The sequence below is a fragment of the Haliotis rufescens genome, unplaced genomic scaffold (genome assembly GCF_023055435.1).
Source record: "Haliotis rufescens isolate VD_foot unplaced genomic scaffold, xgHalRufe1.0.p SCAF_149, whole genome shotgun sequence".
NCBI classification, from domain to species: Eukaryota; Metazoa; Mollusca; class Gastropoda; order Lepetellida; family Haliotidae; genus Haliotis; species Haliotis rufescens.
Genome location: NW_025963834.1, coordinates 79,119 through 193,470, shown reverse-complemented (window position 1 = coordinate 193,470; position 114,352 = coordinate 79,119). Strand labels below are relative to the sequence as shown.

General features: G+C 41.5%; 5 protein-coding genes and 1 long non-coding RNA gene across 16 annotated transcripts; all 6 read left to right on the top strand.

The window, feature by feature from the left end:
- The first annotated feature begins 1,485 nt into the window (after nt 1-1,485).
- On the top strand, nt 1,486-14,215 carry LOC124117627 (platelet endothelial aggregation receptor 1-like). 3 transcript variants are annotated; one of them, XM_048395828.1, is made up of 5 exons: nt 1,486-2,464; nt 3,099-3,155; nt 3,445-4,179; nt 9,075-9,198; nt 13,517-14,215. In XM_048395828.1, exons 2-5 carry the CDS (start codon nt 3,104-3,106, stop codon nt 13,677-13,679), a joined length of 1,074 nt encoding a protein of 357 aa, XP_048251785.1. In that variant the 5' UTR covers nt 1,486-2,464; nt 3,099-3,103; the 3' UTR covers nt 13,680-14,215. The 3 variants fall into 3 exon arrangements, 2 of the variants coding, with proteins under 2 accessions (XP_048251785.1, XP_048251784.1); XM_048395827.1 differs by lacking the exon at nt 1,486-2,464 and having other exon boundaries at nt 2,615-3,155; XR_007220967.1 differs by lacking the exons at nt 1,486-2,464; nt 3,099-3,155; nt 3,445-4,179; nt 9,075-9,198 and adding an exon at nt 11,799-12,322 and having other exon boundaries at nt 13,517-13,646.
- Nucleotides 14,216-18,577: 4,362 nt separating this feature from the next.
- Nucleotides 18,578-37,351, top strand: LOC124117625. 6 transcript variants are annotated; one of them, XM_048395824.1, is made up of 12 exons: nt 18,578-18,703; nt 20,323-20,470; nt 26,095-26,156; nt 26,379-26,663; nt 28,333-28,368; nt 28,459-28,576; nt 29,140-29,238; nt 29,434-29,447; nt 30,063-30,092; nt 31,892-31,972; nt 32,201-33,163; nt 33,197-37,351. In XM_048395824.1, exons 2-12 carry the CDS (start codon nt 20,451-20,453, stop codon nt 36,226-36,228), a joined length of 4,740 nt encoding a protein of 1,579 aa, XP_048251781.1. In that variant the 5' UTR covers nt 18,578-18,703; nt 20,323-20,450; the 3' UTR covers nt 36,229-37,351. The 6 variants fall into 6 exon arrangements, with proteins under 6 accessions (XP_048251781.1, XP_048251780.1, XP_048251779.1 ...); XM_048395823.1 differs by having other exon boundaries at nt 32,201-33,180; nt 33,214-37,351; XM_048395822.1 differs by having other exon boundaries at nt 31,907-31,972; nt 32,201-37,351.
- Nucleotides 37,352-43,384: 6,033 nt separating this feature from the next.
- Nucleotides 43,385-47,879, top strand: LOC124117637 (platelet endothelial aggregation receptor 1-like). 3 transcript variants are annotated; one of them, XM_048395819.1, is made up of 5 exons: nt 43,385-43,558; nt 44,126-44,185; nt 45,391-45,723; nt 46,161-46,269; nt 47,129-47,879. In XM_048395819.1, exons 2-5 carry the CDS (start codon nt 44,134-44,136, stop codon nt 47,370-47,372), a joined length of 738 nt encoding a protein of 245 aa, XP_048251776.1. In that variant the 5' UTR covers nt 43,385-43,558; nt 44,126-44,133; the 3' UTR covers nt 47,373-47,879. The 3 variants fall into 3 exon arrangements, 2 of the variants coding, with proteins under 2 accessions (XP_048251776.1, XP_048251777.1); XR_007220966.1 differs by having other exon boundaries at nt 43,385-44,185; nt 45,391-45,798; XM_048395820.1 differs by having other exon boundaries at nt 43,385-44,185; nt 45,391-45,621.
- An 8,743-nt stretch (nt 47,880-56,622) lies between these two features.
- LOC125379930 lies at nt 56,623-57,082 on the top strand. The gene is made up of 2 exons (XR_007220964.1): nt 56,623-56,670; nt 56,946-57,082. It is a non-coding gene; the product is annotated as an uncharacterized LOC125379930 (long non-coding RNA).
- Nucleotides 57,083-64,729: 7,647 nt separating this feature from the next.
- LOC124117607 (multiple epidermal growth factor-like domains protein 11) lies at nt 64,730-68,438 on the top strand. The gene is made up of 4 exons (XM_048395811.1): nt 64,730-64,794; nt 65,117-65,174; nt 65,617-66,012; nt 67,988-68,438. The coding sequence occupies exons 1-4, from the start codon at nt 64,738-64,740 to the stop codon at nt 68,401-68,403; spliced, it is 927 nt and encodes a 308-aa protein (XP_048251768.1). The 5' UTR covers nt 64,730-64,737; the 3' UTR covers nt 68,404-68,438.
- Nucleotides 68,439-88,051: 19,613 nt separating this feature from the next.
- LOC124117615 (serine/threonine-protein phosphatase 6 regulatory ankyrin repeat subunit C-like) lies at nt 88,052-107,410 on the top strand. Of its 2 annotated transcripts, none has more exons than XM_048395818.1 (10): nt 88,052-88,192; nt 94,348-94,404; nt 95,422-95,706; nt 96,538-96,573; nt 97,450-97,576; nt 97,897-98,013; nt 98,903-98,916; nt 99,289-99,339; nt 99,658-99,714; nt 101,030-107,410. In XM_048395818.1, exons 2-10 carry the CDS (start codon nt 94,371-94,373, stop codon nt 104,773-104,775), a joined length of 4,467 nt encoding a protein of 1,488 aa, XP_048251775.1. In that variant the 5' UTR covers nt 88,052-88,192; nt 94,348-94,370; the 3' UTR covers nt 104,776-107,410. The 2 variants fall into 2 exon arrangements, with proteins under 2 accessions (XP_048251775.1, XP_048251774.1); XM_048395817.1 differs by having other exon boundaries at nt 99,655-99,714.
- Nucleotides 107,411-114,352: the final 6,942 nt, after the last annotated feature.

The window sequence follows — 114,352 nt, the reverse complement described above, 5'->3', positions numbered from 1 at the left end:
CAGTGGTTAGTGGGGTGAATAATAGAGACAGGGTTCTACAAAGGGGGATAATTAACTTAATGGCCAAGCTCTTTCAAACAAACAACGGTCTTAGGAAGGCACAGAAGCGTCATATAATCGTTAAGAGTGACTTATTAAAGGCCCTTAACTAATATGGAAATAGTACATATGCTGAATCACATGGACGGGTGTGTGCCCCTGCTGCACATTTTGATTCATACAGTTAGCTGTAATCTTCAGCCAACATAGATCCTATGTGAATACAACTGTGGGGAATTCAACAAATCCTACTTTCTTGGGTAAAACGGTAGATGTGATTTCATCTAAATCGTCAGTGTTATTATACAGCCATGCACAGTCAACCTGAAGGACAGCATTGACTGGTGGGTCGTGGTGGAACTATATCCCGGTGAGCTCATGGAAGTGTATTTCCACTGGGAATTTCCGTTTGTATTAACATATACTCTTAAGGTTTACCTGGTGAAAGAATTGCAATTGATCACTTAACTATGATAATGAGCTGAAGGTCTGAACGAGCTGGAACGAATGCAAGTGTTTTTTTTGTGTTTCCTCATTCGGCCGACACTGAAATGTCAACAGACTACGTCGTCTTACCGAGAGCAGGACATGGACTCCTGAAAATAACACGGACAAACACGCCATCCATACCCTGAGACGTAGTGTACAATACACCATCACACAGAGAGTGGAACGCCGACTTCTGTAGATATCACAGACAACACACCATCCTTAACCCGAGACCTGTTTACAATACACCATGAAACAGAGAGCAGGACATAGCCTCATAAAGATACCACTGACAAACACACCACCCATACACCGAGACGTAGTGTACAATACACCATGAAACAGAGTAGTATATTGCCTTCTGAAGATGTCACACACAAACCCTTCATCCATACCCCGAGTCGAAGGTAACAATAAATGTATGGCTTGTAAACAAGCCAGTGTCCCCGTCAGTGGGATGTTTGCGGTTTCAGAAGGAACATTTCCTCTTGGTCAGTCGTTATACAATGTATATGTTCAGTTTAACAAGCTGATAATAATGTGTTTCACTTCGGAAATGAGGCATAATGTGTTTGTCACATCTATGGGTAATATGAAATGGCAAATCATGTTGTGGATAACTGCCATTTTTAGCTTGATAAAATAGATACGTGTTCTATTAGTTTAATTCAATTCAACAATCGTTACTGAAATAGGTTGTTTTGTTTTTTTAACATACCGACTTAGGGGTTTATTTTGCTTCAACATTGCCTTAAATATAATTGCTGTGTGTTTGTGTGTGTGTGTTTACGTGTGTTTGTGTGTACGTGTGTTTGTGTGTGTGTACGTGTGTACGTGTGTTTGTGTGTGCGTGCGTGCGTGCGTGCGTGCGTGCGTGCGTGCGTGCGTGTGTGTGTGTGTGTGTGTGTGTGTGTGTGTGTGTGTGTGTGTGTGTGCTTGTCCATTGAAACACCACGGCGCAGTTCAACATGAATACCCTACCTGTACACACTGTACTAACTCTGAGCTGACTAGACCAGCGCCAGGTATAGTATATGTGCTGATGTATGTTTGCATCAGTTGTAAGCTACAACCTATAACACATGGGATTATATGTTTACTTTAATTATTGTATGGCCCATAAAGCCCACGTTGTATGTGTGTCTACAGTCAAATGATACTACATTATGACACATCCATTTTAATTTCCGTGTTTTCTGCGTGAAATAATTCGTATTCATTATGACATATTCAGTTTAATTTCCGTGTTTTCTGTGTGAAATTATTCGTATTTATTATAGGTCTATACGCATACATTGAGATTCCGTTGAATTTAATTTCGAAACTAATGTCATTGCTTGTCAACGGGTCCAAATGCGGTTGTATATCAAGGGTAATTTTTGCCTGACGAGTACAGTACACTGTCAATCAGTCAAGCAGGGCTGTGCTTCTAAAACACTGTTACCTGGAGAGAAACTGTGCTATGGCTTATACTGACACTGAACTATAAGTGCACAGTAACCTCACCAAAATGCTGGACTATAAACGAATTCATTTTTTGCAAGGGCGATCATTTACAAAATAAAACTGTTGAACATCATGTTACATTACAAAAAACAATGTTACATGTGAGTTGTGTCCCTAAACATATTTTTATAACCAACGATTGGCATTGGATCTACGTTTAAAACTTATGACCTATAAAAGGTAATTTCCTCTTATTGACCAAGCAAGTTGTTTGAAACTCCATGTCGCCTGTTGTGAAGAAATAATTTCCTCCTCACACCCATATAGCTAGTGTGTTTCAATGAAGGAAGTTATAACATCCTCACTTCCAAGCTTCACAGTCACAAGACACATTCAGACGTTGTACACTGAGATCCCGGGGAGGTGGAGCTCGGCCACTAACAGCAAGTATACTGCTATACTCATTATACAAACGTGTGTTTCTAACCAAGTGAGCATTTCGTGTTGTTTTGTTATAAATAGTTAGGATAATGGAACATGCTTAGATGTGTATTAACATTATGTGACGTATATCAACATTCTGTGATGTATATCAACATTATGTGATGTATATCAACACTATGTGATGTATATCAACATTATGTGATGTATATCAACACTATGTGATGTATATCAACATTATGTGATGTATATCAACACTATGTGATGTATATCATCATTCTGTGATGTGTATCAACATTATGTGATGTATGTCAACACTATGTGATGTATATCAACATTGTGTGATGTATATCAACATTGTGTGATGTATATCAACATTGTGTGATGTATATCAACACTATGTGATGTATATCATCATTTTGTGATGTATATCAACATCATGTGATGTATATCAACATAATGTCATGTATTTCAACATAATGTCATGTATATCAACACGATGTGATGTATATCAACACGATGTGATGTATATCAACACGATGTGATGTATATCAACATAATGTCATGTATATCAACACGATGTGATGTATATCAACATCCTGTGAATTATGGCAGAACTATTACACGCACGTCTCACCGAACATCTATATGTATCTTATATTTATTTATGCGTTTTGTTTCAGGTGATATGGCACCGATGACAGTTCTGTGCGTAGCGTGCATGATGGTGTACACTCGTAGTAAAGACAAGAATATTTCCTTTATGAAAGATTTCATTATTTCAGCTTTTTAGATTTCTGACATGTTATGCATTTACATCTGCAACATGCGCTGTTCTATAGATAACATCACTCTTCCTTGTATCATGATCAGCTGTAGTTATGAAACTGAGGATGTCATATCGTCAATCACAAGGGCCAGTTTTAATTATTTAACAGAACAAATCCACACATTGTATACTTATATTTTTGGCTTTTAACGCTTTTTTGCACGTGCTTCAGTAATATACATTTTTGCCATCATTTTCAGCTGCCAAATGCAAAGGATACCAACACTGTTCAGACTGTGACAGCACTACAGGACATTGCATCTTTGAGTGTGAACCTGGGTATTTTGATCAGGAGTGTAGTTCTATTTGCAACAAAAATTGTCGAAACAAGAAATGTAAACTGTCAATAAATGGCAATGATAATTGCACTGAAGGTTGTGTCCTGGGATACCAAGGCCCGGGGTGTAGTCGGCCATGTTACAACCCAGGAGGTGTTTGTACAGCATGCCCAGGTGGGTGTGATGGAGGATATTGTCAGCTTGGCTCCTCCTGTGTGTCTGGATGTATAGACTCCTACTATGGGTCTGGCTGCAAGACATGTCACAGAGGATGTAAGACATGCAACAGCATAACAGGATCATGCACGGAGTGTCATCCTTCATTTCCCGGTCCGAACTGTGAACAGGAGACGAACACTACCAGAGGTTGTGAAGGTGGTTGTGTACCTGGACATATGGACAGAGACTGCAAACATTGTTCTGACAAATGTCTCAATAAGACCTGTCACCCTAAGAACGAACCCTTTGATAAACGATGTAATCCAGGATTCTATGGTGAACACTGCAACAAGACGTGTGGTGTGTGTATTGATGGAGACTGTGATCAGATGACAGGGATGTGCTTCAGAGGGTGTAACAGGACCAAACTTGGATGTGAACCTTCCTGTAGAGCCAACTGTACTTTAGCTGAATGTGACATTGACACATGTCCACAAGGTGAATATATTCTCTTTATATTAATTAAAATAGAGGGGAGATCCCGCATAACCAATGGATTAATCCACATGCCAAACTTAGTTGTAGGCGCAAGGCTTCTGCTGTCCATTCCCTGTTCTGTTTTGATTCATGCACGGACTGGAATCACCCATCTATGTTGTACTTGAACAGGTTATACTTGAGCGTGTGAACCACTGATAACGTCTCTCCCCTAATTTAACACTTTCAGCAGCTGTAGTTGACACAAAGTTAACACAGGACATATTCAAAATGAGCATTTATTGGTTCTTGTTTTGTGTGTATATATTGAGGAAGTAACTTAGTAAAGCAGTTTTACAAGTGTGACATTAGAAACTGAGGATTTAGCGATTTGAACAAATTAATTTATACATTCATCTTTTCGCAAGATGTCTGTAAAAGGGGAGGTACACCTATGCAGTGTCCTGGTACACGTTCCTGTCATCTGATGAGAAACAACATTCAGACGGACTACACAAGTATGGTTGTAGTTTTGCTGTAACATCCAGGTATACAACCATGCATACAATCCCGGGTAGCCACGTGTCTTACATGTTTAGAAATACATAAGGAGGAACATCCAGGTATACAACCATGCACACAATCCCGGGTAGCCAGGTGTCTTACATGTTTAGAGATGCATAAGAAGGAACATCCAGATATACAACCATGCATACAATCCCGGGTAGCCATGTGTCTTACATGTTTAGAGATACATAAGGAGGAACATCCAGGTATACAACCATGCATACAATCCCGGGTAGCCACATGTCTTACATGTTTAGAGATACATAAGGAGGAACATCCAGGTATACAACCATGCATACAATCCCGGGTAGCCACGTGTCTTACATGTTTAGAGATACATAAGGAGGAACATCCAGGTATACAACCATGCATACAATCCCGGGTAGCCACGTGTCTTACATGTTTAGAAATACATAAGGAGGAACATCCAGGTATACAACCATGCATACAATCCCGGGTAGCCACGTGTCTTACATGTTTAGAGATGCATAAGGAGGAACATCCAGGTATACAACCATGCATACAATCCCAGGTAGCCACGTGTCTTACATGTTTAGAGATACATAAGGAGGAACATCCAGGTATACAACCATGCATACAATCCCGGGTAGCCACGTGTCTTACATGTTAAGAGGTACATAAGGAGGAACATCCAGGTATACAACCATGCATACAATCCCGGGTAGCCATGTGTCTTACATGTTTAGAGATACATAAGGAGGAACATTCAGGTATACAACCATGCATACAATCCCAGAAAGCCACGTGTCTTTCATGTTTAGAAATACATAAGGAGAAACATCCAGGTATACAACCATGCATATAATCCCGGGTAGCCACGTGTCTTACATGTGTAGAGATACATAAGGAGGAACATCCAGGTATACAACCATGCATACAATCCCGTGTAGCCATGTGTCTTACATGTGTAGAGATGCATAAGGAGGAACATCCAGGTATACAACCATGCATACAATCCCAGAAAGCCACGTGTCTTACATGTTTAGAGATGCATAAGGAGGAACATCCAGATATACAACCATGCATACAATCCCGGGTAGCCACGTGTCTTACATGTTTAGAGATACATAAGGAGGAACATCCAGGTATACAACCATGCATACAATCCCGGGTAGCCAGATGTCTTACATGTTAAGAGATACATAAGGAGGAACATCCAGGTATACAACCATGCATACAATCCCGGGTAGCCACGTGTCTTACATGTTAAGAGATACATAAGGAGGAACATCCAGGTATACAACCATGCATACAATCCCGGGTAGCCACGTGTCTTACATGTTTAGAAATACATAAGGAGGAACATCCAGGTATACAACCATGCATACAATCCCGGGTAGCCACGTGTCTTACATGTTTTAGAAATACATAAGGAGGAACATCCATGTATACAACCATGCATACAATCCCGGGTAGCCAGGTGTCTTACATGTTTTAGAAATACATAAGGAGGAACATCCAGGTATACAACCATGCATACAATCCCGGGTAGCCACGTGTCTTACATGTTTAGAGATACATATGGAGGAACATCCAGGTATACAACCATGCATACAATCCCGGGTAGCCACGTGTCTTACATGTTTAGAGATACATAAGGAGGAACATCCAGGTATACAACCATGCATACAATCCTGGGTAGCCACGTGTCTTACATGTTTAGAGATACATAAGGAGGAACATCCAGGTATACAACCATGCATACAATCCTGGGTAGCCACGTGTCTTACATGTTAAGAGATACATAAGGAGGGGTACATTGGATAAAATGAATACTTTTCATGGAACCTTTTTAATGTGAGGGGTTGTTAGGGACAGGTTGGTCGGAAGTGTGAATGTCCACCCTGCAACTTATGAAGATTGCGAAATGGGCGGCTGTAAACAAGCACCGCGTGAGTATGTCCGTGATCAACACTGTAAGCTTAGCCTTGATATAAATGTAGGTAAACGTCCCTAACAACCCCTCACCTATGAAGGATCCTTGAAACAAATATTTATTTCATCCAAGATGTTCCTCCTTATGTAGCTTTAAACATGTAAGATGTGAGGTGAGGTGAAATGGGGTTTAACGTCACGTCCAAGATTATTGCACTTATATAGCGACGTGCATGCACGTGTGTGTGTGTGTGTGTGTGTGTGTGTGTGTGTGTGTGTGTGTGTGTGTGTGTGTGTGTGTGTGTGTGTGTGTGTGTGTGTGTGTGTGTGTGTGTGTGTGTGTGTGTGTGTGTGTGTGTGTGTGTGTGTGTGTGTGTGTGTGTGTGTGTGTGTGTGTGTGTGTGTGTGTGTGTGTGTGTGTGTGTGTGTGTGTGTGTGTGTGTGTGTGTGTGTGTGTGTGTGTGTGTGTGTGTGTGTGTGTGTGTGTGTGTGTGTGTGTGTGTGTGTGTGTGTGTGTGTGTGTGTGTGTGTGTGTGTGTGTGTGTGTGTGTGTGTGTGTGTGTGTGTGTGTGTGTGTGTGTGTGTGTGTGTGTGTGTGTGTGTGTGTGTGTGTGTGTGTGTGTGTGTGTGTGTGTGTGTGTGTGTGTGTGTGTGTGTGTGTGTGTGTGTGTGTGTGTGTGTGTGTGTGTGTGTGTGTGTGTGTGTGTGTGTGTGTGTGTGTGTGTGTGTGTGTGTGTGTGTGTGTGTGTGTGTGTGTGTGTGTGTGTGTGTGTGTGTGTGTGTGTGTGTGTGTGTGTGTGTGTGTGTGTGTGTGTGTGTGTGTGTGTGTGTGTGTGTGTGTGTGTGTGTGTGTGTGTGTGTGTGTGTGTGTGTGTGTGTGTGTGTGTGTGTGTGTGTGTGTGTGTGTGTGTGTGTGTGTGTGTGTGTGTGTGTGTGTGTGTGTGTGTGTGTGTGTGTGTGTGTGTGTGTGTGTGTGTGTGTGTGTGTGTGTGTGTGTGTGTGTGTGTGTGTGTGTGTGTGTGTGTGTGTGTGTGTGTGTGTGTGTGTGTGTGTGTGTGTGTGTGTGTGTGTGTGTGTGTGTGTGTGTGTGTGTGTGTGTGTGTGTGTGTGTGTGTGTGTGTGTGTGTGTGTGTGTGTGTGTGTGTGTGTGTGTGTGTGTGTGTGTGTGTGTGTGTGTGTGTGTGTGTGTGTGTGTGTGTGTGTGTGTGTGTGTGTGTGTGTGTGTGTGTGTGTGTGTGTGTGTGTGTGTGTGTGTGTGTGTGTGTGTGTGTGTGTGTGTGTGTGTGTGTGTGTGTGTGTGTGTGTGTGTGTGTGTGTGTGTGTGTGTGTGTGTGTGTGTGTGTGTGTGTGTGTGTGTGTGTGTGTGTGTGTGTGTGTGTGTGTGTGTGTGTGTGTGTGTGTGTGTGTGTGTGTGTGTGTGTGTGTGTGTGTGTGTGTGTGTGTGTGTGTGTGTGTGTGTGTGTGTGTGTGTGTGTGTGTGTGTGTGTGTGTGTGTGTGTGTGTGTGTGTGTGTGTGGCTACTTGTACTAGACCGGATTGGTGCCAGTTTATAGTGCTAGCACACTGAGATACCATGCCGCAGTTTAACATGAATACCCCATGGCCACTCAGACACAGTATACTGACTCCGAGCCGACCAGTCCTTGTGTTAGCCCCTTAATACCGAGCGCCAGACAGGGTAACAGCAAGTACCATCTTTTAACGTCTTTTGGTATGACGCGGCTGGGGATCGAACTCCGGACCTTCCGCTCCCCGGGCGGACGCTCTACCACTAGGCCACGGAGGCGGTAAATATGTATGACACGTGGCTACCTGGGATTGTATTCATGGTTGTATACCTGGATGTTACGGTAAAACTACTACCATACTCGTGTAGTCTATCTGAATGTTGTTTCTCATCAGATGACAGGAACGTGTACAAGGACACTACGTAGGCGTACATTTCCCTCATACAGACACCTTGTGAATAGATGAACGCTAAATCCTCAGTTTATAATTTCACACTTGTAAAACTGCTTAAGTCAGCTTCTTCCTCAATACAGTAAATCAACATGCATGTGTTCCCAGCAACGTATGCTGAAGATAAGGGCGCCTAAATGGGTCAGTCTCGAAAGCAAGTCTGTAATGGCACACAGAGAGTTGCACATAATATATCACTGGATTGCTTAGCCCAGACTCGATTGCGTACAGGCCGTCGTTTTACAACGGGAGCATTGCTTAGTGCGACGTTAAAAAACACACCACACAGAAACATTATCTCCCGTGTGCCACGCACATGCGTAATGTGCCTTCATATTTTAAAATGTATACTTGTTCCTTGCACTGTATGACCATGCTCTTTATCAAGGTGAACCTGATATATTCGCTATGTATTTGCTCAAGGACATGGAACAAGAGCTGATCTAGTGTGCATTACACATGTTTTAATATTTAGTCGCTCGTCTTTTTGCCAGATGGGAATGACGAACAGAAGACAGGCAGTGTGCTGACTTGGTTGTTGGCATCACTGCTTCTCCTTGTATCGGGCATCTTGCTGACACTCTGCCTCTGTTACTGCAAGCGTTTCCCCAAACAAAGGTGGGTCTGTTGCCATCACTGCTACTCCTTGTGTCGGACATCTTGCTGACACTCTGCCTCTGTTACTGCAAGCGTTTCCCCAAACAAAGGTGGGTATGTTGCCATCACTGCTACTCCCTGTGTCGGGCATCTTGCTGACACTCTGTCTCTGTTACTGCAAGCGTTTCCCCAAACAAAGGTGGGTGTGTTGCCATCACTGCTACTCCCTGTGTCGGGCATCTTGCTGACACTCTGTCTCTGTTACTGCAAGCGTTTCCCCAAACAAAGGTGGGTGTGTTGCCATCACTGCTACTCCCTGTGTCGGGCATTTTGCTGACACTCTGCCTCTGTTACTGCAAGCGTTTCCCCAAACAAAGGTGGGTGTGTTGCCATCACTGCTACTCCCTGTGTCGGGCATCTTGCTGACACTCTGCCTCTGTTACTGCAAGCGTTTCCCCAAACAAAGGTGGGTGTGTTGCCATCAGTGCTACTCCCTGTGTCGGGCATCTTGCTGACACTCTGCCTCTGTTACTGCAAGCGTTTCCCCAAACAAAGGTGGGTGTGTTGCCATCACTGCTACTCCCTGTGTCGGGCATCTTGCTGACACTCTGCCTCTGTTACTGCAAGCGTTTCCCCAAACAAAGGTGGGTGTGTTGCCATCAGTGCTACTCCCTGTGTCGGGCATCTTGCATCTTGCCTCTGCCTCTGTTACTGCAAGCGTTTCCCCAAACAAAGGTGGGTGTGTTGCCATCACTGCTTCTCCTTGTGTCGGGCATCTTGCTGACACTCTGCCTCTGTTACTGCAAGCGTTTCCCCAAACAAAGATGGGTATGTTGCCATCACTGCTACTCCCTGTGTCGGGCATCTTGCTGACACTCTGTCTCTGTTACTGCAAGCGTTTCCCCAAACAAAGGTGGGTGTGTTGCCATCACTGCTACTCCCTGTGTCGGGCATCTTGCTGACACTCTGTCTCTGTTACTGCAAGCGTTTCCCCAAACAAAGGTGGGTGTGTTGCCATCACTGCTACTCCCTGTGTCGGGCATCTTGCTGACACTCTGCCTCTGTTACTGCAAGCGTTTCCCCAAACAAAGGTGGGTGTGTTGCCATCACTGCTACTCCCTGTGTCGGGCATCTTGCTGACACTCTGCCTCTGTTACTGCAAGCGTTTCCCCAAACAAAGGTGGGTGTGTTGCCATCAGTGCTACTCCCTGTGTCGGGCATCTTGCTGACACTCTGCCTCTGTTACTGCAAGCGTTTCCCCAAACAAAGGTGGGTGTGTTGCCATCACTGCTACTCCCTGTGTCGGGCATCTTGCTGACACTCTGCCTCTGTTACTGCAAGCGTTTCCCCAAACAAAGGTGGGTGTGTTGCCATCAGTGCTACTCCCTGTGTCGGGCATCTTGCATCTTGCCTCTGCCTCTGTTACTGCAAGCGTTTCCCCAAACAAAGGTGGGTGTGTTGCCATCACTGCTACTCCCTGTGTCGGGCATCTTGCTGACACTCTGTCTCTGTTACTGCAAGCGTTTCCCCAAACAAAGATGGGTATGTTGCCATCACTGCTACTCCCTGTGTCGGGCATCTTGCTGACACTCTGTCTCTGTTACTGCAAGCGTTTCCCCAAACAAAGGTGGGTGTGTTGCCATCACTGCTACTCCCTGTGTCGGGCATCTTGCTGACACTCTGTCTCTGTTACTGCAAGCGTTTCCCCAAACAAAGGTGGGTGTGTTGCCATCACTGCTACTCCCTGTGTCGGGCATCTTGCTGACACTCTGCCTCTGTTACTGCAAGCGTTTCCCCAAACAAAGGTGGGTGTGTTGCCATCACTGCTACTCCCTGTGTCGGGCATCTTGCTGACACTCTGCCTCTGTTACTGCAAGCGTTTCCCCAAACAAAGGTGGGTGTGTTGCCATCAGTGCTACTCCCTGTGTCGGGCATCTTGCATCTTGCCTCTGCCTCTGTTACTGCAAGCGTTTCCCCAAACAAAGGTGGGTGTGTTGCCATCACTGCTTCTCCTTGTGTCGGGCATCTTGCTGACACTCTGCCTCTGTTACTGCAAGCGTTTCCCCAAACAAAGGTGGGTATGTTGCCATCACTGCTACTCCCTGTGTCGGGCATCTTGCTGACACTCTGCCTCTGTTACTGCAAGCGTTTCCCCAAACAAAGGTGGGTGTGTTGCCATCACTGCTACTCCCTGTGTCGGGCATCTTGCTGACACTCTGTCTCTGTTACTGCAAGCGTTTCCCCAAACAAAGGTGGGTGTGTTGCCATCACTGCTACTCCCTGTGTCGGGCATCTTGCTGACACTCTGCCTCTGTTACTGCAAGCGTTTCCCCAAACAAAGGTGGGTGTGTTGCCATCACTGCTACTCCCTGTGTCGGGCATCTTGCTGACACTCTGCCTCTGTTACTGCAAGCGTTTCCCCAAACAAAGGTGGGTGTGTTGCCATCACTGCTACTCCCTGTGTCGGGCATCTTGCATCTTGCCTCTGCCTCTGTTACTGCAAGCGTTTCCCCAAACAAAGGTGGGTGTGTTGCCATCACTGCTTCTCCTTGTGTCGGGCATCTTGCTGACACTCTGCCTCTGTTACTGCAAGCGTTTCCCCAAACAAAGGTGGTTATGTTGCCATCACTGCTACTCCCTGTATCGGGCATCTTGCTGACACTCTGTCTCTGTTACTGCAAGCGTTTCCCCAAACAAAGGTGGGTGTGTTGCCATCACTGCTACTCCCTGTGTCGGGCATCTTGTTGACACTCTGCCTCTGTTACTGCAAGCGTTTCCCCAAACAAAGGTGAATGTGTTGCCATCACTGCTTCTCCTTGTGTCGGGCATCTTGCTGACACTCTGTCTCTGTTACTGCAAGCGTTTCCCCAAACAAAGGTGGGTGTGTTGCCATCACTGCTACTCCCTGTGTCGGGCATCTTGCATCTTGCCTCTGCCTCTGTTACTGCAAGCGTTTCCCCAAACAAAGGTGAATGTGTTGCCATCACTGCTACTCCCTGTATCGGGCATCTTGCTGACACTCTGCCTCTGTTACTGCAAACGTTTCCCAAATAAAGGTGGGTGTGTTGCCATCACTGCTACTCCCTGTGTCGGGCATCTTGCTGACACTCTGTCTCTGTTACTGCAAGCGTTTCCCCAAACAAAGGTGAGTTTGTCCCAGTGTTATGGTAACAGTCACTACACGACCACTGTAGTTTGTAGTATGTTTATTGTACCTGGGGCTAAAATTGACTCATACTTCAAACCATACTTACTATTCACACCACTATGACGTATTTTGGAGTTTTGTCATGATATGCTAGTAATTCATACACGTCAAAACTTCATTTTTCCACTTATCAAATCAACGTAATTTAGTTAAAATGTTAAATGGAGGAAATTGTTATCACACCCAAAAGAAGACAGTTAACTCCCCGACAGGGTTATTATTGCGCAATATTCACGTTTGGTTAATGTTTGTTTGTTTGTTGTTTAATGCCGAAGTCAGAGGTATTCCAGCTATATGACGGCGGTCTGTAAATAACCGAGTCTGGACCAGAAAATCCGGTGATTGACATCATGAGCATCGATCAATGCAATTGGGATACGATGACATCCATCAACCAAGTCCGCGAGACTGACCACCTGATCCCGTTAGTCGCCTCTTACGACAAGCATAGTCAAGCATGGGTAGCTGGAAGATCTATTGAATTGATAATTACTAAATAAGCATCATGTACGTTAGTGTCAGTAGTTGCTGATATGATTACGAGAAGAGATTTGGAACCATTATGCATCATAGTATACCACAACGTGGGCGACCACAAGGTGGGGGAAAGGTCGATCCTTTTCTGAGAGAAGCAGGATCGGTTGCTAGCTTCGATGATTCCCAAAACTTTAATCACTGATGTTCTTGAATGTGTAAAGCAACACTGGTATATCATTGTAGGTTTAGAGTACGTTTCGACGCTTTTTAACAGATCAGAAATGTAAGATCATGCTTCTGGTGAGGATTGGTTTGTTTGTTTGTTGTTATTGGATATTCCAGCTATAAAACGGCGGTCTATAAAACATCTAGTCTGGACCAGACAATCCAGTGATTAATATCATGAGCATCGATCCATGCTATTTGGATCAATGACATGCATCAACCAAGTCAGTGAGCCTGGCCACCTGATCCCGTTAGTCGCCTCTTATGACAGGCATAGTCGCCTTTTATGGCAAAATGGGTTGCTGAGGACCTATTCTACCCCGAATGTTCGCGGGTCTCTGGTGACTAAACGATAATAGGTAATGTACGCATGAGAAAATGCAGTATATGCACAAAGATCCTAAATACATACATATCTCTGTGTTGCAGGGAACAGGAGGAGCACCAGGATCAGATGCATCAAGATGAGGTGGAGTATCTGCAGTATTTACCTACAGTACAGGGAGATACACTTAATACTAACCGTCATTCGAATCATGCCTATTATGACGTTATCGATGCCGAGAAGGGTCCCGCCATTGTGTTCCTGTGACCACTGATTATATGTTCCCTCGTTTATGTTGTATGACGCGCTAGTTGTTGATGAATTTGTCGGTTTTATCAGTGGTGATCTTCTGTTTGTTATTCCGCCCTCATTTAGCTGACCCTGTTCCCAAAGTATACAGCACTATACTACAACATTAACGTTAAAAACACGTGAAGAATATATGGTGCGCTTCACATCGATGATGATGCCATGAACGTTGATGCCACTACTCTGTACAGTATACGTCTTTACTACCAGCTGATAATACATGGGTCTATTAGCAATGGTGATATGAAACCAAAGTTGTTGTTATCATTTAACGTGTATAGAATACTATTTGTATTGTGTAAACAAGTGTCTCAGTCACGAAAGACGAGACGTAAACTTCGGGTCGTGTCGCTTCGGATCAATGTTGTGTGTGTTTGTACTAATGTGCCTTAAATTTGCAAGTCGTGCACACTAATTCTTAATTTTCATAAAAGATTGAAAAAGATCAGGTGTGATATATTTGTACATTAAAGTAATAAACATTCTACACTGTACACACGCTTCTGTTTGTTATTATTTATCTATAAACTGTGGTAAAAAACAAGTGTGTATCCATTAAATCACCACAACTTATGCAATTGCTGTGTGGTACGTCTATTTACTTGCTATGAAGGGTGATGTTACTAACAAAGTAGCTTAAGAATATAATACACTCCAATGTATTATAGGCCTTTACGGGTAGGAAGTTCATTCTGGAAACAAACATGAGAACTATTCGGCACAGTCTTCAACGATGTTCCTAATAGTGTAATACATTGCACATGGTGTACATACATTGAAACAACAGTGTCTGGATGCAGGTTTATTCTCGTATATATTCGTGTATAATTTTACAAAAATGGTTGATGCGAGTTTGGACCAGAGTATCCAGTGGTTGACATCATGAACATCGGTATATCGGTAACGATGACATGCATCCACCAATTCTTGGAGCATGATAATTCCATCTCGTTAGTCGCCTCCTCCGACAAGCATGGGTTCTTGAGACCAGTACGAACACTTATCTTTATGAGTTGCTTTGACAATGAGCAATTAGATTGTGTTTGATTTGTTTTTGTTGTTGTTTAAGGCACACTCAGCTGTATTCAAGCTATTTTGCGACGTTTTGTAAATCATCGAGTCTGGAGCAGACAATCCAGTGATTGACATCATGAGAATCGATCTACGCAATTGGGATACGATGACATGCATCAACAAAGTCTGCGCGTCTGACCACCCGATCCCGTTTCGCCTTTTTACGGCAAGCATGGGTTGCTGAAGACTTAATCTTATCCGGAGCAATTAGATTTGCTTCAATTGTCTTTCATTATAAAAATGTATATCCTATATTTCAATTTTAAAAACTCAACAATATAAAATGCGTTAACGTGCACAAGGGAGGCACAACGAACATATTTGTAGATTTGAAACCATAACACAATAGGGGCGAACAATGCTTGTTTCGTTCTACTGTGAGTTTGATTTAATCATTTGTTGAAGGAACACAACACACAGTTTATCCGGTACAAACGCACAATAGAGTCATTAATCATCAACTCAACAACACCATACATTTAAATGGCCTGGGTTAGAGTGTATCGGACCCAAGCGTCTAGTTTTCATAACCCCTTAATATTTCACCTGGTAAAACAGTGGACACGTAAATACTAACCCGCTCAGTCAGAAACATTTAGTCACAGAAATGCTTCTGCTCCTTACCTGTTACTGGGGACATGATGTCACTGGAATTATGCCTGCCAGAGTTGCATTGCATTAATTCGTTAATCCTAACCCGCCCAGTCAGAAACATATATATTTAGTCACAAGAATGCTTCTGTTAATAACGAGTGATGTCACTAGAACTGTTCCTGTCCGAGTTACATTGTTGCTGAAGGTTGGCGTCACCGAGCACGGCGGGTGTAACACAATAGGACAATGGAAAGCTCGTATCGCAACGTGGCGAGACTTAACAGATAAACTCTGCTTGACCTTCTGCCTTGTGTACAATAGATACATGCAGTGAAACAGCAGGTCACCTTGAGCTGTCCAGACAAGCGGAATGTTGACAACGAAGCTGCATACGGAGATCGCCTGCAACACGTGGTACTTGCGTTATTGTCGGCGTGGATCCGTGGACCTGGATCTTCGGCGTGACGAGCGAACGCTTTAACCATTTGGTTTATCAACCGCCCCCCGGCCCTATAGTTACGGTGATAAGATAAAATAGATGCCCAGTTTCTTGTCATGCCTCGTGTACATCAGAACACCTTTAAATATCCACTCACATGTTTGAAAACGGAATTATTGGTTGTTTTGAGGGTCGTATATTGTAAGTGGCGTGTTCGGCACACTCATTGTTACTGAGGCAGAGGTCGAATTGAATAAAAGCGATACGGAAATAATTGCAAAACTGGTTGTAAATAACGCCCACTTTACGTGCTGTATGAACAGCCCTTCAGCATACCCTTGTGATACACATGTTTACGTGCTAGTTGTATCAAGGGTGCCATGAATAAAACATTGTCCTTCCCTATCAGAGCGGAAAACCCAGCCACCCTGTACTTGTAGGGGCACACTGACATGGTGACTTGAATCATTCTTGTAACTTTGCACCACAGAATATTACACGATGTGTATTTGTCGACTGAGGAATCTGGAGCTACAGCAGTCAACCGTTTCTTCCCAGGTACAGCTAATTGCGACGACTTATGTAAGGTCGTTATTTGTTAACCATCACTATGCGTCCCCTGTAATATGTATGTGTATGATGAGTTATTTGTTTATTGACATCTAAAGAAGCATTGACCTATTCTACCCTGGATCTTCACGGGTCACGAATGGTATGTACAGTGTAAGGGTATAGTCTAGGACAACGAACCTCTATCGCACGATAAGGCTGTATGGAAGCCTTTCTGTACAAGATCAACAATATACGCCCAACGAACACGTCCAGGAAAACTCAAGGTTCGATCGCAAACTCTGCCTAATATTGATTCATGAAACATCATAACCTATTCACTGAACTACAGTCACAGCATCCCTGGTGATTCCGGGTAGGAATATAGCAACCTTTTCGCAAAAGGCGATTAACGGAATCGGGTAGTTAGGTTCGCTGACTTTGTTGATTTTAATATTCCGTAGATGATCATGATTTCAGTCTCTGAGATGTCTGGTCAAGACTCGATTATTTACAGGCCGCCGTCATACACATGGAATGTTGTTTATTGTGGCGGTAAATAACACACAAACAGAACTGTCACAGCCACCCTTTCATACCTCGACATTCGCTCTCAGCTATCAACGAACATCTAAATGCACTTGTTATCTGGGGCATGTGAAGTGACATTAACGCAACTCTGGTGCAGGGAAATGTGACCTGACTCTGCATATCTGTCAGGCTCCAATCACTGTGTGCTGCAAGGTCGCTCTCTGACATGTTACTTGTGATCAAGCCGGGCGTGTCATGTCATTTCTCGGAAGTATGTACAATGCCCTAAAGGGGCGCCAGGTAGTTGACATTTTCCCCTAATAAAAGAAAACAGAAAAACACAAACAAATCATTCATGTTTATATAGTCATGTTTATATATATTAACTTGTTCACGCTATTGGTCAACTAGTTCTGATAAATAGACACATTATTCCCTAATTGACACATACTGCTTCCCCTACACATAGTACGAGCGTAGACTCACTCCCGATGAGTGAGGCTTGACAAGCCTGACTGACCTGGTTGGGATTGATTAATTGATTGATCTTTAAAACTGCTATACAGACATGGCTGTGTGTTTTGTGTACATGTAAGAAGTTTGAAACGTGGTGGATCGTGGGATGACAAGAGTGGGGTACCAGCGGGGACGACGGATTGAGCTGGTGTTTTGCGGGTACAACATGTGGAGGTTAATACAGTTTGTGAGGGTAGGGAGAAGAGGGTTAGTGGGTAGCCGCGTAATCAGGGTATGAATACGCTGAAACAGGAGAGGACGTCCGCAATTAATAGAGATGCGTCAAATGCATTCAGACACAGTTGAAAGTGTTCTACGTGAATGTCCACGATGTCTTTCTTGACAGTTGATATGATGGAGTGTGTTTCATGCACCAGTTCATTCTGGTCCAAATATCTGTGATAACCAGACTTCGTGATATGTTCAACTTCCAAATTGACAACCCATGTAAAATCTATCCTCTTCCCTGTTAACTTACAACATGTTTTGTTCTCTCCTTTGGAGGAATAAAAGCATATGAAGTAAATTACGGTTATAATGATGTCAAAGGGACCACTAATTTTAATTCGTTATAACCGTAGTTCGTTATAAGCAAATGAACGGAATATTTACAGCAAATAGACAGGACCAAACAATAGTTCGTTATATCCGTCAGTTCGTTATAACTGTGTTCGATTTTACCGTAGTTTACTGTATATGTCACCTGAGTTGGGTTTAACGCCTTTTTTAACAGTGTTCCAGGTATATCACGGCGTGTCAGCTTAATGTGGGAGGAAAGCCCAATTAAACCCACGAGCACGGGTATGGTGCAGACAAACCTAGAAACATAATCGGGATTCGAACCCACAATCATAGGTTTCTTGCGTGCCCAAGAGACGCAACTCTGCACATCAAACTGCGGCGCCTTAGACGACTTGGCCACCCGTGGCCCCCTATGGAGGAATAATAACATATACATGTCACCTGAAGGACAACGACTAACAGTGAACAGCTAGGCTTAATCGTGCAGGCTGCATGAAATATATGTCTCCTCAAAAACGCACTACAGTTGACAAGTAGTCGCGTCTCAATGTTGTTCATCTTAATAAATAAAAATAATCGAAGCGTGAACATGATTTTGTAACGAAATCATTACATATTCTCTGTTCCACGTGATCTGGTTAGGAGCCGAACTAGAGCATGCTGGGACATATCTCGCGACACCAGGACACAGTAGTATGGAGGAAAGCCCTGGGACATTACGGTGAAAGATTAAAGGATATATTTCAGCATCACAGTGGTAAGTAAAATCTGCATTTACTATAATGTACCACAAAAGCAATATTTCATCTCAATTCACCTTCTGAAACAGATATGGGAAGCACAAACACCGGAATGCACTGATTAATATTTACATTCCAAGACGTTGGAAGGACAAATATAGCCTCATAGGTTATGTTATTTGTTTACAATAATGTTATGTTATTCACAGACACCCGACACTCAACGTAATATCCATATTTCACATGTGGTTCTTGGGTATCAGTATTATCGATCGTCATGTCCAACAAAAGACATGTTTGTGTACTGCATTTCACTTCCGTCTTAAAGGTGTGTTGTACATTCGGTTTGGTGCACATTAGCCTTTGACTTGTATCTTGGTTTTATTTGTCTATGACTCCGTGGTATAAAGCCTATGACATAAACCACAGACAGAAACCTGACAACCAACCTTACTATAAATAATTCACATAAGGAATTTATACCTGTCACAGATCGAAGTTCAGGTCACGCTGCCCTTCGTCGTCGCTGTAATTGTGTACTGCATTCCACGTCCACGTTCAGTGTGTATTGCTCATTCGGGTGACGCAGTTCAGTCGCGGACGTGCATTTGGACCTGGAAATTATATTTCGACATATATTATATGACATTATGTGATCACTAGGAACAGATGTTGCTGTCTTACAGACAAACATATGTCCTCTTGACAAAAAACAAATACACAACTCACATACCCGACTTCTTACTACTACTTAGTTGATGCTTGAGTACAAGGGGCACGGGTGGCCCAGTCGTCTAAGTACATTTACATAAAGTCGTCATACCCCTTATTATACTGTGTCACGGGTGGCCCTGTCGTCAAAGGCCCCACAATTCGCTGTGGGGTTGCCTCCCTTGGGAACACCAGGAACCTATTATTGTGGATACCAAATCCCGATGTGCAACGTGGATGTGTCTAGGTTTCCCAGCACCAAACGTTGGCTTTATGGCAGTGGTCTAACTGGAATGCCCTTCAAAGCTGCGTTAAACCCACCAACCTTATTCATTACATTGCATATGCACAGAGTCATTCGTGACAGTTGATCTTCCTCCATATCTCCCACGCATGAGTTTAGTTTTGTTATACAGTAAGCGACGTGCACCGAATCCAACAACTAGCATTAGCTGGTTTCTAAAACCAGACAACCGTGATATGTATGCTTTAGCATATAGCAAAAACAACAACCAGAAGTAAACAAAGGCACACATCGGGGATATTGGTCCTTACAACATATTTACCTGAAATATATTATCAACACTGACTGACTGACTGAGTATGGTTTTACGCCGCATGGTATCTCAGTGAGCTAGCACTATGAATCGGCATCAGTCCGGACTAGTACAAACCGCCACACAAACACACACACGTACATGCACGTCGCTATATAAGTGCAATAATCTTGGACGCGACGTTAAACCCCATTTCACCTCACCTCACCTCACCTCACTGTTAAGAAAAAAGGGAAATCACAGTCCCGACACGTCTGAATATATTCAGACTAAAAGTACATCCGAACGGATAATTCGAACCACGGGCATAGCTGCGAACAAGTTTTCAACGAAACCTAAAGCTAAGGCAGTTATTCTTGGACCGACAGGGAGGCGACTGTGACGTGCATGCCAGAGTTGACATAATGTGGGGCACACAGCAACATGTCCCATGACCCCACTGCACAGAGGTGAGTGGTGAATGAATGGGCGGGACACCATGGCTGCAGCGTAGGTGATGGTATCAACATCGTTGAGGTACGTAAATCTCTAAACGATTTAAGTTGCCGGCCATTTCGACATAAATCAGCTGATGTTACATTTACTGAAACATTCATATAGACCGAGCCGTGTATATTATTGTATTTTGTCGGCGCATGGTAAAGGTGAAATGCAGACGGAAACCCGACACTCAACTGGACTGTTATCGGTATGGTCGGCCTTCATGTCACGTTGACCTCCGACATCGGTACACCAAGCAAGTAAATAAACACACTATGGTTTGTGAGCATATCTGTCCAGCAACAAGGTGTCATTCGCGTCAAGCCTGAGTTGTGGTAGATAATTAAATGTCTTGTGTAAGATGGAACTATTGACTTATGGACACACAGGGAATGATACAAATGTTTGATATGTTAATTTATTAACAGCTAGTGATGGGCATCAGCTCGCTTAATAGAGGTTCCACTGTACACGACAACCCACACAACAATACAAGATCTGAGTGTATCGACAGTCAGTTTATTGGACAGCCACATAGATTTGATAAGGGTGGATGATAAACAGCTTTACATACAGATAAATATATCAACGTCTTACATTTGTTTGCTTAAATGTTTAGTTACATTGTTGAGATAGTACTGTAATTGAGCAAAAAAAAATAACCACGAAAAATATGGACCTGCAAAGTTCCATGATCAGGAATGAACGACCACTACGAGTGTGAGTATTCCAGTGTCAGCTTAATGTGGGAGGAAAACCCGAAGTGATGCAGGTCTCAGACTTCGGTGAAACCCACGAGCACGGGTATGGTTTTGACAAACCTAAAACATGATTGGGGCGAACCGGAATTCCAGCCCACAATCCAAGGTTTCTGGCATGCCCAAGGGACGCAACTCTGCACAGGGAATCGCGGCCCCTTAGATGACTGACTGACACCCGAACCCCCACAAACCACAGATGTATACATGTACCGACTATGCTATATTGCTATCTGGGGCAAGGTGTTTCAAAGAACGCACTCAGTCATGTCACCTGACGTGACATTATAAGTAGACTGTCGTACACGGTTGTATCGTTGGCCAGACCAAGTCATTCCTCAGGAACGAGTAGAATCGCCCAGAGGGGTGAAAGGTAGTCAGACATTGACGATTGTGTTAAAAAAGAGCGACAATTTTGAATCCTACAGATGTGTTTATCAATATCCATTACATCTATCATTAGCGTGGAATATCCATACTGATATATGTGACAGTAACTGATATTGTTCCCTGATTGAAGCTAGCCGGGGCCCCTACACACAGTAGGTTACGCTCACGCTGTATTCTCGGGAAAAGCGCCTGACCTGGAAAGACTAAGATATATGTGTTGATATTCTGTGGAAGGGTAACTCGGTTACTCAAAACACGAATGTGTGGGGAATCCCCTTGAGAAGGCTGCAGTTAAATAAGAGTGGGACAAACACACGACAGCGTGGACAGGATCTGGGTGTTGAGGTGCACTGTACGGGGTGAAGGTAAGGATGTGCGGTGGGGGGTGCGGGGTTGAGTTAGGTGAGTGCCCTTTGAGGAAGTATGGAAATGTGGAAGTGCAGGGTGAGGCAGGCAGGTGCGGGATTAAGGTTGGAAGTGCGGGGTTGAAGTTGGAAGGCGCCGTTTAATTAGGTATGCACATGTGGAAGTTCAAGGTTAAGGGAGGGGGGTGTGGGATTGAGGCAGGGGCAAAGGGTTTGAGGCAGAGGGTGGGAAGTTGGGGTAGGTGGTGCGGGCTAGAGGTGGGGAGGTGCAGGGTTGAGGCAGGGGTGCGGGGTAGAGGTGGGGAGGTGCAGGGTTGAGGCAGGGGTGCGGGGTAGAGGTGGGGAGGTGCAGGGTTGAGGCAGGGGTGCGGGGTAGAGGTGGGGAGGTGCAGGGTAAAGGCGGGGGTGCGGGGTAGAAGTGGGGCTGCGGGGTAGAGGTGGGGGTGCGGGGTTGAAGTGGGGCTGCGGGTTAGAGTTTGTGGTGCGGGGTTGAGGTGGGGGTGCGAGGTTTAAGTAGGGGGTGCGGGGTTGAGGTGGGGGTGCGGGGTAGAGGTGGGGGTGCGGGGTTGAAGTAGGGGTGCAGGATTGAGGTGGGAGGTGCTGGGTTGAGGTAGGGGTGCGGGATTGAGGTGGGGAGGTGCTGGGTTGAGGGAGGGGGTGCGGAGTTGAGGGAGGGGGGTGCGGAGTTGAGTGGGGGAGGTGCGGGGTCGAGGCAGGGGGTTTCGGGGTTGAGGTTGGTAGGTGCGGGGTTGAGGCTGGGGGTTCGGGGTTGAGGGAGGGGTGCGGGGTTGAGGGAGGGGGTACGGGGTTGAGGGAGGGGGTGCGGGGTTGAGGGAGGGGGTGCGGAGTTGAGGTGGGAAGGTGCGGGGTTGAGGCTGGGGGTTCGGGGTTGAGGTTGGGTTTGCAGGGTAGAGATGGGGAGGTGCGGGGTGGAGGCAGGGGTGCGGAGTTGAGGTGGGGAGGTGCGGGGTTGAGGCTGGGGGTTCGGGGTTGAGGTTGGGTTGGAAGGGTAGAGATGGGGAGGTGCGGGGTTGAGATGGGCAGGTGCGGGGTGGAGGCAGGGGTGCGGGGTTGAGGTAGGGGTGCGGGGTTGAGGTGGGGAGGTGCAGGGTTGAGGCAGGGGGTGCAGTGTTGAGGTAGGGGGTGCGGGGTTGAAGTAGGGGGTGCGGAGTTGAGGTAGGGAGGAGCGGGGGTGCGGGGTTGAGCTAGGGGTTGGGCAAGCGTGGAGTAGGGAGAAAGCAGGGTGAAAGCAGGGTAGGGAAGAGAAGAGAAGTTTGGGATTGAAGCGTTTATCGCAAAGGCCTTTCTTCTTTTTACGACATGGGGGCAATGTGTGAAGCCCATTTCTTCACTTCCGTGTTGATTATGCTGGAAGGGTGATAAAAGCAGCATCAAGCTTAACACAGCCAATGTGTTCACGGGTATATTGCTTTTGTGTGCTGTTTGAGCATCTGTGACGTTATCCTTTAGTTTGAACGCGGCATGATATTTTTACAAATTGAATAAATGTTTGTTATCAATAATACACTATCATAGACGATTATCGAAAAGACGGACGTATTTGTTTTATTTGACACTCAAGTTAATGTTTTGTCGGAAAACACATGATTTGCGAAAGTCTACAACGACACACAATATTATGGTGCGATATATATTTATATTGTATATATATATTGTTATATATTGTTGTATTTTATTCATTAACAATGTTTGTAACGTTGTAATATTTTTTACAATTGAGAGTCGGTAGATAGGACGGTAACTCGTTGTTGTTGTGTTGTGGATTACAGCGTTGTTATACCTGCAGGGGAACGATATCGAGGTCGACATGCCCTGTGACTAACTATGTGTTACTGGCCCTATTGCTCACAGTCATACTGGCACATTGCGAGACACCTCACTCGTCTGAATATGCACCACAACGTATATACTATTACGTTTTGATTCGGGGGCACGGGTGGCCCAGTCGTCTAAGGCGCCGCGATTCGCTGTGCAGAGTTGCGTCCCTTGGGCACGCCAGAAACCTATGATCGAGGGTTCGAATCACCTTTCTAGTTTTGTGAGCACCATACCCGTGCGCGTGAGTTTCACCGAGGTGAACCTTGAGAGACACCTTCCCTTCTGTAGCCTGAACCACGTACAGGTCATGTATATGCTCTTACGTTTTGATTCGACGCGTGAGTTACGGGATAAGATAAATCTTTAGCAGCCCCAAAAAAGGGAACTGCTTGTCGTAGAGGCGACTGATGGGGCCGGGTTATCAGGCTCGCTGACTTGGTTGATGTATGTCATCGTGTTCCGAATGCGTAGACCGATGCTCACGATGTCCATCACCGGATTGTCTGGTCCAGACTCGATTATTTGCATTTACACAATCATATGTTGCTGTGTCAGGTTATAAAGTATTAAGACTGATCGTTGTATTGTTCGGAAGACGGTTAAACAGGCTGGGGAGGGACGACTTATCGACGCTCAACCAAGAGAGAAAAGGTCGTGTCGACATGGAAGGGCGGTCTGGTAGCCTAGTGGTAAAAGCGTTTGCACGTCACGCCGAAGACCCGGGTTCGATTCCCGACATGGGTACAATGTGTGAAGCCCATTTCTGGTGTCCCCCGCCGTGATATTGCTGGAATAGTGCTAAAAGCGGCGTAAAACCACACTCACTCACACTCACGTGTAAACATGGATGCACCATGCGTTATCGATGACTAGGTAATCCAAGGTTCACGTAATTGCGTGTGATAAGGGAATACGGCTGCGTTTGACTGGTGTTGTGATAAATGAGCTATAATGTGCCAAGCGACTTGGAAATGTAAGGATGTCCTTTGTTCAGGATAATTTGTGAGAATTATTAAAAGTATCAAGAAATACATGCGCTGTAATAATATTAAGGCTACTAAAAGGTGGACTGACACAGCGTTAGTATATCTAAACAGTCGCACCTACAGAAGCTAGCAGCACTGATACTAACTAGCAGTTCTAATATTCAACTGACCTCATTTAAATACACAGAGGTTATCAAATCTAGGCACTGTCAGGTATAAGTACCACGACACCAGTCTACATAGATTTACAGACAGCTTCTGCATGCCCAGCTGAACGAACTCGTATGCACTGAAGTTAGAGATGTCTACCAGAGTTATCTTGTGTAGAGATTAATTATCTGTGAGGCAAGTGCGGACGTTGGAGTAGACACAATTCTCGTGGGCAGTCTTTCACCCAAAGCAGCTCACCAAATGTGTGTTTGTGGGATCAGGGGCAAGGACGCTGTGGATATGCGTTGATGTGCGTATGCATACAAACATGTAGTGTGTGTGTGTGTGTGTGTGTGTGTGTGTGTGTGTGTGTGTGTGTGTGTGTGTGTGTGTGTGTGTGTGTGTGTGTGTGTGTGTGTGTGTGTGTGTGTGTGTGAATGATACCGTATTCGACGTAATAAGCGCCCCGCTGTAATAAGCGCCCACGGCGATATTTTCTAATATATTGGCTAGCGAACAATCCCAATTAGCACCCCTTCCAATTGATCAATGTACACAGGACTTTTTTACTCGTGTATAATACGTATGTTATATGCATTCATAATAATGGGAAATTAAATTCTGGAAAAAAGTATATCTGTCGTATATAAACATTTCAGGCTGTCAGCATAAACCACGAAGTTTACGATCTTTTAACTGTTGTTTTTCACCAAAATAATAGTCTAATAAGAGCCCCTCTTTCTAATTTTGAGAGCGCCCTGGGCGCTTATTGTCTCGAATACGGTATATATTTGAACATGGGAGTTTTATGTCGCAAATGTTATTTTCACTAATCAATGCACATGGCAAGGGGCTGTGGAAAAAAAACAAACATGTATTTTCTGTGAGAGTAGTATTCCAATGATATTGCCGAAGAAGTGAGATGCATGACCTTTAACACATTACTACATGTATCTATTTTTCATAATATCTGCATTTGACTTGATGACCACCTGGTAAACCCATTTCTGTCATCCGTGTCAAATGACATGGAGCAAACATTTGGTAAGCACAAACGTTTAAGCACAATATGTGTTTCAAACAAAAACGTATAAAACAGCATAAATGGTCAAGTAAAAGCAGCTTGATGCATACTGGTGTTTGTATCACAAAACCATATATTTCCTTTACAGAGGCTCCAACTCATCGTCCAGCAGAGCCATGCAGATGATCTACCCCATTCTGATGATAGTCAGTGAGTATTGAGAACACGGGCTTTTTCGGCTGTCACAACGTTGAACATATCTCCTAACTCAATACATTCTTTTCACACCGTAGAGTACATGACTTGAAATTCTACTTTTCTTTGTCATTACCCTGTACCAAAACATTGGTCAGTGGAGAAGAAATAATACTGTCCGGTTTCCTTCCTTTCGTTATCCTCATTTAAATGCCTGCGTATTTTTCAATCTTTCAGTATTGGAAACACATGGCCAGAACAACTGTGAATGGGGGAAGTATGGCGAAAACTGCAGCAAAGATTGCCCTTTGAATTGTATCCCTGACCCAAGGAGACACCTGACACACTGCCACAAGGAGACAGGGAAGTGCTCGGAGGGGTGTGTGCCGGGGTGGTTTGAGGATCTCTGTGATCACGCTTGTAGTAAGAACTGCTTGAGAAACACCTGTAATCGGCAAAATGGCATCTGCACCTTTGGTTGTGATGGAGACTACACAGGGGACTTTTGCAACAGTATTAGAGGTTTGAAAACAAGTTTATTCAAATATGTGATAGTTGGTGCTGATGTGCAGTAAACAGTCTTGCTACCAAATCAGGCAATTTTTTACTCAACAAAAACAGTTAAGGACCACTAACATTTTATGTCACAAAAAAACAGATTTTGTTATGTTATGAAAGCCCAAACAGATATACATAGTTTGGCCTTTCAACAAGCTTATGAAACGTCACATGATGCACGTGCAGTATGTGAGAGGCATGCCCAGCATGAGATTCATGGTGTTCAGCTTTTGTGTGGACTTTCTGCCTTTAACGGGTGTGGTGTAAAAACGCTGTTAGACTTCTCTGACGTATACATAACTGATAGAAGCAAAATGCCAGGTCGGCATATCTCTCTATTACAGAAGCAGGTAGAGCTAGTTGATTCAAATTAGTAATAGTTGATGCTGATCTGCTGTATGGTATATATAAAACGGTTTTATATTGTTTTGCTACCAAATCAGGCAATTTAATGCTCAACAAGATCAGTTAGGGACCACTGATATTTTCTGACACAAAAAACAGTGTTAGTCAAATGGCGATATCCATAGTTTGGGCCCTTCAGATGAATGGCAACGAATCCCTCAAGCTGCTTTCAGGAACCTCTTTTAAATCTTCACTTGGCGGTGTCAGGCCGTGATCAGAGCTTGTGGTGGCCACATTCGATACTGACATTGCTGTAAACATTCATGACATCGGAATCGAGGTTTTACATTAATAGTCTGTTTATGATGGGATTCTGACTGACTGTGGATGGTTCACCAAATGGAGACTGACTTCTGTTTTATGCTGCCAAGGGTGGTAACTCGGCGTGATTCAACTTGCTCTGAATCAATAAAACACTTTGTTATTCATTGTTTGGTCTTTCTGAAGGTATGGTAGTTATATTTCGGTTTTAAGGATGTTTCTTAACCTTTTATTTGAGTATATATGCAAACGTACTGATTGGTTAGCTGTTAAACCTATGAGGATTTGGAAAAAAAAAAGATCTTCAGCAACCTGTGTTTTTTAAGACAACAAACCGCTTGCAAACTTCGATGCATGTCATCGTAACCCAAGTGTGTGGATCAACGTCAAACACTGGCGTGTCTGGTCCAGACTCGATTATTTACAGAACACAGTCATGTACCTGGCATATTGCTGATTGTGGCTAAAGTTTGGATTATATCTCAAGAATAAACAAAAGATAAACAAATGGAGTGTGGGTTTTAACCTTTCTCGTGTAAGGGTTTTCTAGTACATTTGCCACTGGTGGGGCAGGACACGCTCACCTTTTTGCGGCCACCTGGCTTCACCATTATTTGATAGTGATTCATAAACACATGATAAAGTCAGAATTGTACAACCGACTCTGCTTGTAGCAGAGCTTTCTACTGAATATGGAAAGGGTCTTGTCGTTTCCATTTCAATCAGGCAAATATAACATGGCGGTGCACTCATAAATGTTATGCAATGTTTTATTGTTTTTGATCTGTCTGCAGTTGGATATAAATATGATGTGATATCAGATACAAGTATATTCATGTATTGATTTTCTAAAACAATCAAGCTCGAACATGAGTGTATAAAGCTGGACTAGTCATCTTTACTGTAGTAGTGTTTGGAAGATCTCTGTACATGACTAACGACGTTGCCTGTATTTATGTCTGTACAGGGACGACGGCGTTACCTCCAAGGGAATCCAGCACATGTAAGTACAAATACAACCTAAGACTCATATATGTTAAGATAATGTGCAAATCATAATTGCTTTATATTCCTTGCCGGTATTTTGTCACAGACACATCGCCGACAACACCGAGTGAATCCAACACAGAGAAAACACCGGGCCTGGCTGCGATACTTGTCCCTGTGTTCCTCATCCTGGTTGTTGTCCTTGCTGTGGTGGTGATCATACTGTAAGTGTGTACCTAACCCAAGGAGATTGGGTCCAGATTATTGCTATATGTATGTATTAAAAATTAAAACAGTATTGTGAACTGACTGGTGATGTCTGAATCTATATAACATCGCCTCCGTGGGCTGGTGGTGGAGCGTCCTCCCGGATAGCGGGAGGAACCGGCTTTGATCCCCGGCCGCGTCACACCAACAGACGGTATGGTACTTGTTGTTACCCTGCCTGTCGATTGGCATTAAGGGGATAAAACAAACACTTGTCGGCTCGGAGTGTGTCTGAATATACATGTTAAAATGCGGCATGGTGTCTTAGTGGTCTAGCACTATCAGTCCGTATTAGGACACACAGCCACACACATACACACGTGCATGCACGTCGCTATAAAAGTGCAATAACCTTGAACGTGACCTTTAACCCCATTTCACCTCGCCTCACTCAATACCATTTTGTTTGCATTGAAAGTTGTTAATATTTCTACGGAGATGACAACGTTTATATTTTACAGTTCACACATTTCTCAATAACCAACCATGGTTGTGTGCGTATTTTCATATTTCTTTATAGACGGAAACGGAAAAGGGGAGAAACCACAGGGATTATCGATGCAGTGACAGGGATACTTCCATGCTGGAGAACAACTGGTACAGATGGTACAACTGCCAGGTAATACAGAAATATAACCTGAGGCAGAACGTCTTGTTCATCACCATCACTTACGTCTATGTACAGTATATTATATGTCTAAACACAACGAAGTACATTCATGAAATGATGATCCCCTGATTTCTAAAACTTTCAATTCGGACATGCTGATTCATCCATTTGTCATCATCTCGATTTTGTTTATTTCATGTTCAGAGCCGGTGAAGATGGTGAGTATATACTTCGTTACTATTTAATTATATTTGAAGTGACAATATAGTGTTATTGAGTTTGTGTAAACGCGATTTTATTCCACAAGAATCCAAAGTAATTGTGATACAAGAAACTAAAATTATATAATTATGATTGTTAAATTGATTAATCCTCACTTTAGACAGGGAAAACGAATGTTGAGCATTTCCCAATTACGTAAATCTGCTAGCATGGGCATCATTTCTTAGAAACAACACAGTTATAATCTTCAGAAACAGAAACTGTTTCATAGTTCGGCACGACACACGGGGTTGTTTTGTAGTTTTCAGTGTTGCAATGCAACTTCTCATTTGTAAAGCTCTTGTCCTGTGTATTTTATACTGATATATATACAGCTATAACAACAAGCATCGGTGTCAGTTTGTACATATTTCGATTGAACAAGGTTAAAAAAGGGTTAAGCATGTTTACATTGATTCTATTACTGGTTTTCCTTTGGTTGTTCTGTGAATACCTGTGATGTTGACATAACATGTTATCGTTCTTACATGGATATCGAAATGCAGATTGGAAAATCCATCCAGAGTGGGTTGAACATGCTTCATCTAACCATCATAACTGTTATGTTTCAGAACCTTTCATGGCAGAGGAAGGTGGAGCCAGTAAGTATGGGATACATATAATGGTGTATGTGTTGATGAATGAATGTTGTCACTTCACATCATATCATGGTGGATATGGTGATTTTATGGTGATTTTACAATGTTAGCAAAGTGTATTAATAATCAATGTGTTCACTGGTGTGGCAATCATATTAGCCATTGGCGGGAATATGATAAGAACATATTTTGTAATATGTGACTATGAGTCCAAGACATTGAACAACAAAAATTCATACAGTGCAACAGATGAGCAGCGTATTTACGTAAAATACGTAAAGAAAATAATAAAATATAAACAAATAGATAATTATAAAATAATAATACATGAAAAGTGATAATAATAAAACAAAATATATGAATAATAAAATAGTCAAAAACAATGACTTTAAATGCACTTGCTTACAGAAACGCATGCATTAAATTGAAAACTCAAATGTATAAAAACAGCCCACGTAAATACCCAATGAACCTTTTTCAGCCTGCATACTAAGGAATCAATTTCCGAAACACGGTTACGAGCTAACTTCATAATTAGAACAGTTATCATGGTATGTACATCTAAAACATTACTTCATTTTTTTCAAATCTTAAAATTTCCACTCTTTTGGGGAATACCCAATAGAGTGATGAATAGATAACTGAAAAAGAAATAATGTTTACCCAATGAAAAATATAATAACCCAATTAATATAGAAACCCTAGAGTAAAAACTCAATTGCTCAAAAAGTTATCTAGAGCTCTGTTGGTATCATACCATAATGTTAGCAAATTAGTTGTGTTTGGTATATAAGAGCGGGTTAAATATATAATCTCACCCGAGTGTCTTTTGATATCAAATATATCAACACAAGTTGATACAAGTAGGAAAACTCCGAGGCACAAGGGTGAGATTTTATTTATCATCCAACATCATTCTTCCAACTTTTTCAGTTTGTAGCCAGTAATTAGCAGTGTAGTAAGTGTAAAAAGTACTGTTTACAGCTTCAGTAGCAGAGCCATTAGTGATGTCACATGATTGTGATGTCATGGCAACCAATGACGTCACAATGGTCTGCAAAGCATTGTGATGCATTTTCAGTGCAGCGATATCTACAGTGTAGATATCGCTTGATCTCACCCAAGCGTTAGCTCCTGTGGGAGCCAGTTTTGGATGATAAACAGGCTTCATCTAACCATATAATAACTTACAGAACATCTCCTCACAAAGCACGTGAGTAACTTATGGTTGTGTATGTGTTGATGAATGAAACAATATGTTAACCAAGTTATCTGGATGGAACATAATTTAGTGTGAAACCAACAAAGAAACAAGAAACAACCAACAAATGAGATACGATGAGCAAATGAATTACATATTATATATGTGTTGATAAATAAATGTTGTTCAATGAATTTATATGAAGTGAATGTCAGTTCTCCACATGTGTCCTCTACTGTGTAGACTGCTCATTATGTCACAGTGAAAATGGTGATTTTGTAATGTTAGTCAAATGTCTTTTTTATCAATATTTAATATTTATATATTTAATACATTACCCTTTAAGGGGAATATGTGCAGAACATATGTTTTGTAATATATGACCATACGTCGAATACACTGAACAATAACTGGTAACTTACGATATGTAGATCAATTCATATTATATTCGCTTATAAATTCACATTGCCTTACATCTTTTCTAAATTAGACTACACCACATCATCGTACAATGAAGTTTGAACTGGTAATCAAATACTACATTGTGTTTCAGTTGTGGAAGCACATTCGTGTAAATTATTTACTTTTATATTCTGACCAGCAACAGGGGGACCAGCAACACGGGGAGATGCAAGTTCCATCAGCAGTTTTGTTCTCTTTGAAGATGATGACTTTCCACCTGGTAAGAACAGAATACCGTCATTAGTAATCATCTGGCACGTCCTTCATGATGCATATGCAGGTGTACGTACCACAAAGGTAACCCGAGGCGTCCGATGAATTAATGACTTTAATTACATTTTACTGTATTTTATATGGGTATATGTTCATATAAGAATCAAAAGAGTTGAACTGGCGATACTCAATATCAATGTGGACAATTGTTTTACATGTTTATCAACTTTTACAGGTTCAATAGAACAGAAGATAAAAGATATCCAAGGGGTGTTTGTTAAAACTGAGAGCTTTAAGAAGGCTAAAGAAAAGTTGGAGACGTTTGGCCATGTGACACTAAGCGGTGCTCCAGGAGCAGGTAAAACAGCCATGGCCCTGATGCTGGGAGCTGAATACAGGAAGCAGGGGTATGAGCTGGTACTGGTTGAGCATGCTTATAAAGTAAAGCTGTCTGAGTATCTAGATAAAGGCAAAGACGTGTGTGTCATATTTGATGACGTATTGAAGACAGTCAGATCATATTTGGACATGTCCCGTCTCAAACACGTTTTGTACGACCTCCACATGCACCTGGAACAGTGTGAGTCCGGATCAGAAAGAAGATACCAGCGTCTGCAGCAAGAACCAGGAGAGGAACAGGGAAAGCTGGAACAACCAAACATCTGTGTTATATTCACTGTAGACACCAACAATCTTCAGCGTGCAATGTCGAAGCTAGGAGGTCAACATATTTTCAAAAGTTCATCAGATGTCAAACTGAGTTGTACACAGGAAGAGAAGAAAGAATTGTGGCAGAAGTACAAACATCGCTATGGGTATAAAGTGGATGTGAAGAATGTTTTTGCATATACGGAAACGACTGTCGGTTTTCCTCTGGAATGCAAACTTTTCTCCAGTTGTTGTGGCTTTCAAATGCACCATGATAGTTTTTTCGAGAAACCTTTGTTTTACATCACAAATCAACTTCGCACGATTATTAGCTCATTGGATGACAAGTCAGCTGCTCTCATCCTGATCTTACTGTGTGAAGGTCAGATAGACACCAGTCAACTGGAGACTGAATGTTCCATCCCAGACGGTCAACTCACGACTAAAGATGACCGCCCTGACAGTCAACTGGAGACTAAAGCTGACCATCCTGACAGTAAACTGAAGACTAAGGGTGGCAGTCCAAACAGTCAACTGAAGACTAAGGGTGGTAGTCCAAACAGTCAACTGAAGACTAAGGGTGGTAGTCCAAACAGTCAACTCGATACGGAAGGTGTCTGCCCAATCAGTCAACTTGAGACTGAAGCTGTCCGTCCTGACATTCAACATGGGACTGAAGCTGTCCGTCCTGTCACTCAACTTGAGACTAAAGCTGACAGTCCTGACAATCAACTTGAGACTGAAGCTGTCCGCCCAATCATTCAACGTGAGACTGAAGGTGTCCGTCCTGTCACTCAATTTGATACTAAAGCCGACAGTCCTGACAACCAACTTGAGACTGAAGCTGTCCGCCCAAACATTCAACGTGAGACTGAAGGTGTCCGTCCTGTCAGTCAACTGAAGACTAAAGGTGGCAGTCCAGACAGTCAACTGGCAACGGAAGGTGCCTGTATCAGTCAACTTGAAAATGAAGGTGCCCGCCCAAACCTAGAGGCTCACCTCAAGGCAGTTGCAACTCTTGTGAAGACATCAACCAGCCAGGGTGTAGCTGAGGCTGTGAGGGGCTTCTGTGGTACATTGTTAACAAAAGGAAACATAACATCATTTTCCCATTCGATAATTTATGATGTCTGTGCTTTGGTCTTATTCAATATTGAACCACACTTTATTCTAAAACATTGCAGTATAAATTTCCTCCTGGAGCACGTACATGATCAGCAAGACGACCGTATTCCTGTCAATGAAAACCAGCTCAGGATACCTTTCTCAGAGGCCTTCAGTGAAATAATTGCTGACAGAATGGCAGATGCTATTGTCAGTGGTGCTTTCAGTATGTACATCTGGCACCCCATATGGAAACGAAAAGACATATCAGACAAAGTAAATCATATGATCACAGATCCACCTTCTTTGTCTGATGTTACCAGACACAACCTTCTCTATTACGCCTGTTTCACTGGGAACAAGAATATCCTAGAGCGACTTCTTCCTCACTGTGACATCAATAGGCGTGGTTTGAACGGCTGGACACCGTTGATGTATGCAGTTGTCTCTGGACAGATGGAATGTTTTGACATCCTTGTGAAAAACAAAGCGGGTATGGCTTTTTGTGATATCAACAACAACAATTTACTGCATTTGGCTTGTAAACATGGATACATGTCCACGGTAAAACATGTAAAAAATGTACTCAAGGAACACCTTTCTCCTGATTTGTATCTCAAGCGATACATCAATGGTCGGGGAGAAAATGACTGGACACCAGTTATGTGTGCAGTGGCATTTGGGAAGGAGGATATCATAGACTATCTTACCTATGAAAAGAATTCAATTGGATTAAAAAAAGAATTAAAAAGCGATTTTAAATTATCAGATATCAACACAAACACCGTGCTTCACCTTGCATGTCGGTTTGGAAACAAGTCCACTGTAGAAAGTCTGCTACCCCACACAGATATAAATGCACGTGGCAATAATGGGCAGACACCGCTTATGTGTGCACTTTTTTCAGAGAGGAAAGAAACCTTCGACCTTCTTGTGTCAATGAAAGCTGACATCACAATGACTGACGATGACAACAACAGCCTCCTTCACTTGAGCTGCCACGTTGATGACGCGTCCCTTGTCGTGCCAATTGTGCCAAACGTTGACATCAATCGTCGGGGAAAACACGGATGGACACCATTGATGAAGGCAGCTGTACATGGAAATATGGATGTATTTCAGCTTTTCCTTTACACAGTGAAGGTGGACCTCAAGCTGAAAGATGAAAACAACAACAATCTCCTCCATCTTGCATGTCATGGAGGACATGTCTCCATTGTGCAACAATTACTGCCAAAGTTTAAAATAAACAGTCGGGGAAACAACGGGAGGACGCCAGTGATGTGTGCAGCTGCCAGTGGAGTCGAGAGTGTTTTCAACCTGCTTGTGTCAGAGGGGGCTGATATAAGACTGAGGGATGACAACAACAATTCTCTATTGCATTTAGCATGCTTTGGTGGGAATATTTCCATTGTGACTTATCTTTTGCCAAAGAGTGATATCAACTGTCAGGGAAGTCACGGGAGAACAGCAATAATGATCACAGTTTTGGTTGGAAAACCAGCCCTGTTCAAACTACTTTTGTCAAAGAAGGCCAATATCAAACTGACTGATGATGATAATAATACTGTATTACACCATGCCTGTCAGGGTGGGAACTATTCCATTGTGAACTATCTAATGTCAAAGTTTGGCATCGACACTTCTGGAAAACACGGCTGGACACCAGTCATGTTTGCTGCATGGGCGGGAAGGAAGGTCGTGTTCGATTTGCTTGTGAAGCAGGGGGCTGACCTCACTTTAACTGATGCCTTCAATGACAATGTTCTACATTTAGCATGTCAAAGTGGGAGCACAGATATTGTCGAATATCTTGTGACACCCTCTGACGTCAGTCTTCGGGGAAAGAACGACTCGATACCAGAAATGCATGCAGCGAGATCAGTGTCCAGTGGAAATAAAGATCCTTGTGATGGTAATGCACCGAAGGATGTCATACAATCATCAACTTCCCCTGAAAATCATAATGCTATTTATATGGTCAGTCACAGTGGAAAGGAAGCCATTGTGAAACAAGTGAGTGGCTACTTTGACATCAACGTCAGAGGCAGGGATGATCAGACCCCACTAATGAGGGCAGTGTGTGGAGGACATATTGCTGTGTTCCGGTTCTTGGTGTCCCGTGGAGCCGACCAAACTCTGGTGGACAAGGATGGACACACTCTTCTACATCTGTCTACTCAGCACGGTCAGCTTCATATGGTGAAATACATCATTGACTCTTTTGACATCAATGCTAAAGACAAGGTTGGTTTGACACCTGTCATGACGTCAATATTGTATGCCAAAGTTGCTGTGTTCGAATATCTTAGAGAAAAGGATGCAGACTTGTCGCTCGTTAACAACGCAGGTGATACACTGGTGACTCTCGCTCATAAAATAGGATGCAGACAAATCATAGAACAACTACCACCGTCCAAAAATGTCAAACGATTGTCTGGCCAGAAGGATTCACATCCTGGCAAGTCCCAAAAGCGTAACCCCAAGATGAATAGAAAGTCGCACAACTGAACAAGCTCAAAAGTGTGCGATCTGAAAACATACAACATTTGTAGTCTTGATCTGAAATACAGAGATCAGTCCGCGACACATTACTAGATGTAAGCATTATCTGCTCCCATAAGTGCCCGATGTCAGAAATGAAGGATGCAGGTGATGGTAGTGTTTGTGTTAAACCATTGATACCGATATACTGTATACTGTCTTAGACCATCTCTCTAATCTTCTATGTATAACACATGATTGTCCTTAAAATCATATGGTGGATATAAGCTCAATTGGAAGACAATGTGTGCTATTTATCTCATGATAAATTGTACTGAAAGAGAAAGTTACTTTCGTAAAGGCATATGAAATGTATCCAAATTTGCATCCCCTAATGAGAACATTACAGAAGCCCGAACGAAGTTTAAACCCCATCTTAAACCCTACTGGACAAAACCAAAATCTGAAGTTATAACGACATGAAGTGCGCCGTGAAGATGACACTTGCTAGAGAACAGCAAAAACAAGCAAGCAAAGCATTGTTTCCGAAGAACGTATCAGAGATGCAAACAAGACCTCATAGCAGGCTGAACGAACTCTGAGGCAGCTGAAATAAATATACACTTATACCTTAAAACTGCAACACGATATAACTAAGTTAAGGGCCAAGTACACTTACGTCTATAAACATGTGATCAAAGTGGTTACACGGAAGGTATTTTTGGAATCTCTGGTAATATTCCCTGTTCTTTTACCTGATGTTGTAATATGTAAAACAATACAGAAAACTATGAGAATTCTAATGTTGATAACGAAGTAACTGCTGATTGTCTATTTTCATTCACGGTACAGATAAAGGGCTGATTAACAACACATCTCAAGGACCTAATATGTTAACACATGCACATAGTAAGCATGTTTGAGGAACTTTATAAAAGCATATCGTGTTTTTATGCCATGATACTATTTTTAGAAAAATGAACGAGAACATAGGAAACTTCATGATATGCAAACTACAGCTCATCTTCGATCATCTTGAAATGCAAACAGAATCAAAGGATTTTATGTGTGGAACAGTTGCGAATGATATCGTAATACACTTGATGTCGTGTCATATGAATCTAGTGAAAATAAATATCATGTTTGATCATTGGTTTATTTGATGTTAATATATTTGTTAGAATTAGAATCTACCTGTACAAATATTAATGAAGATGGTATTGTTTGTCTTTCCTGCTTGGAGATATTCCCGAACAAATGATAGATTACAGCATATTGACAGAACGCATGATAAATAAAGGAAGTGCACTTAAAAAGTGAGATGAAGCCATCCAACGCTGCTTATACTAAACAAAGTTTATTGTCAGTGAGCGTACGCTTGTAATATATACTCACACGTAAAAGAAACGCAAGTCGAGTACGTAGTAGACATGCCATTTCTTTTCAACAGTAAAGACAGGTAATACTAATAGGGCAAGATTGACAAAAACATGACTGAAGACAGTTTAATGTATTAAAAGGACGATGACATAATTGTTTTTGTTTTTTTCAAATGTTAATGGCTCACACAGTTTCGGAGCAACACCCGAAATGTCAGTCAATACCTGGTGTGACCACCATTAGCATTGATCACTGCCACACATCTCCTATACATTGAGTGGATCAGACGATTTGTGAAGGCACTAGGGATCCTCCTGCACACATCCAGAACAGCTGTGCGTAGTTCATCGGCAGATGTAGGGACTGGGCTCACATTGTGCAGACGCCTTTGGACCTCATCCCACAAGTGTTCGATGGGGTTCAGATCAGGGCTGAGGGCTGAGGGCTGGCCACGGTAGAACACGGATGTTGTGTTGTTGCAGAAAGGCCATGGTAGCTCTGGCGACATGGGGACGAGCGTTGTCCTGCTGGAAAATGTGTTGTTGAATGGAACAACGTGGGGTCTGATAACTTGGTCGATATACGGCTGAGCAATGACGCCGTGTCCCCGACCTTGACCAACATTCAGAAAGCACATGGGTCCAAGTCTCGCATTAAGTCCAATCCCTGCCCATATCATGATGCTAGGTCGACCCATGGATCCCTTTCCACAACGTCTCTGTCGGCGAAACGATGACCTCAACGCCGCCAAATTCTGACTCTTCTGTCTGTATGGGAGACACAAAAGCGACTTTCATCAGAGAAGGTGACACGCCTCCACTCACGATGGCGCCAATTGTGATGACCCTGTGCTCACTAAAGTCGTGCGTGTCGATGCTGTGGTTGGAGAACAGGACGACGTGCTGGACGGCGACATCTGAGGTTGTTGAAACGGAGAAGTCGGATCACAGTGTTCCGGCTAATGTGTCGATTAGGAGTTCCTATGGTCTGTCGAGCACTGTCACTTGCAGTTAGGAACGGATGTCGCTGGTGGTGACGGGTAATCTGCCTATCTTGTCAAGGTGTGATGACCCTAGGACGACCACTCCGAGGAAGGTCATCTGTGGTCTGTGTTGCATAGTATCGATGCAGGAGACGGTAAATTGTGGTTATGTTAACGTTGGAATGACGGGCAACATCTTGGACAGACTCTCCAGCTTCCAAACGTCCGATAGCATGGTTTCTCTGAATTTGAGTTAGTCGTTGCAATGTTGACCAACGAGTGGTAGGTCCAAGAATCGGCCACAGTTTTATACCCACTACAGTTCGTGACAGTTCGTGCATTTTCGATTTCGCGAGAAATTGGTTCATGATACCCACATATTCATTGAAATGGTGCGTTTTGGCGATTCGTTTTTTATGTTGCGTTTTTACTCGGGGCTTCCAAAATGCATCCACAACTATTGATAACACCATTCGGCTTCACTATATGCTACAACTCGTATCAATGTATGGTTCCGTGTTTGTTACCTATTTGCTTAAAACCACTTGCGTTTCTTTTGCGTGTGAGTATACATATATATATAAAACACAGTAAAGTTCTAAGCTTCAGGCACAATATAGTCAAAGTTAAATAAGTGGAGTAAGATCGAACACAGTTTTAATTGGCCAATTAAAACTGTGTTCAGTCTTACTCCACTTTTTATTTTTTTACTGTGTATATATGTTTATAAATATATGTGTGTGAGTGCGTGCGTGTGTGTGTGCATTTGTTTGTTTATCCTTTGCATGTTGTCACACCACAAGTGATGGAGGTCTCAGACGTTTACCACTTCGGTGAAACCCACGAGCACGAGTATGGTGTTGACAAACCTGGAAACATAATCGGGGATTCGAACCCACAATCATAGGTTTCTGACTTGCCCAAAGGACGCGACTTGCGGCGCCTGAGACGACTGGGACACCCGTGCCCCCTTATGACATGGAGGAAATACAGATCATCTATACATCTATAATGCATCTTATATTTTTCACATAGGTTTCAATGTTTCACTTTAATGACCTTACTGTTGTCATTGTTTCTTTCCTTGTTTTGAACACACGTTGTATATGTCTTAGATGAGTTTAAAGACAAACTGATAAAAATGGCATAGTTTACAAGGACATTGTGACACATGTGTTTCTATCCTATATCTCCCAAATGATCAACTCTAAATGTATTTAAAATAGTATAATGTTAAACATTTCGATTATGCTATGGATCGCTGCGCTGCCTGTTTATTTACACACGATAGTTAAAACATTTTAAAAACAAGTCTTCAACGGCAAATAATAAATAAAACGCTGAACTCATCCCCGTGTAATATTGATTTGATTAAACTCCTGAATAAACATAGTAACTGACTCGCTTTCGTTCGTCAGACATCAGAACTATGCAATATTTGTTTAAAAAAATATTGTATTTTCCGGTCGGTCGTTTAGTATGTTGTATGTCTTAGTTAATGAACTTCTTCACCCGTTTGAAACAACATCGATTCAAGTTTAATCACCTTTTTGTGAAAGGTGGTGAAGGGAGGGTTTCATAATGAACGATTAGGAATCTAACCTGAGCATTCGGCATGACGATCCAACGATTTTTTGTTTAAGTTACCCTATCATCCCACAACGATCTCTGTGATCCCTGGAAATGTTAGCAGGAAGGGCAGATGAGGCAGAACAAAAACGTCTTGATATCAGCACAGTATACGCTCAAGCAGGCCAAGTAGTTATGTGATATTCCTTCTTTCGTCTGATGAAGGAAAAGGAGCATGCCTCGACTCCTTGGTTTGCTTCCCGCGAAATAGATGACTACATCTGTAAAACATGATACTCATCGAACTGGGGGCACGGGTGGCCCAGTCGTCTAAAGGGCCGCGATTCACTGTGCAGAAGTTCGTCCCTTGGGCACGCCAGAAACCTATGATTGTGGGTTCGAATCCCGGTTCGTCTCGATTATGTTTCTAGGTTTGTCAGCACCGTACCCGTGCTCGTGGGTTTCACCGAAGTGGTAAACGTCTGAGACCTGCATCACTTCGGGCTTTCCTCCCATATTAAGCTGACACGCCGCGATACAACTGGAATACTGTTAAAAGCGGCGTTAAACCCAACTCACTCACTCACTCATCAAACTTGTAAGTCAATTTAGCGAGACAGTGAGGGGGCCTCAAGGACATTAATTAACGAGTTCCTTAACTAATCAGAAGCTAGTATTTTTATGTCAGTTAGGTTAAATCTAGTTAAATCAACTTTTCTCCAAAACAAAACATCAAATCTGATACGTAAAATTTACGAAATACGTGCACACGTTTTTTAAATCATTGTAACTCCATGCTAATACCAACTGCAATCTGATGTTTCCCTACTCATCTTACTGATCGGATATGCTTTAAGTAGTTGTATGTTATTGTAGTAAACTTGCGTTAATTTGTATGGTTGACAAAACTTAACGATTATAATTACCATATGTCCATGGACGGTTTCAAAGCAACAGCAGTGCCGTACGCTCAGGAGTGCGGGCAATCTGACAATCTAGTGTTCCTAGATACGCCATTCACATGTAACTTTATACAACAACATCGACATGTATTGTAACGGGTGTACCCATCCGTCCAATAACCTTAAACGTAAATATGCTCCTGAAATACCGGCCCTATCGGGAGTATATCTTCCGGATTTTCTTCGGGCTTTTAATGTTTGTCAGGCGAAGGAGATAAGTCGAGTTTGTTTTATGTCATACGCCATGGGCTCCGAGAATAAACACTAACGATCACTCAATTCGGGTTGAGGCCTTTTTTGGACGTGTGCAATCCCCCGCGCTGACCCTCGACAAAAAGAGCGTCACAGTATGAATATACACCGACGCTCTGTTCCTATATGTTTAACAACACCTACTTGTGTCTGGAGGAAACACCATCCATGTTTACCTGGATACGACATCCCAAAGGAAATGAATCTAGAAACCGTATTATATATCTACAGACAGCAACAAGCATGTGTACCTCGGTACAACAGCATTAATATTGTGCTATGAATTGTACCACATTCGTGTGTACCTAGATACGACATCTCGGTGTACCTTTATACAATAACTTCCATATGAATCTAGATACAAGAACATGTATGTGCACATAGGCACAGCGACATGAATATTTATGTGAATATAGACACAATGACATCCATGTATACCAAGATTCAACGACATTCATCGCGATTTACAATACATCCATATGAATCTAGATACAACAGGCATGCGTACCTCGGTACAACAGCATTGATATGAGTCTGTGCGCAGCAATGTACATATATATATCCATATGTACCTAGATACAACAGCATTATTTTGTACCTCCGTACAACAACATTCATGTGTACCTGAAACGACAACATTAATGTGTACCTAGATACGACATCCCGATGAGCCTGGAAACAGCAATCATGTGTACAATATCCTTATGGATCCACATGCAATTGCAGCAATGTATAACTAGGTACAACATGAATATCGAGAGTAAAATGGAGGACTTTGAAAGAAAGATGGACAGTTTGACGGAGGGATGAAGCCAATTATAGGCATTTTTTTCCGCCACTTATCCTAACACAAAATTGTGAACCTTTTCGCAAAATCTTCCTTGTAGCAGCAACGAACAAGTGTTGTGTGACATAACGTGAGCGCATTCCGGTACAGTGCCGAGGTCCTCAACATCCTGAGTATGGTCACACTCTGTTTCAAAAGTAATGATTGAAGCAGATTCCACCAACTTATAACTGCATCGACCTGCTAGCGTGAGAGGTCCATACGTTTACAGGCCGACACTACAAACCCCGAAGCTGGATCAAACAGTGTTTTATGACTCAACACATGTGAACGCCTGAAGTGACGCAGGTCTTACACGAATACCACGAGCACGGGAATGGTGCTAACAAACCTAGACACATCATTCGGGGGAATCTGCTTTTCAAACCTAAGTTAACAGCTTTCTGGCATACCTCAGGCACGCAACTCTGCTTTAGACGCCTTGATAACCCGTGACCCTTCTTGTGACCCTGAGCACAGACAAAATGTCAAATGTAAATGTATATTGATATCCTCTGACATGTTTGCATAGTTTTAGAAGTCAAATATGTGTTTTATTTATCAATTTGCCAAAAATATATAAATATTAGGTAAAAAACGTCACCTGCATATTCCGAATATATATTTTACTTTGTTCATTTTGCAAATATGACTGTTTCTCCTTTTCGTTCATACCCGTGAAGATCCGGGGTAGAATAGGTCTTCAGCAACCCATGCCATGCCATAAAAGGCCACTATGCTTGTAGAAAGAGGCGACTAACGGGATCAGGTGGTCAGGCTCGCTGACTTGGTTGAAGCATGTCATCAGTCCCAATTCTGTCGATCGATGCTCATGATGTCAATCACTGGATTGTCAGCTCAGATTCGATTATTTACAGACCACCGTCATATAGCTGGAAAATTGCTGAGTGCGGCGTAAAACAGAAAACCAAACCAAAACCTTTATAATCATAACTGGTATTGTCTCGATATTTTCACAGAAACATTTGCATTAAAATATAACGAACACCCTTCTGAAAAAGCTGTTTTGTGCAAGGTTATTTCGAAGCAGCTCATTAACTTGAGACTGGACCACTTTATTTTGTAATTATAATGTGAATCATCAATGCATGTTAATATCATATGTGTCAGTATTCATTTTCGTCTTCCTTGTAACACAAGGGGATGAGAGGGGATGGATGTAGGGGGGTGGGGTCTAGGGGGAGGGCGCGTGTGGGGGAAGGCAATACTATCAACAGGAAGCGGAATGTGATACAAAAGAAGACTGCTGGTCGTGTGACAACACATGGATCACAGCCCCCTGTGGCACGTGTATGATACAGATGGTTCACGGTTCACACATAGTTTGTCTGCAAAACATCGGAATACATCAAGTCCTAACATAGCGTATGTATCTGCTGCTGGTATTAATATTCATCATATAAATATGTTGAAGTTATTTTTGTTATAAAATGTGCTGGATTCCATAATGAACTGTGTGCAATCCCTCTTTTTAGCATTATACGCATTGTGGGGAGTATAGCATGCACGCCTTTCTGACGGCCAAAGTCCACAACTCTTGGATTTCTGAATTCCTATTGGATCCCTCCAGTCGTTGCATCAGACAATTGTTGTTTCATTGTGTATAATAATGAGTAATGTTTGTCACTTAAATCCATAGAGGAAGCAAAAGTACTGCAAGTCCCCATGGTTTTAGGATGGTGATGTACCTTCAGTTGTTGGCGATCTACAACCCATTCTTATCATCTATTGTGATATATTGTGATACATTTGTATGCTTATAGGCTAGTTTTAAATAACAATGAGTGATATGCTAGATATTTAACTGTCCCTTGTTGATAGGCTTTTATAGTTTAAATGCATGTGTTATTTATAACATTGATAGTTATGATATGGCTGAAATACTGCCTCACATTATCACTTAATATTGTTTCACTTTCATATCTGTTTCAGTCAGCACAATGGTTTCCTTGGTGATGATATGGATGGCATGCTCGGTAGTTACTACTGGAGGTAAATCAAAGAGCTCTCAATAAGGATAAGTTTTATTCCACACTGACAGGACGCAGGCTCATAAAACATGATTTTCGGGAGTAGTTGCAAATATGTCTAACAGATCATATTCTAATGTCGCCGCATGACAAATGCATATTGACAGTGTTTCTTGTAAGAGTACAATTATCAGTGTTTGACATGGTTTATGGTTTATGTTGAGTGGGATGTACATACAAAGGCGGTTATATATATACTAATCAAAAGAAGTTAAGGATCACCCGATACTTTCATATTGGTAATGTTAATCTGTCATGGCATGAGAGATTAACTATTGTAATATGAAAGAATCAGGTGATCCTTAACTTCTTTTGAGTAGTATATGTAGTTCATACTCGCAGTTGGGACAAACTCGTCTCCTCTCACATTAAATTTACATTGCTCTCATATTCTAAATTATCTAGCTATATTTATATGCCTTCCTACTTCAATTTTTAGTCTATGAGTGCTATGTCAAAATTGTGCTGTGCTTTTAAATGTAAATACGCTAAAATATGAGGATGGTCGGTAAACACAAACGTGAACCAGGCAATAACATAATGAATATTGATTTATCCTATAACGGAGAAATGCCTTCATCAACGAGTGAGTGAGTGAGTTTGGTTTACGCCGCTTTTAGCAATATTCCAGCAATATCAAGGCGGGGGACACCAGAAATGGGCTTCACACATTGTACCCATGTGAGGTGAAAGGGGGGTTGGCATTGTATTGTAAATGTTTCTGCTCTAGTGAATATACTGGACGTATGATTAATATACATGCGGAATACTTTATCCCATCTGCATCCAGGTCTTATGTAAATCCTAAATGCAATCATCATATTTCTCATTTATTTTTTTAGGTCAAATCAACTGTATTGTGTCTCAAAGTCAAATCAGTCAGTACAAAGTTGTTTGGGTAGTATAAGTGTTCGCTACCTTTCAGCGTCCCATCATTTTGTATTTTCGCTGTTCAGGTATAATCAGTTTTATTCCATACACATGTAGGTGCTTAACGTTCGGTTGATCTTTCATAGGAAGAACCCCCAGAATAAACATTTAGGTGCTCGGGAATACATAATCATGTAACTTATTGCACGTACTTAGGTATCTCCTAGTTTTGCTAAAGAGGAAACTTATTTTCCAATTCGTGAAACCATCACATCATGACTGTGATATAACTTTCAGCCACTCCATGCAAGAAAACCCATCACTGTTCAGACTGTAACAAAGGGTCCGGGGATTGCCTCACTGAGTGTGACACGGGGTATTACGGACGTAAATGCAACTCTACCTGCAGCAAGAACTGTAGGAATAACACATGTGTGATCTCAAGCCATGGTAGTGATAACTGCACTGACGGGTGTGTCCCAGGATACCAAGGCATTGGCTGCAACATACCATGTGACAGTCCAGGAGGTAACTGCACAGCATGTCCAGGTGGTTGTGATGGAGGATATTGTCAGTTGAACTCCTCCTGTGTGTCTGGATGTGTAGACTCCTACTACGGGACTGACTGTGGTGAAAAATCGGATATTATATTATACGTCTGGCTGTAATATCATGACTTTCCTAAGGGATGCTTTAGGCGTTTAGGTATATATCCAAACATGGCCATTTTGTTATCATTAACATAGCTTGACGCGATGATATGTATTTAACATCATGAGAGAAGATGGCCCTTTGATGAAACATATTGATAGGACATCACCAGTGAAAAACATATTGACAACAATGATCAATGTCATCAGTCACGAACCTGTATTCATATTACTTTATACCTCATACATATTATAATTATAGTGACATGTTTTGCACATGCGTCTTATCCCTGCAGTAAAAGTAATAATATACAAGTTCAGAATATGACATGATCAGTTATCCGTGGCTGGCTGTTCTTCGCGCACTTGATGTAAGGAAATGAATCAAACTTTCACATCAACATTGGTCTTTGTCAGGTGGTAAAGTGGGACTACATGTAGGGCTTTCCACAGCAGCTTTCGGTTTCATGGCAGTCATCTTCCTGGTTGTGTGCTGCAAGTACCGCCACCGTTTGAGAAAGGACAGGTGAGTGTGTTAGTGTGTGAGTGAGTGAGTGTGTGTGTGAGTGAGTGAGTGAGTGCATGAGTTTGTGAGTGAGTGAGTGAGTGAGTAGGTGGGCGGGTGCGTGCGTGCTTGCGTGACCGGACGGTCAATATGTGTACTACCATTCTGTGTACATGCTTATACTTCAGTGTAACTACATCTGATGTCTGCTCTACTGTATGAACACTGCCTCCTACATGTACACACACACACACACACACACACACACACACACACACACACATATATATATATATATATATATATATATATATATATATATATTTGTCAACTGTACCCTGTACTCTGTAGTTGAACCTACACCGAAACGCCACTCCTAATTGTTATAAAGAAGTTGTTCATCCATATATGTTATCTTTACTTAGTATTCCAACTTCTAAATGGCTTGCAAAGACGAGCTGAGCACAGTCAGCAATGTTCCGCCATTGAGAGTCACAGTTGGACCATGTGCCATGTTCGTCGTATTAACTGACATGGAATCTCCGTGGTTACTGTGACATGGGGTGCCTGACACGCATGTTTGATGAATGCTAAAAAGTCATTGGCTGTAATTTCCTAATTAAAAATATGAGCCTATATATTACAACAACAGAAACCCAGCAACAATATATTTTTGTGGCAGAAAATTCCCGAAAAAAATCAAGTCGTTTTACAGCTAATAACCCCTACAATTAAATCAGTCATGTATCAAATATATTTGACCATTATTATTATTATTATTTAAACATGTAAAACTTTGCCAATATGGACGCATGGCTGATATGAGTAAAGGTGGGCCTTTTGTTAATGACATCAAAGTACATTGTTTTTACTTCTACAGTGTTACCAAGACAAAGGATGGTGTGTGCGACTCTGTTGTCGAGAAGGGCGATGCCTCTGTTGTTGAGCTGGAATGGTATTCTGAGATACCACTGAAAGACATGGCCATACATTGTGGGACATCTAATGGAAGAGGAAGTGCAGCTGGTGGTCGAGCGGATGATGTTTATGACGTTGCAGATGAAGGCAAACGGGAATTTGCTGATGTCGTTGGCAATATTTACTCAAAATTGTCACATGCTTAGTCTCTATTTTGCTCTGCAAAGGTCTTTTGTTAACTAATGACACTGTCTATTCAGTATGACCATTCTTTCATTGATCTTTCCCCTACGTGATAAAGTGGACAGAGTATCTGCCCAGATTGTGGAATGTTGGTGGTTCGATACAAGCATTCGTCATGACGAGGACAAGGGCGGGGAGTCAGTATATTGTCTCTGAGGCTGCAAGGTCCATGGTAAACTGCGGCATGACATCTTAATGAGTTCGCGCTATAAAACTGGAATAGCTCGGGACATATGCATGCACATCGCTATATAAGTGCAACTATCTTGAAAGTAAAACCATTTTTTACCTCATCTTTGTTTGAAAGGATATTGCCTATTGTAGAATATAGTATGATTTGTGTAATTATTATTTACATAACTATAAATATGGAACCATATCCAACCTTTTGTTTGTCCGTGTGTTTAGATATGGAATGATGTTATTTACATGAACAGTGAAGTTGTGTTCATTAAAGTTACCTTCCACTATGTCGTTCTGTATTCAGAATTGGTCACAACGATGCCTTGCATGCCAACAAGATGGAGATGAGATGTTCACGCTCTGTGATTAATTGTTGATTGTCATTTTGAATCAAAGGCCATGGCCGTTGCTCGTGATTTCAATAAACGGTGTGACGGTTCAGTGAGTGAGTGAGTTAGTTAGTTGGGTTTAACGCCGCTTTTAACAGTATTCCAGTTATAACACGGCGTTCAGCTTAATGTGGGAGGAAAGCCCGAAGTCATGAAGGTCTCACCAGTTCGGTGAAACCCACTAGCACGGGTATGGTGCTGGCAAACATAGACTCATAATCGGGGGAAACTGGGATTCGAACCAACAATCATAGGTTTCTGCGTGCCCTGACGGTTCAGTACCAGAGTCGCTGGAATAGCTGCAACGTTAAACAGTCCCTCAAGTTAGTATTGGGTGTACAATTGGAGCGGCCAGCCAGTATTCTAGAAACTGATGCTTCCCCAAATATCTCGAATGATCAAGTCTGTGATGTTTGCAGACAGCAGCTAGTGGTGCACAACTCTAAACGCTCTCTGACGCCGACAGCACTCGACATTTGACTTCAATTATTTGCTGCCAATGAAATACTCATGGTTTAACTAGATGCATTGGCCACAGTAATCGAAATAAAGAGATAACTATACAACAGTTAATATGTTACTATTTGTTTGTACATTATTAATAACTGTTATCCTTGAAAAACATTCCTTGGAACAATGTTGGAGACGTAATTCTTCTCGTGTAGGTGATCACAGCCCTAAGAGTAGCTATGGTAGTTAGTATCACATAAGCACTCCTCGCATATCACCTTGTACGTTTCTACCTCATTCGGTCCTTGTAAACATCTAAACCCGACATCACCTTGTACGTTCCTACCTCATTAGGTCCTTGTAAACATCTAAACCCGACATCACCTTGTACGTTTCTTCTTCATAAGGTCCTTGTAAACATCTAAACCCGACATCACCTTGTACGTTCCTACCTCATTAGGTCCTTGTAAACATCTAAACCCGACATCACCTTGTACGTTTCTTCCTCATTCGGTCCTTGTAAACATCTAAACCCGATATCACCTTGTACGTTCCTACCTCATTAGGTCCTTGTAAACATCTAAACCCGACATCACCTTGTACGTTTCTTCCTCATTAGGTCCTTGTTAGCTTCTAAACCGACATCACCTTGTACGTTTCTTCCTCATTAGGTCCTTGTTAGCATCTAAACCGACATCACCTTGTACGTTTCTTCCTCATTAGGTCCTTGTTAGCATCTAAACCGACATCACCTTGTTAACGGAAAAAATGGCCGCACACCGGTGATGCATGCAGTTGTGGCAGGACAGAAGAACGTATTCAACATGCTTGTGTCACAAAGAGCTGACTTGAAACGGCTTGATGACTCTGGGAACAATTTACTGCACCTTGCATGTCAGGCTGGAAACCAGTGCATCATAAAGTATCTCCTGACCAGATATGACATTAACAGTCATGGGGAAAATGGATGGACACCAATAATGATGGCAGCCCGCAGTGGAAAGAAGGATGTTTTTGATCTTATTGCAACAAAGGGAGGTGATCAATCATTGACAACTTCTGAGAAGGATAATGTTTTCATGCAGCCTGCCATGGTGGTAACACAGCCATTGTCAAGAAGGTCATTGACAGCTTTGGTGTCAACTCAAGGGGACGTAATCGTTACACTCCTCTGATGAGGGCAGTTTGTGGGGGCCACATTGCTGTGTACAAATTCCTGGTTTCACATAATGCTGAGCAAACTCAGGTGGACAATGATGGACATACTCTTCTACATCTTGCTAGTCAGCATGGTCACCTCCATATGGTGAAATACACCAGAAGCTCTGTCGATGAGTTTGACATCAACACTCAAGACAAGGTTGGTTTGACGATCAAGCTGCTGTGGTGAAATATCTGAAACGTGAAGTCGCAGACCTGTCACTGACTGACAACACTGGTGATGATGCATATACCCTAGGAAGCAGACAAATCATAGAACAACTAACACTAGCAGGAGAGATAGATCACAAGGGACAGCCCTTTACTAAAAGAAGTATCTCGCCTGTTTTCCCAGAGAGTACCACAGTCACACCATGGAATATGCTTATGAAGTCACTGGTGAGAGCACGAATGCATCTACTGTAAACATACGACTGCAGGGATCCTGAACTGAGGCAGCTTGACCACTTCAATGACACATTGCTCCATCTGGCCTGTCGTGGCGGAAACAGACAGTGTGTGGAGTTTCTGCTCCAATCCTATGACATCAATGTCCGAGGTCGGTATAACTGGACACCGGTGATGATGGCGGCTGTGTGTGGACATGAGGATGTCTTCCAGTTGCTGGTGTCTCACAAGTCAGATCTCTCTCTGGTCTCAGATAAAGGAGAAGATAGCCTTACTCTAGCTCAGCGGGGCAACAGTAAAAACATTATCACACACTGTGAGACACAAAAAAAGTGTTTTCGGTGAAATGAGAGAAATACATGCACGTTAAATCCCATCTGTCGTAGTGGATTCATATTGCGATATTGAACAGCAATGTGTATCCTGTTCCAAGACTTTTAGTGTTGCTCTCTTGTTGATGTTCAGTACTTTTTTATGATGATGATATAAATCCTGCCGGGGTCCATGCGGGAAGCAAAGGCACTGTAAGTCCCCATGGTCCCCAGTATGGCGATCTCTAGCCCATTTTTATATTGTGTTGTTAATTTGTCCTGCTTTTAAATTTTGCTCAACTAGTTTAAAACAGACTGTGATATTCTAGTTATTGTACTGGCCTTCTTTTATAAATTTGACATGCATGTGTTATTAATGTATTACTTCTCGTCACGACGCCGTGACTCTCATTTCACAAGAGAGCAGTGTTGCACATATGCTTTAAAGTGAAGTGCTTCAATTCATATCAAGTTTCTAAACAAAACTAATGCTTATAATTCAATATATATGTTATCTTTAAGATATCCATATAGGCATTGATTTGAATTTGGGTTTAAAGGGGGCGGGTGGGTGTTATTATGCATTAACAGCTATAGATTGTGTACATATACGTTGGTTTTAGACACTGCTTTATTAAATTCAACGTATACTTATGAACAATGGCTTTGTTGATGCCTCTATCCTTTATTGTACAAACTGTAAATAAGAATAACATGACAAGCAGCAAGATTATGAATATATCCATAACTTGTGTGACAAATGAACACGAGCACTAACTGACAATCGAAAATTTGCTGATTTCTGTACAGAAAAAAAATAATACCATTGCTCTCTCAAGGATGTGTTTACACTCGTTTGCAATTGTAGATTAACGCACTTTACTCAATTCAGGGAATATATTCTCGCAAGTTGTTTTGTATCGATTAGCAGTTACCTTAAGTCTGATTGTGATGCGTGACGTTTCGTGTAGGAAACTTTCTCAAAGACTGACTGCAGGATGGGCGAGAAAGTGAATCGATGCCTTGTGTCTTATGAATTTGCCAAGATACCTTATATATAGCCATCTGTCCATCTGTAAACAGCTTTCGTTCAGGAACGGAATGGCCTGTTAAAAAAATGACATTGATATTTCTTCACTATATGGATACAATACAGCCGATGTGAGGTTAAATGTTAAATTCTGAACATTTGAAATATTTTACATTACGTCTAGCGCATAGTACTTAGTGATGCTGTCACTTCTTTGCCCTTTTTGTTTGAATAAAATGGATTGATTCTTCACAGATCTCATGAACACTTTCTGAAAGTTCTGAAAGAATATTGTCAGACATTGAGAAGAAGCTACAATTCCCTTGTAAGGAAGTTTCAAAATCAGGAGCAATCGTTCATCATGCTACTGGAGGACGAGCTACAGGTCAGAAGATTATAAATCGTCTACAAACAGCTCATATCAATGCTCAGCAGCCACATACCAATGCCGATTATATAGTTCTAGCCCACAGAGACACCATGCTACAGTTTAACATGAACATCCCACCCTGACGACAACCACTCATGATTGAGGAAAGACAAAACACTTACAACATTAAAACCATTTACAATGGCAAATGCCGATTGACAAATTATATATTAGTGAGTGAGTGAGTATGGTTTTACGCCGCTTTTGTAATATTCCAGCAGTATAACGGCGGGGGACACTAGAAATGGGCTTCACACATTGTACTCATGGCGGGAATCGAACCTTGGGCAATAATGTATGCATCAAGGCCAAAAGTATAATGCATATTTTATATTTGGATTTGTCTCGTGATCATACTTTAAATCAAGATACACATTTTTTTCATTATGAAATCATGCTTAAGAATACAATATCAGCATGGATCACATCAATGTCTTCAGAGGTGAGAAGATCTGTCATTAACTGACGGTCTTCGAATGACGAATGTCGACATATTTGGAATCTGTCACTTGAATAATGTCATATTTGGTCAATTGCTTTGCACGATTGATATTGCACGACAACGTTAACTAACAACACCCCTAACGTTATTACATTGGTTAATCCCATTGATTAAGGATGTTCGTACTACCCCAATATTCCTAATTTATTTTTATTTATTCAGTAAAAGAGAGGGGGGCTTTGAAAATTGTTAATTATTTAAATAAAGAATGACGAATGGCGACGTATTTTGCCTTTCGATTGAATTTTAACATTTGGAGCTGAATGACAACAGATCAGTCTGTTTTGACGTTGTAAGTTGAATGTCGAAAGATGAACTCATTCGTCATTTGCCATGTATGCATCAAGGCCAAATGTATAATGCCTATTTTATATTGGTATTTGTCTCGTGATCATATTTTTAATCGAGATACACATTTTTTCATTATGAAATCATGCTTAAGAATACAGAAACAGCATGGATCACATCAGTGTCTTCAGAGGTGAGAAGATCTGTCACTACTGACGTTCTTCGAAAGACGAATGACGACATATTTAGAATCCGTCACTCGAATGATGTCGTGTTAGGTTACTAGCGTTAAAGGGGACTTTAATGTTGTAAATTGAATGACAATTGGCAAAATAATTCGTTTTCGTCAAGTCTTTGAATATCAGTTGTATTTTGTCTTGCAAGTTGAATAATATCTGACAAAATAGTTCGGATTCGTCATTCGAATGAAGAATAAAATAACCTTTCCTCCTTCAAATGATGATAAACGAATGAAGAAAAGACAATCGGATTCGTCATTCAAATGACCATTCACCAAATATTTTCGTCTTTCGTTTTTGTTAATGTGCTTTAAAGTTGTTATTTGAGTGACGAAAAAAATTCATCATTCGCCACGCGATTGTATTTTAATGCTGCAAGTTGAATGACGAATGAGTGAGTGAATATGATTGTATGCCTCTTTTAGCAATATTTTAGCAATACTATGTCAGGGGACCCCGGAAAAGTGGCTTCATATATTGTACACATGTGGGTAATCGAACCTGGGTATTTGGCGTAGCGACGCAATGCTTCATTGGTATTGATGTGCCAACTCGACCAACATACGTACGAAGGTCAACAGGCTATACGTATTGATATTAATGTGCAAACTCGACCAACACAAGAACAAAGGTCAACTGACTACTGAGTGGTAATTGTGTCAACTCAACTAAAACATTAACGGAGGTCAACAGGCTATACTCATTGGTATTAATGTGCCAACTCGACCAACATAGGAACGAAGGTCAATTGACTATGTTTATTGAAATGAATGTGTCAACTCAACCAACACATAAACTCAGGTCAGCTGACTCTACTGATTGGTAAACTTAACCAACACATTAACGTACGTCAACTGATTATACTTACCGCGATATAGCTGTTATACTATTAAAAGCGGCGTTAAACCCGAATCGCTCACTCACTCACTCTCACTGTGTAATTGTGTACCAACTCAACCAACACAGGGACGAAGGTCAACTGACTTAGCTTATTGGTATTAATGTCTCAGCTCGACTACATGGTCTACATACATCAATTATTAGTATTAGCGAGTGAACTCCAACACACAAGCGAAGGTGAACATGCTGTGCTCATTGGTATTAATGTGTCAACAGGGGGCCAACCCAGTAACGAAGGTGAACATGCTATGCTCATTGGTATTAATGTGTCAACATGGTGCCAACCCAGTAACGAAGGTCAACATGCTATGTTTATTGGTATGAATGTGTCAACAGGGTGCCAACCCAGTAACGAAGGTCAACATGCTATGCCCATTGGTATTAATGTGTCAACAGGGGGCCAACCCAGTAACGAAGGTGAACATGCTATGTTTATTGGTATTAATGTGTCATCAGGGGGCCAACCCAGTAACGAAGGTCAACATGCTATGTTTATTGGTATTAATGTGTCAACAGGGGGCCAACCAAGTAACGAAGGTGAACATGCTATGTTTATTGGTATTAATGTGTCAACGGGGGGCCAACCCAGTAACAAAGGTCAACATGCTATGTTTATTGGTATTAATGTGTCAACAGGGTGCCAACCCAGTAACGAAGGTCAACATGCTATGCTCATTGGTATTAATGTGTCAACAGGGGGCCAACCCAGTACGGAGGTCAACATGCTATGCTCATTGGTATTAATGTGTCAACAGGGTGCTAACCCAGTTACGACGGTCAACATGCTGTGCTCATTGGTATTAAGGTGACCAACACAGGCGCGAAGGTCAACAGGCCAAGTTATCGGGAGAAAGGTGACACGCCTCATAATGATTGGGCTGGTAGCTATGAAATTAGTGACAGTATTCCTTTCACAGTATTCCAGTTATATCATTGCGTGTCAGCTTAATGTTGGAGGAAAGGTCTCAGACGTTTACCACTTCGGTGAAACCCACTTGCACGGCTGTGGTCCTGACAAACCTAGAAAAATATTTTGGGGAAACCGGGATTCGAACCCACAATCATAGGTTTCTGGCGTGCCCAACGGACGCAGCTCTGCACAGCGAATCGCACCCCTTAGACGACTAGGCCACCCGGGTCCCCAGATTCGATTACACATAGGTAGTGACTGGTCCTAAGCATATAAATGACTCAATAAAAACTGCTAAATCTCCTTGTCCTTTTATGTGGCCCTCGCTTTGTTTCACATATGTGCAAATGGGGAATGTTATTGCCTTTGTGTTTCAGTAGACAAAAGTTCTGAATTTGATTTTGTATCCTGCTTTTTAACATTTGACTGATGTCTACAATGTGACTATAATGTATCAATATATATACTCGCCGCCAAAAGAAACGCGAACGATAGAAACATATAGAGAGTTATCTACGCCATTGATATGTTTCAAATGCGTGCCAGTATATAACAAAGCAGTCAAGTGTTACCACGGAGTGACTTTGTTCTAATCACGATATGCTACACGTGATTTCCAAACTAAACACGCCAATCCTGCCCGAGACAAATCTCGAGTCATGGATCTATGACGTCACATGTGATGCATTCATGAGCATCGGTTCACACAACATTCCCGTATGTTTGTTTGCGCATGGAACCAATCTACTATCTACTTTCTCTTGAATATGAGCATGTCTTCATATCTTCACATATTAACCATCATACACGACATTCGCGTTTCTTTTGGCGGTGAGTATATAAAGCTATCTACTTTAAGATAAAGTTTTGGTTGCAAAATCATCTTTCTTCCTCGTGTTTCGGTATTTGCATATATCAATAGATTTGATATTTTTTTCTTCCGTCTTAATTCTCATTTTCCTCGTTTGATGGGAGATGAAAATAGTAGTGTGTGATTAATTGAAATGTATATAAAGTAGATGTTTATAGCAGGGCAGTAGGATACAGGAGACAGTCGTCTTTCAGCAATACCAAGTATATTATTATATTTCTTTCTTGAATAATCCGTTCTCCTTCCAAAAATGTCAAAACTTGGGGGGGGGGTGCATTTTGTTCAATTGAGTGTGTAACATATAAAAAAATGTCTGAAAATTACCAACAAACTTGAAGGTTGCTGAAGGTATCAGGAAGGTTTCCGGGGAACGGAAGCCTACACTTGTTTTGCTGTGAATATAGTTTAAATACACTCATAAGACGACGTGTTGACAGTGTTCAAGCTATACGGACACCACGCATCGTTGCCTTCAGAGACACATTTCAAAACTAACATTTGCGTAAACCTTCCTGAAATACTCAGTAAGAAAACATGCCTTATAATGTTTTCATGTCTGGTTTTAGCACATGATGTGATAACACAAGAACGTTTTTTCTTGCATGTTGCCACACCTTCAACCAGCTACACCATGTGCTCAGTGTACTGCACGTGTGTTCATCAGATAATATGTTCATGTGTTTCAGAAAACAAACATGACTGTGCTGACCAACCTCTGCAGCATCTACATGGCTGTGTCGATATTCGGTACATATACTAAACAGTTATGCTAAAGATGTTTTGTTATTTTGCTGCACTATCAAGGCATGAGAATGTCAATCAGAATATCGTCGTGTGTGTCTGGATGTGCAGTCTCCTACCATGGGTCTGGATGTAAGAAACTTTAGAAATAGAAGTGACAAAACCATGTCAATAATTATAAATAAGCTTCTTCCCAAAAGCTGTACGTTTCCCACTTAATCATTAGCATGTGTTTATGCTTGATCCACCCCAAACTACATACCCGCCATGGACATGGTTAGAAATAATAACACTGTGTATGAACGTGCTGTACGTATCAGCAGTTGTTCCCAACTTGGGAGGCATTACTGTAGAGTGACCAGCTCTTCTGGCACATTTGAAAACCATTTACTGGCTGTAGAGTTGCAGGGTAATTATAACATTCAGTAGTTTATGTGATTAATTTAGTTTTCCAGTCGTCCATAGTACAATGAAACTACAAGACAATGTGCATCTTTCGTTTTTTTCAGTGAGGGCGTTAAATCATCAGACAGTTGTGAAATTACTATTTACTAATAGCTTGCACAAAATTATCACCTCTTGGGAATCTGTAAACGTTCGGCTATTAACAATAAAAGTCAAGCAGAAACTACCTTAGTTCTTTATCAAATTGAGTCGATTCACATTTTATTTCTATTTTTCCAGCAAGTCCAAGGAAACACGTTGTAAATGACTGTGAAACTGAAGCTCCTCACAACGGAAAAGCGCCTTCTGGGAGAATAACATTCACTCTGTGTGCCTACCCAGACCATGTAGTAACGAAACTGCATTTTGAAAGACATGGGCCTCCAAAAGACATCACACACAATAATAAGTACAATTACACTATGAAAATGTTAATGTCAAACATCTACGAGTATACACTCACCATTTCCGACATTGCTGAGGAGGACTTCGGGGCGTATACTTTCATCTTTGCTTTCGACGAACGAGAAATTTATATACTTATCATTGCTTCCCAGCCGAAAGGTACGAACTGAAGTATAGATCAATGACTTGTAACATATTAAAATAATTAAGTGTCGTTATTCTTAAGGTATTGCCAAAGGTATGATGCTAAACGACCAGAGGACATTACTAATGGAAACAATATAGCCAGTGTTACGTTTAGGTAGGATGGTTTCTGTTTGATACAACACTCTTTTTTCAGAAAGTACGGATCTCGCCTTTTTTTCTTTTGCCATTATTATCGGGACCTCTGTAGTGTGCATCCCGCTAGTCTTCATTGCTGTGGCCTGCCTCGTACGTTGGAAGAATGTCAAAGGTTATATACTATGTGTAATATTTATTTTGCTCTATGTCGTGTTAACTGTGTGTATAATGACGTGTCAGTAGATGTGATAGATATTACTGTGAGATGTCGTCATTCCTAGGTTTATTAAACTTATTTGCTTTCATTCACGACGACGTTAATAATCATCTGACAAACGAGACTACGGGCTGTTTTCACAAAGCGATCGTAGCACTATTTCCTTGAAGAAACTGAACTCGTAACGTACGTCAGATCACTTCCGCATGTTTGTGATAATACATTATACAAATTTGTCAAAATAATGTACTTCATATTTGACGTTAATATTTCCCTCTTAGCAACTGAAAGTGATTTACTGGAAATGTTCAGCTAAAAAAGGTAATTGAAAAACTCCTTAGCAGCCAATAGTGATTATGTAGCAATCCACAGTCTAAAAAGTACTATCACCACCATCATCTTATGTAATACATCACATTTTCCAAAACTACAAGCGACATATGTAATTAACAGTTGTCTGGATTGTTTAATGACTATTGTTTATTTTTGCAGACTACTGGAATACCAGGTGAGTTCTGGAAAAAACTATTCTTCCACATTTTTTAAAATACTTATATTTAATCCCTGAAGTATTTAAACAAAATAATAATCAGCGGAAAAAAGTTGCAGACTTATTTTTTAAGGTTGCATTAAATATATTTTGAAAACTAATATCAGATTGGAATAAGCAAAACGTGAAATGACACAATACAATCAATCCACAAATATGACTGCCTGAGATAGCGTCTCTAGGAAACATTAAAACCCTATACACACACAATCACAGATGGCATGATGTATTCAGCAAATACAAATTGTAAGGCTTCTGATACAAGCTATATGTAGGGATGTGCAATAACCTTCACGTCTATAAGTATATGACTAATGTTATGTCCTTGTACCCACAGGTGTGTTCAGCCCTAAACACACATACACATAGTACACATGTGCAATAACCTCCACGTCTATAAGTATATGACTCATGTTATGTCCTTGTCCCCACATGTGTGTTCAGCCCTACATGACACCTACACACAGTACACATGTGCAATAACCTCCACGTCTATAAGTATATGACTATAAGTATATGACTCATGTTATGTCCTTGTCCCCACAGGTTTGTTCAGCCCTACATCACACCTACACACAGTACACATGTGCAATAACCTCCACGTCTATAAGTATATGACTATAAGTATATGACTCATGTTATGTCCTTGTCCCCACAGGTGTGTTCAGCCCTACATAACACCTACACATAGTACACATGTGCAATAACCTCCACGTCTATAAGTATATGACTCATGTTATGTCCTTGTCCCCACAGGTTTGTTCAGCCCTACATCACACCTACACACAGTACACATGTGCAATAACCTCCACGTCTATAAGTATATGACTATAAGTATATGACTCATGTTATGTCCTTGTCCCCACAGGTGTGTTCAGCCCTACATAACACCTACACATAGTACACATGTGCAATAACCTCCACGTCTATAAGTATATGACTCATGTTATGTCCTTGTCCCCACAGGTTTGTTCAGCCCTACATCACACCTACACACAGTACACATGTGCAATAACCTCCACGTCTATAAGTATATGACTATAAGTATATGACTCATGTTATGTCCTTGTCCCCACAGGTGTGTTCAGCCCTACATAACACCTACACATAGTACACATGTGCAATAACCTCCACGTCTATAAGTGTATGACTCATGTTATGTCCTTGTCCCCACAGGTTTGTTCAGCCCTACATTACACCTACACATAGTACACATGTGCCACTGGAGAATAGTGATGGTCAAGGCTATGAAGACATTGGAGACTCCAGAGTGTGATTCCCATGACAGTGATGAGGCTGGGATAGCATTGTATACCATTGTGAGTCAAAATGAACAGTTGTGCAAAGGAACATCTGCTGATTAAACTTCATCATATACTAATGCATGACTTAAGTCAACACTGCTGGGATGTACTGAGGCACGAGTTGCTGTCCTCATTGTCGCCGTGATCACAATTAATTGAGATGCATATTTCACTATGTATTTGTATTTATTACCGTAAATTATACAATTCATGTATGCATGTCTTAGTTAAGCATCGGTCAGTTCACAGGCGTAAAAACAATAAACCAACCTTACCACTCCTGTCATATGGTGATTAACAACATGCATACCATTGCCACACACAATATTTCAACAATAAAATATTTGACTGGCTTCCTTGTATGCTATATTATATTATACTTTATAATTTGTATTTGCTATTACTTATTCACAATATCCAAATATGTAATGTTACACTGTAATTTGTACGGTGTATGTATATGACGTACATGATTGTTTGATTGGAGATCACTGCACGTGCTGTAAAGCAGGCAGGTGCAGTCATGTGGATAAATAAAATGTAATCAACGTGAAATACCCTTGTATTAAACCCTTTTATCCTTGGCAATAAAATTAATTCACAGGTAAACTGTTTGTTTTGTGATGCGTTTTACAAATGCGACCGCGACAAGAGAGATACCGAAGTCAGAGTGTTGAGGCATCCGGCTTCCTCGTCAGAAGGAAGGTAAAACACACACATGATGCTCACCGCATATTAGGTATTACCAATCTACGTAGCACAGATTGCAAATGCACACACGCAATGCTCCTTTAAAGGGACGGGACGCCCTTTGTTTGTAAACAACCGCTGATAACCGCTCAAACTTACTCGGCTCTGTTCGCGTTATGCTATTTCTGCTCCGGTGAGCACACCATTGGTGTATGCTTGTCACGTGACCAGACTTGTATCTCGTGTGTAAACAAATGCTCTTGCTCTGAACTAAAGCATAAAGCCTTCCGGTGTTCTTTACATATTTGTTTCCATAAAAAAAATGTATATATGTTACTGCAACTGCGACAGCGAGGTATATGACAATATTGCGTTACACTCTTGGTTATGAAGCCTTTCAAGGATTACTCATTTCTTTGGGATGGACTGCAGTTGACCCATTCCTTTGTCCTGAGACAGACATAAATGGGAGGCAACAGTGTCCGCCTCAGACAAGTGTGTCACTGATGCTGTACGGACACATAATCTTGCCGTATTTCTGCCAACGTTATAATATTGACATATTAGACAAGTGAAAAGAAACTATTTAACCAAAAAATGATGTGGATGAGCCATCCTGCTTGGCGGTAATGGAAGAACGATGCTACCGAGGATGCGATAGCTCACTAGGGAGGCAATTTGAACAGCGACAAGACGTCATTCAATTATGACGTAACTCAATGAGTGTACAGGACGAAGAACCGTCGGCGCCTTCGACCATTAAGCAAAGCATCTTAGAAGTAGCAATCAACAGTCTCCCTGTTCCTACCTTCACAGATATCATAAAATATAATTTATAAGATGCCAAACGACTAGCAGATATGTCATTTACCAGTTAAATAAACTGTATCAAATTTCTATTATTTACCGTTTCAGACTACTGGCATATGACGTGAGTTCTCAGGAAACTCGTACATTTAGTATTTCTAAAAGTAACTATTAATTTGAAAGTAGTAGCACACAACTACTTTTGTTAACTTTAGTTAGATATCATTGAAGACTAACATCGGGAGACATGAAAAGAGTCAATTGAAACATTGCAATCAATGACTGAAGCTTACTTAGGAATGCAATAGAAGATGATTATACGATGTTTTCAATGAATACAAATGCCATTAGCATGTGGATAAATGATACCGATGTACTACAAAATATATTTTTAAGACAGTCAGTAGCCTGACATGTCAATGATTATTTGACTAAAGTTATGTCCTTATCCCAACAGGTTTGTGCAGCCCTACATTACTGCGAATCGCGAATCACGTGTGTCACCGTGTGACATCGATGCCCAAATATACGACGTCATTGACGACTCATGTGTGTGAAAACACCGTTAATGAAAGAGTGACAGAAAGACAACAAACACGTGACTGTGATGGGGTGATATCAACAGTCGTGGAAGCGTTCAACAATGAGAGACTTATATTAGATATACCTAATACTCAGTGGCAGAGAAGGGAGTAGCACCGTGTACCATTGCAAGTCATTGTGCAAAGGTGCCTCTGCTGAAGTTTAATGATATGCTCATACATGAGGTGGCTTAAATCAGTAGTTCTGGAATGTACTGAGACACATGTTCTTGAGTTCAATTTTGTGCTCTCAACATTTCAATTTGTATGTACATTTATTATCGTAACATATGTTATGTATGTGTGGCTTCCTTTGAGGCATCAATCAGTTAACAAACAATGAGATCTGATAACCCACCATATTACTCCTTTCAACTGGTTGGTAACAAAATATATATCCTTGCCACACCCAATATATATCACACAAAAAAATTAGCTTGTTTTAATTTATGTACTGAAACTTCTGAACAATCCATGATGTTTCATCTATCACCCAGAGATAGTTTTGATTGCAGAATAATGTTTGATTAGCTTTATTGTATGACATTATAATGGTGTATATGTTATATTTCTTTTTATATGGTTACAATATCTAAACGTGTAATGTTACATTGTAATGTGTATGCTGTAATATATGTCATATAAGCCATCGCTTGATTAACTATTCACTATACATACTGTAACCAGACAGTTGCCATCATGCTTACATATGTGAACTATGTATAACATGTAAACAAAGTGTAGCCTGATCAATACCATTGTAATGTATTATTTGTGCCCTTGGCAATAACATTCATGTATTTAAAACAGCTTGTTTCGAGATGTTTTACACATGAGGCGGGCACAAGAGAGATAGCTGGATCTGAGCGTGGAGGCAGACTTCCCCGTGAGAAGGAAGGTGAAATACATTTCACAACAACACATGACCGTAAATAACTATCACATTGAAACTATGTCAAGTGAAAACACATAGTGTGATTGCGATCACAATATTTCTATAGGAGACAACAATATAAATCAGCGTATGTGGTGCAGACTAACTAGATTATCTTAATATACTTTTCAGTTACTCGGTTGAAACATTAGATTTGTAATCAAGGATTTGCTGAAGTTCGATTTTACCTCACATTTCTTTTGACATTTTGGCAGTTACACAACTTTGGAGAGTGGGTGATTGTTGGATCAAGTCAGGGAGGATTTTTCCAACACTTAGCACTAAAAACACAGGTTTAAAACATCACCCATCTTCACCTCAGCCAAGTTTCTCAGCTTTGAGCGATCCCCAGCATCGAGTGAGTGAGTGAGTATGGTTTTACGCAGCGTTTCAGCAAATATAGCTGCAGGGGATACCAGAAATGGGTTTCACACATTGTACCCATGTCGGGATTCGAACCCGGTCCTTCGGCGTTACGAGCGAACGCCTAAACCACCAGACTACCCGACTGCCCCTGCAGTAACAGTATATATTGTGGGCAGTTTACTTTAAAAATCCACTTATCATTTTCGTTATTTTGCAATGTGTTTAATATCATAATGCGTGTATAGTTATCTGTTCGAGGATGTATTTCGTATACGTTTTAGGCTTGTTTACATTAAATATGACACGAACCATCATATTAATGAGTATCATAAGGCATGGCTTATGAATTTGTTCAAATATAATATTTAGAGGCTTGCATTTTCCTTAAGATTAGCTTTACTATCAAGGATGAAGAAAGTTGGAACGAAACTAATGGTAATAAATTATACCCAACTACCTTGCGTAAATTAGGAGTGATTGTTCTTACTGTTAGATGAGTGAGTGAGTGAGTTAAGTTTTAAGTCACATGGGCAATATTTCAGCCATAACGTGACTAATACTGTTAGATGAATCAGGACAGAGCGACTATATGTGTTGAATATGACGATGTCAAGCATATGTTTTCTTTTTCTTTGGAAATATCCTCTCTCTCAAACGAAATCGTGCGTTGTGGTTTGAATATAGACAAAAGTCAAGTCTGGTATATTTTGAAGGAACAAAGATTAAGACAAAAAATGACACAACCAGTATGACAGTATTTCAACATATGATATCGACGGCTTTAACAATTCAAATAGCATTAGTGCTATCTCTTAACAAAACGGGACGGTCGGGTAGTCTAGTTAAAGTGTTATCTCGTCACGCCGAAGATCCGGGTTCGATTCCCGACATGTGTACAATGTGTGAAGCCCATTTCTGGTGTCGCCCGCCGTGATATTCCTTGAATAATGCTTAAAGCGGCGTAACACCATACTCACTCACTCACTCTTCACAAAACAAATGCCATTCACTTGGGTCAGTTAATTACTAAGGACAAACGTATAAGGAAGTGAACATCTTATTTTCAGATTTCCAACATCATATTTTGAAATTGCCAAGTGAACGTGTCAAAGATGTTTGAGCAAGCCATGAAGTTCAATAATTGTTTTCTTTTAATCACGATACACGTCCTTTTACCACATTTTACTTTTTGTGTGTAAGTTTTAGTGCTGTTTCCCACCAGTATTGTTGTAGTGTTGTTGTATATTCTCCCGACATGACACGGGTGTTGCAACTCTATGTTTGTATATGTTACTGTGAAAGTTTTTGGAGGACCAAAAAAGTGATACTATTTAATTAATATCAATGTTTCCCTGTAGTAATGTACTACAGGGAACATGAAAGCTGATCACTTGGGACCTCCATACACAACTTTACGCTTTACCGCGATACGATGGGTTTTTCTCCCATATCAAACCGAGCGCGAGGCCCTTTACTCGGTGGTACTTAACTAAATGAACTTTTATCTGTAAGATATGCATTGTTAGATAAAATAAATGACATCTGATATAGAGAACATGAATAATTATAAATGTTGTTGGGAAAATTTGGTTCTGTTTAGCGTACATAAAAAGTACCGCGATTCCCCGAGGTTGCAGGCTACAACGTACAGAGCTATGGGCATGGTGTATACAAGGTCAACTAGGTTACTATATTAATCATCTCCTATGAACCTTGGTTGTATTAACAAAAATATGTTTGCCATGTTTGAACCCTTAATACGCTACTGAAATATTTTTGCCCTGAGAAAACATTTCCTTCTGTAGCAAAATCATATTGATCCAATATCATCTTCCCTATATTATAATGCAGCTATGTTAGTCATCAACAAGTTTAGGTTTTAGTTTCAGACTGGTTATGAGTGTGTACATTTATCTAATCGGATTTTACAAGATGGCCATCATCCTAACAACAGTAAGTATATACATTGCTCTGTATATTGTTAGCGGTGATTTGGGATACCTGCGCTTTCGGTTTAAATAGATCATATGAAGGGAAAGAAATATATAATAAAAATCATGTACACTCGTTGTTTATGTGTCTTATCTGATAGCTCTCTAAAGAATCAATCGAGCAATCGTAGCCATGCAAATCCTAAGATCATATCAGCATTCATGGAGGTATCACATCAGTCAAAATCTTGTTTGTTTTAATATATTGTTTCAGGCGACTGACCCCTTTTCACTTGCATAAAGTGTATATGTACAATGAAACTGTTGTTTATTCTATTATTCAGAACACTATGGGCTTGTTGACGATGCTCTGCGTTGGCTGCTTGACCATTTATTCTGCTGGTAAGGGTGTTAAAAGTATATATTATGCTGTCAGATGGAATTTCAATATCGATTCATGTTACATAATTTGCTGCTTAGAATGATAATTCCACGTTACATAGGGAAACAAGTGGGGTGGGCCTGTGCTGTCAGGTTTTCAAAGGTTTTAATTTCGTAGAATTGCATTCCTCATTTGCGCCAGAACTGCGATTCCATGATTGGAATGATTGGTCCGCTCCGATAGTGATCCTTGGCTCATCAACATCACGCCATTGCTCGATGTAGCTCCACAGCAGGTGCTTGCTATGAAGCACATTGTAATCGTGACTTGTCCTAGGACTCAGTGTAGTCTCAGTGTAACCTCTTTCAAATATAGGTTTGGTTCACATGTGAAATGCTTACTGCTATTGCTTTTGCATGTGACATATGTCTCAAGTATTAGTAAATTATGTAAATATTTCAGCAACCCAGTGCCAGGGCAACCAACACTGTTCAGAGTGTGACAACATAACAGGACACTGCATGAGTGATTGTGACCCTGGATACTATGATCAGAAATGCATGTCTGTGTGCAGCGATAACTGCAGACACAACACGTGTATAATGTCCAACACTGGCAATGATTATTGCACTGATGGATGTGTCCCAGGGTATCAAGGTCCGGAGTGTGGCAAGCCATGTTACAACCCAGGAGGTAACTGTACTGCGTGTCCAGGTGAGTGTGATGGAGGATATTGTCAGCTGGGATCCTCCTGTGTGTCTGGGTGTGTAGAGTCCTACTACGGGACTGGATGTCAGAACTGTTCAAGTGGATGCATGACCTGCAACAGGAAGACAGGAACATGTGATGAAAAACCGGGTAGGTATGATTTAATGCCTGGTTGTAATAAGGTGTGCACGTGTCAGTCAGATTATGCGCTCAATAAGATAGCTTTATATGGTGGTGGGCCTTAAATGTTATGTGAAAAGATGCCTCACAAAGGAAGTATTGTCATAGTACTTAACTTAAAAATACGAGTGACAGAAATTACGTCCATAATCTGCTAACTGTTCTTTAATATGTTCATCTAACACCACAACGACCACCCCCGACCCCCTCCCATTATGTTTCGGTAGCCACAACTGCTAGCTCTCATGCCGGGCACTTCAAAAATTCTTGACAACCATTTGTCCTCCTTCAATATGCTTCTTTCACATCAGGGGGCACGGGTGGCCTAGTCGTCTAGTCGCCTAAAGCGCGGCGATTCACTGTGCAGAGTTGCGTCCCTTGGGCAAGCCAGAAACCTATGATTGTGGGTTCGAATCCCGGTTCGCCCTGATGTTTTTAGGTTTATCCGCACCATACCAGTGCTCGCGGGTTTCAACGAAGTGGTAAACGTCTGAGACCTGCATCATTTTCCTCCCACATTAAGCTGACACGCCGCGGTATAACTGGAATACTGTTAAAAGCGGCGCTAAACCCAACTCACTCACTCACTCTTCCACATCAACTACTTCCACTTTCTCTGATGCCGACGGCTTCAATAAACCCTTCCTGACCTCTACCAGCGTTTTGGTGTGTCTGTGCATGTATTAGATCTCCCACGACCCAATGTGTGAGATCTCCCACTGAACCCATGTTATAGATATCTTACTTAATCTTAGATCTACTATCTACTATCGGGTAGTGGGTTAGTCTACTGAAAAAAGGTTCGCTCTTCATGTCGAAGACCCGTTTTCGATACCCCACATGGCTACATGAAGTCCATGTCTAGTGTTTCCCACATTGATATTGCTGAAATTGCTCACTCATTCACTCACTTACTCTCTCTTAGATCTACACCTAAACCAAGTTCTTCGACCTACAACTCCCCCTATCTCATAGAACTACTACTCCCTTCTTTGATCTACCACTCTCCCTGTATGTAAGACCTACTAACCGCCCACCCTGTAGCTAAGATCCGCAACTCCCTCATTTCACAAACCAGAAACTACCCCATCACTTAGTCCTGCCACTCCCTCTATCTCTTACTCATGCAACTCCATCGGGTCGCTAGCCTACAGTTCCCCTATTTCTTAGATCTATGACTCCCCTTTCTGACTATCCTATCACTATCCCATTGCTAAGACCTACCATTGCCAGTATCTCTTAGACCTACAATTACCCTATCTCTTAAATCTACCACTCGCCTAATATCTTAGTCCTCCCACTTCCCAAGCTCTCTGGCCGACCCCTCCCCTTTCTCTTAGATCCAACTCTACCCCCATGTCATAGACATACAACTTCCCTAATTACTTAGATCTGAAACTCATCTATTTCACAAACCTGGAATTATACTAAGTCTATATCTTAGATCTATTTCTCCCCTTATATCTTGAGCATGCAACTTATCCCCCATTTGTCTAAACCTACCTCCTGTAATATTCTTAAACCTACAATCCTGCATATATCCTACCTACCGCTCCACATATCACTAAAAGAAACCATTCCCCTATTTCTCAGAGCCACTACCAGGTTACATTCATGTGGGATGGGCCCGTGCTGTCAAGTTTTTCAAAGGTTTTAACTTCCTAGAATTGCATTCCTCATTTCCGCCAGAACTGCTAATCGATGATTGGAATTATTGGTCCGCCCCGACAGTGATGCTCAGCTCATCATCATTACGCCATTGTAACTCTGCAGCAGGTGCTTGGTATGAAGAACATCGTAAACGTGACTTGTCCTTGGACTCAGTGTAATCTCAGGGTAACCTCTTTCAAATACATGTTCGCTTTACATGTGAAATACTTTCTGCAATATTGCTTTTGTAACTTGCATATGTTCCAAGTAATAATATTTGTTTTTAATATTTCAGCAACCCAATGCCATGACATCCAACACTGTTCAGAGTGTGACAACATAACAGGACACTGCATCACAGGCTGTGAAGTTGGGTACTACGATCAGAAATGCATGTCTGTGTGCAGCGATAACTGCAGAAATAACACATGCATAAGTTCCAACACTGGCAATGGCAATTGCACTGAGGGGTGTGTCCCAGGGTATCAAGGTCCGGGGTGTGGCAAGCCATGTTACAGTCCAGGAGGTAACTGTACAGCATGTCCAGGTGGTTGTGATGGAGGATATTGTCAGCTGGGCTCCTCCTGCTATTCTGGATGTGAAGACTCCTACTACGGGACTGGATGTAAGAACTGTTCAAGTGGGTGTACGCCGTGCAACAGGACGACAGGATCATGTGATGACAAACCGGGTAGGTATGAGGTGAGGTGAAATGGGGTTTAACGTCGCGTCCAAGATTATTGCACTTATATAGCGACGTGGATGTACGTGTGTGTTTGTGTGGCTGCTTGTACTAGTCCGGACTGATGCCGATTTATAATGCTAGTTCACTGAGATACCATGCCGCAGTTTAACATGAATACCCCACTCAGACACAGTATACAAACTCCGAGCCGACCAGTCCTTGTTTTTGCCCCTTAAGTCCCTTTTCTTCTGACGCGGCCGGGGATCGAACCCCGGGCCTTCCGCTCTCCAGGCGGACGCTCTACCACTAGACCAGGAGGCGGTCGGGGTAGGTATGATCTTATGCCTGGTTGTAATAAGGTGTGTACACGTGTCAGTCAGATTATGCGCTCAACAAGATACCTTTATATGATGGTATGCATTACACGTTATGCGAGAAGGTGCCTCACAAAGAAGGTATTTTCATAGGACTCGACTTTAGAAGTTAAAGTGACAAAATAACGTCCATAATCATAAAGAACGAAATCTGCAAGAAAGTCCCCCTTCAATATGTTCATTTTACACCAACCACGACCACAAGTTCCAAATTCCTACCAATCACTACTCCTCCTTCAAAATGTTTCTTTTTGTCACCACATCTATCTTATACTTGGACCACCTCATCAATCCTTCCGGGCCTCTTACCCTCATTCAATATGTTTCTGTAGCCACAACCGATACCTCTCATGCCGGGCACTTGACAACCATTAGTCCTCCTTCAAAATGCTCCTGTTACACAAGTTTCGACCCCTTTCTCTGATCCCGACCAATTCACCCCTGCCAGTGTTTCAGAGTGTCTGTGCATGTATTAGATCTCCCACTACCCCATGTCTTAGATCCCCTAATATCTCTTAGATCTATTATCTGATGTCGGGGCAGTGGGGCCTTCTAGCCAAACGTTTCCTCTACGTGCCGAAGACCAGGTTTCAATTTCCCACATGGGTAAGCATGTCATCGTATCCCAAATGCGTAGATGTTCATGCTATCAATCACTTGATTGTCTGGTCCAGACTCGATTATTTGACGTAGAGCATCTACTATTTTCTAGACCTTCTTCATATCTTAATCCTACATATCTACAATATCTGGCCCCGTATTTCGTAGACCACCATCACCTCCTCTGTTTATTATGCCTACAGATCACCATGTGCCTACGACCTACAAAACACCCATCTTTTAGATCTACCACCACCCCATTTGGATCAGACCAAGAGCTCCCGTATTATCATTATCACGCCCTATATTTTGGACCTAACTCTACCCCTCTCACTAAGACCAACTTCACCCTATCACTTAAATCAACAACTCGCCCAATTATTAGTGGAACAGCAACTTCTTTTTTCCAGACCTTCTTTATATCATAGTGCTACAACTCCATCTATCACTAAATCAAACCCCTCCCCCTATTTCTTAGAATCACTACTACCTATCATATATATTTTAACTAAAAAACTTAACACTATCCCATTTCTCAGACCAGCCACTCCATCATCTCTTAGACCTACCTCTCCCCCTATATATTAGAGCTAACATCCCTTCCATCTGTTAGACATACAACTCTCCTCATCGCTTAAAACTACAATTCCCAATATATATTTGATCTACCATGCTCCGTATTTCTTAGACTACCACTACCCATATCACTAAAACCAACCACTGCCCCTATCACATACACTCCTTTATATCTGCACCCGTATTTCGTAGACCACCATTACTCCACATGACTCTTTGACCGCTTCCCCTCGCACTTAATCCAACCACTATCACAAAGACCAACCATGTCCCCTATCTTGCACCTACCGCTCCTCAAACTTATTTGACCTACAGCCCCCTTAGTAATACTGTAGGTGCATGTACATACATGAGGGTACTTGAGATGCTTTTCGATGCATAATATGCTCGAATTATAAAACACGTATAACACATATGTGACTTTCACTCTGCTGTTAAGACGAGTGATTATTTGTCAGGAACGAACAGTAGTGAACGCCGTTTTTAACAGTTTTTAACAGTTTTCCAGTTGTATCAGCTTAATGTAGGAGGACAGTCTGAAGTGATGTAGGTCTCGAAAACGAGCACGGGTATGGTGCTGACAAACCTAGAAACATAATCGGGGCGAACCGGGATTCGAACCCACAATCATAGGTTTGTGGCGTGCCCAAGGGACGCAACTCTGCACAGCGAATCAAGGCGCCTTAGACGACTAGGCCACCCGTGCTCCCGGAACGAAGTGTTAGCAAGAACAAGTGTTCATTTCTACACAATATTCCACATTTCAATTTGTGCACACGTGGATTTAAGTGAATTATCTAAAATTCGGACAGACACTACATATGTCGTCAGCGGGGTATGATGTGACCAAGTACGTACAATAGTCGACCTCGCTATGGAAAAGACATGATAGAATGGTGTGAAAATGTCCCATCATTGGATTTATGTTTTTAAGATTATTTAAGATTGTCATCCTTCTCAAATGTTCTTAACAACTACGTAGGTCCGTGAGTTTTGCCCTAAAAATGGTCAACAGCTGCATGTTGCATGCAAGAAAAAAAAACAAACGTCAGTTCTTGTTGTTTCCAGATATAAGTGGGAAGTATGTCCGCATTGGATTACTGGCAGCATCGCTGTTCTTAGTATTTTGCGTCTTTGTGACAATTTATACATCTTTCACCAAATATTTGAATAGAAATCGGTGAGTATGTAATATGTGAATTTGCTTGTAAACGTTGGTACTCACTGATTCCTGTTTTTGTAAACACCATGCTATTTCCAAACAACAGATAATGTATTCTAGTCTAGCAAAATTCCGAATTATGTTAATTGATAAAATACCAACGTAACATCGCTTTTTCTGCGACATAGTGTGTAACATGTTTATCTAACCAGGTTAATCAGATTGATTTCAATATACAATGACTATAACAAATAAAACAATCTTACAGTACAGTAACTTCGTTGAAATCCACGAGCACGGGTATGGTGCTGACAAAAATAGAAACATAATCGGGCGAACCGGGATTCGAACCCACAATCATAGGTTTGTGGCGTGCCCAAGGGACGCAACTCTGCACAGCGAATCGCGGCGCCTTAGACGACTAGGCCACCCGTCCTCCAACAGGATGTTTGAATCCCATTGTCAAATGACATGTTTACTTCTCATCAACTAACCAGATAAAGGTGATATTTTTAGGAGTTGTCATGAGACAAAATAATCATGTTATTTAAAAGACACATTATATATTTTCTTAACGTTATAAGCATTATCTGTCATTGAATTAGGCTGAAAGTGTTCATTCACTGGAGTGAGATATCGATTTAAGTTTTTCAGAATACATTTAGTGTTTCATGAATGCATACATGCACATACTAAGGGAAAGCATCCTAAAAATGTGATAGAAACATTGGTATTGGCCACAAGTGTGAACATGTTTTAAATGTTTCTGTTGCAGGGAAGAAAGACATCAGGAAGATGAAGATATCTATCTGCCAAATGTACCGGCCAGGGAGCGAGGTGCACCTGATGCATTTCGACACTCGAATGCAATGTACAGTGAAGTCAATGAAAGCGAAACGGGTACAGTTGTGGTGTTCCTGGAGGAACGATGCAGTAACTGAAATTGACGGTGTCATTTCGTCTTCGCCAGGCCTTATACGCGTCTCAGCTCGGACTGTATTAGTTTTCTTTGTAATATGAGTCATTAGTGTATGTGTTTGCCTCACAAATTTTACCTGAACCTTGAGAAATGAAAAGAAATTCGACTTGTTCAGTGTCGATATAACTAAATTTTTAGATAGTTATGCTTATCGCTGGTTAAAATCCGTATTAGCTTATTAGCATATACACATATGATTACTCGTTTATAGATAACGTTTCCGTCAAATGTATCAGTCAGATCAGAAGTGTTACTCATTGAGTTTCATCTGATATGGATTAAATGCATACTATCATCAGAAATAATTATGAGCTATGAGTTTGAGTCAGTGTGAAACCAGTTTCATACCTTCCTTTTTTTTCTATGTCATATGATGTTTCCTATATTTGTGTTCTTCCTGTATACTACATGACGTGTGTTTGTTGTAATAAGTTCATATCAGTTAATGAACATCTGAAAAAATATTTGTTGCGGTTAGTATGAATATTAGCATAACACGTTTTACAGAAGCACTGGGCGTCAATAACCTGATATAACTCAAATGCTGCGCTATGTGACAGACTGTAGTGTTGTTCATATGTGAAATGTGGAGCTCAGTAAGAGTTATCTGCCCCTGGTTGTTGCTTGCGGATGTTCGAGATGGGACAGTTTCTAGAAGGCTGGCTGAGAGAGAAGAAGGCGATTCGAGGCCTTTTTTCGACCTGACTTGCGTTTTACCTACTCAAAGGGTGGATACCTTTAGGGAGGTGTGACTACTCAAGGGTTGGATACCTTTAGGGAAGAGTGACTCCTAAAGGGGGTGGCTACCTTTAGGGAAGATTGACCTACTCCAAAGGTGGATACCTCTAGGGAACACTGACCTGCTCAAGGGGTTGATACCTCTAGGGAAGACTGACCTGCTCAAGGGTTGGATACCTTTAGGGAAGACTGTCCTACTCAAGGGGTGGATACCTTTAGGGAAGATTGACCTACTCCAGAGGTGGATACCTGTAGGGAAGACTGACCTACTCAAGGGTTGGATACCTTTAGGGAAGACTGACCTACTCAAGGGTTGGATACCTTTAGGGAAGACTGACCTGCTCAAGGGGTGGATACCTTTAGGGAAGACTGACCTACTCAAGGGTTGGATACCTTTGGGGAAGACTGACCATATCAAAGGGTGGATACCTTTAGGGAAGACTGACCTACTCAAGGGGTGGATACCTTTAGGGAAGACTGACCTGCTCAAGGGTTGGATACCTTTAGGGAAGACTGACCTACTCAAAGGGTGGATACCTTTAGGGAAGACTGACCTACTCTAGGGGTGGATACCTTTAGGGAAGACTGACCTGCTCAAGGGTTGGATACCTTTAGGGAAGATTGACCTACTCCAGAGGTGGATACCTGTAGGGAAGACTGACCTACTCAAGGGTTGGATACCTTTAGGGAAGACTGACCTACTCAAGGGTTGGATACCTTTAGGGAAGACTGACCTGCTCAAGGGGTGGATACCTTTAGGGAAGACTGACCTACTCAAGGGTTGGATACCTTTGGGGAAGACTGACCATATCAAAGGGTGGATACCTTTAGGGAAGACTGACCTACTCAAGGGGTGGATACCTTTAGGGAAGACTGACCTGCTCAAGGGTTGGATACCTTTAGGGAAGACTGACCTACTCAAAGGGTGGATACCTTTAGGGAAGACTGACCTACTCTAGGGGTGGATACCTTTAGGGAAGACTGACCTGCTCAAGGGTTGGATACCTTTAGGGAAGACTGACCTACTCAAGGGGTGGATACCTTTAGGGAAGACTGACCTACTCTAGGGGTGGATACCTTTAGGGAAGACTGACCTGCTCAAGGGTTGGATACCTTTAGGGAAGACTGACCTACTCAAAGGGTGGATACCTCTAGGGAAGACTGACCTGCTCAAGGGTTGGATACCTTTAGGGAAGACTGACCTACTCAAGGGGAGGATCCCTCTAGGGAAGACTGGCCTACTCAAGGGGTGGATACCTTTAGGGAAGATTGACCTACTCCAGAGGTGAATACCTGTAGGGAAGACTGACCTACTCAAGGGGTGGATACCTTTAGGGAAGACTGACCTACTCTAGGGGTGGATACCTTTAGGGAAGACTGACCTGCTCAAGGGTTGGATACCTTTAGGGAAGACTGACCTACTCAAAGGGTGGATACCTCTAGGGAAGACTGACCTGCTCAAGGGTTGGATACCTTTAGGGAAGACTGACCTACTCAAGGGGAGGATCCCTCTAGGGAAGACTGGCCTACTCAAGGGGTGGATACCTTTAGGGAAGATTGACCTACTCCAGAGGTGAATACCTGTAGGGAAGACTGACTACTCCAGAGGAGGAAACCTTTGGGGAAGACTTACTATTCAAGGCGTGAATAACTTTAGGGAAGACTGACCTGCTCAAGGGTTGGATACCTTTAGGGAAGACTGACCTGCTCAAGGGGTGGATACCTTTAGGGAAGACTGACCTACTCACAGGGTGGATACCTTTAGGGAAGACTGACCTACTCACAGGGTGGATACCTTTAGGGAAGACTGACCTACTCAAGGGTTGGATACCTTTAGGGAAGATTGACCTACTCTAGGGGTGGATACCTTTAGGGAAGACTGACCTGCTCAAGGGTTGGATACCTTTAGGGAAGACTGACCTACTCAAGGGGTGGATACCTTTAGGGAAGATTGACCTACTCAAGGGGTGGATACCTTTAGGGAAGACTGACTACTCAAGGGTTGGATACCTTTAGGGAAGACTGACCTACTCAAGTTCATAGCAATACTCTTTAATTGGGGATGTGCACGTTATAGTCAAGTATATTTACAGTCCTTTATGTACTGGTTCTACGTTTGAAATTAGAGCGTGACATGGTATGAATTCGCATTCTGTTGTTTGATACATAAATCGTGAGCTCCGACTTACAAGTCAGTTTGAAACTTACTCACTCCTTCCTGTTGATGTATATCATGCGATGTTCACCTGTCATTTCTGTGCTGTATAATACGTGGTGTGTGTTTGTTGTGATAAGGCCATATCAGTTAATCAACAATTGGGAAATGATTCTATTTTGAATAATACTAATATGTTCATAATTGAGCCTGCATGATACGGGCACCAAATCCACCTCTCATTGTGCACGTAATGGAGGTGACTCACTAGATCAATGGTTTATCGTGCATGTTTGCATATTATTTAGTATAGAGGAGAACTCACGAGGAATAGAATGCTGCTTACGGTGGAAAAATGCCACATGACCAGTTGCTTCCTTCTGTGCAGTGGTTTATACATTGTTTGTATATATTTGCACAATGCCATTGTTTCAATTTGCGGCAGAAGTGAGCTTTATATTTTTGTGTTTAGATATAGAAATAAAGTAATGTTCTTATTCCTTGTCTGTTTGTCACGGTATCCCTTGATTCTCCTATCGGTACAACCATGTACAAACATGCATACGCACAGCAACTGAAACACCTGCATTTGTCTGACAATAATCCTGAATACTTGTCTTACAGGAGCAAGCCGCCTTCCTCGCGTGATATACCTGAAATACTGCCGCCTGTTCCAAAGACCGCTTGCAAAATAATCCGACGGCACAATTCGACACCTGTCGTCTTTTGAAAGCAGTCAGTGTCACAGCCAGCCCACAGCTATGTAAGTGTGTGTGTGTGTACATAAAGAATTCGGCTTCATAACTCACAATTCCCCGGCCGCGTCATACCAAAAGACGTTAAAAGATGGTACTTGTTCTTACCCTGCCTGGCGCTCGACATTAAGGGGCTTAACAAGGACTGGTCGGCTCGGTGTCAGTATACTGTGTCTGAGTGGGGTATTCATGTTAAACTGCGGCATGGTGTCTCAGTGGGATAGCACTATAAATCGGCATCAGTCCGGAGTAGTACAAGCAGCCACACACACACGTGCATGCACGTCGCTATATAAGTGCAATAATCTTGGACGCGACGTTAAACCCAATTTCACCTCACCTCACCTTATTTGTTTTGGGAACCTCACATGGTCAAAGTATCGTAATGAATACCACGTAACAATAAGGATCATTGCGCTTATGTTAACACTGTTCAAGGTTTCATGGTTAAATACGATTCTATATAGTCTATCTGTCGCCCTTTTAATATGGACTGATAAGAAATAACTTTGTATCACTCGGCCTACAATGGCTTTACAGAAGAACAAAGCACATAACCAAAACGAAAAGACGCGGAAGTCCCTCGTTTTGAGGCAGCATACACACAAAACATTTAATGCAGTTGCCCTTACTTTAAGTACATGACTTGGATCAAGGAAATACATTTCACTTTATGAAAGTATAAATATAGTTTCAATAGAGAGTGCTCCAACAGCTAACTGGGTCGCTCATACTGTATTGTCAGGAAGGAGAGATTAGTCTATTTTAATGTGGCTCAGACATTTGTCACACTTGTAAGACACATTTAACAACTTGAGCAATGCAGGTGTCGAGGTAGGGAAGTGTGAGTGTGCAGACGTCACAGTAGGGTGATGAGGACGTGGTAGGGTGTAGGTGTGTGGGAGGGCATGGGGGTGGTGTGTATGCGTCGGTGTATGTGTGTGTGTGTGTGTATGCGTGTGTGTGTATGTGTGTGTGTGTGTATATGTGTGTCGTGTGTGTGTGCGTGTGTTCGTGTGCGTGCGTGCGTGCGTGCGTGTGTGTATGTGTGCGTGTGTGCGTAGGGGTATGTGTGTGTTAGAGAGAGTGTGTGTGTATGTGCGTGCGCGCGCGTGTGTGTATAGGTGTGCCGTGTGTGCGTGCGTGCGTGCGTGCGTGTGCGTGCGTGTATGTGTGTGTGCCTGTGCGTGTGTGTGAGAGAGAGAATGTGTGTGTGTGTGTGTGTGTGTGTGTGTGTGTGTGTGTGTGTGTGTGTGTGTGTGTGTGTGTGTGTCCGTGTGCGTGCGTGCGCGTGTATGTATGTGTGTGAGAGAGAGAGAGAAAGAGTGTTCAAAGAGTAATTTAGTTCATGAGTGTGTAGTAGAAAGCCCGAGGAGCCTGGTGCCACTAGTGTACAACGAGTAGCTTCGAGTTGATGTCCAAAGTCATCCTAGACATGTTTTAATGGTGTCATATCGGTTGACGGAGAAGGCTATGCCATGACAATGATGGTGTTCTGTCTCAGAGATTCCATGCAACCCTAGCTGTGTGGGGACAGGCGCTATCCTTGCAGAACATTGCAGTCATATGTTGATGGATGCAATGTCTTATCTACCATAACCTACACTTGCGTTTCTTTTGCTGTTCAGTATACAGTAGACTACGTTTGAAAATAACACGCTTTTAACGAACTGATAGATGTAACGAACTTTATTTTTAGTCCCGGCCATATGCTGTAAATATGCTGTATGTAAGCTCATAACGAACTTCGGTTATAACGAACTAAAATGAGTGGTCCGTTTGAGTTCGTTATTACCGTAGTTTACTTTATATTATATAGAGAAAGGGAGAGAGAGAGAGAGAGATAGAGAGAGAGAGAGAGAGAGAGAAATAGAGAGAGAGAGAGAGAGAGAGAGAGAGAGAGAGAGAGAGAGAGAGAGAGAGAGAGAGAGAGAGAGAAAAAAAGACTAACATCATCATACATCTTACACTACAAATGATGATTCTAACTCTGCAGTTAACTTGATGCAACATTTAATAGTTGAACGATACTTCCCCCTAAACTGTACTAAACTACCTGCCATACCGAAAGTATTACTCACTGCGTTACATCTAATTTCAATAACATTGTAAGAATGCGCACAGTATATTTTAGGGGAAATTGTGAGCCACGAGATGCGAGTCAGTTTGAAACTAGTGTTATTCATATATGTTGATACATATCATATGGTATTTCCCTTACCCTTTCCTGCTGTATAATGCATGATGTGTGCAGTTGTGATACCAATTATCAACATCGGAGAAATGACTTTATTATGCTTAATATTAGTAATTGCCTGATTGAACATTTTTGATGCAGGCACCACAACAGGTTCTGACAGATGGAAGAGTATAGTTATATCTTTTTCTCATTACCATGACCATTTATCATATGATATAGCTTTTGCATGAAATCCAACAAAATAGATTTTTGTTTTGAAAAACACACACACGAAATAAAGCCCTGTCGACATCCTCAATTTTGTGATAACAAATGTGCCCTAAGAAACAGTTAGTTTGTTTAGGCAGCCTCAACGCAATTGACATCAAGTCGCACAAGGGAATTCTGTTCTTGTGTTGACACTGTTCGAGGTCTCCGTTAACTGTGATTCTATCTTAGCCATGAAAATTATCTTCCGTTGTATTGTAGTCTGATGACATCTGATTTTATCTCTTCGACTTAAATAATGCGCTGAGGTCAAGGTTCAAATCGACAACTGCTCTGATATAGGTAAAGCTGTAGTACTTGCAACACAACCGAAACATGTACAGGTCAGCTGTGCTGAGGCGTCTCACACACAGCATTGCAAATGGAAACTACAGTTGGTCCTAAATCAAGCGTCTCACTTGAACGCCCACTCTGTATTCTCCGGGAAATAGTGAGTGAGTGAGTGAGTTGGGTTTAACGCCGCTTTTAACAGTATTCCAGTTATATCGCGGCGGGTCAGCTTAATGTGGGAGGAAAGCCCGAAGTGATGCACGTCTCAGACGTTTACAACTTCGGTGAAACCCACGAGCACGGGTATGGTGCTGACAAACCTAGAAACATAATCGGGGCGAACCGGGATTCGAACCCACGATCATAGGTTTCTGGCGTGCCCAAGGGACGCAACTCTGCACAGCGAATCGCGGCGCCTTAGACGACTAGGCCACCCGTGCCCCCTCCGGGAAATAAGATCAGCACACGTTTGAGGTGACTTTTGTCACTATTGTTTAACATATACTGTAATTTCACTCCTGCACGAAGCAGATAGTATGTGTGTGGAGGTTAGGAGGGGGGCATGGCGATGTGGAGAATGTGTGTGTGTGAGTGCGTACGCATATGGAGAGGAGAGAGTTTGTAATGCGGATTTTAAGGTGTACATACATGAGTGTGCGGGTGTGCAAAATGGAGTGTGCGGTATGGAGGTAGGGTTGTGCGGATACATAGATGGTAAATATATACCAACATTTGGCGTGGTAACATGTCACGTGAGGGTCACGAGGAAACGGAAATTGATTGCAATATTTCGCCTTCACCAGGCCTTACTTCTTATCTCTGCCCGAACTGTGTTACAAGGACATTGCAGGGGCGGTCGGGTAGCCTAGTGGTTAAAGCGTTGGCTCGTCACGCCGAAGACCCGGGTTCGATTCCCGACATGGGTACAATGTGTGAAGCCCATTTCTGGTGTCCCCCGCCGTGATATTGCTGGAATATTGCTAAAAGCGGCGTAAAAACCATACTCACTCACTCACTACAAGGACATTGGTTGAAGTTGTTTGTAATGTGTGTGTATGAAATGCCATGACCCAACGTAACTGAATAATTTTAGACATCACTTTCAATAGAACTTACTTCGGACTGTTACGGTAACACGAACACGTGATTCACCTAGTAAAAGCATATTACTATATGAATTAAAATATATACGCACAAAACATGAAGTAATTAAAGTATTGTCACTGCGTTTCAAGTGATATGATTCATATGGTATGAACATGCATATTATCTGTTTTGTAAGTATTGTGACAAGTCACTTGAAAAAAGTTATATTCATTCCCCTTGATGAATATCATGTACTGTTTCCCTATTATTTTCCTGCTGTAATACGCATGACTATTTATGCGACAGTTATGTAAAGATTTCTGTGTTAACGTTTGCATTTCACATTGGAAATAACCTCTTTCAAAATTATCACTGAGCTTTCCATGCGTGTTGTGACTGAAATAATGCACTGTTAAACCAAAGTCGCTCACTCAGCTAAACATTCACACGGTATAACCATCAACATTTGAGTCAATATTTATCGTTTCCGTAAGGTATGAAGAACACGTGCATTGTGAACAACATGACATCGAAAAAAATACATTTTTTTACATACACAACAGGTACATTTTAATCATTGAATGCATTTTTTATGTTACATTACACACGTTTAATAAAACAACTCTATATGTATACTGTGTCATTATTATTACATATATAGTCATATTCAAGTCCCAGCTGTGGTAAAACGACCTGTTTGTTTGACCTCCTTGTGTACACGCCGTCTGTTGCCAGTGACTGACTGCGGGAAGACGGCCTGTCTGTTTGACCTCCTTGTGTACACGCCGTGTGTTGCCAGTGACTGACTGCGGGGAGACGGCCTGTTTGTTTGACCTCCTTATGTACACGCCGTGTGTTGACAGTGACTGACTGCGGGTAGACGGCCTGTTTGTTTGACCTCCTCGTGTACACGCCGTGTGTTGACAGTGACTGACTGCGGGTAGACGACCTGTTTGTTTGACCTCCTTATGTACACGCCGTGTGTTGACAGTGACTGACTGCGGGGAGACGACCTGTTTGTTTGACCTCCTCGTGTACACGCCGTGTGTTGCCAGTGACTGACTGTGGGTAGACGGCATGCACAAAGTCACCAACACACAACATAGGCTGAACAAGGAAATATTTGTCAAGTTAGTGTTACCTTACATTCATTGTTTACAAATTATTCATTGACAAAATGTTCCGCGTCATATGAAGAAATATCTGTTATTCATCAAATACAGTTCATGACAACTGACATTATGTTGACTTGACTTCATCCACTCAGGATATAATCAGCCTGAAACTTCGACTGCTTTTGAAAAGGTAGATTAGTGGAGAAGTGATATGTAGTACCACAGCAGAAACATGTAGAGCTCAATTATGATGCGGTGTCTTGCACACAACATAACACATACAAACTATTTAATTTGCTTCCGGGTCCTACTTTCACTCTGTGAAAATGCAAATACAAAGAGCTCCAACAACTGATTGGGCTGCCCACTCGGTAATTCTCGGGAAACCGAGGTACGTATGTGTTAAGGTGACTCGTTGCAGCTGTGACACTCACAACGTATGTAGCAATCCCACTCCTACACGAAGCAGGAAATATGTGGTTTGAGGTCAGGGTGTGTGTGGAGATGGGATGTGTTGGTGTGTGTGTGTGTGTTTGTGTGTGTGTGTGCGCACGTGCTCCAGCGTGTGTTGTGTGGATAAGTGCATGTGTGTTTTGTGTTTTTCTGTTTTTTTCTTTTTGCTTTTGTTTGCTTTTTTTTGTTTGCTTTTTTTTTTTGGGGGGGGGGTGTGTTCTTTTTGAAGTTGTAGAGAGAAGTGCGGTTTCAAGATGGGGTTCTTGGCTGTAGGGATGAGGAAGTGCACTGAGGTGGATGTCTAAGGATAAGTGATGGTAGGTGTTTTGTTGTGAAGGTGCAGGTGTAGAATTGGGAAGGTATAGTGTAGTATATCTACGTTTGATGGGTACGAATGTTTACTTTTTTCATCATCCTTGTAATGTAGGCACCATACCTGCAACCGTGTGTTTCACCGAGGTGAACGTGTACAACTTGCGTCACCATGAAGCTGGCAATCAGCGATACAACTGAACTAGTGCAGGTTACTGTGTGCCGGCATGTCTAGCCCTGTGTGTTGGACCCACTTGACAGAACCACTCAGACACGAGACTGATTTGATTCAAGGCAAGAAAACAGGTCATTTGATGTTTTAAGTTATCTCTATGCACATTACTCAGTAGTCAGAGTGTTTGTATTTAGAAACTTGTCTTTCTCCTATCGCCACGGTCACGTGGTTTCACTGCTACAACGACGTTCTATAATGAGACGACATTCACATATTCAGATACGAGTTTCTCTTTCCTTGTTGAGACCACCCATTGGTGTCTGAGTCAGTCTTACACGATCTGTCAAGTAGGACACACATAGTTGTCTCCCATTACACCGTCAGTTAGCGTGAGGCATACCAGTCACATGGGTGTAGTCCTCAGCCTGAAGTTAGTGTTCAGATCAATATAGAAGCGAGTGCAGGATATCGGTGGAGGGGTGGGTTTGGGAAGTTTGTGTGGCTTAGAGTTGTCTGTTGTTTTACCGCCTCATACATATTATATGTACATGTACATCAAACGCACTACAACTGATCAACTGTGAACTAGAAAAATCAGTGATTGATATTATGAACAACGATGAACGCAATCGATGTATGATGACATTCAATAAAGTGTAAACCGCTCATCACGATTTAAGGAATATGTTTATGCAAAACCGTACAAATCCAAGCATTTCATGTATAATAGCTACGCTTCTCAATAGTGGGATCTGAGATTCAAGAAGAGTTAGCCAATATAATGTGGTGATTGATGGAATAGGTGACTATTGTTTGGCTGTTAAAGTTAACTGTTCATGCTGCATCGTACACACATACACTCTTCAAAAGAAGAAACGCATATGTGGTATGTGGTTCATTGAACCTGACTACACGGGAAATCCAGTATATAAACTGGCTATATGTTGTTGGAAAATGTTGGAGGCCTGATATTCGACAAACGGTGCGTCAAAACGCAGCCATTGTCGACTTGCAATGTCTTAAACAGCATTATTTTCACACTTAGTCAAAATTGTCATGGAGGAAAAATGTAATACAAAATGCACGTGCAAGTTATGGTATTCGTAACTCGTCCTAGTTGCTATGAAAAGGCAAGCATAAGCCAATATTTGTCATTCAATAGTCAACATTTTTCAAGTTCGAAAATGCCGACTCAGTGCTGCCGATCGGAACAACGCCACAGGACGTATCCAAAGAGGGGAGTCGCAGTTTTCTGTTGCACGCCACTTCAACGTCCACCAAAGCACCATTTGCCGCCTTTTGGGCCGATACACACAGTTCTATTCCACTGCAGACCGTCCGAGAACCTGACGATCAAGAGATACCACCCCTGCACATGATCGCCACAATACCAACATCAGCGTCTTGCCCTGGCCCAATCAATACCTCCGGGATGAACTCGATCGACGTGTGCGTCAACGTCAGAACACGCTGCAGCCACTCCAACAACTGGCAAACGCATTACAAGCAGAATGGCGCAGAATTCCACAGGACAGAATTCGTACATTATCCAGTCAGTGCAACGGCGATGCAGAGCCGAGAGTGCTGCCCGGGGCGGTCACACGAGATACTGAGTTCAGCGCAACCTTTTGGACTTATGCGATGTGACAATGAACAGTTTTCAATGCCTTTAACATCGACAACCTGTGACGATCGAGCTCCAAAATGTCATATGTGTATCTATCATATTAAATGTGATTTTAATGCACATGAGTAATATAATCTATGTGCGTTGTTTCGTTCAATCGTATGTCATGTATATGCCTGAAATACACCACACAGTGAGTAATGCTTGCACATTGTAAGTATCCAGTTTCAAAGTTCCTAAAAAAAACTCACTGTTAGCCTCATCAGTCACTGAACACACGTGTGTGGGACATGGAGATTCTTACCAGTGACCCACTATCATCAGGTGCAGATGTAACTCGTATTTCAACTCCACTAACTTTGACATTTTGATCGTTTTGTCATCAATGGGTTGTTTTGTATTTTTTTCGAGCTAGGTTCTAATATAACGTGTGTTTGTCTCTAGTGGCATTGGAAAATAACAGCATGGCTTTGTAGGTTACACATTGTGAATCATCTTCATCATTGTGAGTCACCCTCATAAATGTGAGTCACCTTCATCAATGTGAGTTACCCTCATCAATTAGAGTCACCTTCATCAATGTGAGTTACCCTCATCAATTAGAGTCATCATTGTCAATATGAGTCACCCTCATCAATGTTAGTCTCCCTCATCAATGTGTGTTACTCTCATAGATCTGAGTCAGCCCAACAATGTGAGTGGCCCTTATCAATGTGTGTCATCCTCCTCAATGTGAGGCACCTTCATATATATGAGTCACCCTCAATAGTGTTAGTCGCCCTCATCAATGTGAGTCACCCTCGTCAATGTGTGTCACCCTCTTCAATGTGTGTCACCCCCATCAATGTGTCACCCCATGAATGTGAGTCACTTTCATCGATGTGAGTCACCTCATCAATGTGAGGCATCCTCATTAATATGGATCACCTTCATTAATTTGAGTCACCTTCATCACTGTGAGTCACCTTCCTTAATGTGAGTCGTACACATCAATGTGTGTCACCCTCATTAATGTTAGTCGTCCTAATCAATGTGAGTCAACATTCATCTGTTACGTGACAACACTTTATTAGGCGATGATGCTGTATTTGCTACTGTTTTAATATTCAGTCGCATATCACAGAACCGGGAATGATTCTAAAGTTCCATGTGTGACAATTGCTATTATTGCGACTGTTTGGGTAGTGATGTTTCGGAATCGGATGTCACTTTAAAGTACTGACTATAAGTCAGTTTCAGTTCATGTTCCGTTCAAGGGGTGCACGGGTGGCCCAGTTGTCTAAGGCGCCGCGATTCGCTGTGCAGACTTGCGTCCTTGTGCACTCCAGTAGCCTATCATTGTCGATTCGAATCCCGGTTCACCCCGATTATGTTTCTCGGCTTGTCAACACCACACCCGTGCTCGTGGGTTTCACAGAAGTGATAAACGTCTGAGACCTGTATCACATCGGGCTCTCCTCCCACATTAAAACCGGAATACTATTAAAAGCAGTGTTAAACCCAACTCACTCTCTCACTCACTCAGTTCAAGTGACCTGAAGATACAGCAGAGCATGTCCGTCATGCGTCCATCTGTTTTGTCTGTGTCTCCTTGCTATAGTGTGTTTAACTATACTGAACCAAATTAAAAATTTCACAATCCTAAAATTTGAACATTTGGGCCAGTTATCATTGTGAGCCTGTATTTAAACAGTAATGGCCACGTATTGTCTTCAGATAACACCCGTTTTTGTGCAGGTGAATCGATCAAAATCATGTGACTGCACTATAGTGGCAAAAGTGTTTGTTCACGTGCAACTGGTCACGTGACCATAATACCGCACATGTTTTCAGCCATACTTGTTAGCAGACATTAACAAAAAGAGAAAAAAAGACAGGAAAACAAAAGTCTTTACGGCCGTTTGTCATGCCAGGCCTTTCAAATGTGCACGTGAACGTGCCATCCGCATGTTGCAGACGGGAACGTCCATAGCTGAAGTCGCAAGGACAATGGGTTGTAGTTGACGGACTGTTTATGATTTACAGACGCGTCTACAGCAAACGGGTACCACCGCTGATCGCCCTCGGCCAGGTCGACCACGTGTGACGTCACATGCAGAGGGTCGTCAGATTGTCTTCGAGGCGGAAGTGTCATGATGTGGGGTGCTTTCTGTGGCAATGCACGTTCCAGGCTTCTTGTAATCCGTCATAAGCTGCTGCTTACCGCGACCAGGTACTGGTACCAGAGCTTCTGCCTTTTATGGCAGCACATGGTCCCGGTTTGATCTTCCAACACGACAATGCCAGACCCCACACAGCAATTTTTTAAAGGTATTTCCTTCAGAATGCGACCTCAATCCCATCGATTTTGGTTGGTGATTGTTCAATAATGTCATGTGTCTATGTTGCATCAATAATATGTAGGTAATGAAGTAATTAGCCAATAACACTTTGGCCCGTCTTTGCCCGGCCCGACGCGACTCTTAGGCAATGCCGCAAGGCCGCAATAAATAAATAGTTAGTGTTTGATTGATTACTGTCGATGGGTGCGATTCACATGCATAACGCGTGTTCAGTAGGATTACGCGTTCGGAGTATTTCATCAAGTAATGGAAGTAGGCACATACATATTATACATATGTTCCAATGCAAATTGTCCAAGTATTTTAATTATACAAAAACATATATGTAGATTTGTACACATATAGCTAGTAACATCAGCTATAGCTAGTATAGTCAAGAACACGCTCCGTTTCTTACTTGTGAATTATTGAATTTGACAAATATTGTCTGACAACGAAGAGTCAAATAACCAACATGGATGCCTAATGGTATTTTTCAGAACAAATCTGGTTTTGTTTGTTTGTTGTTAACGCTGCACTCAGCAATATTCCAGCTATATGACGGCAGTCTGACATCAAATATATCAACACTCGTTAGGGTGGCCCACTCGTCTGAGGCGCCGCGAATCGTTGTGCAGAGTTGCGCCCCTTGGGCACGCCAGAAATCTATGAATGTGGGTTCGAACCCCGGTTCGTCCCGATTATGATTCTTGGTTTGACAGCACCATACCTATGCTCGGCAGTTTCATCGAAGAGGTAAACGTCTTAGACCTGCATGACCTCGGCCTTTCCTCCCACATTAAGCTGACACGCCGTGATACAACTGGAATACTGTTAAAAACGGGGTTAAACCCAACTCACTCACTTACTCTATAGATGACTACGCGTTTAATGGCTAAGATCGATGAAGAACGAAGCAGGGTGTATTATACGATTAAACATGGATCTATAGTACTACTATCATGACCTTATTTCTGATGATTCGCGTGTAACATTATAACGCAGTGTGTTTGACGACGTTAATTGTGAAAGGGACGTGTCTATTAGGTTGCTCTCCATGGATGTTGATGCATTTCCTTCGTCAATGCGGCTGCCTGAAGACGATAAACCTCCCAGTGTAACCCACAGGGTACGGGTAAGTTACATGTTTGTCGTGTCTCGAAATATGAATTGTAAAAAGTGTATCGTGCCAAATATATGGTGAGTTACTGAATAAATACAGTAGTTTCAAGAAAGTGGTAGAAAAGGTACGTGTAATCGACCTGAGGATTGTGTGAGCATATGCGGGAAATACCCACCTTAAATAGGGGTAAATATATGTAAACCTTGTATATTTTATCAACATCCTTAAAGAGGCTGTACATAATGTTGATATATCATATTATCCTTTAACGACTCGTGGTTGTTGTGTATTGTACAATAAAACACTCGCCCCTCATTGTTTATTCTCCCTGCAGTGTTGTATTGTACCCCCACTCGTCCTTTATTTCTTTAACAGTGGCCCGCTCATTTATGATAACATGCGGGCGGTTTAATGATAATTTTATCCATTTTAGCTATAAAATAATGTAAAGCGGGCGGGATGTTTTGTAGTCAGGTTGGAGCGGATGAAAATATAATAATTATTTTTTGTATTTCAAATTAGTCTGTGATAATTTTGCTTTTCATGAATATGCTAGCCGTGTATTATATTGCCTCATGGAGAAACTCACTGGCTTGTGATTATTTCTGTAACTGACAGTGTAGCCGCGAATAGCTGCAATACTGCTGATGCGGCTTTAAACAATATTACTCACTCACTGATGGTGATAGTTTTATTTCCAGCTTTCGGACACATTAATGTTTTCACTATCATTGGACATTCATGTACACGATTTCTTTTGTTGAATTATATTGAGCATGTCGAGGGTTTAAATATAGGAAACTGTAACAACGGGAGATGATGACTCAGACTTTGTGTATGTAAATTACATAGCATTTTCAAGCTCAAGTCATAATTTTGCTAAAGGCTACTTGGAGAATGAACAGCATGAAAGAAGCATGACCAAAGGACTACGGACGTGCGCATGTGCCTTGACCTTATGATATCACGCATGCACACGGACAGCATCTAAAACGCGAGAACATGAGAAAACGAGATCGCGAGAAAATGAAATGTCGCATTCTCGCGTTCTCGCGATTTCGTGTTTTTGTGGCCTAAATTGACAAGTCGAGATTGCGAAATTGCAAGATTTTGCATCGACTTTTGACAAAACGTGCTATGTACCAAAAACACGAGAATGCAAGATCGCGAGAACGCAAGATTTTGGCCAAATCTCGCGTTCTCGCGATCACATAGTCTCGTGTTTTGGGCATAATTACCTCGTTTCCATAGGTCTAGATCGCGAGAATGCGAGATCGCGAGAATATCCGTTACAGCATTCCATACATTTGAAACCAGTACCAGGTTAATGTGACCTGTAAGGCTATACATGTGAAATAATATATGAAATGATTGCGTGACACGTCTCGCAATATTGACGTGCAACACCTGCGATGAATAGAGTGCTTTGGTGGAGTCGGCGGTGGTGAATGGAGAGATGCAACGTGAACAAACCTAGGGGACTGTTGTAAAACTTACAGGAACTACATGTTTTTCCATGCTGTTCTGGTGAGTAAAACGTGAAACGTGTAACAACACACTTTAAGTGTTTATTTAAACGGTACACCCCAACTTTCCCTACATTTGTTAATGTCAACATGGCCGAAATGTCTCACGACATGACACAACAAAATATTGACGTTTGGAATAGCGTTTGTATTAATGTATTTACACACAATCGTGTTCAAATACTCCGAATCAATTGCTTATATTTACATGTTTGCTTAGTTGATGAATGTTGGAAATGTTGCACCAGTGTCCATACCGTCCATTATCCTGATATGGGGCTTATGTCATAGATTACAGGGAGTAGCATGACAAAAAACCCATTTCAATAAAATTTGGATGTGCGTGTATGTGTGTGTGTGTGTGTGTGTGTGTGCGTGCGTGCGTGCGTGCGTGCGTGCGTGCGTGCGTGCGTGCGTGCGTGCGTGTGTGTGTGTGTGTGTGTGTACGTGTGTGTACGTGTGTGTGTGTGTGTACGTGTGTGTATGTGTACAGAAAACCATTCTGGAATAACTTACACTGTTTACGTTATTAAACCTTTCAAACGTTAGATATATCAAACATCCATAAATGTCCAGGTACAGAAACAAAAAGGAAATTGTGCAAGTACAATTTATTTATGCAGGTTTGGCATACATGAGATGAGATTGGCACATATACTTTTTAAATATTTTGATACATAATTAGGATGTATGTCATGTTACTGTAATGAAAGCAAACTGTATATCCATACTTTGGCGTCAGATATTCATCATATTTTGTTTTCATCTTATCATAACATAAGTAATACTGTTTTCAGATCGAAAACCATACAATTTGCAGCTATATTAAAACAATAATACTTGGATATTAAACCTGTTTCTTTCAAACATATTTCGAGAACATAAATAGATTTATGAGGATAAATACTTGAACACAAAACTAGCAAAGGAAACACATGTAGTAAATGGAATATTATTGGTATAACTTCTATGTTATTTTTTGTCGTTTGTGAATAGCAGGTAAAGATGAAATATCGTCGTTTTGTTTGTTTCATGAAGCACATCAAAAACACCTGTTGTCAATCGATTGATCATTTCCCGGGAAATACGTTTCAATGAGTCATCGTATGCACCTGTTGTAGTCGTAATAATTGTGTCTGCAATGCAGAATACTCAGTCTGTAATTTACTTATTCACTTTCTATTTTGGTGAAACATACCGTATATGTTCCCTATGAACAAGAAATATACAGGAAATGTAACCTACATAACCACCCCTCCCTTAATTAACACATGCAGATACAAAGCGCTATATCGAACATTGGACTTGGTCCCAACTCTGACATTCCTACACAATTGTGTATCTTTATCTCGAAGTTGGCATTTGCCACATAAATAGTCTTGAGAAGTGCACATGGCTGTAAGCATTGCTCTTCGATCACGCGTAACTGACGTTCCTGTTTTCAATCAAACTTTGTACATATGTCCCAGTTTATATCGATCATTTCCTGGTAAAATATGAATCCAGCCTCAACCGGGAATGCTGTTCTCGGGGAAATCATTAATACCCAAATGTTGCTGTTTTTCTAATTGTTCTATCTATGATATACTGGATCGGTCATGATACCCTGTGGTCAATAAAGCTGCACATGTATCATACATTGATTCCCTGAGTCACAATGTATCTATGATATACTGGATCAGTCATGATACGCTGTAGTCAATGAAGCTGCACATGTATCATACATTGATTCCCTGAGTCACACTATATCTAAGATATACTGGATTGGTCATGATACTCTGTAGTCAATGAAGCTGCACATGTATCGTACATTGATTCCCTGAGTCACAATGTATCTATGATATATTGGTTGGTCATGACACACGAAGGGTTGAATCCAGAATTCCACATGTTAGTCCACACTATAAACGAGAGTCGTAAACATTTAAACAATATTCAAAGGGTAAGGAAATGGAATTTCAGTTGTTTTGATCATGTTGCGCTTAAGGGATATAGTTCAGGGAAACTTAGTTTGAACTTTGTTAGCCAAAATGTATAAAGGATACATGAGTGAGCTGCGAGAAATATTTATGTGTTCATTATTAACATCCACGTTTCACCTCATCTTAATATAGATATCCGATGTATCATTGTATTGCATCTAGCTAGCGATATTTTGATTGAAAATCGGATAGTTTAGTTTATTTCAATAGCTATGGAATACTGTAAATGACAATCAATATCAACATATGAGCAATATCAACGTTGGGGACACTAGAAAGGTGCTCCACACACTGTAACCATGATGGGAATCGACTTATGACATACAACAAACGCAGTAACCACTACGCTACCCTATCACCCCTCAAAGCAAAGATTATACGTTCTTTATAGTAGTTGCAGATCGTTTTATGGAAATGTGAAACGTCGACGCCAAAGAAGAAGCAGTATTGATTGTTGACTGAAACAGACTGCATTGGGCGTATGAGGCAAAAACGGTAAAACTATATGAACGTGTTACACCTGGACAACTGCATTTATTGAGGTAGTTCGGACACAATGGCAGTTGACAACATGCGAACGTGTAACAGCTGGACAACAGCGATCGGTAAGGTCGTTGTGACACAGGACAGGGCTTTTGGCTTTAATGGACATGACTGTAAGTGTGGTGCTTGCGAGGTGTATGCGTAGAGCTGGTGAGGTGTGTTTGTAGAGTTGAAAGGTGCGTGTGTAGAGCTGGTGAGAGTGTGTTTGTAGAGTCGAAAGGTGCTTGTTTAGAGCTGGTGAGATGTGTTTGTAGAGTCGAAAGGTGCGGGCGTAGAGCTGGTGAGGTGTGTTTGTAGAGTTGAAAGGTGCGTGCACAGAGCTGGTGAGGTGTGTTTGTAGAGTTGAAAGGTGCGTGTGTAGAGCTGGTGAAGTGTGTTTGTAGAGTTGAAAGGTGCGTGCGTAGAGCTGGTGAGGTGTGTTTGTTGAGTCGAAAGATGCGTGTGTGGAGCTGGTGAGGTGTGATTGGAGAGTCGAAAGGTGCGTGCGTAGAGCTGGTGAGGTGTGTTTGTTGAGTTGAAAGGTGCGTGTTTAGAGCTGGTGAGGTGTGTATGTAGACTTGAAATGTGTCGGAAACATATGACTGTGCTTAATTAACTATATTCAAAACATTTTACTCTTTTCCCCAAAAAAATGCAGAAATAGGTTTTTAGAAAATTGTTTGTACGTAATAACGACGATATATTTAATTAAATATCATAGATAACTTTGGAGCTCGATCGTCACATGTTGTCGTTGGACAAAGGCATTTAAAGCTGTTCATTGTCATATCACATAAGGCCGCAAGGTTGCGCTGAACTCAGTATCTTGTGTGACTGCACTGTGTTCGATTGGGTTGAGATCTGGAGATCTCGACAGCCAGGCGAGTCGTTGATGTTGGCATTGTAAGGTAGTCTACCATGACATGAGCTGTGTGCAATGGAGCGTTGTCCTGTTGAAACAGCTCCCTCTGGTGGTCAAATGATTGGAAGATTGCTGTCAAATTTCCCTGAACCACAACCAAGTCAGATCTCATGGTGTAGGATATGGCCCCAACACCATGACACCACCGCCACCGAAATTGTTGAATTCGCGTACACAATGTGGGGCAAAACGTTTATTTCAACGACCATAAACACGTTGTCTTCCATCGCAAAAAGAAACTCGTCTCCAATTTCGGAAATCCCAAGGCTGTAAGGCATGGCACCAACGCAAGCGTCGCTGTCGATGGATCTGTTGCAAAACAGGGATGGTAACTGGTCTTCTGGGTCGGATTCCAGCCTTGCGAAGATGGTTCCTGACCGTCTGGTCCAATATCTTCCTCAAACCAGGGATGCGTCTTGCAGTCTCCGTAGCTGTGGCATTGCGATGACATAGGTGGATCAGTGGAATGTAGCGATCCTGTGCAGCCTGCCGGTTCTCGGACGGTCTGCATTGGAATAGAACTGTGTGTGATGGTCGCAAAGGCGGCAAATGGTGCTTTGGTGGACGTTAAAGTGGCGTGCAACAGGAAACTGCGATTCCTCTCTTTAGATACGTCCTATTGCGATGTTCCGAATGTTTATCGGACACCTTCCTAGTAAGATTTGAATTTATTGGCAAATACTTTTTGCATTTTAGTGTCCTTCTCGGATATACATCTTCGAAAAGTCGCAAGCAAACACTTGTTTCTGGCTTTGATTTTAGATATGTCATTTACGCAATACCACTAAACATGTTTATTAAAACAAAATTTGAATTTTTTGGGAGGTCAAACTTCAGAAGAACTGGACTAATTACAAGTAAATTATTTTGCTATTTCTAATTTATTATTTTAGGGATATTGAGACACACAAGGTGTTTATTAGTTATCAGTATGGTGCCATGAAAACTGACTCGCGTCAGAACAATGAATCCTCTTCCATGACCTCAAGTTCCACTGTACCAGATCCTAAATGGTCCTGCATGTGTTCAAGTGAGAGGAGTTGACGTCTTATTAGTCTCAGGTCCTTAATCCTGTTGTGTTTATTCGAATTCTGATAACGTCTGTTGTGGGTATGCCAGTGATGACGAAGAACACAGCAAGTTCACGTTAGCAGCCGTTTTGCCATGCACACAAATACCCTGTCCTCTCTGGCACTGGTCCTTCGTTGATGTCATGATCGTGGCAAGTCCCTCACATGTCCAGTCAATGTGTGTTTTCTACTGAGTCGACTGATTACAATATGATTAATGCTCCCTTTGCCTGTCCATTCTTCATCTCCGAAGTTTCAGACTCCACAAAGTTACAAAATCAACTGAAATGTGATACAGTTCTTACAGCAATTTCGACGGCGAACACGAACTGTGATCGGCTGGGCGGTGTTCATCCGGGCATTGTATGTGCACTGTCCAGGTATCAGGAGATTACCGGCCATTTTACCGCCAGATGTCCGGACAGTCATTGCCCCGGTGGCTGGAGGGGTATCTAGTGATCATTTTTAGTTTCATGGCTACTGCAACGATGTGTCACAGATGTGGGCAAAACACTGTGGCACACTGTGGCATCAGTGAAACCCAGATGAAACCCCACATCATCGGGAGACTGTTGTATATGTGACTGAGGCATAAACAGGAGCAAAACATTAACAACGGCGAGAAAATCGGCCGAGCTCCGGCGAGAAACCACTTGAAAAATCAAATTTATGAGCATGTTAAAAACATTATATCGTCGCCTAAATGTTCCCTGATGTCCTGACGATGTCCTGACGATGTCCTGACGATGTACTACCGTTCTCAGCGATGTGATACCGTTGGGCTGCCGTACTAGTACAGTTCCCCGAAAATCGCCCACTTTGTGCTCAGGTATAACTTCTGCGACCATCTGCTAGATGTGACAGGCCCTTTATATTGCTAACTGCTATCAGTCACTCATTCACATATAGATGGGATTCATCATCTGCAAATATAGGCTTCACATCAGGAATACATTTCAACTTTATCACTCTTGGGGTATTGAGACACACAAAGGTATATAATATAAAAATACCCCGACAATAATCGGAGTTTATGACGTTTGTTCACCCACTGAAGAACTCAATTAAGAAATCGAGGATGAACATAATATGAGAATTATATGTGTGGGTAATCTAGGGAGAGGCGGGTGCAACAGGGGCATGAGGATAGATACAGGTTGGTAAGGGGTCGAGAAGGGTTAGAGTTGGAAACATGTGGATAGATAAAGGGAGGGGCAAGAATGACAGAGATGTTGACATGACTTCACCATCACCGCATTCATTAATTTCGAGAATACTACGCAGTATCAGTAGTTTCGTATTCACATCTTAGGGCTCCGAGTCGTTTCATACAAGTATCTAAAATCTGATTTTCACAGATCATTTCTTGATTATTATGCATAACAAGGCAATATGGAACTGAGTGTGATTGTATTTGAGGTAAATATATCCCCTCGAAGTTTACTGGGTTGAGCAATGCCAAGCAATAAATGACACTAACACACCTTTTGTTTCATTATTCATGGTTTTATTATGTGTGGCTTGTTGATTCCTATGATCTTAAAATATGAAACATCTGCATTATGTATAAAGTATCATCCAATTGAAAAAAATATAGCTCCTTGTTTAGAAGTATTTGCATTACGATCTAAACATTCTAATATTTCATTTGTTTTCGCAGGGTACACACCATCCACTCAAGCCATGCATATACTTCATCAAGTTCTGCTGATATTCAGTAAGTACAGCAATTTCAAACGTCAGCGCAAGTCAATATACAAGTAATATTAAGTGTAAAAAACTAATTTATGATACAATATATTAGTAAGTGAATCAGAAAATCAGTGTTGAAACAGTGTTCGCAAAAAGGATGACAGGATATGTTTCTCTCAACTTAAATACTGATATATTTCCTTTTAATATTAACAAATTCGGTGGAGTTTAAAGCTCAATGTAGGTTGATGGGTTTGTGTTAGCTACATTATATCTGTCTATGGGTTTCTCCATACACAACTTTAGATATTTCAGGAATATTAGTAACATTTGCGTAAAATCCAAACAAGCTCTTCCTAAAAATCATCTAATTAACAGCTTCCAACTTCATCATATGAACTTCATGTCAATAAAACGTATTACTTTGATATCATCATTCCCTACACCTGCAAGGTGTATGCATGGCGGTACTTTCAAGTTTCATAAGGCATTATACCAGTCCTGTGAATCGTCTTTGTACCTCATTCAGGCATATGTACTTGCATAGCTAGCTGTCATCTTAAAGTTCCGTCGCACATATGACTTAGATGTATAACAGAGCACTGTTGCTCGTTTGGGGAATCGAAACGAACAATAACATCAGGGAATCATTTTATGGAAACATGATCAATATACGGGTAGAATATGGGAGTCAACAGACGTTGCCCTCTTGCAACGAGATTACGTTCCCTAATATACATGAATGGCAAGAGCACCAGAGAGGGGTAGATGCACCATTTACCATGGCAGTATCAGAAGAAACTGATTCAATTGGTTTTCACTTATCCTTGTGAGGTAAAGTAGAGCTAAATGTAGATTTAGCGTACAGACAATACTAACGAAACACTGCTGGACATGATAATTGGCAAGCTATACTTTTGTTTTACCATTATATTGATTAACTTAAATTGAAGCTTAGTCAACCTTATCTTAATGAACTGTAGCTTACGATTTCACCTCAGCGAATGGAAACATTTAAATGTTCTTCTATTTCAACATTTAGTATTTGAAGCATACGGAGAAGACAGTTGTGGATGGGGGAAATATGGAGACAAGTGCGACAAAGATTGCCCTTCAAACTGCATCCCTCATCCAGTAAAAAAGCTCGCCTACTGCAACAAGGAGACAGGGAGGTGCTCGGAGGGGTGTGTGCCGGGGTGGTTTGAGGATCTCTGTGATCAAGCTTGTAGCAAGAACTGCTTGAGAAACATCTGTAATCGCCAAAATGGCATCTGCACGTTTGGATGTAGTGGAAACTACACAGGAGACTATTGCAACATTACTCCAGGTGTGACAACAAATTGAATGTTTAAACCTGTAATAGTGCATGGTGATATGTATTAACAACATACTGTTGCTGTACTGGAATATTAATGCCACATATAAACACAACACACCTAATGCAGCATTGGCCATGTTGTAGTCATAATCTTCACCGTGAAGAATCCTGTCAGAATAGATCTTCAGCAACCCATGATTGTAGGGTGGTCAGACTCGTTGACTTAATTGATTCATGTACTGTTATCCTTGACTAGAGCGATGCTCATCATGATGTCAAATACTGAAGTATTTACAAACAGTCGTCATATAGCTGGAATACTGCTTAGTGCCGTGTTAAACAACTTACAAACTAGCATAAATATTATAATTTTCGAAAATAGCTATTTTTGGTTATTACATAATCAGGCAGTTGGTATACATTTATGCATCAAATAGAATATACACACACTAACTGATTTGTTGGATGGTATCCTAAGAATGTCATATGGACAATCATAAAGTAACTCGAATTTTAAACCATTATCTAATCACACTTCTTCTGAGGACATTGCCAGAAAGGAAACAGATCAAATAAGGTATGCAATCGAAACAACGGATTATAAGATGATGGTGCCCAGAGGAATACAGTTATGCAATGTTTTATCAAATTGCCTCTGTAGCATTGTTTCATATCTAAAACAAAATTAAAGTCATATATACTATGTACCATAACTGTTATGAATTCCTCCTATTTTATCAAACGATGAGAATTTAATGGAATGAAACAACATGGCAACTACATATACCTGCGGTAGTGGTGTTTCTGTGTATAATGCAAACTTCATTTATGTCTGCACAGTGACGGCGGTGACGCCTCCCAGGGAATACAGAACACGTGAGTACAATAAATAATCGCTACAAAACCCTTTCCTTTATCACAAGAAAGTGAGTATATTGTACGATTCCGACTATATTATGAGCATGTACTAATGAATCACAGTCAAGCAGGTATGATACAGGTGTTTTCGAAAGGTGGGTATATCCAGCTCCACGGTTGGCAACTATCACAAACACATGTAAATGCAGCAAATCAACTGTTTACTTGAAACAAAAACGCGGAAACATAAGGTGGATGATTTTATGTCACTCGTGCGACAAATTTGGAAATGTCCTCCACATAGCTACCACAAAACGTTTTCACGGCTTCTGCAATTTGTTTAAGTCACTGCTCACGACAACTTCTGAGCAAGGGTCGTATGACGGTCTCTGTAATCTTGTCAGAAAGAACATACTCGATTGTTCCTCAAACGTTGTAAAATGGAAACACCAAATTCGACTATTGGAATGTTGAACTCCTCTTATCATACAATCTAATGATGAGTGTTTTCTGACTTGATATCCATACATCTAAATATTAAAGAGATGGGGTTGTCTAATTAGTCGCCTTAACTACTAGTTCAAGAGGCTAAATCAGTGGAAGGGAATTGGCTATTTCATGTTTTGGATGACATCAGGTCTTCGATATACTTGCTGACATAAGCTTAAGTTAAATTACATTGTTTCAACTTTGCCATTCTGAGAGGAAAGTCTGATTCATGTGCATAACAAACAGATCCACAAGAAGGGTAGCACAGTTGGTGCCCAATGGAATACCTACTTCTTGCCTTAATGTCTTTACATAATCTTTACATAATAACAAACTGGGGGATACGTGGAGAATGATGATAATATTGTATGTCTTTTTGCTGTTTGTTTATGTTTCTCACCTAAGCCTGGGTCACAGACACATCCTCAATAACACCGAGTGAATCTAGGCCAGAGACAACACCGGACCTGACTGCAATACTTGTCCCTGTGTTCCTCATCCTGATTGTCCTCGCTGTGGTGGTGTTAATACTGTAAGTGTGTGCCCGGCAAAAGATTGAAGTTCCAGATTATTCTGTTGTGTTTTGTTTGTTTGCTGAAAACAGCACATCTTGAGTTACAAGTTGACGTCCAAGTGAACATTCTGCTACTCTCAATACAGGTCATTCGACATAAATATAACAATAGTTTGGTTATATTAAGAGTGTATTGTAAATATTATCATATTCTAGTGTATGTAGTAAGTATTAATCAGTGTGAGGTGAGCTTCTGTTTTGAGTTGCAATGAAACAGCTTACATTTTACAGTTTACATATCCTTTGGTAACCGACAATAGTTGTCTGTGTATCTTCAGCATTCTTTATAGACGAAAACCGAAAAGGGGAGGCACCTGGCTGACAAATGCAGTGACAGCTATAATTCCATGCTGGAGAACAACCACTACAGCTAAAAGATTATACAGAAATAGAACGTGAGGCAGTGTGTCTTCTTCTTCATCTTCATCACCGTCAGCAGTAGCATTATCGCCATCATCATGAGCAGTAGCATTATCACCATCATCGTCAGCAGTAGCATTATCGCCATCATCATGAGCAGTAGCATTATCGCCATCATCATGAGCAGTAGCATTATCACCATCATCATCATCATCATCAGTAGCATTATCACCATCATCATGAGCAGTAGCATTATCACCATCATCATGAGCAGTAGCATTATCACCATCATCATCATGAGCAGTAGCATTATCACCATCATCATGAGCAGTAGCATTATCGCCATCATCATGAGCAGTAGCATTATCGCCATCATCATGAGCAGTAGCATTATCACCATCATCATCATCAGCAGTAGCATTATCACCATCATCATCATCATCATGAGCAGTAGCATTATCACCATCATGATGAGCAGTAGCATTATCACCATCATCACCGTCAGCAGTAGCATTATCACCATCATCATCATCATCATGAGCAGTAGCATTATCGCCATCATCATCAGCAGTAGCATTATCGCCATCATCATGAGCAGTAGCATTATCACCATCATCATGAGCAGTAGCATTATCACCATCATCATCATCATCAGTAGCATTATCACCATCAGCATCAGCAGGAGTAGCATTAATCACCATCATCATCATCTTCGTCACCATCATCGTCATCATCAGTATCATCTTCATCATTATCATCATCATCGTCACTAAATACGCATTTGTAAGGTCAATCATCAAAAGACACGGAAACAACATATACTGTAAGCGCAAATATGCAATGATGATCGTCTCATTCCTAAATATATTAAATAGGATCAGTTGATTTATAAACGTTTTGATTTTTTTAATACTCTACTTACAGGATTGGTGAAGACGGTAAGCATACACAGTTATATAATTTTACTAAAAGCGAGAGTGTATCATTATTTATGTTTATATAGGAGATTTAAAACTGCTCAAATCTGCTAAATCTGGTCATATGCATTTATTGCCTTAAAATATGAAAGTATGACTTCATTAGCTTTTGGGTAGATACATCTTGATCAGAGACTGACAAGTAAATAATGAGAATGTGTTTTCATGACTGTTGAACATTCTGGCGCTAGCTTCAGTACCGTCTGTATTACAAATGTCATCGAAATTATCTTCTTTCAGAACAATGTACACTATATTATGCAAACGAAAAATTGACATTCAAGCTTAGATTGCAGATGTTTGATCCAACAGTCATGTTTATGTTATGTTTAGAACCCTTCGTGGCAAAGCAAGGAGGAGCAAGGTTTGCCAGCATTTTGAAAGGTGACTTTTTATCGGACTTGGTACTTTTGACCAAGAGTCTTAGGTACAAGTAATTGAATAGATGTCATGTGCCATAATCTGTAACCCAATACATAGAACAACGACGATGGATATAATAAGATGTATGATGCATTTAATGATTGTGATAATAATTTCGACAAATTGAGCAATAATGCTGCAATTGCTATGTTTTCAAAATCCGTCTACATCATTGTATATTGCAGTGAATTACATTAATGTGTATATATAGTACACATGTTAAAAAACACCCCCCAAAACATGTATATAATCCACTTATTGCAATTATCTCACCAGCAGTAAAGAGAGACGATGATTTCTCCTGCAGTTTATTGGACAATGTAAACCTGCTGTCTGGTAAGAACATGACACCTTATTGAAACTGATTATTCAAATATTTCTTCGTGCATTTACACATCTATGTATCCCAACTGCATCCTGGGGAATTTGATAAATCAGTAACCTTGAAAATATAAAATTGCCTTCAAACAAGTATTTTGGAACGTGAGTTATTGAAAACAAATTGAGTGTATTACATAACACACGAGGCAGTGCTCTGGCGATGTAACTGTACAATATATGCTCATATTGCATGCTCATGATAATAGTAACAAAATAGTAATATGTATACATGTAGGGGGTGAGTGAGTGTGAGTATGATTTCCACCGCTTTTAGCAATGCTCCAGCAGTATCACAGCTGGGGGCACCCCACAGCTTCACAGATTGTATTCATGTTGGAGTTGAGTTTTAAACACTCGGCTAATCCACGGTCCCAATATCTAGTGAGACAATAATTGTTTTGTTTTAAACATATTTTATTGACATATATGGTCAACGAGATTGCGCAAAAGTTATCCAACTTAGATGGCCCTTTCCCTACTCTATATGTACAGACATTGATTAAACAAATATATACACATATACGTACACACATACATATACATACGTATACAGAAATACATACATATACACATAATCATATATACACAATCATACATACTCATTCATACATACACATACTCAAATACATATGCACATATTACAGTTATAGTAACAAAGAAAAATATATTTACTCAAGAACATAAACATAATGTTTGCAAGAATAACTAAGACATACATAAGAATTGCCTATAGACACAATTTACTTGTATATACACATTAATCCAAAATACATGCAAGACTACATATATAATTACATTATCATACATACACTTATGTACGTACATGTACATATATGCATACATACACACACTACATGTACATACATACACATATACCCTTATATACGCATGCATACATATATATATACATACACATATTTACACACATACACCAGGATATATTTACTTCCGTAAACAGTATGTTTACAGAAGGAAATAGAGATACCCATGCATTCATATACATGCATGCAGTTTATTCACTGATGGCGTAATTAATAATAAATGGTCGCAGAAATATATTCTGTATTAATGATAATAGGTTACTCGAATCTATTAGTCGACAGTATATATTTTTGAACGCTGTTGAAGATAAGGTTATTGTGACTTTAAAAAAGAGATACATCACCGTAGACAATAATTATGAACGTGTGCATGTGTATATATCCGTATATTGCATATATATATCTGGTAATGCTGAATTTCTCACTTTGTTTATTATCTACCTTTACAGAAACGGACGAAAGGAAAATAAAGGATATTCAAAGCATCTTTGTTGAAACTGAGGCCTTTGAGGAGGTTAAAGAAAGATTGCAGATGGTTGGTCATGTGACAATAAGCGGTGCTCCAGGATCTGGTAAAACATCCATGGCCCTGATGCTGGGAGCTGAATACAGGAGGCAGGGGTATGAGCTGGTACTGATTGAAGATGTAGATAAAGTGCAGTTGTCTGATTTTCTAGATAAAGACAGAGATGTGTGTGTCATATTTGACGACATGTTTAAGACATTCAGATCATACACGGATATGCCTCGTCTTACACACTTGCTGTATGACCTGCTTACGCTCCTAGAACAGTGTAAGTCCAGGTCGGAGAGAAGCTATGAGAGTCTGAGGCAGGAATCAAGAGCGGACCAGAGAGTTATGGTCCATTTAAACATCTTTTGTATATTTACTTCTGAAACTAACAACCTTGAGCATACACTGTCAATGCTAGAAGACCAGCCCATTTCAGAGATTATCCTGACAAAGACTACATCTCTTTGCTATACACACGAGGAGAGCAAAGCAATATGGTTGAATCACAAACGTCAGTACAAATGTAGGGCAGATGTTGATATGAACAAAATTATTGCATTAATGGAAACTGTCGGATTTCCTCTTGCATGTAAACTTTTCTCCAGATATACTGGTTTTCAAACATACCGTGAACGTTTTTTCGAGGACCCTCTTTTTTATATAAAACATGAACTTCAAACGATTATCAGCCTATTGGACGACAAGTCAGCTGCTCTCATCCTGCTGCTGCTGTGCGAAGGGCAGCTTAACATCAGCCAGCTGGAGGCTGCATCTGACTCCGGCCTAGAGGCTCACTTCAAGGCTGTTTCAAGTATTGTGAAGACGTCAGCAAGAAAGGATGTTGTGAAAGCTGTCAGGGGCTTCTGTGGTACAATTTGTACGGAAGGAAACACCACAGCATTTTCGCATTCTGTGATTTATGATGTATGTGCTTCTGTTTTGTTCAGTATTGACCAAGAGTTTACTCTTAAACATTGCGGTATTACGTTCCTCTTTGAGCATGTACAAGATCAGCGAGCTAAGGGTTCTCCTCTTATTGAACACAAACTCAGCATTCCTTTCTCAGGGGCCTACAGTGGATTAATTGCTAAGAGGATGGCTGATGCTATTGTTAGTGGTGCATTCAATAAATACATCATGCATCTCACGTTAAAGGAAAACAAAATAGCCGACAGCTTATGTGAAATGATCAAAGAACCAGCCGCCCTGTCTGATGACGTCAAGCACAACATTCTACAATATGCCTGTATCACTGGGAACAAAAATGTCTTGGAACGACTTCTTCCCTACTGTTATATTGATAGGCATGGCCTTTGTGGCTGGACACCATTAATGTACGCAGTTGTCTCAGGGCAGATGGGTTGTTTTGACATTCTTGTGAATAGAAAAGCTGACATTAAGTTATGTGATAGCAACAACTACAATTTACTGCATTTGGCCTGTCAGCATGGATCTTTGCTCACTGTAAAACACATAAGCATGGCATTCAAGAAACTTCGCCCTGACTTGTATCTTAATGCTCGAGGAAGACATGACTGGACCCCACTTATGTGTGCAGTGCTCTCTGGCAAGAAGGATGTTTTAGACTATCTTATCCAAACAAAAGTAGATTTAACATTAAGAGATAGCAAAAACGACACACCTCTTCATCTCGCATGTCGGTATGGAAATACATCAATTGTTGAAAGTCTGCTCCCCAACACAGATGTAAATACACGTGGCAACAATGGACAGACGCCAGTGATGTGTGCATTATTGTCTGAGACAAAGGAAACTCTCGACCTTCTTGTTTCACACAATGCTGACATCTTATTGACAGATGATGACAACAACAGCCTCATTCATGTGGCTTGCCATGTTGATGATGTGTCCCTTGTAGTGCAAATAGTGCCTAAGTTTGACATTAACATTCGGGGAAAACACGGATGGACGCCAGTCATGACTGCAGCTGTAAATGGAAAGGCGGATCTATTTCGACTCTTCCTGGATACGCTTAACGTTGACCTGAAACTAACAGATGACACCAACAACAATCTCCTCCATCTTGCATGCCATGGGGGAAATGTCTCCATTGTGATGATATTGCTGCCAAAGTTTGACATCAACAGTCGGGGAAACAACGGATGGACGCCAGTGATGTGTGCAGCTGCCAGTGGAGTAGAGAGTGTGTTCCACCTGCTTGTGTCACATGGGGCGGATGTAGCGCTGAGGGATGACAACAACAATTCTGCATTCCATTTAGCATGTATAGGTGGAAATATTTCCATTGTGAAATATCTACTCTCAAGAACTGATATCAATTGTCAGGGAAACCACGGGAGAACAGCTGTAATGATTGCAGCTCTGCTTGCAAAACAAACTCTGTTTAAACTACTGTTGTCGAAGAAGGCCGATATCACACTGACTGATGATTATAATGACACGGTCTTGCACATTGCGTGTCAGGGTGGAAACCAATGTATTGTGAAATATCTCATGCCACAGGTTGACATCAATGCTCCCGGAAGACATGGCCGGAAAGCAGTTATGAATGCAGCAAGGTCTGGCAGGAAGGATGTGTTTTTTCTGCTTGTGAGTCAGAAAGCTGATCTCACTTCGACTGATGAATACAAAGACAATGTTCTACATATGGCATGCCAGGGAGGGAACACAGCTATTGTAGAATATCTTTTGACAATATTTGATGTCGATCTTCGGGGAAGGAACGACCGGACACCAGTAATGCATGCAGCGAGGGCAGGACAGAAGAATGTGTTCAACTTACTTGTGTCAAGAAATGCAGATCTCACCCCGACTGATGAGTACGGGAACAATGCACTTCACCTTGCATGTCAGGGTGGGAATCGTTCCATCGTAAACGACCTCCTGCCTAAGTTCGTCATTAAGGTACCTGGAAAAGATGGCTGGACACCACTTATGAATGCAGTTGCTTATGGAAGAAGGAGCGTGTTCCACCTGCTTGTGTCCAAGGGAGCTGATGTTTCCATGAAGGATAGCCACGGCGATTCTGTGTTCCATTTAGCATGTCAGGGTGGAATTAGTTCCATTGTGGAATGTCTACCGCTAAAGAATGATGTCAGCACTAAATACCATGATATAGCAACACAAAGACAGGAATCTTTGTTCAAGAAAAAGAGCTTTGACATCAACATCAGAGGCAGGAATGACCAGACACCGCTAATGAGGGCAGTGTGTGGAGGACATATTGCTGTGTTCCGGTTCTTGGTGTCCCGTGGTGCTGACCAATCTCTGGTGGACAAGGATGGACACACTCTTCTACATCTTGCTACTCAGCATGGTCAGCTTCATATGGTGAAATACATCATAGACTCTTTTGACATCAACACTAAAGACAACGCTGGCTTGACACCTGTTATGACGTCAGTATTACATGGCAAAGTCGCTACGTTCGAATATCTTCGAGGAAGGGAGGCAGACTTGTCGCTAGTTGACAATGCAGGGAATAACTCTTTAGATCACGCTCATAAAGTAGGATGCAGACAAATCATAGAACTACTAGAGAAAGACAGGGAGGTCAGACGATTGTCTGCGGCGATGAATCCGTGTGTTAGTAAAGTGTCTGTCCCTGATAAGAAGGCAATGCAGCCCCACCAGTGCTACTCAGAAGTCATCTGTGAGAGGGCTAGTGGACAACCTGAAAAACAGATCCAACAGCTATGATCATGTCCTAAAACAAGGAGACACATTACTACATGTGGCATGTCAAGAAGTCATCTGATACTAGATGTTCGAGGCTGGTGTGACTAGACACTGGTGGTAAAGGGAGTGCATGCCTTACTGCTACTGGTGTTTGACAAACGATATCGTCATTCTTGTTCAGCAGGAGATGGCAAAGAAATAATTACTTAATATTTGTTTCTAAGAAATGAAAATAATGGTTTAACATTGAATTTACTCATGAATTTAAATATCCCCCCTTTGATACATAAAATCAGAAATGGATATTTAACCGGATACAATTGACCGAGAAGAAATGTTGTTTCAATACATGTAACTATTACTGCACATAACCTATGGATGTGAGTGTATCTATTCCATTTTTAACTATTTTCTCATCCAGTGCACCTTCAATTGTTCACGTTGATTGATATATGTCTACTGTAAAAGTGACATGTACATATGCTCAGTATCCTGTATTTGTCAAATAGATTTCAATGTATCCCTTGTGCGTTTTGATGTTGGTACTACCTCCTTTTGAATTATTTGAACGAAAATAATTGTTTGCTAAAAGGAAATAGAGTTTTGTTAACTCTGACGTTGTGCCAGATGTGTTTTAAGTAATATTGTATCAGTTTTCTTCACGTGTCTGGAAACTCAGGCGTTTATAAGAAAATGTTCCCAAAGTTTCCTTGACACATTCCTGTTGGGTACACATGCACTATGAAAGCCGAATATCTCCATGCATTGATTAGAAAGAACAATAAGATGTATATTTTGGTTGAAACAAACTATTATCTCGCTCAAAGGACTTTTGAGTACCTTGTTAACACAATACAAAATTACAATATCCTGTTTAAACATCCCAGTTACCAGTTTAAATGAGTTGTTTTTTTTATCAAAGGGGTAGAATGAATATAATCCTACACATTGTGTCCATTTGGGGAAACGAACCCTGGCCATTTGCGTGACAAACACTTTCTGTAATGATTAGGCTACCCCACCTTCCTTCAACGATCTCAAAACCAAATCCATAAATTGTAGGAGGGACGAGAGGGACAGACGAGCTCAATGTCAGCGTGTTCAAAATATCAGGACAAAATATTCTGTAAAACATACTCTACTACATGCACGAGATCAGTTTTCACTTGAACATGTAGACTCTTTTCAGTTAAATTTGTGACCTTCACAGTCATGTGTAGAAAGTTTATATTTTGTTCAGCACACATCAGGTGTTGAGTCTTCATTGTCTTGAGGAGAGCCATCACAGTTTTTTTATACTCATTCTTTCAATATCAATGTCTACGTCCACAAAACATAATACTTGGTTGTTTCTAACAAAGAGTAAGTCGTTTAGAACAGTTACCAAACGTACTCCGAACTTCATTTATGCCAGTTTGCAAGTAGGTTACCTGAGGAGATTAAACCTCCTGTTTTTTTTTTGTTTTTTTTTTTTTTAAACTGGTCCTCTTAGAATACAATACCAATATTCATAGGTCATTCTTGATTTTACATTTTATCTTAAACATAGTTATGTAGGCATTGATTTGAGCAACCTTTGTATATACGAATGTATATCAATTGTGTGTAAACAACTTTAGACAGTACACAGGCACGTTATTCTTCAGAGATGCTTTCATCCCGTCCAACTTATACCTGTAGCATATTACTTATATATGTTGGGTGAAATATGTAAGGGAACACCTGGTATCATCTAAATACAATGTTTATTCTTAATACACGATAATTATCATCTGGAAACACACACACGTGATAACCTCTATCAATCTGACAAAAGTAATAAATCAAGTGATTAGCTGATGAAACAGACATTATTACTTAGAAAACATAAAGAGTGATTTAATAACAGGATGGGAGATGGTAGAGACGTGACCGATCAAGAAGTCAGTGAGAAGTACCACTGATTCAGAGTGTTTTTCTTCATCTTGACAACATCAAACATGTACTAATATTACTACTGTAACTGTAGACTTGAATGAAATAATCAGGGATATGACTGATTTTACTCAACATGTTTATTTATTTCATGGCAGAGAACACAAGCCATGTAATGTAGTACTTGATGTTTAACGCCTCAGCAACGTTCCGGCTAAATAACGGTGGTCAGTAAATACTCGAGCCAATCCAGTGATTTACTGTAGGAGCATGGCACCACGCAGATGGTATGTAATGCCATGGAATCAACCACTTCATCGAGCTGGTCGAATTGATATAATTATTGTGTTGACTCTTTCGACAAGAACACAGCACGGTGTATATACATTTTAGCACGAGACAAGAGACATGTTCATGTTATAAATGTATCTATGTACTACATAAATATATTACATTCAATTAATTCTATGTGATGTACATTTCATTCATGTTGTATTGTAACCTCCGTTGCAGTCAATTTAAATAAGTTCTGTTAACTGACACTATTATTATGATAATAACTTTTATAAGAATTCCTTTGCACTATCTTAATGAAGTGTAACTCTATTGCTTATTGCCTATTGTAGAATCATGTATCTTTGTATGTGGACCAATACGATAAAGATTGTTGATTGTATATTATCATTTTCTTGTCAACATTTTCAAACAATTAAAATGAGTTCAATTCAATGTACATTACATACTCATTATCGTCCTTGTCGTGTCTCTGTAGATTTGGAGTGTTTGTGTAAATGCCATTTCTTTCTTTCTTCTATATTCCATACCCCCTGGTCACCTGTCTTATGTTATCACTACTCCACAACAACGACGTTCTGTGAGGAAAGCCATTGCATAGTCCACCTATAAATGTTCACCAAACATGCTAGGAGATGGTGTATTTCAGGAACGACACATACAACGCTTTTCAGTGTATCACATAGTACAAAGTGTTCCAGGGAAAAAAATCAGACATTATCAGAAACATTAGAGGTCAGGTAGCCTTTCTGCATCAATCAAACAATGACTCTCAAGTATGGCATACATGGTTGTCTCCCTTTTTACACAAGGCTTATGTCAGTGTTTGGATTGATGTATAGGCGACTGCACTATGCTTTTGGTAGTGGGTGGGGTGGGTGAGATGCTAATGTGTCTGTTTGTTGTTTAACGCCACACTCCACACGCCACTAACTTGTCAGTCAATATGACGACTGGGTATAAATATTCAACCTGACAATACACGCCATCAACAAGTTGCCTTTTATGAACAAAACAACAAAAGGACGCCCATGACTCAAGATAAGACAGTGAAAGGCCATGACGCTACCACACAACAGAGTCTGATGGAGGATGTGGTTGGTGTAGAGAAAGGAAGGGATGGAGTTGCGGAGGTATGAGTGTAGAGATGGGGAGGTGTGGGTGTGGAAATGGTGAGATTCTGGGTGTGGAGGTGGGGAAGTGCGAGTGTAGCGACGGGGAGGTGTGGGCGTGGACATGGTGAGATTATGGGTGTGGAGGTGGGGAAGTGCCAGTGTGGCGATGGGGAGGTGTGGGTGTGGAAATGGAGATATTTTGGGTGTGGAGGTGGGGAAGTGCGAGTGTAGCCATGGGGAGGTGTGGGTATGGAAATGGCGATATTCTGGGTGTAGAGGTGGGGAAGCGCGAGTGTAGCGATGGGGAGGTGTGGGTGTGGAAATGGCGATATTCTGGGTGTGGAGGTGGGGAAGTGCGAGTGTAGCGATGGGGATGTGTGGGCGTGGACATGGTGAGATTATGGGTGTGGAGGTGGGGAAGTGCGAGTGTTTAGATGGGGAGGTGTGGGCGTGGACATGGTGAGATTATGGGTGTGGAGGTGGGGAAGTGCCAGTGTAGTGATGGGGAGGTGTGGGTGTGGAAATGGAGATATTTTGGGTGTGGAGGTGGGGAAGTGCGAGTGTAGCCATGGGGAGGTTTGGGTATGGAAATGGCGATATTCTGGGTGTGGAGGTGGGGAAGTGCGAGTGTAGCGATGGGGATGTGTGGGCGTGGACATGGTGAGAGTTTGGGTGTGGAGGTGGGGAAGTGCGAGTGTTTAGATGGGGAGGTGTGGGTGTGGAAGTGGCGAGATTTTGGGTGTGGAGGTGGGGAAGTGCCAGTGTAGCGATGGGGAAGTGTGGGTGTGGAAATGGAGATATTTTGGGTGTGGAGGTGGGGAAGTGCGAGTGTAGCCATGGGGAGGTGTGGGTGTGGAAATGGCGATATTCTGGGTGTAGAGGTGGGGAAGCGCTAGTGTAGTGATGGGGAGGTGTGGGTGTGGAAATGGCGATATTCTGGGTGTGGAGGTGGGGAAGTGCGAGTGTAGCGATGGGGAGGTGTTGGATTAGAGTTTCAACATAGATGCAATGTCATGTGATATCATTTTAAACAATCCCGGAAAATATATTGTAAATATGTCTGCCGCTCTCGACATGTCTATTCCAAATGGTCGCTGTGGTAGGGATTTAGATATAGGTAATTGTACTTATACATCGGTCACTCAGGCTCCAGTGTAATTGACGACATTATTGTATCCAACAGTCTATTCTTCCATTGTAAAACATTTGACATTATTACTTTCCCGTGAAGAGATCACCCGTTTGATAAACATACAGCTGTATTACGCAGTGTGTAATTCCAAAACACGTGCTTATCTACTCTAGGAACACGTTTCACAAACAAATATTGAAAGCTCTCAACATCCCTTGGCTTATTCAACGACATTGCTTCTGGAGGTGATATATCACTGATTGGACCTTATGCACACTCGATGACCCCAACAATACGTCATGTTCATGACGTAGCCATTAACGTGAAAAAGACGTACTTAGGGATTTATATGTTGTGCATGAACAACAGATAGCCACGTAAGCTGACATTTTTGTTAACGTAGTAATAACTTAGTTTAATGTAGTTAGATGTAGTTTGCCGTAGTTATAACCATGGCATACTGTAACCAAACGTAACGAACATCGTAGTTATCAAGGCATAAAATATCTGCAAACAACTTCGGTAAACTATATCTTAGTAGGGGCACAAGTCCGTCTAACTTTGTTTAACTTCACATGACCCGGTTATACTACACTACACTACATTTACTTTATTGACATTAAAGAACGTTTCATTTCAGTGACCTAAGTATTTGTACAGTAATCTGCGTTTTGAAAATGATATATCACGTCTTGCTAGGTGTGCTCTTAGCACATGTAAGTTAAAGTAAGTTAAAATACGTTTAAATAAGTTAAACTAAGATAAACTACAGATAACTAGGTGTCAAGTATGGGTTGATACACGTGATATTTATAACCCATGATGACATCAGTCTGACCATTTGTTGTCTGAACTTTGCAGACACAACATGAGTGATAGAAGAGTAAACATGATTCGGTTATGTGCTGTTGTCAACAAAGAGCTGCTATGTTATGCCCAGTGTCTTATGCAATTTGACGAGGACGAAGAGAGGCAGAGAAAACAGAGAAGATGGTGGGCTCGTGACTGGCTTCTGCGCAGATCAATCCATGGTCAGTATGACGCCCTGATGGAAGAATTACTTGAGGATCTTGAAGCTTTCCTGAACTTTCTGCGCTTGGAAATGGCCACATTCCATGAACTGTTAGCAAGGGTAGAGGACCGTCTCACCAAGAATAGGACCCGATGGCGTGATCCTGTGTCTCCTGGACTCAAGCTGACTGTGACATTAAGGTTCTTGGCTACTGGAGACTCATACCACTCACTGATGTATAATTTAAGACTTGCTCACAATACCATCTCAGGGATTATTGTTTCCGTGCTTAAGGCTTTTTTGGATGTCATGGAAGCCGAGGTTATGAAGACTCCTATCGAACCCTTAAATGGGTTACAAGTGGCAGAGCGATTTCAAGGAAGATGGCAATTTCCACCTGTCTTGGGTGCTTTTGATGGTAAGCATATCGCCATAAAAGAAAAATCGAATTCAGGCTCTTCCTATTATAACTACAAGGGGTTCTGATCCATTGTATTAATGGGCTTGGTTGATGCAGACTACAAATTCCGATGGATTCAGGTTGGTGATGTTGGGTCCAGCTCCGATAGCCAAATATGGAACCACTGTGCCCTCCACCAATCAATACAACAGGGACTCTTGGGTATACCAGATGCAGAGCCTTTACCATTTGGTGCTGTTGATATACCTTATTACATCATTGCAGATGATGCCTTTGCCATGCAGAGTTGGCTCATGAAACCATTCTCCCCCCGAGGACTGGCACACGATGAGCTAGTATTCAACTGCCGCCTTTCAAGAGCTCGCTGTGTGGTTGAGAATACCTTTGGGATACTCGCAAACAGATTCAGGTGTCTGCTTAGCACTCTCCAGGTTCAGGCAGATACTGCATCTTTGATAGTGAGAACGTATGGGGTGATGCGCAACTACCTGAGAGAAAGGAACCCCTCCAATGATGTCATGATCCTGGACAAGGAAGATGCGAACCACAACTTGGTACCTGGTGCCTGGCGGGACACAGCCAACTTGAAGGACATGAATCACACTTATTGGGGTAACCATGACACAGTAGCAGCCAAGAAGCAGCGGATTTACCTGAAACATTACCTTTGCTCACCCGCAGGGTCGGTTCCATGGCAGGATACACATCTTCGCCAATACTGAATCGTTGTTGAACGTCCATTTTAAGGGCAAGGTGAAGAACCATGTTTTACTCTTCTCAGTTTATCCCCCTGTGCCAGCTTTCATTTAAATATCAGACCTGTGCATTTGTATGTGTTTGTGTCCTTGTAGTTTTGTTATATTCAAGACTAAATAAGAACAAACAATAATGATGTTAGAAAAATATATAATTTACAAAGTAATTTCACACCTTTCTTTTCAAGATATGGTACTTGGAATTAATGATTTTGAAAGAAACTCTTATGTTAAATAAAGGCATATTATAACTTAACAAGACAAAGGTGATTTGGACAGACCAATTTCTTTGAAATTATATCTTTATCAGAATGTCACATTTGATTGTGCCTACTCATGAACCAAAGGAGCTGCATGTAGTCAAAATAAAACTTTATTAACTATATGGCGCGTTAAAGCTGCATTACTGTTTGGTTTCAGACTAAAATCATCATCTGAGTTTTCTTCATGAAATGAAACTATTTACCTCATTAAGTAGCAAAATTGTCCTGTTCGAGTTTTTGATCGAAACAAATAGTCATTTTTATTATGACCACACACCTTTTTTGCACGTGCTATAAGGTATCAACATTAAATCTCTGCAGCCAAGATGTAGAGTACGACCCAATAGTTCTGACGCTCCTTTTCACCCCTTAAATTTCGACAAAATGATCTCAGATTCTGCATGAATACAAATAAAGATGTCTCTATCAAAACATTTGAAAACCTTTAAATGGTAAAATTTGACCGATTAAATACAGTAACGCAGCTTCAACTATATATAAGCTTTACCTTTGAGTAAAATGAGGGTCTTCCAACATCTATTTTCAATTTAGATTATATCTATATTTGCAAATAGGACCTCATTTACATAATTTGTTTCAAATGGCCTTTTAATAGGAGCAAGCAGGTTGTTCTGGTTTGTTACCACAAAGCTCTTAGTTAATAATTTGTTTGTTTTAATATCATATCATATCAACATCACATTTGTATTTTTCTATTGCAGCTTTATGTTTAAAATACAAACAAACATACACAATAAAAATACAGGGAAGCATCAACAGTCTTTGATCCTCCAGGCAGTGGTGACAGTGGTTGCCAAACAGGAACAAAGGTCAATCTATTCCCCAAAACCTCCACTCTAGAATTGAAGGAAGTCCTGTAGAGAGTGTGCTGGAGGTGCACTTGAAGACCGCTCTGACTGTCCCTGCTGCGGCTGCTGCGGTTGATCAACATGCTACCAGGGTGGCATCCATCCCGTTGGGCACTGTTGCTGCTGTGAAACAGCAGTGTTTGGCTGCTGATGCTGCGCTTGCGTCTGAGATAGCAGATGTGGATGAGGTTGGGAAGGTTGTTGATGTACATGTGCCTTTGCTTGAGTCCTTGCTTGTGCCTGTACTTGCGCCAGCTGCCTCTTCCTGGACATTGCAACTCTGAGAGCTTTCTTGATCTGGGGGAGTGGCATTAACTTTATCAATATCCTGCAAGTCGTCATAGATCATAGAAGTTGGGGTTTGACCTCTCCTGTTTCGTGTTTTCTTCATAGCTAGAGGTTAGTTAAGCTTACCCTAACTGAGACCAAAATGACGAAAGGAATGAAATATGGATGTGTTTTGTCAGGAATTCAAAAGTGAAAGAATTATGAAAACCACATGTCTCTTTATATACCCAGACCGCCTCCGTGGTCTAATGGTAGAGCGTCCGCCCGGAGAGCGGAAGGTCCGGAGTTCGATCCCCAGCCGCGTCACACCGAAAAACGTTTAAAGATGGAACTTGTTGTTACCCTGTCTGGTGCTCGGCATTAAGGGGCTAAAACAAGGACTGGTCGGCTCAGAGTCAGTATACTGTGTCTGAGTGGGGTATTCATGTTAAACTGCGGCATGGTATCTCAGTGTGCTAGCACTATAAATCGGCATCAGTCCGGACTAGTACAAGCAGCCACACACACAAACATACACGTGCATGCACGTCGCTATATAAGTGCAATAATCTTGGACGCGACGTTAAACCCCATATCATCTCACCTTTATACCCTGTACTTTTTGTGCGAAATGGGCGTTTTTTACCTTAGTTTACCGTAATGTAATGCTTTTAAATGTAGTTCAGCGTACCTGAATGTACTAGCTACTGTACTTTACTGTAGTCTAAAGTAGCTTAACGTAGGAAAATGTAGATGTGTAGCACCCTTTTCGCACTTCAATGTTGTTTACTCTAGTTCAACGTACTTGTTGGTATGTTGACGGACATTTCCCTGGTAACATTTTGATATAGAAACGTTGTTCGACGAAGTCAAGCTTTTTTTAACATATTTCGACACATCAGTGTTATTTTGGCTACGTTAATATCTCTAAGGATAACTACAGCTACTGACGCAAGTGTGAATGTCTCTTAAAGGTGGACCGTTGTATGGTATTAAATTCATTCGTTTCAAGTTCTGACTTGTTTGAAGTATTATTCTGTTAAACTTAATTGATTTATTGATCGTGTAGGCGTCAGCCTATTCACACGCAACAGTATAATTATAAAAACGTTACAAATGGCCAGTAATAAATAATATACTAAACTCGCTCCCTTGTAAAACCAATTTTATGAAACGTGTGACCTAAACTTGGTATTACACTCGTTTCCTAAAATCGGTATTACACGGGAGCTCGTTTAGTATTTTATAGTAAGCAGGCAGAATCCTCACACCTTCCACTATCTTGTTCATTTCGAGGTTCATACCTCCCCATCTCTACACCCACACCTCCCAAATCTCTACACCCACACCTCCCAATATCTACACCCGCACCTCCTCATCTCTACACCCGCAGCTCCCCATCTCTACACACGCACCTACCCATCTCATACAAAATCGACTTCACGAAACATATTTTCTAACCCACGAGACCGTTGTCTAGTAACAATATAACTGCTCTTTGCAAAATGATTAGTCTCGATTGACGAGTTAAATTAGAAATGTTCATGGTGGTAAAG

What these genes read in the sequence shown, in the direction of transcription:
- LOC124117627 (XM_048395827.1), top strand. Translation starts at nt 2,960, where the DNA reads ATGTATATCAACATAATGTCATGTATATCAACACGATGTGATGTATAT. An exon ending in CATGATGGTGTACACTCGTA is followed by an intron (nt 3,156 to 3,444) that starts GTAAAGACAAGA and finishes CATCATTTTCAG; the next exon opens with CTGCCAAATGCAAAGGATAC. An exon ending in CATTGACACATGTCCACAAG is followed by an intron (nt 4,180 to 9,074) that starts GTGAATATATTC and finishes TCTTTTTGCCAG; the next exon opens with ATGGGAATGACGAACAGAAG.
- LOC124117625 (XM_048395821.1), top strand. Translation starts at nt 20,451, where the DNA reads ATGGTATCAACATCGTTGAG. An exon ending in TCCAAGGGAATCCAGCACAT is followed by an intron (nt 28,369 to 28,458) that starts GTAAGTACAAAT and finishes ATTTTGTCACAG; the next exon opens with ACACATCGCCGACAACACCG. An exon ending in GCTGTGGTGGTGATCATACT is followed by an intron (nt 28,577 to 29,139) that starts GTAAGTGTGTAC and finishes ATTTCTTTATAG; the next exon opens with ACGGAAACGGAAAAGGGGAG.
- LOC124117637 (XM_048395819.1), top strand. Translation starts at nt 44,134, where the DNA reads ATGGTTTCCTTGGTGATGATATGGATGGCATGCTCGGTAGTTACTACT. An exon ending in CTCGGTAGTTACTACTGGAG is followed by an intron (nt 44,186 to 45,390) that starts GTAAATCAAAGA and finishes TATAACTTTCAG; the next exon opens with CCACTCCATGCAAGAAAACC. An exon ending in CACCGTTTGAGAAAGGACAG is followed by an intron (nt 46,270 to 47,128) that starts GTGAGTGTGTTA and finishes TTACTTCTACAG; the next exon opens with TGTTACCAAGACAAAGGATG.
- LOC124117607 (XM_048395811.1), top strand. Translation starts at nt 64,738, where the DNA reads ATGAGTGTGTACATTTATCTAATCGGATTTTACAAGATGGCCATCATC. An exon ending in TGGCCATCATCCTAACAACA is followed by an intron (nt 64,795 to 65,116) that starts GTAAGTATATAC and finishes TCTATTATTCAG; the next exon opens with AACACTATGGGCTTGTTGAC. An exon ending in CTTGACCATTTATTCTGCTG is followed by an intron (nt 65,175 to 65,616) that starts GTAAGGGTGTTA and finishes TAAATATTTCAG; the next exon opens with CAACCCAGTGCCAGGGCAAC.
- LOC124117615 (XM_048395817.1), top strand. Translation starts at nt 94,371, where the DNA reads ATGCATATACTTCATCAAGTTCTGCTGATATTCA. An exon ending in TCAAGTTCTGCTGATATTCA is followed by an intron (nt 94,405 to 95,421) that starts GTAAGTACAGCA and finishes TTCAACATTTAG; the next exon opens with TATTTGAAGCATACGGAGAA. An exon ending in TCCCAGGGAATACAGAACAC is followed by an intron (nt 96,574 to 97,449) that starts GTGAGTACAATA and finishes TTCTCACCTAAG; the next exon opens with CCTGGGTCACAGACACATCC.